This window comes from Dioscorea cayenensis, chromosome 16, assembly GCF_009730915.1.
Source record: "Dioscorea cayenensis subsp. rotundata cultivar TDr96_F1 chromosome 16, TDr96_F1_v2_PseudoChromosome.rev07_lg8_w22 25.fasta, whole genome shotgun sequence".
Taxonomy (NCBI): domain Eukaryota; kingdom Viridiplantae; phylum Streptophyta; class Magnoliopsida; order Dioscoreales; family Dioscoreaceae; genus Dioscorea; species Dioscorea cayenensis.
In genome coordinates this window covers 21,021,488-21,135,616 of record NC_052486.1, presented here as the reverse complement: position 1 = coordinate 21,135,616, position 114,129 = coordinate 21,021,488, and the positions used below count along the sequence as shown (strand labels likewise).

Below are 114,129 nucleotides of genomic sequence, written 5' to 3'. Positions count from 1 at the left end.
GAAGTGCCTTGCCTACACCTTTCAATTTTCTTCTTGTAATCTTTCATTCTTTTTTTATATAGATTCTTCATTAAGTTGCCATACCTGGTGCATTTATATCCAACAGAACACTCCCAAAAAATGTAAGTTCAATTTATATATGTGAAAATATCAAGTTAACTACAAATGTATCTTAGGCTAATCATGATTTATGAAAAAAAAAAAACACATATAACAATAATATTTGCATATCAATTAAAAAATACAAAACAAAATGCATAACTAATTGATTTACTCTGATTATCATGAAAACAAATGTAACATTAAACGATCCATACATTAGTAACTATAGCATCTTTTTTTGGTATAGCTTCCCAATTAACAACTTACATTACTTAACGAAAAAAATATGAACTAATACATTATTGTTTTCTTCAGGTTGACTCATCAAATAACAACGCCAAAAACCTCTCAAATCCAATTCATCTCCCAAAAACCCACCATAAATTACTCTGATCAACCTCAACCTTCCAGCTACCATGAATGACAATGTTGAACACACAAGTGTTTCTGATGCACATCCATAATGAAAACCATGAATGAAATGAAGATATTTTATTTTGTATCCTTTTATGTTGCTATTTTGAATGGACAATAAAAACTTGAACTTTTGTCTATATTTAATGCATGAATAAATGCTTACAAAGTAGATTTTTTTCCCCCAAAAATTACTGCAACACTTCTAATGAACAACAATTATCATCAAATAAAATATTCATTACATTTAAATTTTTTTTCAAAAAAAAACAATGAATATATATAAAGAACAAATAAATTGAAAAAAAAAGGAAAAAAACGTTATAGATAACCCCGTAGCGTCAGCACGAGCTGGCCACACTAGTGATCTCTTATACATAATTATTATTATTATTCAAATATTCAACAGTAAATGACTTAAAAAAAGAAATGCCACCAAATCTTTGAGTTAACCTAAAAAAAACATAATAATCTGAGCCATCTTTGGAATCACAGAACAAAGGGAAAAACCACAAAAAAAAGTGTTTAATGAAACTCTACAGAAATTGTCTTGCTTGTCTTCTTCCATACTTGGTGAGAATCATGGTGCCATTTGTGCTTAAGATGTTTAATTTCCAGAATAATTAAGGATGTCAATCCCTTTCTCATCAGACTAATTCTCACAGGTTTAACTCTTGTTCCATGTATTTAACCTATGCAAAATGCTATAATTGGCATAAGTAAATATCTATACATTTTTATTGATTTTTTTTAATTGTTTCATGTTAGAACATAATTATAATTAAAATTAAAATTATATTTGATTAACTATTAAATTGTAATAACTATTAATGGAAGGTTAACCAGGTCATTTGTTTAAAAATATTTTAGTTAATTATTTTTTTAGCATGAAATAATTAATAATAAAAAAAATTGTTTTGTAACTTTTTTAAAAAAATAAAAAAAACTATAAATATTTATAATAATTATAATTCCTAAAATATTCTCCCATTGATAAATGATGAGTCCCCAAATGGATCATAATTTATAAACAATTAATTTATATTATTAAAACCTTGTGCAAATGGGTCAAACAGTAAAACCTCTTCACTTGGGCCAACTCTGTGGGCCCTATGAATGGGTCAGTGGGCCACAGGGCCTTTACTATATAAAGCCCAATCCAAAATACTGCATTAAAAGGCCACGTCGACGACGATGGCTCGATCGGTGAAGACGGCAGTGATCGGAGCCGGACCTGGTGGTTTGGTCGCCGCCCGGGAGCTCCGCCGCGAGGGCCACGAGGTCACCGTCTTCGAGAAGTCCACCCGCGTTGGCGGTACTTGGGTCTACGATCCCACCACCGACTCCGATCGGGTGGCCGTCCATGGGAGCTTATACCGCTGGCTGCACACCAATCTCCCTCGCCAGCTGATGGGTTTCTTCGATTACCCATTTCCTCGGCCATCGGAGAGCTTCGTCGATCCCTGGGCGTTCCCGGCGCATGAGGAAGTGCTTGCTTTCCTTGAGGGTTTCGCGAGGGATTTTGGGGTTTTGGAGATGGTTCGGTTTGGTGCGGAGGTGGTTAGGGTTTGGTTGGAGGGGGACAGCGGCGAGTGGAGCGTGGAGTGGAGGAATGAGGATGGATCGGTGGCGGAGGAAAGGTTTGAGGCGGTGGTGGTCGCTAACGGGCATTTTTCCGTGCCGAGGATCCCTGAGATTCCGGGTGAGTTGCAAAGATGTTCTTGATTCTTTAGTTGCTTTATTTAATCTTATTTATTTAGGGTAAATTACCTAGTTGGTCACTAAAGTATTACCCAATTCCTATTTGGGTCACTGAACTAAAAAAAATTCTATTTGGATCACTTAACTAAGTAAATCATTCCAATCAAGTCACTATCACAGATGGCGTTAACGGAAGGCTAAGCTAGCTTGCCACCTCACCATTGGCCCTGCCTCGTCAGCAACATCCACACACTATTCATCTCTAACCATTCCCTTCTTACATCCAAACAACTCATTCATCTCCTTCCAAACTCCTCTTTCTCTTCTTCTTTATCTTCTCCATTTCCTTTTCCATCTCTTCAACCTTCATCTCCTCCTCTTCCTTCTCCTCCTCCTCTATTATCATCACCTTTTTCTTTCTCTCTTTCTCACTACTACTCCAGTCATCTCCATTAATGAGCATCACCTTTATCCTCATTTTCCCAATAAACAACACTTGAGTTGCAAACCTCATTGCCAATTCAAATTAAAAAAAACAAGCTCCTTCAAATTGTGAAGCAAAAACAAGAAGATTATTAAATCAATTGTGGGATTAATACCAAACAAGAGAGGATCAATGCATGCATCAAATCGCCTTCAAATTCTACCTGTCACTATTGACGTGCATGCAAATAAGTCATGCATTAATAGGCTTGAGTCCATGATAGCCATGCAGTTCACTGAAGTTTCCATTGAAAATCTTTTAACCCATGACATAGAGTGCATGAGGAGGAGACTTGCTTACTTCATTGCAAGTAGTGAAACTAAATCAAATGCAAAAGAAGCAAAGATTGTGATTGAGTTCATAAATGAGTATACAGGAGAGATGGCAAGAGAAGGAGTTTGGAAGATGATAGAGTTGTTTGGATGTAAGAGGGGAATGATGACAGATGAACAGTGTGCGGGTGTTGCTGACGAAGGGAGGTCAATGGTGAGGTGGCAAGCCAGCTCAGCCTTCCATTAACACCGTCTATGATAGTGACCTAATTGGAATGATTTACTTAGTTAAGTGACCCAAATAGAATTTTTTTTAGTTCAGTGACCCAAATAGGAATTGGGCAATACTTTAGTGACCAACTAGGTAATTTACCCATTTATTTATGGTAAAAGTTATGAAAATTATTTAAAAACTTAAAATATACTATGAAATATATTCATCAAAATATACATTCAGTATCATTTTGTTTGGAAAAACTATTATGATTTGAAAATTATTTGAAAACCAAAAATATTCTGCAAAATATATTCATCTAAATACTTTTATTGTCATTTTATTCGGGAAAACTATTATGATTTGAGATCTTCCATTGAGGAAAAATGCTTGTTTCTGTTTGATGGTATAAAATGACAAAGATATTTGTAATTATAAAAAAGAATAGGAGGATGATAAAGGGAAGTGAGATGGTTGTATGATAATAGTGGTAGAGGAGAAGGTGGATGAGAAAGACTGAGAAATAAAAATATCTTGGAACGAATAAAAATAGAAGGTTTGGCAATGGTGGAGTTGGTTGCTGGTAATGGGATTAAGAATCGATGATGCACAATAAATGATGACTGTAATGTTGGAGTTGGCCGGAGGGAAAGGTTAAAAGAGTGATTTTTTTTATTATTTTTATAACTGGTCATAATTTAATAAGGGTGTGTTCTAGGTGAAATCTTGTTGTTATGATATTTAACATGGTAGTTGTCATAAATGGGTTTGGATACTAGAACTTAAGCATTACAATATGCAACAAGCAGTCCCAAATTAAGGGTATGTTCTTGGTGAAATTTTGTGCAACACTAGAAACTACCATTCAAACAATCCCTTTTCATTCCTATACAATGAGAATGGTGTTATGATGTTGGCAGCTACCAAGCACCAATTGACATGGCAGTCCCAGATATGTGCATGTTCAATGCATCATGGTAAGAGGAACTTGAGAAAGTTGCAGTAACTAATTTCTGAAGCATCTTAGATGAGCATGATATTGATATCCAAAACTCAAGCTGCTAAAGGAACAACACTGCTCAAAATGTTGCACACTAGCGCATAGACGAATTTCATCAATCTTAAAGCTCCGGATTTTGAGTTACTCAAGAAAAGCTTATATGCTGCATTTGTTATTGTTAAGATTTTTATATTTTGATACTAGTGGGCCCTATATGGGCTCTATATGGGTTTAGGGGCCTTACACCAAAAAGTCTCAAGACTTAGTGGCTCAAGCGCTATACCTATATAAACCCATTACACTTCTATCACACAACCGATGTGGTACTATATTTCCAGCACCCTCCCTCAAGTCAACTCGGTCGAACTTGCACAGACTTGTACACCAGAGGCCTGTTTACATGGACTTGTACACTACTTGTGTCTCAGAGGTCCTACACATGGAGGTCATACACACATGGACTTGTACCACATCAGTGGCTCCACTATATTTCTCTGATACCATGTTAAGATTTTTATATTTTGATACTAGTGGATCCTATATGGGCTCTATATGGGTTTAGGGGTCTTACACCAAAAAGTCTCAAGACTTAGTGGCTCAACCGCTATACCTATATATAAACCAATTACACTTCTATCACACAACCGATGTGGTACTATATTTCCAACAGTTATCTTCTACTTCAATGGAAATTCTTTGAAGGCTATCCTTGCCAGAACCTTTAAATTGGGATTTAAGAGAATTTTATTTTGAGAGCAGTGCTTTCCAAGTTTGATTCTAAATGTTGTTAATGCAATGAACAATGAAACGATTGAGTAGCTGCACTATGAGAAACAAGATGTTTCCTGCAGGAAATTGTACTTGGTGTATAATGGAATCAGCTTCTCTTCAACTACAGCACTATTATCTTGTATCTCAGTTTTTTCAAATGTTCTAGTATGGTGTTAATATGCGCATGCTAGTGCGCACACATATTCTTGTGCAAAAGTTGAGTAACCATTATGATGACCACCAACATGCAATTGATGTTTACAATAAATTATCCCCTATTTTTTTCTATTTTTCTCTATTTATATCCTTGATGATATATGCATGTTGTGGCATTGATTGGAATGGGAGCTAGTTCACTTGATATATCTACAGTAATTTCAGAAGTAGCTAAGGAAATGCATATAGCCTCAAGAGCCAAAGATACCATAGTTGGAAAGTTAGATAACCATGATAATATTTGGCAACACAAAATGGTAAATACACTTTTAGTTTAATCATGTGTCTTCTTTATTGTTCCTTGTCAAGGTGTGCAAATATTCCATCTTTCTCACCTGTTTGATAATTGAGGTAAATTATATTCACCACAACATGCTACTGATGCAAGGAAATCTGTGTTTTTTACACAGGTAAAATGTGTCCATGAAGATTGTGAAGTGGAATTTGATGATGGTGCATCACTTCATGCTAAATTGTATATTCTATTGCACCGAGTATGCTGTGCTAATCCTACTAGGCGATGGAACTAGTTACTTGATTACTTAATGATTCTCTAATCAATCTATGTTTTCTCGTGATTTGATATTACTTACAATTACAAGTACCATTTCCTTCTCCTAGAAACAAATGAGTTCATAAGCATTGAAGACAGCCGTGTTGGACCTCTATATAAGCTTGGTTCCCCCCTGCTGTGGCCCCCTGTCTTTCTTTCGTGGGAATACCTGAAATTCTAAACCTTCAAATATGGATTTTTGTCTAAATACATGATGAACAAGTTTTAAGATTTTCCATGCAAACAGTTGAAAAGCCATAATGAAACAAATCTCCATGAAACTATCCAATCTTTGGTAGTCAAAGACTTGATCATTTTGTGCTATTATTCCCAGGTGATTTTTAACATTATGTTACGGTTACCATCCAAGTGGATAGCTCATGTTTTATCCAGCAAAGTGTTGTTAACATCAAAAGAGACCATGATGGCATCAATTGAAGCATATTTTCAGGAATTAGAGTGTGTAAGGTGACCAAAGTATCATACTTACAGTCTTCAACCCAATGAGGTTGGTAACACTTGTATTTTAGTCTGCTCATTTTCATTGAACTGCCATTACTCGATTAATCACATATGCTCTTCAACTACAGATTGAGTATCTAAATTATCTAACTTTTGAAGTCAGTTTGCCACCAATAGAGGAATGGAGGATACAAATGTATCGTGCAATGATGCGTACCGCAAGTACATGGATCATTCAAGTAGTAATTTAAATATCGTTCCCACAAGGATTTTATTGCTAACTACCAATTTCTTGCAATTAGGGTTATTTAGATGAATTAATAGGTATGTGAATTGTGAAAATAATAACTAATGAAAATTAAAATTGTCAAAGTTAAGGCTACCAAAAACTTAGATGAATAATTCAGATTTCAAGGGCTTCTAGGATTAAGGTTTACCACAATGATAGATAAAAGACTTCATATTGATTATTTTTTAATAATTTAGTTTAATTGCTTTGAAGGTGGAATATCCTAGGATACTCACTATTTCCTTTCAGAATATAGCGAGGTATCTAACTTAGAACAACTCCTACTTTAGTGGTAATTAAATCTAATTAGATCCTTTAAGTTTTATGACATCCAGTTATCCTCAAGAAATCATAATCTTGGATTTTGGGTCCAATTTTAGGGTTTCCAACACCTTAGTTCACCTTTCGGTCTTTCCTTTGGTATCTAAAATCATGCAAATATGAGGAGCCCAACTCACTCACAAGCATTAAGTTCCATAAAAGTGAATCAAAAGCAAATAAACATCAATAAGAAAATAAAAGTCAATACATCGTCAATTATCTAGACATTGGGCTAATCCAAATCCTAGAACAAAAGATCTACTCACTCATGTTCGATTTATAAGCTAAAATATTCATATCCATTATAGATCTAAACATGAAATAATTCAAAGAATAAGAAAGAATAAACTCTTGATCCTCCACGTGTGATATTCTTGTAGATTGATAAATCTCTCCTTTGATCTTTGTTTTCTTTCTCCTCTTTGATAGCTTTAGATGATCTCCAACCCCTTAGAGAAATCGTCCCCTTATTCTCGTAGCCAAAAGATCCCTTTAAAATTCTTTTTCTTGGATTTATATAAAGGAGGGTTAAATTAGGGTTGCGATGGTGGCAAAGATCCACGCCTATGTTAGCTGGCATGGGCAAGTTGTGCTTCTTTTAGGGTTTTAGTCTTTTAAATTTTTTCATCACGATCCATGGGTATGATAACTACCACAGGTCACCCGCATTTCAAATAAGAGCTAAAGTCCACTTATCTGCATATAAACTGATGAAAAGCAGTAACTTGAACTAAAAGAGTGAAATTGAACTAGAAATATAGGAAATAATGCATGATCAACTAAAAAATGAAACCTAAATCTAATAAAAATATATTATAATTTATTACTTATCATGCAACTATTGAGAGCCTCAAGTCTCACAATGATGGGTATCAGGACGACTGAGATGCTGAATATTGGATGGGGAAATCCATCTCTGCCCTCTCAAAGGTTTCGATTTTACAATGTGCAAGAACTAATGCATTATATGATTAGCTTTAGATGTTGAATTTTCTTTCGATGAACATAAACTGGAGATTTGTGAATCTTGTTATAGAGAGCTAGAATCCAATAACCACTCATACAAGTAATCATACCTAATGTTTTTACGGCAAACCATGAATAACGATAATCATTTATTCAGTAGAGAAAAGTTTGTGTTGTTTTGTATTTCACAAATTTATGCGATTTTCTGTTTACAAAGACTATTAACATTCATATGTAAACCTAGGAAGTACTCGTTTTCCAATCATCTCCCATTTTATATTGCATTGTCCTATTTTATAATTATATATACACATTGAGAACAATGTATGATTTCAAGTGTAGGGGAGAGGTTTAGGATGTATTGAACTCATTTATTTGCCAAGTTATTCACTTATGAAGGTGCATTTGAAAGATAGTGGGAGTTTCCTAGTATAAGAGTGGACACATGCGAGTTTGTTTCATTTTTAGTTGATAACGACGGAAGTGTCTGTGTTTATCGCGTAATAAAGTATGCGTAAGTGTAGAGTGTCGGTCTACAGGGAAAAAGGTGAATACTAGTAATGACTCCAGACCCGAAAAATAGCCTGAAAGATCGAGTGATATGTGTGTGAAAAAAAGCAAAAGAAAACAAAAAAATACAAGAAATAATAAAACAATCAAAGAAAGAAGCGATGTTTGGGCATAGAATTCCTCTAGGTTTATGAGATACATGACAATGTTGTCTAAATATCCAATCCTATTTGAACCAAAAGGTTTCCAAAAATATGCAAAACCCTGATTTCTCAAGCAAAGTGTAATTGAATAGATGTAGAGTTGATTCAGACATCCACACAATCGCATTAATACTCTATGAAACCTTATTGTGGATTAATAATAATCTCTTAAGTAGATAATCTCCCTCCCATAGAGGGAGATTACCCCTAATCCGAATATAGAGCAAAAATGCGATTTCTCCTAAAATTCGCTTCACATGCTTGCAAAGAGCACAAAAATTATCATCAATCCACTCGGAAAGATTGTAGGAGACAAACTCTCCTACATACCTTAACCAGAGGTGTATCCACTATCCTCTCGAATTAGATAAGTCTATGCTAGGTGAGAATTTTTTCTCATCACGTAGCAGTACCAATTATGATTGGTAGGGCTTTTGCCTCGTTAGCAATCAAGCAACCAATCACATAATTAGACTCAAATAGATATGATTGGAAATAAGAAATTAATCAAAACATCAAAGATCCAACAACTCAAGTCAAGAAAATAAACCCTAGAGTTTAACTATGCCCAAACATCTATAATTAGACTCAAATAGATATGATTGAAAATAAGAAATTAATTAAAACATCAAACATCCAACAACTAAAGTCAAGAAAATAAACTCTAGAGTTTAACTATGCCCAAAGATCTACAAATTAACCTTCCATAATTGAGGGCAAGCATTCAAGATCGCTGGAGAAGTTTCAGTACGCCGCTAAGAGGAATTTGACGATTACGAACTTCAATCCCCTTGAATGTAGATCCGAATCCCTCTCCAAATCGCTCCTAAAGTGCTGGAGATTCGGCTCCTTTCTTCCTTAACCTTGCAACTAAGAATCGTTCCCAAAAAATAGAAGGATAAAATAGATGATGCCTTAGAAATTCTCATAAGTTCTATTTATACCCGATTGTTTATGAGCTGCTTATGGGAAAAAGGACGTGGTCATAAAGGAGCTGGAGAAGATGGCCATGAGCCTTACGGAAATGCTTACGGCCATAAGCCCCGTCCGTAAGGTCTTCTGTTTGTGTTGTGGTTCAACGTACGGTCGTAAGTGTTGGACCGTAAGTTTCACTATTTAGCTCCTTGCGACCATCCTTACGAGCATATATTGTGGTTGTAAGCTCCTCTATATGGTCCTTACGAGCATAAGCCTTGCTTGTAAAATCCTTTGAATTGGCATGCTCGCAAGGTCTTCACCGTAAGGTTGATCGTAAGCTACCCATAAGCAACCCAATTCGCCTTGTCCTTGTTCTAATGATGGCGAAAGAGCTCCAACTTCATCGTTTAAAGTTTGAAATGCTTTTTTTGGCTCTCTCTCTCGTCTTTAAGTGCTGTCCTAAACCTGTTAATGCGAAATACACTATAGTTAGCATCGAATTCCACAATATAGTTCTAATACATACCAATTAAGTGTACAAATTGATATGCAATATATAAACAATGTACACATTATTAATTCAATTTTTTTTTAGTTTTCACTCTATTCTTGGTTATTTATCTAATTGAAGCACACAACTACTCTTTTGTAGCAACCTAGACCTTATATGAGTTTGTACAGTTTTTTGTTCGTTATACTTCAAGTGAAATAATTGTGAAATTCTTTTGCAAATTTGAAATAATTAGTTTGGAAAAGTGGAATGTTGGAAATGGAAAGAGCTATCTAATATGATGTCTGGAGTTACTCTTGATAAGTTAGATACTATATATCCTAACGAGAGAAAACTATCTCTTTAGGCGAGTGAAAGCTACTGTCTTCTAGGAGAAGATGTAGAAAAAGCTTTCACTCCTAAGCGTGAAAACCACTTTACGGTACCATGTGAGAAAAGATCAGGTTAGGAGTTGTGTGAAACTACCACTTTCAAGAATAAAAAATGTTTTTTTGTGAATTTTTGCTATTAAAATCTTATAGGTCAAAAGAAACAAAGTGGAGAATTGTACAATTAGATAACATTTAATATCATTTTGTATACTCATTAAACGTGCATTATAGTAATATTACAAAATTCGATATTAAACATGGTGTTTTGTATTTTCATGGTTCGAGCAGTGCTTAAAGACGAGCAAAAACTAAAACATGCAATCAAGAGCCAAAACGATAATTAGAGGACTTACAGACTTGATTTCCGCTCGTAAGCCAGCCCATAAAGATTGTTTAAGAGGAGATTACAAGCACAACATACACCCATAAGAATGGTTGCTAAGGCTATTCAGAGTAGCTTACGGTACAACGTTTACGGCCGTAAAATAAACTGTAACACTAAACATAAGACCTTATGGACAAGACTTACGGTCGTAAGTGATCCTGCAAGCAACTAGTAAGTGGCTAGGTATAATATTTCTAACGAGGGTTTTGTGGGTATCTTTTGTTTTGTTCAATGACGAGGTTTGGGGAAAGAAAAGGGGTGCATTTCTAGGGCTTTAGAGGCGAATCAAGAGCGATAATTAGCCCACCTAACTTGGAATAGAGGGATTAAAGTTGTCGAGGGTTGTCTTGCTAGCGTTTATGGAAGGTCCTTTGCCGTTCTACAATAATTACATCCTGGCGCAACTAAAAAAAGGGCTTTCATGTTTCTTTGTTATTTTTTGCGTCTTATTGTTTGGATGCTTTCCTTTAATAGAAAGATAATTTTGTAGATTTTTGGGCATAGATGAATTCTAGGGTTTATTCTATTTTGTGCTTTAATCATTTATTAATTGCAATACATGTTATTTGAATCCAATTGTGTGTTTTAATGTTTTGATTACTATCGTGACAAAAACCATAGTTTTCTTGTATGATATGCTTTCTGACGAGTAGAAATACTCACCTAATATAGACAAGCCGTGATTGGAGCGGATTGTGAGTAAGCTTAGCAATGAGGTACTTTGAAGTAGAGAGTTCTCTTCCCTCCCGAGTGATTTAACAAGTAATTCCATGTTATTTGCAATCGTAGGGAATAAATTTTAGGAGAAATCACATTTCTATTTTTTATGGGATTAAGGACAATTGCTTTGCGAGAAAGATCATTTACTTATGAATTCTTGTTAAATTCACATTGAGATTTCATATAGTGCAATGCGATTGTGGGTTGTCTGTATCAGCACTGTACTGAATTAGTTACTATTCACCATTGCAGGAGGGGTTTACTATATTTTAGAATTTTTCTCGGTTCAAATAGGATTGTTATATTTATACAACATTTGTCCTGAACGTATAAAACCCTAGAGAGACTCTATGCCCGAGCATCATGTTTCCCTTTGAGTGTTGACCGACTTAATTTTCGTATTCTTGCTTTTTTTTTTTTTAATTCTCTTTTCTCTTATTTTATTTGAACACATCACAAGTTTTGCTTAGGTTAATTTTTGAAGTTAAGACTAGTACTAGTACTCTTGATTTTCCTTGTGGATCAATACCCTGTACTTGTGTACACCTTACAACTTGAGCGGCGCGTACGCTTGCGTTAACCCCTATCATATATTATATGATTTTGTGGCTTTGTTTACCCTGTTTTTAATTGGTCTGGTTGGTTCATGGTGAGAAAACTAAAATATTTATCAAAGGGTAGTTTGTTATTATTATGAGGTTTGTTATTCTTCAGTGTTTAATTTTGTCTTTAAAAAAGAAAAAATCGAAGTGTTTAAAAATGTCGGTTTTGCTGATTCAGATAACTAATCATACCAAGTGAAACTGGTATAAACACAAGTGAGACTAGTATAAACGTGAGAAGAAAACTTATGAAACCTGAACTCACAAAATCTTTGGTTTTTGTGCAGATAATAGATTTCCTTGATAAGCTTCTTTGCTACGATCACTTATCTATTTTAATCTTGACACCTTCGTCTTAATATCTTATATTTCCACAAATTGAATCTATGAAAGCATGACAAAAGAAAGGAATCTTCTTCTTCTTAAAATGAAAAGTAAAATTTTATTGCTCTTAATTGCTTATATTTCTTTGAATCTTCTTTTGTTCTTAATTGCTCTGTAGTGATATAACTATTTGGTGCTGCAGATTTTAGACACAAACACAACAATTGGTGACGAAGTTCTAACAAGCCGTGGATTAGACTTCAAGAGCTACCTTTAATGGATATCAATTGGAGCCTTGTTAGGATACTCTTTGCTTTTGAACGTGGGATTTACTCTAGCATTAGCTTTCAAAAGTCACAAGTTTTTCCACTGAATTGAAACTATGTAACTCCATCTTTGCTCTCAACTAGTGACATTTATAGAAGAAGTTTAGCTGTCGGAATGTCTCATGCTATTATTTCTCGGGAGAAGCTTTCTCAGATAAGTGGATTAGTTGTTCTTCACAAAACTATAGAGCTAAAGAATAGCAAGCAAGAGACAGAAAGGATCGGTGAGTATCCTTTTTCTGTTTTACACCATGATGCATTCCGATTGAAGGTTAATAGATCTTACTTTGGATATTGTAGTGAGGATGGTCTTGCCTTTCCAACCACTAGCAGTTAACATTTCAGGATGTTCAATATTTTGTCGATTCACCATTGGTAGAATTATAATTGCAAAACAATTTTGACTAGATATAATATAGTAGTAACTGGTTCTTTTTATTCAAATAGGAAATGAGAGAACAAGGGTATGCAGAAAAGGAGCTTCAGTTGTTGCACAATATAAGTGGAGCATTTCAGCCTGGCATTCTTTCGGTGTTGATGGGTGTCGGTGGAGCAGGTAAAACTACACTTCTGGATGTTCTTGCTGGAAGGAAAACAAGTGGAGTAATTGAAGGAGTTGTCATAATGGGAGGATATCCGAAAACACAAGAAACATTTGCAAGGATTTCAGGTTACTGTGAACAGACTGACATTCATTCTTCTCAAATTATTGTCGAAGAATTTGTTATTTATTCCGCTTGCCTTCATCTACCACATGAAATTGATTCAAAGACAATATCTGTATGTTATATCCAGAACTAAAAAATTCTGTACTATTTATGTTGATATTGTTTTTAACTGCTTTAATATGGTTTTGCTTCTATTTTATGTTGTGCCATCAAGAATATGGCCTCATAAGCAATACCCTTTCTGCAAGAGCAAGTCAAGCAGAGTGATTTGTCTTTTGTGTTCCACCTACAGGTGATTTAGTATATCTCTTGATACTATTTGCTGCACCATGTTGTTCTTAATTTATTGCCAAGTATTACGATTGTTATGTCTCTATTTAGTTGTTTGCTATTTGTTTTTGTCATTTGATCTCATGAAGGGTGTGGGTCTTCTCAAGTTACCACTATTGGGAGATATTAAGGTTTTGATGGTATGGAATTTTTTGTTAATGATCTTGATGTGTTGATGTGATCTTTAACTAGGTTTTACATCTTTATTTGATATTATCCTAAACCGATGCAGTACTAATAAATTTATTTAGTGAAATTTATAAGTTTTAATATAGTTATTTGTGTTTTGAGATTCAACCACAGGTGTCTTTTTGTATAGAGTGTTGAATCTTTGATCAAAATTGGCTTGTCTTGACATATCATTAAAATCATGTTGTTTTTTAGTATCTTTGAAGGTGTCTGAGATGAAAGCCAAGTATTTCCTCCCAGATAAAATGTGATTTTGCAGAATGAAGCACCAACAGACTTCTATATTCTGGTGACAGGCAGGCAGTGTGGTAACGAAAATTCTTTGAATATTACTCATTATTTCTTACTATTTCTTCAGCATGCATTCATATTCTTAAATCTGCTCTTACCTCGGCAGGATTTTATTGATTACAAAAATGGAATTGAGCAGGCAAGTGTGAATGGCTACAGCATTTTGAGTATTCCTCGAGTAATACTCCAGATATCCAAGCAGGGAAATGAAATCTCTTTTATTGATCATTGGATCTCTAGCAGGTTGTTCATAAGGCGAGGACAGGTGACCTTATCGGAGATATTGGGTACTTTGCTATAGGCCACAATTATTTACAATCCGAACCAAAAAATTGTACCAGTTGTTGTGGCTAAATCGTACTACATTCTTTAGTATTGTTCAATCAAATGTTGGAGATAAAACTATAATCAACCAGCTTTGGGTTTTTTGCTCTTGCAATACTTATTACTACAGTATTATGATGTGATTGTTGATTTTCCCACCCACTAGAAAACCAGCAATCATAGAACTAGTTTGTTTTCTTGGGAGGATGTGTACATAAATTTCTTTTACTTGACCTTGAATTGTTGTTTTAATGCAGGTGTTTGTATAGTAATACTACATGGTTTCTTATGTATATATGGTGCAAGTATATGTTAATTCAATAAGATGGTTTTTGTTCAGCAATTCAAGAAAATCTTTGACAGGTGCAATTGGAGAAAATCTAAATGTAATTTCATACAAATTAATTTTTTCATATAATAAGCAAAAGTGTGCCGAAAGTTGTAACAAAAAAGAAAAACATATTATCAAAAACTATACCAAATACCGTGAAAAAAAAAAGTAAAGTATACAAAATCAATCATGGCAAATACCGAACCAATAAAGTTATGTCAAAACCATGATAAATATGAAACCAAAGTTTGTGCCAAAAATCAATGGCAATATTTACCAGGATATCATTTTTTTCTCCTAATTTTTTCTCTTTGTTTTCGTTTTTCTTACTTTTTGTTTTGTTTTGTTTTGTTTTTCACACACATCACTACTTTTTTATTAAGCTAATTTTCGAGACTAAAGTATCAATAACCTCATTCTTCCTTCTCATTCTTCCTTGTGGACCGATATCCTGTTTTTAAACACTTTATTACACGATTAGCATGTACACTTGCGTCTTTATCAAATAGCTGTTGATAAGACCTAATACTGTATGGATAACCATATATATATTTAGCATAAGCAAACATTTGAAAAACATAAATTTTCAAGGAAAAAAAGAGCAAACTATACAAACTACAAATATTTATCACTGAAAGACTTGTCTAGATCTGAAAAGTATATTTAATTAAAGAACAACGCAAAGATATTTAATTATTGAAGAAATTTCATCTTGATGACGTTTGGTATCTTTTTTATTTTCAAACATCAATGCATCATATGTATACTTCGAAGTTACACATTTGTGGACTGCATGGAATCTCCGACTTGCATGCATTTTTTCAACCCATTATTAACATCAAGTAGATGTGGCTTTTATTTTGCCTGCAAGTACTCACTTTTGAAATACATGTACCAATCTGGTTGGCCTAATTTTGTGTTAGATACGTAACTACACAACACACCTATATAATTAGAGTTATTATTATAATTATCAATTCTTTATCAAATAAATAAGTTATTAGAATCATAATTTATGTTGTTTAGTAAAAGTCACTACATTATTGCTATTAATCACCGAATAATTAACAATCCTTAATTTGTCGTCCCTTCAGTTAACTCCACGTTCTTGAGTTGCATATTTGCATGTATAGTGCAAACACTATCAAATTAATTACTAAAATTTATATTATATTAATTTTATATCTGATTAATTTTAATAGTATTTTATGCGCCTTTTATATGAATGGTAGAACTAATCATTCAAATTATTTTAAAAGTATTTTCCGTATTGATTAGTGGCTTTTAAGTATTTCATCATGATCGAGGTTGAAATACTTAAATGAATATCTATAATTATTTTGACTTTTCTTATAATACAAGATATATATTTTGCATTGAAAATAAGCACTAAATTTATTCTATAATTATTTTGTATGTTGATTAGCGCCTGCTCTTTTGATTTGAGTATATACATCTTCAATGAATGTGATTTAAAATAATAAAAAAAAACAATATAAATTAAGTTAGGGTGAGTCACACACACATGCATGGTACGTAGCATAACAAAGAAATAAGGATAAACATCAAGTATTATTAGTTCTTGTAGACAAGAGTAAACAATAAGTCGACACTGCAAGAGAGAAATGCTTGCAAGCACCTCCACACCTTATTATACATATATATTTTGTATATTTAATTTTAATTATAAAGCCCTCCATATATATATATATATATATATATTGGCTCTTATTATTTAATATATATTTCTTTTTAAAGATGGATAAACCATTATTAATTAAAAGAAAGAAACCGATAACAACACCTCACTACACGATAGTGAGAACAAAGATACAGAAAAATAAGAGGGAAACAAACCACAAGAAATGGCGGTAGTGAGAACAGAGATACAGAAAAATAAGAGAGAAACAAACCACAAAAAATGGCTACAAAACACTCAGGAGACCACGCAAAACAAAACAAAACACGAACCACCAGTCAGGAGGACCACGAAAGCCTTCACAATCTCCCAGGCAGAGAATCACTATCTATTATTATCTTATTACTTAATATTCGATCTTTCTCAGCTCTTTTTTTTTTTTATTGTATCAATATCTTAAGCAGAAACTGGTGACCCAGCGTCATCATCACTGACTTGTTTGGCGTTTAATTAGGTGCGCACTGGAACCCCACAGGAACATCCTTTCTACAGGACTTGAGGATCGTCCTAACGGCACGGTCGAGGTCGCTGACGTTGAATATTCCCAAGGCTTTAATTATAATGCATAGACACGTTGCAGCTTCGAGGCCAATCAAAGGATCAATGAGTGAGCAGCAAGCTGAGGTACCATTGTTAAGGTCATCGAGCGGACCATCAGGAATACATTCATCAAGCTGAGGGCATTGACCATCATTACCAGGGGCTAGGTTAGCTGGTGGTGATGCAGGAATAACCACAGGGATCGTCTGAGAAGTCCCAAAGGTGAAGAAGAGAAGGTTGAAGATGAGGAAGAGAGCACAAATGGATACTGAAGACTTGGAAGAAGCCATTGGACCAACTAGCTCAAGCTCAAGCTCAAGCTCAAGCACTACTACAAGTATAGAACAAGAGCTAGCTAGTTGATCAAGGTGGTAGCGGGTTTACAATTTTGAAGGAATGAAGGGTATATATAGAGTGAGAATATGCGAAGAAGGGTTCATATTTTTCTTCAAGGGTCACAAATGTCATGTTTCTTGTAAACATGGTTCTCACCGTAATTTGATCAAGTTGGGATATGCATGTACCTTTCATCAAGTTGGTGCCCATTAATCGTCTTGTATTTAGAATTTTCTTTTTTTTTATTTATGTATAAAAAAATTAAGAAAAGAAGGTATTTCTTTGTAAATTTATTTTAACAATTTATATAAAGTGGCATCTTGCTAATTCTAACAATTATATTTAATAATTAGTTGATTTTTTTTATTTTATGAAATTTTTATTGGTTTTATATATCCCTATATATGTTGTGTTGATATGCCTCACTTGGTAATAATTCTTATTGGTTAATTTGATAAGAATAAACATGATCGTGTGAAAGAAATAATTTTTTTAAAGTAAGTATTTTGAGAAAAAAAATCTTTTTTTTTAAAGAAAGACATTTTAGTGGAAATAATTATCTTTGTATTATTTTAATTTTGTCTGATATCTCCTAAAAGACAATTGTAAATAATATTATAAAGAAATTTTATACCATGAGAATGGTGAGGTGCCATTAGTTGAAAACAATGCAAGCTTTCATGCAAATTTTTGAATAATAGACGACAAGCGCCCTTTTTATATGAATATAAACAGTACTAAACAGTACTAGAATCCGGATGTACAGTATGTGCAGTATGAGAATAGTGTAAGAATCCCGGGTGAATAGTATATGAACAGTATGATGAATAGTACTGCCGGGGGAGGGATTTGAACCCATGACCTCTCCCTTATACTTTGGTGTCATACCATTGGGCTATCCAATGGTTGACCTTTCATGCCAATTTCAGCAGATTATCAAAATCACATACATGACAAAATATTGAAAAACGATTCATGTGTATATATATATATATATGTCAGACCATATCCCAAGCGAGAAGGAAACCAACAATATGTATTTATTTTAAATACATGTGGATCTTAAGTATTTTTAAAATATACTAATTAAATTAAATAAAATGGTAAAAATGAAGAAGAAAAATATAAAATTTTTCTAAAAAACTATTATAATTATTTTTAAATCATGCTGTGGTTCAACACTTGATTGATGTCAATAAAATATAACTGAAAATTCAAAGAATATTTTCTTACATTTTGCTATTTTCATTAATATGTAGTTGTGAATATATATATATATATATATATTGCTTACTTATTAGTGTATATATATTGCTTGTTTATCAGTATCACATATATATATGTTGTGTCAATTTTTTAAAAATTGATGAATTCTTTGGTGTTGATTTATTATGGAGTTTTATGATGTAAATCAAATATTAATGTTTGCTTTTTTATTCAATTTTTTTTAAATATAAATCAAAGCTATTAGATTTAAATGATATATAAATATGGACCGCATGAAATTTCTCGCTTGGATGCAATTTTTTCAATCTGTTTATAATGAGTTTACTGTGGGTTTGATTTTATCAACAAATAATGTACAATTTTAGGTTTGATACAATCAATATTTGTGAGGACATAAGTTCCCTTATCTAGGACAATCAATACCAATTTCAAATTTACCATTTAATCATCAAATAAATAATTTATAATTAGAAACATAATTCATTTTCGTTAATGAAAGTTACCAGACCATTGTTTTCTAATTAATCTCCAAATAATTAACACTCTTTATTTCTTCTTTAATCTGACTAAATATTATATTATATTAATATTTATAATTATTAATTTATTTATGGCCTTCTCATATCACTTCCCTAATTACGTTTAGCTTGAATAAAATAAATATATGTTGCTTTGAAAATAACAACTCATATTTATTCTCTACAAGTTATTATACATATATAAAATATAGTTTTTCATGTACTAGAAATTAGGAAGACAAATTAAACAGTTGCTTCTTTTCTAGTAATTGAAGTGGTTTATTCATTTTTTTTAAAAAAAAAAAATTAAGCAGTTGCTTGCTATTTTATTTTTTATTTAATTTTATATCTTTTGAGTTTTCTTAATTTTAATCCTAAAATTTATTTCCATGATTAATGAATCTGATTTACAAGGGAAAAAAATCAGAAAGTTAGTGTTAATTAATTACAAGTATATATAAGAAAGTCCAAATTGTAAAGGAACCACTTGCATGCACTTTCACCTATACATTCCCAATACATATTACGTACGGTGGTCCTCCATATGTATGGTTGGTTTTTAGGACTGGAAACACTAATTTTTTAATGTAACATTTGTCAACAATGTAGATCAATCTCTTTAAGAGCCTATAAATTAATAATCCACTCCCTCCATGCACCACCTTCTTCATCCAAGTTAAAAATTAATCATAGTAAAACTTATAATATCTAAGCATTTAAATATATCATATTATAAAACCAGAGTAAAGCATATATTATATCACATTAATTGAACAATTAATAAATAGCGGAAGTAAGATCTCTTACCTTCAGCCATAGTAAATCAGACAGAACAAACGAAGGGACTAAGATCTGCACATAAAAAAACAAAGGGCTCTTCCAATCTATCTCATTCTTTCCCGTCAATGGGGCTAGGTATTCTCGAGAACGTTAGATTGGGGACCCCTAATATTATACTATATATAATTTTTACTACCAAAGGATTAACTCCACTTATAAAATTTAAGTAGATCATTATTCAAAGTGCCAACTAGAATTAACTTCAGATTCCATTAAATAAAGTCATGGACCATTTTATTCAGTTTGAATTCATATTAGATTAATATTATCACGAAGTTAATTTAGAATAGAATTCAAACTAACATTCTCCTACTTGGTCCAACTTTATCATAAATGATAGGGGCGTACGTGCCAATCAAATAGTAAAGTGTGCATGAAAGCAAGGTATCAATCCACAAGGAAGATTGAGATTACTAATACTAACCATAATCCTGAAAATTAGCCTAATCAGGGTTGTGATGTTGCGCAAAAGTAGAAAAGAAAACCAAGAAATACAAAATAAAAGAGTAAAGAAATTAGTAGAATAAGCGATGTCTAAGCGTAGCATCCCTCTAGGGTTTGTTAAGTACATGACAAAAGTTGTCCAAATATGCAATCCTATTAAAACCAAAAGATTTCCTAAATTATACTAAACCCCTCTTGCTAGGGTGAATAGTAACTAAATCAGTATAGTGCTGATACAGTCACCATACAATCTCTTTACACTCTGTGAAATCTCAATGTGAGTTAACAAGAATTTCTTAAATAGGTAATCCTTCTTATAAAGAGATTACCCCTAATCTTAATACATAGAACATGGAAATAACTTGTTAACCTACCCAAGAGAATTAAGAGAGAAGAAGTCTCCAAAGTACCTCATTATCAGGCTTACTCACAATCCCCTCTAATCGCAGCATGTCTCTACTAGGCGAGTATTTTTACTCATCATAAAGCATATCAAATATGATAACTAGGGTTTTCACCATGATAGCAATTAATCAAGTAATACAAACAAGCAATTAGATTCAAATAACATGGATTATAATTAAGAAATAAGTAAATCACCAAGATCCACAACCAATGTCAAAAGATAAAATCTCAGAGTTCAACTATACCCAAACATCTATGAAATTAGCCCTTGATTAATGGAGGGCAAGCATTTAAATTACAAGATATAGAGAGAATAAAACAAAGCATTAAAACCCTCTTCTCAATTGTGCCGAAGGTTAATAGCTGAAAAACTCCAAATAAAGGACCTTCCGCAAACGCCACCAAGTTAGTCTTGACGATTACGATCTTCCTCTCCTCAATGGTGGAGTGGAATCTCCTTCTAGAATTGCCTCTGAAGCCCTGAAGACTCGCCCTCCTTCTTCCCTTAGCCTCGTCTCCAAATTGGAACAAAAGATGCCCTAAAAATCATCATCAGATCTATTATACTGTGCCGTTTACAGATTGCTTACGGGCGTAAGGACATAGCCGTAAGGAGCTAGAGATGATAGGTCACGAGTCTTACGAGATCACTTACGGCCGTAAGTCCCATTCATAAGGTCTTCTATTTTGTGTTACGTTTCATCTTGCGGCCGTAAGCGCTGGACCATAAGCTTCTCTGTGTTACCTTTGCAACCACTCATACGGGCGTAAGCTTTGCTCATAACCTTCTTTGAATGGTCCTTACAGGAATAAATCCTACCCGTAAGGTCCTCTGATTTGGCTTTGTACTTCTTCTTATAGGTATAAGTATGCCCGCAAGGTTCTCTTGAAGAGGCTTACAGTTGTAAACTAGGCTGTAAGCTGGCCATAAGCGATCCTATTTGCCTTGTCCTTATATCTAATTGATTCCGAGAGAGTTCCATCTTCTTTGATTAGGATCTAGAATACTTCTTTTAGTTCTCTCTCTCTCTCTCATCTTTAAGTGCCGCTCAAAGCCCGAGAATGCAAAACACACTATGTTTAGTGTTGAATTTCATAATATACTTCTAATACATATCTAATTAGTGTATAAATGATATAAAATAATAGAATATTGTACACTCATCTATAGGTAACTTAATATCCATTCACATTAACCGATAAATCTGTATGCCTACATCAAAAAGATAAATTACACGAATTATGGTGGTAAGTTATCATTATAAACCGAGTATTATCTTCCATGCATTATGATGCAATCTGTCACACCCACCCCTTCTACCGAGGTAAATGTGGCACCCATCAGTTAAAAATTCCTTTTTAACTGGAAACTGACACCCTCAAAAACCAAATCAGGCTTACAGATCACAATTTACAACTTTACACCAACTATAAGATTTAAATACATAAATACAACAAATATAATAACTCAAATTTGCGGGTACAACCGCTACAAGATCACGACACCAATAAATAGAAAGAAAGATATGGGACCCACTGCAATCTTGGACTCAACCTTGACTAGCTCTATGGTTGAACAGGTGATCTACTAGGGTCCTACTCCTGCAGCTACAACACATTCAGTTGGTCGGTAGTGGCTTAATAATTTAAAATACTTAAATACAATATATATAAAGTATATAAATACTAACTTCTCAAATAATTTTCCAACTTTACGAAATACCAAAATTCTAGTAAAATACATTTTTAAAGAACTCTTGAAACATAAATTCATCATAAATCAATGTCAAAATAACTAATAATATAAAACCATTCTCAAATCCACAGCTTGAAAACTCTCCCCGACTTAGCCGCCGTCGCGGCTAGGTTGGGAGCCGCCAAGGTCTTCGCACCCTTGACGTTGAGCTATCGGTCCCGTGTGGTGACTCTGAGATCCCGATGTATTATCCAATCAGGGCTCTACGCTCCCACCTGATCTGGACAAATCAACACTCAGGTCTACCACGCCACCTCTAAAAGCTGGCCTGTGGGGACCCACTACTGCAGTAGTCGGGCATTAGCCCGCTGTCACCATCCAAACCCACATGTAGATACTGCAATAATACAAACTGTATAAATTATATCACAGGGTCCTTATCCAGGACAAGCATTCACAGTACAACACATGCATAATACCATAAAAGCCCAAATACAGGATACCATTCCTATACCAGGAATGAAAACCAGTTCCACAAATATTGTCGGTAAAACATTTTAATACGCGCAAATGATTTCACAAATTATTCCAAATCAAAACATATGTAACCATTCAAAAATAAATTTATGAACCGAATAATTAAATCACATATACATGTATTTTTTTCACTATTTGCAAATATGTATAATTATACAAAGCTGATGTATCAATACGATTATCATGAACATCAACGGCAAATAAATATAAGTATATTTCAGCATTATACGCAATTTAAACATGATAAAAATAAAATACTTAAACATTTATTTCCAAAATACTAGCCATTAAATAATTATTTCAAAATAATAATAATTAATCAATTATTTAAAATAATAGCCACTACCAACTCACCTGGTGTCCTTGGGTTCCTTGCTAGACCTGGAACTCCCTCCCACGACTGAACAACACCTAACAAGATAACATAATAAAAATAAATACCAGAATTAAACCTAAAAGAAAATACAAAAAACAATAATAGACTCTCTATTGGGCTCACTCACTCCAATCGGTTTAAACCCGACCTTGCATAATCCAACTAGCTTTCAATTGCACTTAAACCAACTCAATTTAGGGTAAACACTGTTGAACCAATCTGAACCAACCTTAATTCCACTAAACCAAGCTCAATTTCACTGAACCAGCCTTGAACCAACTTAATTCTTATACAAAATTCATTGAACCAACTTGGTTCAACCCAAAACCCTTAGCCCAAATCAACTGAACCAAACCCAAACCATCTCAACTTGATTTGATCAAGCCCAACTCAACCAAATCAATTCAATTCAACCAATTCAATTCCAACTTGGTTTGATCCAACCAAATCAACTTGGCTAACTCCACCAGTTCCAATCCAACCATCATCATTAACACCTTAATCATCATCATCATCAATTTAATTAGCCAAACCAAAACCCTAATCTCTGTGCTACAGTAATACTACAGTGAACCCGAAAATCTCATCCTCCATTCAAGCAATTTCATCATGTTCACAAGGGTTTTTTCAAAACAATTTCAAACACTCATCATCTACAATAATTAAACATGCCTTTTCAATTCAAATCCATCAATTTTCTTCATCAAATCCACCAAATACACATACATACATGCATACATACATTCATTAATTCATGAAAAAGACACCAAGAAAAGTTCTTAATGCAAGCATACGCTATCGCAAACAAGTAATATAATGATAAGAGAATATCATCCCACGAGATTGAGTTTATTAATTATCAAAATTACTAATTCTAATTCTACTTGACTAATGATATTGAAGAGATTTAATTTAGAAAATCTAATTCAGGGACTAGAGAAAAGATAGTTAGATGAGAAGAAATCAATGTCAGGAGATTCTAGGGTTTCCGAGTTCACCTAGACTAATTCCACCTAGATCATTTCTTATGTTTTCATCAAATTTTCCTAAATTACATATTGATCTTTCTCAAGTATCAATAGCATATTCCATTAGATAAGTTAACATCATCTCTGAAATAACTATGAACCTATGGAACTCATTAAGCTCTAGAAATTTATAATGATGCATACAATCTCATAAATATCTCTATCTTATGATGATTGTACGATATGCCAACCAAGACCTAATTCAATTATCACATCTCGGTCTTAAATCAAATTACTAATCATGCAATTGGTGATCAAGCAATCACAAGCTTTAAGCATAGATTAAAATATCCAATATAGTCTTGAAACAAGCATCAATTAAATTAAACAAACATAAATCAAGTTTTTCATAGTTTGGCAATTTTGTAGCCCTAGAAAAAGGTATTTAGAACATAATGATTGCAAAGTTTAACATATTAACAAGGTTCATAATCAAATAAACAAAGAAAAACTAAAAACAAAAGCTTGATGATGAATTCGGGCCAAATCTTTGCTCTCGGCCTTTTGATCTCTAAAATTCTCCTCCTAGTTTTTCGTCTTAACCCTAGCCCCTTTTATAACTTAAAATCAAGGTAGCACCTAGGCACCAAAGACTATAGTGCCTAGGTGCTATAGTTTTCATTTTGCACCTTTTTACATTATAGCGCCTAAGCGCTGCATGCTAGAGCATAGACGCTAGATTTTCTGTTTTACTTGCTTTCTCTTTGTTAAAACTTTACTCTTTTTTCCTCAAATTTTGTGCTTTTTACATGTTCTTCCTTCGCATCATTCTGTTTCTTTCCTACAATACAATAACAATAAGATTGTGAGTAAAATTGGTTCAAAATAATACAATTTAATTCATAATGAGTTAAAGAAGAAGGTCTATATATTGAGTGCAAATTATACTCATCAATGACTTATGGCCGGGTTTACAGGTGCTATAATGGGTGATACTGTAGCATTGTAATATTCATGGCATTGTAACAAATCACTATTATGGGCTTAAGCCCCAACTCGAGAAGTTTATAAGTACTGTTATGGCTGTAAGCATCGGGTCGTAAAGACCTCTTATGGTTGTAAGAACCCCCAATTTCTGAGTTATAAAAGCCCGAAAACTAGAGCTTTTGAGTGGCAATTTTGAGAGCTTCTATTGCATATCTTCTCCGGGGGAAGAAAGCAAAATTAGAGACTAGATGAAGGTTTAAAGCTTCATTGGAGCCGTCAAGGATTGTCTTGGCGGTGTTTGTGGAAAGTCCTTGGGTGTTCTATGGCAATCATCTCTTGATGCAATTGAGAAGAGGGTTTTAATGTTTTCTTTAATTCTTGATGAGTCTTATTGTTTGGATGTTTGTTTTCCTCTAATGGAGAGCTAATTTTGTAGATGTTTGGGCGTAGATAAACTCTATGGTTTATTTTATTTTGACATTGGTTGTAGATGTTTATGCTTTAATTGTTTCTTAATTGATATCCATTTCTATTTAAATTCAATTGTGTGTTTTTAATGTCTTCAATACTATCGAGGAAAAAGCCCTAGTTTTCTTGTATGATGTGCTTTGTAACAAGTAAAAGTTTCCATATAGCATAGACAAACCACAATTGGAAGGGTTTGTGAGTAAACCTAACAATGGGGTACTTTTAAATCGCGAGTTCTCCTCCCTCAATCCTCCCAAGTGATTTAATAAGTAATTCCATGTTTTTTGCAATCGTATGGAATATATTTTAGAAAAAATCACATTTTTATTCTATATAGGATTAGGGACAGTTGCATTGCAATAAAAATTGTTTATTTCAGAAATCCTTGTTAAATTCACATTAAGATTTCATAGAGTGCAAGGCTATTGTGGGATGTCTATATCAACATTGTACTAAGTCAGTTATTAATCGCCCTCGAAGGAGGGGTTTAGTATATTTTAGGATTTTTCTCGATCAAATAGGATTGCATACTTATACAACATTTGTTCTGAACTTAATAAACTTTAGAGGCCATTTGGTTCACGGTAATGTAGAAAGATTACTACGTGTTACGTGGTAATCTGAAAATATTACCATGTTTGGCATTGCACCGGTAGTAATCTGGATGGTAATATCATATTACCAACTTATAAATATTATCAAGAAAGTGGTAATCCTATTATCACCAAATTTGGTGTCTATCTTGGATTACATTAGTAATCTTATAACTTTTTATATTTTAACAAATTGATCACCATGACAACCGAACAAGGCAATGAACTATTCTCGGTAATAAGAGTTCCCAACCAAACATGGTTATATTAAATTACCACAATATTCTCAACCATATACCATTCCCACTCATAATACCATGGTAATCTCGTTACGTGGTAATATGTCATTACCACGAACCAAATGACCCCTTAGAAGGATACTATACCTCAGCATTCCTTCTCCCCTGATTTCTCGACTTCTTTTATTTCTTTGCTCTTGCTATTTAGTTTTGTTCACACACTCACTACTTTTATTTAGGCTAATTTTCGAAATATGATTAGTACTAGTATTCTTGATCTTCCCTATGAATCAAAATACCCTGCCTTAGTCCACACTATTAATACTTGTGTCCCCTATCAATCCATCATCCAACACCCAATTTACTATATATATTATTATCAATAAAAGTTATATCATCTTTTCTTTTATTCAACTCATCTTTTGTTGCGTGTGAGAAAGCGCGGAACTAGTGTGGCAATTCATCGAACACTTAGTGTGCAATATCACATACAATACCTAGCAACCACACAATGAATGGGCAATACAAGGATAACATACAACCAATCTCACAAGAATAAAGTAAGAGTGATCAATTTAACGTGGTTCGGCTAAAAACAAGCCTACATCCACGGGAAAATAATGTTTCACTATATCATGGGGAAATAACAAGAGTACAAAAAATAGGTATAAATCCACAATAGGATTATCAAGTTCTAAGAACTAGCCTTACCTCAAAAACAAGGGTTTTATCTTGCTTTAATGAGATCAAAAAAGAACAAGAGCTCTCCTCTACACCTTCACTCTTTCCACTTTACAAATACAAGAGAACTCACCCTCTCTATCTTTCTCTCTTTTCTCTCATTACACAACACCCAACAAACATAACCCTATATAAACAATAAAACAATCTAGACCGCTGTTTTAAAAAAAAATCAAGATTAGCCTTCATCCCAAGAATATCAAGCCAATATTTAACATCTTTTAATTAATTTCCTTCCCCTGGTCACTGATCAGTTTTCATCAAAATTCTTAAGTGTTTATTTCAGGGCTAATTTTCTTTTCTTTTAATTTAATGTTTAAAAAAAATATAATTTTGCCATTATGATTTTGATGCAAAAGTATAAATTTTTTACACTTAAATTGATACAATTAGAGGTGGGCACGGGCCGTCCGGAAAACCGGCCCGGCCCGCCGGTTCAATGACCCGGCGGGCGGTTCATTGACCAGTAACCGCCCGTCATCGTAGAGCGGGCGGTTGCATGGGTTGAGGGTTTTCCCAACCCGAAAACCCCAACCCGTGACCCGGCGGGTCAAAACCCGGTTGGGCCCGGCGGGCCGAGTCAAACCCGGTTAATGTTATTGTTTTTTTTTTAATACTAAGTACTTGTTGGTTATGGGATTTGAACCCATGATCTTGAACTTGGATAGCAAAAACCCAACCACTTGAGCTACAATTTGTTTCTAATATTTATTAGAAAGAATTATATATAGATAGATGTAGGATATTGATCAAAATATTTTATATATTTAATTTATAAAAAATTAAGAAACCATATAATAAATTAAAAAATTATACAAATCAATTAGTAAAAATATCAATTTATCAAACAATAAATTTTTCATAAATATTTTTTTTAAAAAAATAATTATTTTTGTTAATTGTCTTTTTAGCTCATAAGTGATAAATCTCTACATATGCATCACTTTTTAAATTCTTTTTAAATAAGCGACTCTTATTTGTCACATATATATTAGATTATTTTTGTTTCAATTTATAAAAATAAAAAAATAAAATTACAAAAAAATTGTTTTTTTAAATTATGTAAATCAATTTATAAAAAAATATATTAGTAAAAAAAGAATATCTTTTGAATAATGGTTCACACTATATTATTTTTGATTTAGTAACTTTTTTTCAATGACTACATGATAAAGCACTAATAATAACCCTATTGTTAAAAGACCAAAGTAAAAATCTAGAGCCAACCCTAATTATAATAAATAAATAAGTTGATGATAACTTCAATTTAAAAATAAAAAAATACTACTTGATATATACATTTTTGTTGCGACTTAAAAAAGATGTCTTAATAATTTAATTTGATAGATAAATAAATTAAAAAAATGTAGCTTTTTTTATCCTTTTTAAAATTATTTTGATATGTCTTAAAATTTTTTAAGTTATTATAAATTATTTTAAATTTTTTGTTGTTTGGGATTAAATTTAAAAAATATTTTGTAACTTCTTTATATTTATTTATGTTTTAAATTATAATAAGAAAAATTTATAGGCCAATTGGGTAATGTTATTTTCCCATGTGAGAGGTCCTAGGTTCAAACCCCATTCATGACATTTTTTGATTATTTACAAAAACCCGCCGGGCCAAACGGGCCTGGCCCGGACCCAACGGGTTCTGTGATAAGCCGGGCCGGGTCCGGTTCATTCACAGGAGGTCCTAGAATGAACCGGACCCGGCGGGCCTGCCGGGTCAACCTGGCCCGGCGGGTCTCCCCTATAGCACGGGCCGGTTCCGGGTCCTGTTTCCGGTGAACCGGACCCGGCGGGTCGGGCCCGGTTAACCGGCCCGTGGCCACCTCTAGATACAATATATTAATTCTCGAACATAAATGGTGCTATGCTCGATTAATTTGATGATTGAAAAAAATTAAATAAAATATCACTATATTTGATACATAATTTTTTTTAGGTCTTTAACTCACCTAAATTCTAACATTATGACAATACTATATATATATATATATATATATATAATACAAAATTTAACAAAAGAAATTTGTGATTAATAAAGATTTTTTTTCCCTCTCATGATCTCTTGCACATAATCATTATTTTTTTAAAAAATCTTCAACAGTAAATAACTTATCAAAAGAAATGCCTCCAAATCTTTGAGTTGACCTAAAAAAAATAATAATAATCTGAACCATCTTTGGAATCACAAAACAACGGAGAAAAACCAAAAAAAAAAAAAAAGTATTCTATTAAACTCTGCATAAATTGTCTTGCTTGTCTTGTTCCATACATGGTGAGAATCATGGTGCCATTTGTGCTTAAGATGTGGCTTGTATAATTAAGGATGTCAAACCCTTTCTCATCAGACTAATTCTCACAGGTTCAACTCTTGTTCCATTTATTCAATCTATGCAGTATGCTTTAATTGGCATAAATAAATATCTATACATTTTTTAAAAAATTGTTACATGTTAGAACATTAATATAAAAAATTTAAAATTATATTTGATTAATTATTAACTTGTAATAACTATTAATAGAAGGCTAACCAGGGCATTTTTAAAAATATTTTAGTTAATTATGTTTTTAGCTTGTAATAATTAATCATAATAAAAAAATTCGTTTTATAAAATTTATTCAAATAAAAAATATCATAAATATTTACAATAATTATAATTCCTAAAATATTCTCCCATTGATGAATGATGATGAATCGCCACATGGATCATTATTTTGTTTTCTAAATAATTTATTTATATTATTAAACCTTGTGCAAATGGGTCAAACAGTAAAGCCTCTTCACTTGGGCCAATTCTGTGGGCCCCATGAATGGACTATTGGGCCACAGGGCCTATACTATATAAAGCCCACTTGAAAACACTCCATTAAAAGGCCACGTCGACGACGATGGCTCGATCGGTGAAGACGGCAGTGATCGGAGCCGGACCTGGTGGTTTGGTCGCCGCCAGGGAGCTCCGCCGCGAGGGCCACGAGGTCACCATCTTCGAGAAGTCCACCCGCGTCGGCGGCACCTGGGTCTACGATCCCACCACCGACTCCGATCGGGTGGCCGTCCATGGGAGCCTATACTGCTCGCTGCGCACCAATCTCCCTCGCCAGCTGATGGGTTTCCTCGATTACCCGTTTCCTGGGCCATCGGAGAGCTTCGTCGATCCCCGGGCGTTCCCGGTGCACGAGGAAGTGCTTGCTTTCCTTGAGGGTTTCGCGAGGGATTTTGGGGTTTTGGAGATGGTTCGGTTTGGTGCGGAGGTGGTTAGGGTTTGGTTGGAGGGGGATGGCGGCGAGTGGAGCGTGGAGTGGAGGAATGAGGATGGATCGGTGGCGGAGGAGAGGTTTGAGGCGGTTGTGGTCGCCAACGGGCATTTCTCCGTGCCGAGAATCCCTGAGATTCCGGGTGAGTTGCAAAGATGTTCTTGATTCTTTAGTTGCTTTTTTTAATCTTATTTATTTATGGTAAAAGTTATGAAAATTATTTAAAAACTTAAAATATACTATGAAATATATTCATCAAAATATACATTCAGTATCATTTTGTTTGGAAAAAAAAAATTTATGGTTTGAGTATTGAATAAAATATCCCTCTCTTTTTAGGAAACAAAGAAGAGTGATTATCTTGTCTTTGAGGAAAAATGCTTGTTCCTGTTTGATGGTATAAAATGACAAAGATATTTGAAATTATAAAAAGAATAGGAGGATGATAAAGGGAAGTGAGATGGTTGTATGAAGATAGTTGTAGAGGAGAAGGTGGATGAGAAAGATTGAGAGAAAAAAAAAAAAATCTTGAAATGAATAAAAATAGGAGTTTGGCAATGGTGGAGTTGGTTGCTGGTGATGGGATTAAGAATAGATGATGCACAATAGATGGTGACTGTAATGGTGGAGTTGGCAGGAGGGAAAGGTTAGAAGAGTGATTTTTTATTTTTTTAAATAACTTGTCATAATTTAATTAAGTGTGTGTTCTAAGTGAAATCTTGTTATGATATATTAGCATGGTGGTTGTCATAAATGGTTTTGGATACTAGAACTTAAGCATTACAATATGCAACAGGCATTGATAAATGGCGTGGCAAGCAAATACACAGCCACAATTATCGCACTCCTGAGCCTTTTAGGGACCAGGTATTTTGAGCCATCTCTCTATCTTTTGTTCATAAGAAAATAGAAGGGAAAACTTTATGCAACACTAGAAAATACCATTCAAATGATTCGTTTTCATTCCTATACAATGATAGTGGTGTTATGATGTTGGCAGCTACTAAGCACCGATTGATATGCCAGTCCCAAATATGTGCATGTTCAATGCATCATGGTAAAAAAAACTTATGAAAGTTGCAGTAGCTAATTTCTGAAGCATCTTAGATGAGCAGGATACTGATATTCAAAACTTAAGCTGCTAAAAGAATGGAACTGCTCAAAATGTTGTAAACTATCACATAGATGGAACTATCACATTGACGAATTTCATCAATCTTAGAGGTCCACACTTTGAGTTACTCAAGAAAAGCTTGTAAGCTGCATTTGTTATCTTCTACTTGAATGGAAATTCTTTGAAAGCTATCCTTGCCAGAACCTTTAAATTGGTGACTGTAAGAGAATCTCATTTTGAGAATAGTGCTTTCCAAGTTTGATTCTCAATGTTGTTAATACAGTAAACAATGAAAACAATTGAGTAGCTGCACATGGAGAAACAAGATGTTTCCTGCAGGAAATTGTACTTGGTGTATAATGGAATCAGCTTCTCGTCAAGTACAGCACTATTTATCTTGTATCCTCAGCTTTTTCAAATGTTCTAATTTGGTGTTAATATGCACACACGAGTGCACACACACATTCTTGTGCAAAAGTTGAGTAACCATGATGATGGCCGCCAACATGCAATTAATGTTTACAATAAATGATCCCTTTTTTCTATTTTTCTCTATTTATACCCTTGATGATGTATGCAGGTTGTGGTACTGATTGGAATGGGAGCTAGTGCCCTTGATATCTCTAGAGAAATTTCAAAAGTAGTGAAGGAAGTGCATATATCCTCAAGAGCCAAAGATACTGTAGTTGGAAAGTTAGATAACCATAATAATATTTGGCAACACAAAATGGTAAATACACTTTCAGTTTAATCATATGTGTCTCCTTTATTGTTCCCTATCAAGGTGTGCAGATATTCAATCTTTCTCACTTGTGAGATAATTGAGGTAAATTATATTCACCACAACATGCAACTGATGCGATAAAATCTGTGTTTTTTACACAGGTAAAATATGTCCATGAAGATTGTGAAGTGGAATTTGATGATGGTGCATCACTTCATGCTGATTGTATATTCTATTGCACAGGGTATGCTGTGCTAATCCTACTAGGCGATGGAACTAGTTACTTGATTACTCAAATGATTCTCTACTCAATCTATGTTTTCTCATGATTTGATATTGCTTACAGTTACAAGTACCATTTCCCTTTCCTAGAAACAAATGAGTTCATAAGCATTGAAGACAACCGAGTCGGACCTCTATATAAGCATGTTTTCTCTCCCGCTGTGGCCCCTTGGCTTTCTTTTGTGGGAATACCTAATAAGGTTTGCTGATACATCTGAAATTCTAAACCTTCAAATTTGGATTTTTGTCTAAATACATTATGAACAGGATTAAAGATTTTCCATGCAAACAGCTGATTAACCATAATGAATCAATTCTTGGTGAAGCTACCCAATCTTTGGCAGTCAAAGACTTGATCATTTTGTGCTATTATGCCCAGGTGATTTTTAACATAACGTTACAGTTACAGTCCAAGTGGATAGCTCATGTTTTATCAAGCAAAGTGGTGTTACCATCAGAAAAGACCATGATGGCATCAGTTGAAGCGTATTATCAGGAATTAGAGCGAGTAGGGCGGCCTAAGCATCATACACACTTTCTTCATCCCAATGAGGTTGGTAACACTTGCATTTTAGTCTTCTCAATTTCATTGAACTGCCATCACTCAAATTAATCCTATATGATCTTAACTGCAGATTGAATATCTGAATTGGCTAACTTCTGTGGTCAGTTTGCCACCAATAGAGGAATGGAGGATACAAATGTATCGTGCAGCTATCGAGAGCCTCAAGTCTCACAATGACGGGTATCGGGACAACTGGGATGCTGAATATTGGACAAAGAAATCCATCTCTGTCCTCTGAAAGGTTTATATTTTATCATGTGCAAGAACTAATGCATTTTAGGGCATGTTTGGTTACAAAATAAAAAAATAGTCATAATTTTATTATGAAGGAAGTGCAAGTGATTATTATAGAAATTGTGGCATATTTTAATATTAGCAATGAACATAAACCGAAGATTTTTGAATCTTGTTGCAGGGAGCCAGAATCCAATGACAGCCCATACAAGCAATCATACCTAATGAATTTACCACAAACCAGGAGCAACGATGATCTATTTGGAAAGAGGAAGATGGGTGTTATTTTGTATTTTACAAATTTATGTGATGTTCATAAATGGGGGGCGTTTGTCAATAGCTGCATTGAAGCTTATATTAACACCTTCAAAACATTGAGTTAACCTGGAAGAAAAATCTCAAAACATTGTGAGAGTCAACGGCCCATTTGTGCTTAAGATGTACTTAGTATAGTATAATTAAGGATGTTAAAGCCTTTCTCATCAAACTGATTCTCACGGGCTTAACTCTTATTCCATTTATTTAACTCATTTAACCTATGCAAAATGTTCTGATTGGCATAAATAAATATTGGGGGAAGTTTAAAAAAAATCTATGTGGTTTTTGGGTTTTGCAAATAAAGACGTGGGTTTTTTTTCTACAATTAAGTACTTTGTGGTTTTTCGGTTTTTGCAAATCAAAGAAAAGTGTTGTCAGCGCCATCTGTGTTTGCTTACGTGGGGCAAAAGCGACCTTTCACATAATTTTTTTTGTGCCAACTATAAGTTGGTTTAAACTAAAATGAAGATCATCCTCTCGCCTGATGTCTCCGGTTTTGATTCATCGATGCAAGATGCTCATGGATTATTGCACCCTTTGTGGCCGGATTTGGTTGTTGTTGCTTAATCCGCTGGTCTCCGGCAGTTTTTACTATTTGAACCTTTAAATCTTGACTCTTCTTGATGTCATCCCCATTGAGGAGCTCGGCTTGAACGCCGATGTTCAGGATTAGATGCGGTTTCTCCAGAGACGATGTGGAAAATTGTTATGGGAAGCAATCCTGATGGGGCCCAGCACAACAATGTATTCAATAGGCAGAGCACAAGGAGAAACAAAGGAGAGAATCAAACCAAATTCGCAAACTTCATCATGGGAGTAGTTAGTGCTGATTAGTAATTAGTTATTATTAATTAGTACATAATAAATAAATGAATGATTTGTAATTTCCATTCATAGATTGTTAGTGAGATTGTTACAGTTAGCTAGAATATCTTGGCATAACACATGTTTGAGGAAATGCCAAAATGGAATGATTGTAAGGATTCTCTTAATATGGCTATATAATCGAATGAGGAATACAATGAAGGACATCTTTAGCCATAATTTTCTCCAATCCTCTTGTCTTCTTCCTCTATCGTTCTTATTCTTTTTCTTCTACTCTCCTTCCTCTTCCCATCTAAATCTCAGAATTTCCCAGTTAAGACAAGACAAGCCATATCAGAAATCGAAGCTCTACCTCACGATGAGTTGGAATTTCGAGACACAAGAGCTTGCGAATTGGAGATTGAGTTTTTGGAGGATCAGATCAACATCCATGAAGAAGATACTGACCCGATGGTACTCATCAGCGTTGCCGCTCTCTTTTGGTACTCCCGATTCGGTTTTGATGAACTTAGTACCAAAAAATCAAATTATAGCCATGGATTCAGGTAGATTTGCCCTAACTTGATTCTTGTGCATAATTTTTATCAATATAGTAATTAGAGGCTTAAACTAACTTAATCTAATAAGCACCGGAAAAAAATTTATTTGAAAAGTCAGTTTTATCCTGCCATGTAAGCAAACACAGACGGCGTTGACGGCTTTTCCTTGATTTGTAAAAATAAAAAAACCACAAAGTACTTAATTGTAAAAAAAAAACACATGCTTTTATTTACAAAAACTGAAAACCACATAGATTTTTTTTTAAACTTTCCCCATAAATATTTATACAATTTTTTTTCTAATTATTTCGTGTTAAAACATAATTATAGTAGGATGTCTCCTTTTTCTCCTGATGCTCTTCTTTCATATCCCAATTCTACGTGGATGTCTGCAAGTGCTATTTAATATAGTTATAAATATTTTAAAATTATATTAGATTAATTATTAACTTGTAATAACTATTGAGCCAGGGCTTAAGCTCCCTTCGGTGGCGGAGACACTACTTTTTTAGGCACTATAAGATTTGATGGTGTTAATTTTTCTATATTTAAACTAATGTAAAATAGACTATTTTGATATATAAAAATGTATAATGTAGTTGTGCTTGAGTGGTTAGTGGGTTTAGTCATAGCAAATATATTATAACATATATATATATACATATATTTTTTATATATACATATATATTTTTTTTTTTTTTTGACAAATTGGCGACAAGCACCTTTTTATTTTTTTTTGCATTGTGTCTGAGAGGTTTCGAACTCGAGACCTCCTAAACACAAGCAAGGTAGGAAACCACTAGGCTATGCCTTGGTTCCTTATATTTTTTAAAAATACAAACTTGAGATTTTTTTTATTAGCTAAATTATTGAAAATCTTATATATTTGCTATATATAATAACAAAAATTTAAATTATACTCTATGTGTTTTTTAATGTGTATGCGAAATTTTGTTATATTAATACATTAGTCTTCATTTAAAATAATTATTTTTTTTAAAGTTTTGCATTTAGGCTTCAGCCTCCCTACCATCGAGTCCTGGTTCCGTCACTATTATTAATGGAAGGTTAACCAGGTCATTTTCCAGAATATTTATGTCAATTATATATATATATATATATATATATATATATATTAGCTTGTCATGGTTAATAATAAAAAATTTGTTTGGTATGATTTTTTTTAAAAAATAAAAATATTATAAACATTTATATATTGTATAAGCAACTAATAATTTATTCACAAATGTAAACATATATATAAATTTTCATGAATATATTATAAGTATAAAGAGAATAATAAAAGGCAGAATATTTACTAAACACCTTTATAATTTATTTCTTTATCTTCTTTCCTCTTATCTATCTCTTCTTTTCTTCTACATCATACAATATACGAGTGGGGGCTAGTTATAGGCATTCAGGATTTGAATAAACCGTTATAATTTATTCGTTCCAATGATTCGATCTAATTATCCAAAATACTTGCTATAATAGGCTTTCATTTCATTTATAATATTCATAACATTTTAATAATTATAACTCCTAAAAAATATTCTCTAGTTGATGAGTCCCCACACTCCCCCACATGGAGCTTAATTTTTATAAAAAATTTATATTATTAAACCTTAAACACTTAAACCTCTTTACTTGGGCCAACTCTGTGAACTGATTAGTTGGCTCAGTGGGCCCCCAAGACCTTGTTATATTCGGCCCATGCCAAGAGCGTCCATTAAAAGGCCACGTCGACGACGATGGCTCGATCGGTGAAAACGGCAGTGATCGGAGCCGGACCTGGTGGTTTGGTCGCCGCCCGGGAGCTCCGCCGCGAGGGCCACGAGGTCACCGTCTTCGAGAAGTCTACCCGCGTTGGCGGCACATGGGTCTACGATCCCTCCACCGACTCCGATCGGGTGGCCGTCCACGGGAGCCTATACCGCTCGCTGCGCACCAATCTCCCTCGCCAGCTGATGGGTTTCCTCGATTACCCGTTTCCTGGGCCATCGGAGAGTTTCGTCGATCCCCGGGCGTTCCCGGCGCATGAGGAAGTGCTTGCTTTCCTTGAGGGTTTCGGGAGGGATTTTGGGGTTTTGGAGATGGTTCGGTTTGGTGCGGAGGTGGTTAGGGTTTGGTTGGCGAGGGACGGCGGCGAGTGGAGCGTGGAGTGGCGGAATGATGATGGATCGGTGGCGGAGGAAAGGTTTGAGGCGGTGGTCGTCGCCAACGGGCATTACTCCGTGCCGAGGATCGCTGACATTCCAGGTGAGTTGGAACTTGGAAGGATGTTCTTGATTCTTTAGTTGCTTTTTTTAATCTTATTTATGGTAAAAGGTATGAAAATTATCTTAAAAAAAACTAAAATATACTGTGATTATTTTTTTTAAGTTGTTATATAATGTTCATGATGTTAAGAAAAAGGCAAAGATTAAGAGGTGAAAAGAAAGAGAAAAAAAAAACTTAAGCTTTACATGGTTTCAAATTCACATGTCATAGTTTGTTTCCCCCTTGCATCTGTTATGGTCTAAGTGAAATCTTGTTATGATATTTAACATGGTAGTTGTCATAAATGGTTTTGGATGTTAGAACTTAAGCATTACAATATGCAACAGGCATTGATAAATGGCGTGGCGAGCAAATACACAGCCACAATTATCGCATTCCTGAGCCTTTTAGGGACCAGGTATTTTGAGCTGTCTCTTGATCTTTTTGCATAAGATAATAGTAGGGAAAATTTTATGAAACACTAGAAAAATACCACTTGAATAATTCCTTTTTCATTCCTGTAAAATGATAGTGATGTTATGACATAAAGCAGTTTTAAGCTCCAATTGATATGGCAGTCCCAAATATGTGCATGTCAATGCATCATTGGTGAGAAGAACTTGTGAAAGTTGTAGTAACTAATTTCTGAGGCTTCTTAGATGAGCAGGATACTATTATTCAATACTTAAGCTGTTAAAAAGGTGGAACTGCTCAAAATGCTTTAAAAATCATCATGTAGACAAAATTGATCAATCTTAAAGCTCCGCACTTTGAGTTACTGAAGAAAAGCTTATAGGCTTCATTAGTTATCTTCTACTTGAATGGAAATTCTTTGAAAGCTATTCTTGCCAAAACCTTTAAATTGGTGACTGGATTTAACAAAACCTTAGTTGTCGAGCTTTATACTGTAGGTAAAAAAAAATAGTGCATGACCATTCTTAAAATGTGTTTGACCCGTACTGGTTGTTGGCAGCACTTAGGACTCAAATCTTTGTGATTTTTGGAACTCCAATAATAAACGCAGCCAAGAAGCACGCCCATGTTCTTTAAGCACTGTAATGCTCTGAGCAGGAAGTCTGTGCTTGGGTTGTGCTGTTCAATTTGTCTGCGACAGTAATCTACACACCTTAAGCACAACCATGCTTGGACCATGCTCTTATCTGTAAATGTGCTTTGTTGCTCGATTCACTCTAATTCACTCTAATTTTCATTTTTTTTTTTTTTTGGTTCCTGGTATCTAATTCCCTGCTCACTAAGCACAAAATACCCAACATAGCACAAACATAAAGAAATTTATGTTAAAAGACAAGCTAAGTCCATAAGCTTACAATATGAAAAATATGTATTTCATGCCCTCATCAAAAAACCCATACTTAAGCTTGTGCTTGTTCTCAAGTAAAGAAATACAAAATACGAAATAATTGATGCTTGTATAACATTTGACCTAGAAATAAATGGGATTCTCTTGTGCGTAGAAGAAACAGAGTGTTAAGTGACAATGAGGTTTTAAGAAAATTATGCTTTACCTAATATCAAGGCTCACCACGTGTGTGTGCAAACCCTGGCCAATGTTCCCCGTGTTGACTCAAGTCCAACCTATTATAGACCTTATTTGCTTAACGTAAACAGACTCTAAGCTCAATTTATTAGGTAGTAGCTTCATACATCTTTGAGGCAGCTTTTTCCCTCCGTAGGATATCAAGTGCACACTTGTAATGCACACAATCCAACTATTTAAGAGCAGCTTTTATTCTTTAAAGGCAATAGCTCTTTCTACCATCTTTTTATTACAATTTTTCATGTAGGACATTCATAAAGAATCTGATTGCCCATTTTTTATTTCGATTTAACTTTTTTTTTTATAACTCACTAATGGTCAACCCAGCGAGGATCATCCCTAAGTGAACAAGTTGCAAAACAGTTAGGATTTCATGCTCAAAATAATGTAGGTTGCCGAATGAAGATGAAACTCCAAGTTCAAAAATATGCACTTGCACTATTGTCTTCCTACACTAAAAATTCTCAAGCTGAATATCATAGGCTGCCATGGCCCATGGGTCTACACTCATCATAATAATATATCCATTCAAAAATAAATCCCTCCTTCACACTTGAATGGTATGTTGTCCCCAATGTACACGATGCATGCAAAATAATTGAAAAAAAAAACATGAAGGGGAAAAAAGGGTGGGACTTTCTTGAGGTCTTTAATGAAAACAGGGCAAAGCAAGGAAATCGAAGAGGGGTAGATTATATCGGACGGCCCCCTATAGGTAGTAGGGTAGGATGGGTGGTACCGTCAGATTGCGGCGGGCCGTCCCCCACTCCTATCCCGGGGCGCTAAGGGCTCTTTTTTTTTAACAGACAGGCGGGCATTGATGGCTGTAAGTCGGATGGCGTGCCCTGCTTACGAGTAGTGGAGTCCGATACTGCAGCTGTCGCCACTCATGAGTTCCCGGGAGTACGTTCGCAAGAATGAAACTCAAGGAACTGGCTGACACTCTTGCTAGGAACATAACAACAAGGAAAGACCCGCCTTGAACACGAGGAGTTGTTGGTGATATTCTCGACATGGGATCTAATTCCAAGTATCCAATGTTAGACAATTCCACAATTCAATCCTGAGAAGTACTGAAAGTACACAAGTGAAGCTCAAGAAAGGAAAGAATAAAATAAAAAAGTACTGAAAGTACACAAGTGAAGCTCAAGAAAGGAAAGAGAATAAAATAAAAAAATACGAAATATGAAATATGAAATATGAAAGTAAAAACTACAAAAGAGATGAAAAAATAGTTTGGATGGGGAATCTCCTTGCTAACTGTATAAGTGCGATGTAAAATGAAAATAAAACACAAGTATAATATAACAAAAGGTATAACTCCCTAAATAGTCCCTCTACTTTTTCGAACTTACTCTTTTAATCTTTTTACTTTGAATTGTTACCTTTTCATCCCTCTACACTTTTAATTTAGCCATGTCAGCCCCCTTAAACCCTAAACCCTAAACCCTCAAAAAGGGAGACTGACATGACTCATTTAAACATAGTAGAGGGACTAAAAGGTTACAATTTAAAGTGAGGGACAAAAGGTAAATTTGAAAAAGTAAAGGGACTATTTAGAGAATTATATTATAATAAAATAATACAAAAACTGGCGAAGTGATAAAAAATCCGCACTCTCAGTGTTGTCGCCATCTAATAGGTCCGTAATGTTCATCTTGATGTCTCACATGGAGTGCGAAATGGTCGGGGTGGAGATGGCACCTGGATGTCGAGGTGCTTGGCGATTTGGAGAAGAACTGAAGCTTCCCAGCTCTGATGTGCCTCTATTGTCGCGAGGTGATCGATGAAATCAAGAGCTAGGGGATTTCTTGCTATGGGTGATGGAATAGGAGCTATGGTGAAGATGAAGGTGAGGCAGGAGCTGTTGTTGTCGGGGAAAAGGAAATGGCCTTGGTTGGAGTTGGAACATGCTCTTGGGGTGTTGTTGCATCAACGATCTTATAGATGATGCCACTTAAGGTCCAAATTGGGCGCAACATCCTCGTGGACCTCAATGTCTCCAGGGTGATCAAGGAAGATTTGTCGACCACCCTCATCTCATCAGTCTCTTCTAGAAGACCCATCCCATGGAAAAGCCTTGTGATGTAAGGACTGGTGAAGATGACTCCAACCTAGGGGTCCATCACCTGGTAATAAAGGAACTGTGTGATTGCATGCCTCAACTAGAGTGGAAAGCCATCTTCCATACTTAACCGGTTGAGGAAGTCTCGTGTACTAACCACCTTGGTGATATCTCCCCTCTGTAATGGAATGATTAAGGAGTGTATAAACATACCTTAACATTAGGAAGCGTAAGGAAGGGGCCTTCGATCACCGTGGGTCGTAGGTCCTGCCGGTGCCCCACCATTGCCAGCATTCTTGCGGTGTACTGAGGGTGTGGGAGATATCCAACACCTTGTACTTTGGGGTTTGTGTGAAGTCGGCGTCAGAGCCCCAAGAGCACTGCAAAGTCCGTGTTGCTTAATCTGTGTAATGCACCATGCAGCTAGAACCTGGTCGACGCAGTTCCAGCTGAGAGCTTCGGTGGTGATTGTAAACATCGTCAGGACCTCCAGAGTTAGCTTCCAATAGATGGCCTCATCTATCATAATCATGCAGCACCACGCCCCCACTCTAAACAGCTGAGGGACCTCAGAGACTCACCTCCTTGAGAACTTCTCAATCAATAATTTTGGTCTCACCAAACCATTGTTGAGTCAACCTCTCTCGTATTGCTCATGGTGAGTAGGAATGGAGAACTGCGGCTCCTGGGGGATCGACTGGGAGCTATGAAGCATGTATACAGATAAGGCGACACGACATAACACGGACACTGCGACACGGTAATTTCTAAAAATTAAGGACACAGGTATTGTGGGACACGACAATAATTTTTTTTAAAATATATATATATATATATATAATGTATATATTAAGTAAAATATTTATTGTAAATGCAAATGATTATATTTTCCATTTAAGTATGTTAGATTATTGGATTTGTAATTTATTTTGGTTTTTGTTTGTATTTATTTATTTTTATGTATGTTAGAAATCATATCTTCTTATTTGATGAGAAGGAAAATGGACCCATTAGCATAGACCATACATGTGTGTTACAAACAATCAATGGCTAGGATCACCTGGATTTGAGAGAAAAATTGTAGATCTTAAAAAAAAAGCCTCCGCCTATAAGGTGAGAGCTCATCTTATAGCCGTCTCCCCCTCTCCCACAACCATCATCCTTTTCTCCACCTTTCATCACCTCCCTCTTTTTTCCGATCCTCCCACAAGCCCCATGTCGGCAAAGCCTATGACCCCAACCACTGCAAGCCTAAGACCCAGCTAAGAGCCCAACTTCTTTGACCTTTCAACAAAAGAAGTAACCGTGGCGGCAATGAGGGCTTTGATAGCGATGGCGGCTGCCTTGGTAGCAAGAGTGTCAAACACCGTGTCTGATTGTGTCAACGGCGTGTTCACGTCAGACACCGGTAAGTCGAGGAGATTGGCGTGTCCGTGCTTCATAGACTGGGAACTGTCTTCGCCTCTCTATCGCTTCTACATCAATTCGTGGTGGGTAAGGATCTTCCTTGTTATAATGACCTGCTATTTTTATTAAAAATGAAAACAAAGTACAAAAAAAAGGAAAAAGCATACCCGTTTTCTGAAGAAGCATGGCTATTGTCATGGGACTGACCGAGCGTCACTCGACCCGTGTGGCGATTGGCTACGCACCGCGTGCACCAACCCATCCCAAGTCCAAGGATTGCACTTCTGTGCCCCTACAAGCAATGATACAAGCAACCACACCCACGAGACAAGGAAACAAGAAAGGAAAGAACCAGAGATAAGAGAGAAAAACTTAAACTCTCTAGAATGAAGTCAAGGTTACACCATGAGCCTTAACAACACCGGCCATGCCCTTTACCCAACCCCCAAAGGATGAAGGTAGCCCAAAGTCTTAACCTCCCTAAGACTCTGGACCAAGGGATGCCCAATAACCCACCAAGGATCAAAGGATCAAGAACTCTAAGGGAGAAATCCGTCTCTCCAAGGAAGCTCAAGATGATCTTCTCCCATTGCTCTTCATCCCCTTTTATAGGCAAAGGCAAAGAGCCAAAGAGATAACCTCTCTTGCCCATACCGGCCGTACTACTAGCGTCAGCCCGCATCATGCCTCCTGTTTCAGCCCTGCCGTTCGCGTCATACCGATGTGACCCGCACCTTGGGCCATGCCACGCCCACACCTTGGGCCATGCCATGTCAAGTCATGCCCATGCCTTGGGTCATGTCGTGCCATGCCTTGCCCACTCCTTGGGCCATGCCACTCCATGTCTTTACCCATGTCTCGGGCTAGGTCACGCCTATATATGTTGTCTCGGCTCATAGCTGGGCAAGAGCCCTCTCACGCCCCGCCCGATCAAGCTGACCGACAATACAATATCGGTGCTTACGCTTGACTCGGGTGATCGGCCAATACTTAGCCAATCTTCGGCCCCCTCGGCCTTTCCCCTCGATCACGATCATTCTCGGTCAAGGTTCCTCGGTCACGCTCATCACTCCCTGTGCGCTGCTTGGCAAGCTCTCGGTCAAACGTAACACCGGCCCATGTGATACTTGCTCGGCATTCCTGGCTAGGATCCTCGATCATGTGTGCGTCCCACGCACCGCTCGGACGATCGAACGGACATCAACTTTTTTTGGACTTGGATTTTGGCCTAGCTTGGCCTCCTTGGCCATCTCCCTTCGGTAAGGCACCAACCTTACCGAGCGTGCGAAGAAATATTGTGACAGCTATGCTCTAGGGGACCCAAACTGAAGGTGTAGGATTTCAGATGTATCAGCAAACCTTATTAGGTATTCCCACAAAAGAAAGCCAAGGGGCCACGGCGGGAGGGAAAACATGCTTATATAGAGGTCCGACACGGTTGTCTTCAATGCTTATAAACTCATTTGTTTCTAGGAAAGGGAAATGGTACTCGTAACTGTAAGTAATATCAAATCATGAGAAAACATAGATTGATTAGAGAATCATTAAGTAATCAAGTAACTAGTTCCATTGTCTAGAGGATTAGGATAGCATACCCTGTGCAATAGAATATACAATCAGCATGAAGTGATGCACCATCATCAAATTCCACTTCACAATCTTCATGGACACATTTTACCTGTGTGAAAAACACAGATTTTCTTGCATCAGTAGTATGTTGAGTATGATGTGGTAAATATAATTTACCACATCATGTGTGCGTCCCGCGCACCGCTCAGACGATCGAACTGACATCAACTTTTTTTGGACTTGGATTTTGGCCTAGCTTGGCCTCCTTGGCCATCTCCCTTCGGTAAGGCACCAACCTTACCGAGCGTGCGAAGAAATCTTGTGACAGCTATGCTCTAGGGGAGCATCAGTCATGCTAGGGACTGAATTTTTCATGATTTTTGGAACTTTAGCAATGAGCACGGCCAAGGAGCACATCTATTCTCTTTAAGCACAATTGTGCTCTGAGAAGAAAGACTGTTTAGGCTATGCTTTTCAATCTCTCCCTGACAATGATCTGCACGTCTGTGCTTAGACCGTTCTCTTCTTTGGGAATGTGCTTTGTTGCTCGTTTCACTCTGATTCACTCTAATTTTTATTCCTTTTGTTCCTAGTACCTAACTGCCTACTCAATAAACACAAAGTACCCAACAAAGCACAAAAAGAAATTTATGCTAAAAGAAAAGGTAAGTGCATGAGTTTATAATATAAAAATTTTGAATTTCATGCTGTCAACACAGTGTTTTCCAAGTTTGATTCTGAATATTGTTAATACAGTGAACAATAAAAACAATTGAGTAGCTGCATGATGAGAAGCAAAATATTTCCTGCAGGAAATTGTGCTTGGTGTAAAATGTAATCAGCTTCTCTTCAAGTACAGTGCTATTATCTTGTATCCTCATCTTTTTCAAATGGTCTAATACAGTGCTAATATGCACGCACATGCACACACACACATATATTCTTGTGCAAAGTTAAGTAATCGTGATGATGACCACCAAGATGAATGTTGATAAAATTATAGCACTTAATATGTTTAACTATTTGCCATACTAGTATTCACTCTTAAATCTATCAAAAAGTCGGTATTTATTATGTTCTTCTTGAGGAAACACTCAATTGATGTTTACAATAAATTATCCCTTTTCCCCCTCTATTCATGATACAGGTTGTGGTATTGATTGGAATGTCAGCCAGTTCCTTTGATATCTCTAGAGAAATTTCAAAAGTAGCGAAGGAAGTGCATATAACCTCAAGAGCAAAAGATACTGTAGTTGGAAAGTTAGATAAACATGATAATATTTGGCAACACAAAATGGTAAATACATTTTCAATTACTGAGATGCGTCTTCTTTATTGTTCCTTACAGATGTGTGCAGATAATCTATCTTTCTTGCTTGTGAGATAATTGAGGTAAATTATATTTACCACATCATACTCAACATACTACTGATGCAAGAAAATCTGTGTTTTTCACACAGGTAAAATGTGTCCATGAAGATTGTGAAGTGGAATTTGATGATGGTGCATCACTTCATGCTGATTGTATATTCTATTGCACAGGGTATGCTATCCTAATCCTCTAGACAATGGAACTAGTTACTTGATTACTTAATGATTCTCTAATCAATCTATGTTTTCTCATGATTTGATATTACTTACAGTTACGAGTACCATTTCCCTTTCCTAGAAACAAATGAGTTTATAAGCATTGAAGACAACCGTGTCGGACCTCTATATAAGCATGTTTTCCCTCCCGCCGTGGCCCCTTGGCTTTCTTTTGTGGGAATACCTAATAAGGTTTGCTGATACATCTGAAATCCTACACCTTCAGTTTGGATTTTTGTTTGAATACCTATTGAAAAGGATTTAAGATTTTCCATGCAACAACTGAAAATCCATCTGTAGCTCATATTTCATGGACAAGGACAACAATAATGAATCAATTCTTGATGAAGCTATCCAATCTTTGGGAATCAAAGACTAAAACATTTTGTGCTATTTTGCCCAGGCGAGTTTTTTCATGACATTAGAGCTACAGTCCAAGTGGATAGCCCAAGTTTTATCGGGCAAAGTGACATTATCATCACAAGAGACCCTGATGGCATCAATTGAAGCATATTATCAGGAATTAGAGCATGTAGGGCAACCTAAACATCATACTCACAGTCTTCATCCCAATGAGGTTGGTAACACTAGCATTTTAGTCTGCGCATTTTCATTGAACTGACATCACTCAGTTAACCCATATGATCTTAAACTACAGATTGAGTATCTGAATTGGTTAGCTTCTGAGGTCAGTTTGCCATCGATAGAGGAATGGAAAATACAGATGTATCATGCAGTTATCGAGAGCTTCAAGTCTGGCATTGACGGGTTTCGAGATGACTGGGATACTGAATATTGGACCGGGAAATCCATCTCTGCCTTCTCTAAGGTTTCTATTTTACAATGTGCAAGAAATAATGCATTTTATGATTAGCATTAGATGTTGAAATTTTCTTTCGATGAACATAAACTGAAAGATTTGTGAATCTTGTTACAGGGAGCCAGAACCCATTGACAGCCCATACAAGTAATAATGAATATCGACAAACCAGGAATAACGACGGCAGAGAAAACTCTCTGTTGTATTTCACAAATTTATGTGATTTTCTTTTTACAAGGTGATTGTTCATTGTGGGAAATACTGTATTCACATCCCATGTAAGTCATTATTTGTAGTCTTGAACTCTCTTTTGTAAGTTTTATATGCATCTGAAAAAAAAAATCATTTGTTAATTTCCTTTAAATTAACATTGACTTTTAAATTGAGATATGAATTTCAACCAAACTGCATTCAACAGGCGCCTTGTTCACTTATTTTACATTTCAAATCTTCTATTTTTAATATTTACTCAAAATATATCTTATCACAATATTTGACTTAATTACAAAGAAATAAAAAGGAAATATAAACTATAATTTAGAGTCCTAATTTCCTTTTATATTTTCAGCATGAAAAAAAAAACCCTGACTTCTAAATATTATCCTCATAAATTGCAGCACAATTATCAAGAACACTGAGTTTTCTATTAATGAGAGGTAGAATACCGAATAACCTATTTAGTCTCTATAATATAGTTAATTTATCTTTTTAGTCCTTCTAGTATGATTTGCCCTTAGGAGGTCCAAGTATTTTAATTTGTCCCTAAAAGATCTCTATAAGGACTTATATTTTTTAAAAATTAAAATACAGAGATCTCCTAAGGACAAATCATATTAGAGGGACTAATGGGACAAATTGACTATATTAAAAGGTATTCTACTTTAATGAGATTATCTACATACACTAATAACCATATTATGCAGGGGTATATAAGAAAAATTCCCATCAACCAACACAATGAAACGCCACACTGAAATTAAGAAAAGAACCGTTGCGTCCCTTGAACCCAAACCTCTCAAACACATTAATATTAAACCAATATATATATAGAAATAAAGAGGAAGAAGAAGAAGAAGAAGAGGGAATGATGGGACTTGTTCTTGAGAAGAAGATACAAGAACTGGAAACTCAATTGACACCACTGCTTGTTTCTCCGGCAAGTCATGAACTAGAGAGCACCGGCATCGATATTCAGGCGAAATTTGGATTCTTAAACAATCTTTTGGCCAGAGAGATGGAAATCAATTCTCAGAACAAACCAGAGCATTTGGATCATGTTGCCTGCCGGCTTGCTTTGCTTGAAGCAGCCTTCCATAACTGGAACAACAACCATGAGTCCAATAATGATATTAAAAATAATGATCATTATCTTGATGATGTTCATGATGATGATAATGATAATGATCTTTTGTTGAAGGCCATCATCCCTGATTGTTCTTGCACTCATTCTTGTCTCATTGATGATGATGTTGATGAAAAAGGAGAAGAAGTACAAGAAGAAGAGAATGACAAAGATGAGAGTGATGAGAAGAAATTCAAAAGAAATGAAAAAGAAGAAGAAGATGATGATGATGGTGAAAAGAAGGAGGTTTTTGAGAAAAACCGAAGTGTTAAGTTTGGTCGTTTTGGTGCAGTGGTGTTGGTGGTTGTGGTGGTGGTTATTGCGGTGGTAATGAAGATATGGATGGTGGAAGAAGAGGACTTCTTTGTGCCAACTTGAGATGGTGCATGCAAGCTTGTTACATGCACTAGTTTATGATTAATTATTGTTTGTGTTCCATGTTGATTTTCATATATTGTTATTGGCTTTGTAATGGTTATTGGCAAATAAATCTTTTTTTTTTCAGTGGAATTCATGGAATTTTAAATTTTATAAGGGTATATCTGCACATAAGGAATACATTATGCTCAACTAAGTGTATATATATATATCTTCAATGAATGAAAATTTAAATGCTAAAATTTACATGCAAATTTAAATATAATATGCAACAGAGTTCTGAGAAATCTGAACAAAATGTTCCAAATGTTTTACATTTTTCATTAGCACAAATAATTAACATTAAGACACAATAATGAATTGATCATACAAAATGCAAGCCTAAGGATGCAAATCAGTACTTTTGTTCTTTGATGAAGAAAATAACTAGTCCTTTTAATAAAAAAAGACTTTTCTCAGTGAGGACCACAATTTGGAACTCTTTATGTTTTCTTGATAATATAACCAATAATAATCCCCAAAATTGCCACCAGAACCACAAACATAACTGAGAAACCTCCTCCATGTCTTCCACTTTCTCTTTTCAACACTTCCTGCAAATAATATGACCAGTTAGTGAGGCAGCAATGTGTAAAACAATTGATTCAAGAGCATCGATACAACAAAGTGTGTGATTGAATAGTATAACGCAAATGAAAATTATGAATTTGATAGCTAAGTTATATGTGGATGTATTTGGTTGAACATAAACCAGAAAAGATGAATACATATTGCTGTAGTTCTTTAAATGAGGTATTCTCATATATCCTACAGGTTTTCGACTTATTTTTTTCAGTTTATGAGATGGTTTAAAACCACGAAGGGCCCCTAAAGTTTGGATCACTGTTCTTTCCGGTTTTAAAATTAAAAAAATAATAATAACAAAATAATAAAAAAAATTTGTTCATTTGACCCCCCGAATACTTCACATCTGTCATTTGGACCCTCTCTGTCCAACATAGACTAATGTGGCCAAAAATTGCAGCACATTTGCGTAAATCCACTTTGGATGAATAGAGTAGAGTACTCAGATTTGCAGAGTTCTTACTTTGGATGAATAGAGTACTCAGATTTGCAGAGTTCAAGGTTAGAATGAGCATATTTTTACTTTAGAGGCCAAAACAAACAATGATCCAAACTTTATAGGCCACTATAGGTTTTAATCGTTTATGTAATCCACATGTATATATTCTGCATCATCCTCAGCAAATGTTCAAAAAACAATAAGAGTTGCCTGGCCCCCTTGTAACTAGGTTCTTCAAATGGTACTACTAGGTCTTTACTTTTAGGAGTTGGGCAGTAGTCTTGACTCCAGAGATAGAGAAGACATATGGTTATCTTTCTACTAATTGAACATTTTGTGAGAGTCAAGATTTCAGGGAACCAAGCCACTAGATATGTGCTACAAGACAATGACATTTGAGATTGATGACTTCATGTATAGCTTATTATCACATGGTGCAGATCCAATGGCTTGATCCATGGGATCCAATCTGGGGAAGAACTACCAAACTTGGCAAAAATGTGATGCTCTCAACTAAAAGCTAACTTGTTTTAATCAAGTGTACTCTCCTGATCGTTTTAAGGTGCTCTTATAGAACATTCATAATGGGTGTTGCATATGTGGAGAAACTAAATGAACCAAATCCTCTCCCCTTTTCAGCCACTTCCCTTTTGGTTAGTGGCATGACACTTAATCTTGGGGTAAAGTAGGCCATGTACTTGTATCATTGTTATGGGTTAAAGTTAGCGCATTCTGCTCATAATTTCACCTTTTTTGGGCACTTATTGCTAGGTAAGGTAACTCAAAGTTGTCCTTGTCCATCCTAGGAGTGGTGAACCCAAATGATACTATAAAGACATCTTGTTCAGACTCAACAAGTTTTCTGATTAACTCACCAAATTTTTCTCAGCAACATGTCAAAAATCCATGTATGCTACCAACTAAAGAAGAACATAAAAGCGGAAAAACAAAAAATGAGAGAGACTATCAAGTCGTCTGACACTCTAAAACCATTCTTGCTATTAAAATTTTCACTCAGGTAATCTCATCATATTGCCAACTCTTAATCAAGTAGACTAATGGAATTATATGTTATTCAATAACCATAACAATAATATGTGATCCGGTTGAGCAGACGAAACAAGATGAGAATCCCTGCCAACCATGAAGAAAGTTTTGAACAAAAGGTGGTACTACATATATTGAGCCTTTTAATTTACTTATTATCAAGGTTCATGTCTTTCTATAAACAAAATGGAACCAAAACAACTAAATATGACTTACCTCTTTTTCTAAAAGAACAGAACTAAAATGTAGAATTGAAAATTTGAAAAACCATACCAGCTCTTGCATGAGTTTTTGATTTTGCTGTATCGCGCGATTTTTTTCTTGAGTCAACTTGGAAATCACAGCCAATGCCTAAACAAAAGCAAAACTCCTCTTTATACAACATTTATAATATGTACAATATGACCTGATTTAATTTTTGGTTGTCTAATTTTCATTCAAACTAATTAAAATAGAACTTGGCACCAAATATAGACTTTCCATGCAGAGAATGTTTTAAAATGAATGCTGGTAAAAAAACAGAAAATTTACTGCCAAACCATCTATTTTATCTGGGAATTTGCAGCAGCAGTGTTCATGGTTGCACCTATCTTTCTTTAGTTTTAATCATAATTTATTTAGAAAAATGATCCATCAGTCGCATATTAAAAGCTGATGCTTGTTAACAACATCCAAAAAATATTGCTCCTAGCTTGATCAATTGTCTGCACTTACATTAATATATGAAAGGTATCTCCAAATATCATGCTTAGCATTGAAAAGTCACAGATTTTTGAAATTGTTGAACAATATTAATCATAACTAAAATCATCTTTGACAAGTGTTTTGCAGGATTTGTGTCAATGACTCAACAGTTCCCAACAACCACCAGATTTTCAGGTACTATTTTAAGGTGGTAGTGGTCATCTTGAACCAACAAATTAAGAAGGTAGTTGGTTAGTTATAACTTGTCATTTGGATCTTCAAATCCAGTCATTGAAAAGAAATCCAATGTTTGTTTAAAGTATTTTATTGTCCATGATATTTAGAAATATCAAATACTTTCTGAGTAATGTTTGAAATCCTTGTATAGACTTATGTCTAAAATGGGGTAGGTCAAAATCTGGATTTGGTTTTCCATCTTTGATTATCATTAGGATTGCATTTGATTCTCCTTCTTGGTTCATAAATACATACTCATCATATTTTTCCTTGTAAAATTATGTTCCATATTGTCCAACTCATTTCCAAACAAAAAGAAAATCTCCAAATCCAGCTTTGCAAAATCCCCCAATCAAACAAAAGATTATCCTAATATGATGGTTCAAAATCATGTCACTCTTATCATATGTAACTTCAAATTCAAATTATTTTCATCTCATCAAGAACTAGCAGACAAACACATGAGCCCAACTAAATATTAGTAGTTCCACAGTGCCAAATATAACTGTTTAATATTTTAAACTTTAACAAGCTCATCATCTCAAGAGTCTGCTAGGAGACCTAGTTGTAGAAGATATGAATGTCCATAGATCTACCAACACAAAATATAAAAAATTTGAATAAAAAGGCTGATGTTACCGAAAATTGACTGAAAGGCAGATATATTTTTAGAATTGACCCTTATGTGTGTGACCTTTCTTAGTTAATATTTCTAATTAACGTAAGACACAGTTTATCACTGAAAAATATTATGATGTATTAATATTTGGGCTTATAAATAACACCTTATTCTATAGTTGACGGTCATCGAATTCAATATAGGCATCATAATTAGATCTAAATTTGTACTATCTCACTGCTGCTCCTATAACCAACATAGTGTTTTATTATCAAATATAGTTTGTATACATGACAATATCAGCATTTGGACAAATCCATATCAACGTATTCATGAAACAAATCATAAAATGAAAGAATTTCATGTTCCAAGCACTCCATGTTGGCTGTCATCTCAAAATAGAAACAAACCTAAAGTTGTCATTTTATTGGTAGTCACAAGACGGTCCGTAGAAATAATATGACAAAAATGCTTTTATAAAATGTTTGTTCTAAAGCTTCAAAACTAAGAACAAAACTAGTTACCTCTGAAGGCTTCTCTTTTTGCTGTTCTTCAAAAGATTGTGCTGCCTGAAATTACATGCCATTAAACAAGTAAGAATGATCAACAGAGGAAGCAAAATACGAGATAACAAAATCGTGAAAGACAGAAACTAACAAGAAAGAATTTCAAGGACAATTGAACCCACTCACAGCATCAAACACAGATGAACTTTGGGATCCGTTTTCCAAGTTAATTGACCTTGGAGGGGATCCCTCCTCCGATTCTTCAGGAACAGGAGAGGGAGGATTAGCTGGGATATAAACAACCCGCAACTTAATCTCCTCGACAACTTTACCGGATTCTTTGTTGAACTGACAATTCAAAACACCAAATATGTGTCACAGAATTTCAGAATGCGGATAACATGGCATAAACATAGAGAATAAACAACCAGGGGGAAAAAAGCCAACCATTTCAGCAGTTATATCCTTTGTTGTCACACCCTGCTCTACAATAACAGCCTGAAGAAGGAACTTGTCTTTGCATTGCATGTCGGGTGGAGCTTCCCTCTGAGCTTGCATAGTTACTAACAATCCAATCAAATTGACAACAAAAATAAGAAAATCCAGTCTCTAATTCAAGTGTTGGACAATGATATAAATCATCAAAAATCCAATTTTTATCAATCAGATAAACAAGGACAGGTAACCTGTGACATCACAAGTAGTGCCAGGCAACACGACCCCAGTGTTAGGGCGTACACAATACTTCTTTGGATTCGTTGTCTTAACCTACAAATTCTCATGAATTACAAATCCATTCAAAATCCAAAGACAAACATCAACGAAAAAAAAAAAAACAAATCAGGGAAGAAAGGTATCACCTTGAAGGCCACATACTGATCAGTCTTGTTGGTAAGTTGCATTGAACATGAGCTTTGCTTCCTCAATTCAACTAGTGGAACCCCAAAAACACCAAAAAGAAACACATTCAAATCTCATCAAAACAAAAGGAAAAACAAATCTAACAATTAATTACCACCCAAAAAATGCAGATCAAAAAGATTTCACTCAATAAATCCGATTTAGAACGAGAAAAACCAGTGTTTGATCTCAATCGAAGCAATTGGGGACAATTATGAAGAAGATATCAATCGATTGGGTACTCACATGGGAATTTTAATTCGCTGGGCTGCACGCCGAGGAGATCCCCTCCGCTCATGGTCACAAGATCGAGATCCAGAGATCGAGAGATCGATCGAGAGAGAGAGAGAGAGAGAGCGAGAAATGGAGGGATCGGCGAAGGTTATGATTGCCAACAACACCGAGCGCGAGGGAGACGTTTTCTCTTTCTATCTTTTTTTTTTCTTTTTTTTTTAAATATAAAAAAAAATCATTTTTTTTAATTTTGGGTAAATGTTCCAAAATGTTAAATGTGGATGAATTTTGGAATTTAATTGAAATTTATTTATTTTTTAAATAAAATACATTTTAACCCTTGTGTGCTACCCTTAATTTGTTGCTTGACGTGAGGTTTTAATTTTTTTTTTTAACACTTATATAATGTAATACATATAGTATTTGTTAAAAATTGTTACACAAAAATTATGAATAACATTAATTTTTTTTATTTTTATATAAAAATCAATCAAAATATTAAATTATTCTTCTTTTGGAAACATATATTTTTTCTATAAATTTATATAATTTATTAAATTAAAAAAAGTAATGTTGAAAAAAAATTAATAAATTTTATTTTAAAATTTTTCTTAAAATAACATGTAATTTGGGACGGAAATAGTATTAATTTATCTTGCAGTTAAAATTATTTGTTAAATTGGAATTTGTTAAAAAAGTAAATTTTTATCAAATTTATGCAGGAGGGTAAAAAAGGTAATATGGATCTGTCTGTTATCCATTAAAAGATAGCATTACATGTGAGGATTAATTAAATGTTGGTATATATTCCTAATCATTAGTTTAGTAGTAATTTGATTGATTGATTAATTAATTGCTTATAATTAATATGCTTTGATTATATCTCTTTAATTGGTTTTGAGTTCCATTAATGAAAACACAATGAAATTTTTGTTACATGGGATAATAATGTGACCATTGTACAACATGTCCCATCATTGTCAACATTTATGAGATGTCAATCATGTCATTTTTGTACCTTATGAATGAACTTTAATAATGCGTATTTATATATATGTAAATATAAATATATATATATATATATATGTATTTCAAGGAAGGGTGGATTTGAAGGCAAGAATTTTCATATTAACGACAAGTTTGATTGCCTTTATATGGGCATAAATGGAATTCATTTACAAGCTTTTGTGTTAATATTGAGTAGATCACTCATGGAATATGACTGATCTAGTTATGTATTAAATAGGTGGTAGAGTTTGTTTATGTAAACATGAGATTTTTTTTAAAAAAAAAAAAATTGTTTATAAAAATCATGTGTAAAGAATAAACAAGGAGAATGAAAAACAAAAGTAATATATCAAAATAAATTTTAACTTTTATAATTTATACTCAGACATTCAATCTAATATATAATTATTTATTAATAAAAAATATATATATAATTATTTGAGAAACACTCAATAACTTAATGTGTTATCACCTCAATAGAATAATATTCACTCACTTAGACATGACAAAAAAAAATTTACTATTATAGAATTATAGACTTTAATATATCATTTTATATGCAGGTAATGCACTCTAATTGTCTTATGTGATCCTGTAACTAGTGCATATTTACATATCTGTTGGACTATATTTGTCGTTTCTATCAATATATATATATATATAATTATTTATAAATAATGATGCTTCCTCATAAAATACATTTAAATTACTAAACAAATATATGTATTTTTTATTTTCATTTTTTTTACTTGAAAAAATTTCTTAATTGAATAAAATTATTTGTTTTAATCCTTTTTTGTGGGCCACCATAAACCATGTATTTTAAGTCTTGAGGTCCAATGCAGACAACTTATATACATTCATCTTTTGATGTGTGCATCACGTGGGAATCCAACTCAATCAATGTAATCATTCATTTTGGGTTATAAGTATAAAAATGAATGATGAACCCTGCTTTAAAGGAAATGACTATTTTTAATATATATCAACAACTATTTATAGATTGTTAAAAGATATATATATTAAAAATAAATTTTAAAAAAAAATGTTTTGAATGCAGTCTATTGACACCGGGTTTCATACATAGGGTGTTCGTGTTCAACCGAAAAAAATGAAAAAAGACATGTTTAAGTATTAACTCCATATTTGTGCATACTCTAACACATGACTTGTCCAAATTTTGTCCAAAAAAAAAAAAACTTCAAATCGTATATTATTTTCTCTATTGTAGCTCTCATAATCGGGCAAATTTGTGGGTGAGTACTATATAATAGTCATTTTCATTTTGAGCATCAAAATTCAATTTATATCATTTTGATTATTCAATTTTAATTTGTGTCCACTGGGAGGATACCGAGGAGATTCTGGTGAAAATTTGATGACATGCATGCCGGATTTGTCATTTCAATATCAATTCACGCTTTGTTTGCATATGTGGATATATCACATTATCAAAAAAAAAAGCAACGTGATCGTCTTATCAGTGTGCCATGTGCCATATCAATAAAAGTGGTCACATGATCCTTTTTAAAGACGTATCATGTCCGTGTATACAAATGGCAGGACGAACTGATGTTAATGTGAAAAATCCGGTGCGCATATTATTATATTCTCCCCGGAATCCTCTTGGTATCCTCACGATGAATACAAAATTAAAATTAAATGACAAAAATGATATAAATTGAAGTTAAATGCTCAAAATAAAAACTGATAATAGTATAATATCCACTCAAGATATTTACCCTAGCGTAATCACATACCTATATTAGCAACACTTTTAGTTCTTGCAAAGAAACAACATTGTCCAACGAATATGTTGTATTATTCTTTTTCATGATGCATTTAACAATTAAAGTTCTAGAGCCATAATCAAAATGAACTTCTATTGATCACACATTGTCAATTGCAACAATAGATTCTACAATCAGAACTGAAACTTTAGAAGGAATAACTTTGTCGACCTTTTGATAAAATACAAAAGACATGGTGTATTGACTTTTTATTAAGAAGTTCCATAAACATGCACAATCCGTAAATAATACGAAACTATAAGCAAATGCCACAGAAGAAGAACCACATAAAAATATAGATGCACTGCCTTTCAATTACCGATATTTGTGAAAGAACGATGAAAACTGTGACGTCGATGCATATGTGCTTGCAAGTAATAAACACTGATTTCAGCATTTAATTTGGCCGAAATGATGAAAAATGATAAATTGAAGTCATACATTGAAGATCAAACCTTGATGATTTATCTGCATGTATATAGCAACAAAAGGTATGTCATGTTATGTTGGTGAATCTGTTTATTGTAGGAAAAGATGAAAATTACTTTGAACATAGTAAAATGACAGAATTTTCTCACCAAATTGATTGCTTGGATACAGGGTAAAACAGTAACATCTTATGATGTAGCCTTGCTGAAGATATGAGGACAACTATCCCATTTCCCTTGCTCTCTTGCTTCCCAGTAACCACCGATGTACCTATATGTTCCGCTCTCATTGTCTCTTTGAAACCATCGAGGTTTCCAGCCATCGTCCTGCAATTTACGGGACTGCACAGACGAAAATGAATGTGAAATGAATGATGAACTTTCACATTTTCTATCAATATGAACCTATATAATGTTTAAAATTTTGCTGCTATACTGCCATCAATGAGCAATTTGAGAGTTGAAGCAGAGTGTTGTTTGCCATTTGAATGAGTTTATCTGTACATGGAAAATTTAAACTGTTTTAAAATATTGAAGAGTCAAAATGAGCATACCATTCGTTGTCGTGTCTCTAATCTCAGCTTTTCCGCGTTTGCCTTCTCATACTCCCCATTTTCCAGATGCCGTTGGTCTGGTCGAAGTCTTGAGTCCGTTGGGGGAAGCTTCTCCTTAATCCGGATCAAACACTTGAGATCAGAACTAGAACAGAAGATACAAATGAATAAGAGTACCAAAAGAAGAATTTAAAGCAGAATTTTGTGTCATGTATACCTGAAGTTCTGGTGTTAGCTCATTTAGAGTGATTGCAAATGATGATAAGTTGTATCGAGTAGGATCAGAAGGAGGCTTACTCCTTTGCCATAATAAGGAGGCTTTTTGTGGTGACGTCACGCCCTTGGTTTTAGATACATCATCTTCTAGAGTGTAGTACATGTTGTCATCCCATTTCCCTTTCAAGGTTGCGACTTTAGCTCCTGTGCCATCCTCAACAAAGCCCTGCACCTGCTTGACAACAATATTTCCAGTAAGAGGACAGCAGAAAAAAGTTACAGAATAATGTGACCGTAAGTCTTTCGTTTCCTTACATGGCGTGGGCTACGGTCAAGGAAGGACTGTTCTTTGAACTTTAAGTTACATGAATATTCACGGTTACCTTCAATTTTCATTGTGCCATGGTGATCACAATATATTTTCCCAAGGATCAGATTATAAATAGTTGTTGTTACCTGAAATATGACAGAAAATGATTTGTCCAGGATTATAATAGAAAATATCCACAATCAGAGAACACAAAAAAAAATATGAGAATATGAAATCTTTCTTGAAAATGTAAATGTAACACACCTTACTCCACTGGAAGATTTCACCATCATCAAATTCCAGTGTTAGAATGCCAACAGGGTCTAGTTGAATAGATCGGGCCCAAAATTTACTCCTGAGATTGCTGTCACCCCAGAACTTCCAACCTTTACCTTCACAGTGGCAAGCAATGAGCATAGGATGGTGACTAACCTGTTCATGGAAAAGATGAACTAACTCATAGCCAATCAAAATCAATTTGGGCATGTAATTTACAATTTTTTATACCCAGATTTACAGAAAAGGCGTTAATAATTATGCCTAACATTACCATGATAAGAAGAGAGATGACAGCACAATAGAGTAAAAAATACTAGAAAGGGAACAAAGGGCATGAGAAAAGCATTGTTAGATCATACTCAGATAACTGCTCTTAAAATCACTCGTTCATTTGTTCATCTGGACAAATCTCACAAATCACAAGCGTAACCATGCCACTTATGTCAAAGTTGGTACACTGGATTAGTAATCCAATTAAGAATAACAAAATGCCTATATCCAAGTAAGAAGACAGCATCATTTTTCTTCTTGTGACAGTTAAATCCGATTTATTCTAATAAAGACAATATATGCACTAAAATGTGAGAATTATGTTTGAAAATACAAAATACACTCACAGCTCTTAGATCTAAAGAAAAATATGTAGTGAATTTTCACTTATATTTATACCATCACTAGAAGAACTATGGAAACATAAGAAAATTCATGTTGCCCAATAACATCTAATACGCATCTTTCATTGTGATTGGTGGAGAAGAAAAGACATTAATCCCTAGTACCTTCTCAGAGAAGAATCGGATCCCTTTTTCAGGGTAGTCACCTTCATAAGTTTCTCCCAGCAAAGGATTGAATGGTTTGCAGGGTCGCCCATCAGAGGAAGCATACCCAGAGACTGCGAAGGCAGCTACATTCAGAATTCTCATGAGACTGTTCCCCTATATACAAGTGCATATAATTTCAGTGTAAGCAAGATGGTAACAGCCATTAAATGTATATACAATTTTCACCTGTCGAGCTTTTCCAGAACACTTAATCACATATGCCAAGTACATTTGTCAAAAGGAAAGAGTTATACGCTAAAAATCACTCTATAACTGAGTGTTGAAAATCCCACAAACATTGTAAAACAATACTATCATAAATAAGGATTAAGATAACATGCATCAAATATTCTTCAAAGCATTTGATATCAGATGGCATTGTAAGTAATGATAAAACTTCTATCAATGACACTAAAATTGCTTTGCACAAAGCATAGAGTTGTTCACTCATATTCAGTCAGTAAAAGGTTTTCTTTAGTTAAAAGGAACAAAAGTTTGTTGAACAGGATCAGGATGATATTGAGGATAAGTCAGGCACTCAGTCAATTTCCTATAATTATCATCTTCTAAATAAAACGTCTATTTCACATCAGATTCAACAGAGAAATATGTGCTGAAGAATAAAGGCCTACCATTTTCCCGTAATCATATGCCCGGTCCAAAAGATATGAATATTCCAAGTCCTCACAGCACTTCTGAAGTGATGATAGTGGTTCATTGAAGTAAACAGGAAGACATACACGTGTAAGATCCTTTCCTACATTATCTTTGATTACTGACCAAAGGCTAACACATTTCTCTTTCTCAGTAGGATCAGGCAATTTCTTACGCCTTTGAACATGAGGAAATGAATGATCATTGCTAAGTTCTGGTTCAAAATCTACCATTTCATCATCAGCCATGTGATCACCAAATGTGCATCTCTTATTGGCATTCTCTGTTGAACGCTCAGTAAAAGACTCTCGTGTATCAAAAAAGCAAGGCTCATCTTCATCAGACAATTCAACAATATCTTGCTTCCCAACATCATCAGAAGATTCTGTCGTGCTGTATTCTGTTCAAAATGAGAATATTAGTATAGAAGCTAAAGAGCAAATGACAAAGATATTCGCGTAGTAGCGGAATCTATCATCATAGGTAGCTTGAACTCCAAATGATCCATGTGATCACCAAATTATAAGCCAAATTATAGGCGGTAACAATTAATTAAAGTAGTAGAAATAAAAATTTAATGATTCTAGATTTATAAAAAATTGTACAGATGAGAATCATACTCGGCTTTTTCTTCAAAGGATAAATGACAAGAAAATTAATAAACAAGCATATCAGAAAGTAAAATAACATTTAAAACAATGGAGAAATGAAGTACCACTGAATTTTCCATGTCCAGAGCTAGAAAAATCGTCGTTTAGCAACTGCAGATGGCCCTCATGGGTTGTAATAGTATCATCATCCACATTGCCAGGCTGTATAATTTAACAATATAATCTGATTAAAACAATCTTCAATCAACTTAGTTACTATCTCTACTTAAAAAATTAATTGCATTAAACAAACAGGGTCTTGAGAACAATATAATGTTGTGCTGGATTTTCCAGTCCTTTTTGTCCCAGTAAAGCTCAAATTTAAAAACTTCTGGTGTCATGGTTTAACACTAAAAGTAAACCTTCTATAATTATTCAGTGGGCTCAAAACTCATGCCCACAAGAAAATTGATACATGGCATATTATTAGTACAAGCCAGCATCTCTCCTGTGATGAGCAATAGAAGCTCCCTAAGCCACACACAGACACACACACACACACATACACACAGAGTTTCATTCAAATATTACATTCTTATTGAAGAACATACTATGATTTTTTTTTTTTTTCCGCTTCTCATCAATGGTAGATAGGATTAGAAGAAATTATTATACTTCCATGATACTCATATTACATGCTGATTACAACAAAACCAATTAGAGCAGAATCATGTATGAGAGAAGCAAAATAAAAAACCTTAGGGTTATGCAGGAATCACAATGCATGAAAAGAATAAACAATACCTCCAACTGTGAATCATATGTGTTAAGTATGGTTAAATGCTCGTCATATTGAGCCTTCAATTGTCTGTGGTACTCAGAGAATTCTGAACGCATGATCTTCTCACAATCTTGGATGAGTTCCTCACCAAGACCCTCTGAACGCATATGATTTCGCAGCCTTTCAGTTGAAAAGGAAATATTGTTGTGCCTGAAAGATAACTGTTCATTCAAGGAAATTACACAGCTAGAAGAAACCAAAGCCTCAATCCAAGCCACACGGTCTTTCTTTGAATAAGTTCTCAAATGAAGTGTCTTTGTGGGAGAGAATATGTAGAACCGTCTATCATCCGATTTACTTTCACGAAATGATGAAATCTGGAAATAAACAAAAGAAGGTCATTTGGCTTTCAAGATGCAAGAAATGCATGACAAATAAGACAAAGAGTACTTGCATCGATGTTGAGTAATCATCAGGTTCAAATATGAAGTATCCAACACAAAGCAATAGAAACACCAAAAGTTAGAACTTAGTCTTTCTAAATTTTGCCTGGACGTTGAGTATCTTAAGACACATACAAGCAAATGAATGCCCTGTAACAAACAACCACTCCATTAAAATCTAATCAAAGGATGAATTGTAAAGATCAAAACAGAAACTTAGCAAAATTTTCCTGCAAAAGAACATAGTTTCAAGCCATTTCCAAAAGCAGGCACTGCTACAAACAAATCAAACAACAAACCTACTCCTTATGTCAGTCTATTAAGCCCTGCATATATTCCTTTTTATGAAATTTCTTGCACCTCCATTACTCTAAACTGCAAAATCAACTTAAACGTGGAAACAAAAGAGTCCAAAAGCAATGATGGCGATGAGATGCATAGTAACTGTCTGATTATTATCTGAATTTACGATGATTTAGTGGCAGAGTAGATGATGGTAATGGCAATGCCAATAGGTAGCTTATTCTAACTCAACCCAATATTTCCAACACATTACAGATTATAAAAAACCAAGAAAAATATAATCGAAAACAAATTGAAATTGCTTATTCCATTTCTCCAATCATTACCAGTTATCTGCAGATTCTGCCTTTAAAAAAAATAAGAAAAATAAAGAAAAAGTAAAATACCCCTTCAAAATTTTAATAGCAAATGCCAACGTGTGAAGCTAATAATTTCAAGTTCTGGTGTCAGCAACCTCAACATATATTATATATTTAATAATTTCAAGTTCTGGTGTCAGCAACCTCAACATATGTTATATATTTATAGTCACCGGGTATCTATTTTGGTTCCTCAAGTAATAACATGTTAATTTCAAACCCTAAACTCAATAGATTTACCATTCTTGTCACTCTTTAGCTGATGTGGATTCATAATTATATGACTGTATCACACAGACAAGCTGCCACATCAGTTTAAGAAGGTAAATCATTCAATCCTGAAATGAACATAATTTATTAGAATGGTCAAAACCAACAATGAGACCAATTCTAAGGGCAACAATTGGCTTTAAACCAAAATTTCACGATTAATTCTCATCCCGTTTATCAATTATTCAAAAATATTAGATAATACAGTTTTTAGTAAAAATTTATTATTCCTATTATTATTTTGTTTTCCCACAAATGAGTGATCTTTTACAAATTTTAAAGAAAAAATAAAAAATAGTCAAAGCCACTCCGATTTAAATGGTTAGCGGCACTAAAAGTAAATCTCTCTCGTGTAACATGCGAACACTCACACATCACATAAACCGGCCCTTGTAATACTTTTCAAAAAAAAAAAAATAACTAAAACTAAATCTCTCTCGTGTAACATGCGAACACTCACATGTCACATAAACCGGCCCTCGTAATACTTTTCAAAAATAAAAAATAAAAAAAATAAAGAATCTAATGACAAACAAAAATAAATCCCTAATTAGGAATTGATAAACATGCACCACAAATCACATGTACAGTTGTCAAAGTTAAATGAAAGCTCCTGGAAAAAAAAGGGCAGGTCCTCAGGTACTGTGCCACGCGGAACAGAACCAATTAGAGGACCCCCACAAGCTTCTCCCTCCGGTCCTTCTCACAGGACGTCCTTCTCACAGGGTTGAATCCCCCAAAATTCTAAACAAAAATTCAACAAATAAAGAGAAAAAAGGGCAAAATGCCGATCCCTCTAAGATCCAAGAAGAGAAGGAGATGACCAAATTTTAATTTTGATTTATTCTAAAATAATCTAAAAATAAGACATCTAATACCAATCATCTCAAGCTAAAATTCAACGAAAAAAAAATTCAAGTAATCGAATCAAATTTTTTTTCTTTTTATCAATCCGATCATACCTTGAGATAAACAACGGCAGCAAGCTTCGCGCCGGAAAGGGAGAACAGCTCGGAAGCGTTCCCAATAAGCCGGGCACCACCACCGCCAATGAGATCTCCGCCGTCGCCAGCGCGGCGACGGATCTTAGAATACGAAAGAATGCCATTCCGCAGCGAGAACCACCGCGATCGCCATCCACGACCGTAGTTGGTCCATTTATAGAGAACCCCAGCGACCGCGGGTTCGCAAGGGGCAGCATCCGCGATCTCCTCCGCCCGATCGTCTTCCGGCAGTGGAGATCTGTCGCCGGCGCCGATGTTACCGCAGTTGGCGGAGATGCAGCACAGCGGAGGCATCACTCTCGCCCTCATCGTGGCTCTCCGCTCAGAGCTTCGATCTCGATGCCGCCATTGAAGGGAAGGGTCGAAGCTTCTCGTCTATTGCGCGCGCTCGAAAGGTTGGTTTTTTAAAGAAGACGAACGAGGGGTATGTTAAAAATATAAGAATTTTTAGGGGGTTTTGTGTAAAAAGAATAGCAAAAGAAAAGTTCTTGGCCACCTTTTTTTTGGTTCGTCTTCATAAATCAATGCCACGTGGATTAAATTAATATATATTTATATATTAATAGTTTCTTTATTATTCTAAAAATAAATAAATGAATATTTTTATATATCTAATTATTTATTTTTAAAATAAATCTTGAAAATATAAAAAAATTGGGACCTTTTTTGGTTTCCATCCTAAAACAAATGAATAAGTAATATTTATTCTAATTTTTTAAATATATATATATATATAATTATTAATATTAGCTTGCAACTAAAACTGATAAAAATAATAAATTGAGTTTGAAATTTAAAATCATAATAAGTTATATGGAAAATAAAAAAATGAAAATGAAAAGATATAAATTCATATATTTAAGAGAGTGCTTTACATCGTCCAAATAAGACATTTTCTCTGTAATAATTTTGGGAAAAGGACAATTTGTGAGGACTTTTAGGGAGTCTCCAAGTAACATGCAACAACCTAAAAAGTTCAAGAAGTTGTCTGACTATAAAAAGGACATATTAATATTTTAAACCTAACCTCCAATGTTTGCCATAATAATAATAATGATAATAATTTATAATTTATCATTTATATTAATGATAATTGATAAATGTGAATTTTTTTTTTCGTTGCTGCTCAAAGTCTCGTTCAAATTCTGTCACATAGACCATCCTATTGGTGACAAATATAAATATAAATATATATATAATAGAATAAACTTTTAATTAGAACCACTAAAATGGCTAATAAAATAATGGTTTTTATTTATTTGCACCTGTTTTAAGGGAAAATTGTAGTTTTCGTTATAAAAGGTTTTGTTCAATTTAATTAATCATGTTGATTAGTGTTGGAAAAATAAATAATTAGTATTTGTAACCATATCAAATTAGATTGTTACCGTAGGCAATATCTTAAATATCAATATTAACTATTAAGGGGAAAACAAAAATAAAGGTTTAAAGTAACTTGTACCTCTTAAATCCACATTTATTATTTATTTTCATTGATTAATTAAAAAAATTAGTTTTAATCTTATAACTAAATAATATAAAATTAAACCAATGACTTCTTGACCTATTGACATATCTCTGTGAAAATATGGATTTGAATCTTGACATATCTTACCGAAGAGATGGATTTGAACCTCAGCTCACGTAAAGTGAAAACACTTGCGTGAAAACACAAGTGTGTTAAAAATCAACACCACACCCCACACACGTCTTTGACATAGTTTGTTTATATTTTATCAAAAAAATATATATATGTAGTTAACTTCCGAATAAAAAAATGCCCAGCTAATGAATATATATATTAAAAAAACTGAATAATGACAATAATTTAAAGATCATTATAAATTTTAATTCAAGAATAAAAATAAGGGGGGTGAAGCCATAGAAAAACTTGGGAGTAGTTGTACCTTAACTTACATAGAGACTAGAGAGGAATGTATAGTTTTCATAAAAACAAAGAGTAGATGATGCGAGTGGTGCATAGTTCAATCATATAAAAATTAAAGATTGTACCAAGTTGGTGAACAAATGATGAAAGAGGTGTGTCTCACTCTGAAGAAACAATAGCACCGCAATCCACACCAAGCCATGTTTTTCTATTTAAAGCCAGACGTGGAATTTAGAGCATCTCAAGTTGGTCCATATCCCAACAAACAATGAGCCAAGTTTTAAGTTTTGTTTTATTATTATTATTATTAGTTTATATGCAACTTAAATGATCTTTAAGAATCAAAAATAAATTAAAATTGAAATTTAGTAACCTCCCTTGCAACACTATCAAGCCTAGTTTCAACTTTCTAAGCTCATTCATCAATTTTAGTAAAATAAAATGATGCATAATCTCCAACCCGACTAAGAAGTATCTCTTGCCTTTTTCAATGTTATACCTTAAGATAAATGATTCACTCTCAGAATTATTTTTAAACTAATGTTTTTTTTTTAATCGATATTTTCTTCACTCATAGTGAATTAAATAACCTCCTCTCATACTTGGTTTTATCTATTTTGGTTTTTTTTCATTTACTATCTTTTATCAATATTAATAACTCATTGTTCGTGAATTATTTTGAATAATAGACGACAAGCGCCCTTTTTATATGAATATAAACAGTATTATACAGTACTGGAAACCTGGATATATAATATGAGAATAGTATAAAAATCCCGGATGAACAGTATATGAACAGTACGGTAAACAGTAGTGTCGGGGGAGAGATTTGAACACATGACCTCCCCCTTATACTTTGATATAATACCATTGGGCTATCCAATAGTTGACCGTAACTATTATCATTATTTTTAATAAACTTATTTATAAAATAAATAAATAATCAAATAAACTTTGTCATATTTGATATAATAAAAATATAAATCAAAATATAGTTTTTTTTTTAAATAAAAGTGGAAAAGTATAACCTTCAATTGAATTCAACCCTCAACCTCCTCTCCTACTGTAAAAATACTTAATACACAATAATATTAGCCCAAAACACTTTTTTTTTTATATACAAACAGAGTCTTTAATAAAAAAAATATGTGTACCAACTCACAGTTGTAAATTTTATAATATTTATTTATTTAAGTATTTAGTTCAAAGGAATGATGACGTCACCTCTCACATGGATGGAAGTTTTTTTTTATTATTTTAGGAATTAATAAAAGAGGCATTATATAAAATACACCCAAATTTTTAATATAAATTTCTTAAAAATAAAAATGGCAAACTTAAACAAAATGGTCAATGAAATAAAATACATAAATAATCAGAAACAGTATCTAGAGACTACAGTAATGTCTTGAATTTTCAATTAGAGATGGTGGTTACTTAGTGGGTTATCAAAAGTATGGATTAGATTAATATATATATACTTTAAAGAAAATATAAAGAAAGAAAAAGAAAGGTGGTATCACGTGGGATGCATGCTAATCTGTGAACAAGCCTTTGGGTTTTAGTTGAACATGAAAGTACGGAGATGCTTGGAAGCTAAGGCAAAAAAACAAAAATTTAATTGTGATTAATCATTGATTAATTTATTTATATATTATTTTATTTAATATGAAAATGTGGCAACTTTTCATACACAAATTATTTGTTTTGGGGGAATTCAGACAACCTTTATGTTTCTCTGCAAAACAAAATGAGTCTCTTCCAATACATTAGAAAATTTTCAATTTTCATATATATATATATATATATATATATATGTACACCACAAAAACTGAACAGCATTAAATTCATGTTGGTCTTTGTTAAAATTTAAATCTTGAATATTTTTGTTAAACCAAAATTCAATTCATTTGCTAGGTTCAATTAATTCCCTAGATGTAGATAATTAGATGCATTTTTAGGGCTATATAACATATATTTTAGAGGTGTTCATCTTGCCTGGTTCAAAATATTCATTCATTTATTCTCCCCTATTACATCCTGACATATATACTATCATTTTTTTATGTTATAATTGAAAAAGACATGACAGATTGTGATAGGAGAGGACCAGAAAATAATTTAGACATGACTTTATTTTAAAACAGTCAGTAATTCCATATTAATTAATTTAAAAAAAATATGAATTTAAAATTTTGAATATATAAGCTCGCTTTCACATCCTATCAAATGAAGTTATTATTTTTTTCTACTATTTTTTTTTTCCGAAACCGATTCAAATAATATGTTTTGTCTGCACCTAGTATAGTCTATAAAAAATTTTAATCCCTTAATTATTTTTAAGATGCCACAGTATAAGAGAATCTAAAATTGAATTAGCTCTCTTTGCTTGGCAGGAAAAAAAAAATGGCTTCTTCCCCTGAATAATAATAATAATAATATATGATTACTCCTTTGAACCAAATTGATCAGAAATGAATGAGAGAACAATGTGCACGTACCTCCTCAACAGAAATATTCTTAATCTAACATGATTGTAAGGACTGCCAGAACCTGAAAACAACCCAAAGTGACTTATTAGTTCCTAATGCATGCACCAAGTTGACATGAAAATAATCAGAGTAACAACATACCAACACAAACCTCTGTTTGCTTACATTAATTGAGATCTCATCCAACAAGAAGCACTTTCCTGAAAGCAACATCTTGCATGGTTCTTTTGAAGTTGCAGAGACATTGAAAACAGATGGCAAAAATACTGTTTACACATGTGGTGATCAATTAACACTCGAAGACGATATTTCGACCTAAATAGATATTCAAAGCAAAAACTGATCAGTAGGGCCAACAAGAAGACAATACAGCTGCAACCTCATCAAAGCTCTCATAACAATATCAAGAACATGGCCATTATGAGTTTTATGAGTTAAGTGATGTACACTAGGTAATCTAATAACAATATCCTTTAAAATATCTCGCTAACAGATGAATATTTAGTCAAAAAGGGCTGGCAAGATATCGAAGAGAAGTTACTTGTATGTATGGCTGTTGTCAGAATGGCGAAAGTGACCGATAAGGTGGCCACAAAGAATAGTCATCTTCTTCATGGTCGTCGAGGCATCCTCCCGTGTTGAAGGTGTTGCAGATAATGGTTGGTGGGGCTGCTAATAGAAATTGGACACGGCGAGCCGTACTTGTGTTTAAGATCATATCTGTACCTTCAGTCATCGGCATTGGAGGCAAGATCCAACCATGGATAGAAGATCCTTTTCTCGCCAGCTAGTACACCACTTCCAAGATCTTAGCTTCCGAAACGCGTATTTTCTACATGATGAACAATGAAAATTAGTCAAAATTTCTGTTCATGAAGAAAGAACCTAATTAGCATTACTGAGAAGTAGTCAGTGCCATTAATCAAGTGTCCCTCCTGAAAGCATCCAGCTTGGACCACCAAAAACACAGCCTTTTTGTGCCCTGATGATAGAAACAGCTTGCTGCTTCTGTCTGATGAATTCAGGCTTATAAAGTGAAATTTGATGAAGAGTAAGAACATGTGTAACTTTGGTATTTACTAGATTTAAGCCACATAAAAAGAACACATCACTTTCTTGCCAACCAGCAAGTCATTTCATAACAGCTTATAAGAACATAATTTCTGAAAAACACTTCACTTTCCACATGATAGCCTGAGAAAAATAATGAATGCTCAAATGTTACTGAAGATGACCTTGATATTTGCATTAGAGAATAGTAGCAATTCAGCATCACCAGAACAATCACATTATGGCTTGATGCATAGTTAGCTGCTTTTCATCAGATTTATCAGCTGAAATTAAGTGAAGAATTGAAAGAAATGGAAGTAGTACAATGGTACAACTTGAGTTTTTACCAGGATTAAAACACTTAAAGCAAATGCATGATGAAAAGGTGGATGCTTTTAATTCAAGGCTCATAGCATTTTTGCCAGTTCACTCATTGGTAGCATGTGCAATGAGCAACAATGATACTAAGGACAAGGGAAAAGTTTTGAAACTCAAAAACAAAATGTCCATTTTCTCATTGAAGACTAAGAGAAGAAAATTCAAGTAGAGTCACTTCTTGAATACTGGAAAACTTATTGTAAACCTAATCACAATCTTCATCTTCAAGCCCTGAACAATATGAGGGCAGCTTTGGAGCAAAACTCTTGGTGTCAAAGGCACCAAGGTCAGACACTTAATTGTGCAATAAGCTATCAGCCCAAAATTAACTATTACAAACAACAGATCCAAGTTCTGACCAGCATGACTTTCTCCTGACCAGGGACATGCAGAAAACACTCGCTCCCAATTAGCATGTAAGGAGATCTAATTACTAACTCTCAACTGAAGTACACAATTCATACAACTTTTAATAGCACATTGTCTATAAACCAAGTAATTTCTACCATCAGGAAGGCAAACCTGCCTCATCTTCAACGAATATATCACATAACATAAGAAAACTTAACCAAATGCTGATGATGCTCATGACAAGAACAAGCCATAGGAATATATCCTAGAAATCCAAGATAATAGATATATCTGTGAAATATCACAAGTAATCTGTTTCATGAAGTTATTATACCTGCCAGTGTTTACCACAACTACATGACCAAACATTGCCAACTTTCTCACTATAGCAGTGATGAGTTCTATGGCCAGAATATTTCTTTCTGTATCAAACAAAAGAGATCTGTGCCCTAAAATTCAAGTGGTTCATCCATAATTTACTACATAACTGGATTGGCATTTGCTTGATTGTATCAAACATGGAAGCATGGGGATTAAATTAGTTTGCATTTTTATATTAAAAAAAAAACTCAGCAGTAGATAGGAATAGTTGGGAACTTGGGAACCATAAATGTAAAATTACAAATAAACTATTATTTCTACTTTGCTTAAACTTTTAATACTGCAATATTTGCTTCACAATGCAGTACCATAACGTTTACAACCAACAGAACCATTGTTCTGAAAATTAAACAGAACAAGGATCACATATTTGAAAGCAAGAGATTCACCCTGCACTTATATGGTCCATACCAAAAACGATGACAACTTAATGGTTGACAAACCATCTCGATATTCAATTTGACAGTACAGCTGATCATTTTTCATGTATTTTTGGATGCTCTTAACTTACCCATCTTGCTCGATCCTAGTTTAGATACATCAAGTTTTAGACTTCATCTTTGCCACTCAACATTTTCTAAGCATTTCCAACTAAAAACAATTACCAGAATTCACATACATGAAAAAAAAAAAAAAGACCACAACAACAACAACAACCACCAAAAGAAAGAAAGATCATTTCAAGAGCCATCAACACAATCTATCCATCAGAATCCTAAGTTGCCATAGTGGGTGATCAGCCCCAGCAATGCACATCACCAGTATTTGTTGTGGAGGGGTGCTAGCCCAAGTTGTAACTCATGGCGTCTTGTGTCATTGGGGGGCACCTTTGCCCTCTTAAGGAGAATGATGGTTGGGGACTATGAACTTAAATGAATTCACCCTTACTATACTAGGGAGGTCGTGGTGGAAAATCCTAACCACAATCATGGCATTTTTTGCATTGTTTCCGTACATCAGCCAACACACAACTACTGCCATGCCGTGTATATAGGCACCCATTGTTGCCCTCTTATGCAAAGTTCCTCCTTCTCCAAAGGCCTGATACAAGTGTGCCTAGTGGTTTGCCTCAACATAACCTCTGTCACTGGTAGCAGTACTGTGACAAATTTTTTTATTAGCCAAGGATTGAAAGGTATTTCGCCCATTGATGGGTGTGGCTACTTAACCCACACCTAAGCACTTAAATGCCACTGAATATTCCAATTAATCCGCATTCCGCAGATCACTTATGCTCTTCCAAGGCCTGATCCATGAAGATGACCTACTCCAGCTCCAGGAACAGATTTCCCGCATTTCATCTACACCTCCTGGCACGCTCAGCATTAGAACCTGACGGCAAATGGCTCTTAACCGGATCCTTGTATCTGCTTCCCCTCTTCCATGGATTTTCAGTAGCTCCTTATACTCTAAACACCAAGCTATTTATGTTGTAGGCCTTCTACACTCACATCCACACCTTTAACAATTTGGCAAGACAAATCGGTACAAGAATGACTTGCTATATTTGCAACTCGAGCAATGGATCCGCATCGCTTCTTTGTGACTCTGATTTGGGCTCACTTCTGCAGCCCTAAGCAATCACTGGTTGGTTTTCCCCAGATTTGTTGGCGAGCTGTAGAGCTCCTGGCACTTCATTAGCATTGACAAACCTCTCAGAATGGGTTATTTTGCTATTGATCAAAGCTCATTCTGTCTAATACTCATCTTCTTCCCTCCTCGATCAACACAGTGCACAATTCCATAAGGCAGAAACTTTCTAATGCGAAGAATTTCATCAAGAATAAACCTTTCCTTTGCTAGGAAGTGCAAGAAGCTTCATCATAGTGTGACGGGTGACCGTAGGACACACAGTGCAATCTAGTTTTCTACCAAGTGAGTGTCTCTATCTTACAGCCCTTATCCTTGTATTTCCAATTTTGCAAATAAACATGGCTTGTCTTCTTTTTTTTCCAAAATTAAAAAAAAATGGAAAACACCATAAGCTCCATTGCTTAACTAAGACGATAAACAAACAATCATAGGGTATGAAACATTAAACCATCATCAAAATCCATAATAAGAAAGCATCATAATCAGTAGCATCAAATGTTGTAAACAATTCTCATATGACATCATTGCATTGCAGTAAGTCCAAGGAATCAAGGGAATGATGAAACTAAAATTCTCAATCATAATAATTCTCTATCAATATAAGCAAACAAGAATGTCTCAAATATATCAAATCACAAAGAGGGAAGCCAATTCCCTCTCAAATATTCATGAAGAGCCTCAAAATTCAAGAAAGAGAACACAAACAGGGCCTCAAGGACCCCCAACGCGGCGCCGGCGACCACATCGAACACGAAGTGGCGGCCAAGCAAAACCCTAGAAATCGACGTAGTGGCCGACCACAAAAACACAAGAAACACAACGAGTTCCACAGGCTCACCTCGGATGAAATCCCAGATGAAGCTGGTTCCGAGATCGATGGAGGCGGAGGAGAGAGCGAGGAAGGAGGCGAAGAAGAGGACGCGGGAGGAGTGGCCGGAAGGGAAAGACCATTGGTCGACGGCGAAGGCCAATGACATGCCTTTGTTGTAGACGGGGCGGGGGCGGCGTATGAGATGCTTGAGCAAGCCGATGAGGAGAAGGTCGAGGAGGGAACCGAGGAGGAGGGCGGTGGGAAAAGGGGAGGACGGGGTGAGGGGGAGGAGGGAGAGGAGGAGAGGGAACCAGAGACGGCCATCGCCGGAGATCTCTAAGGCCTTGAGGAGAGGACGGGGAACGAAGAGGAAGAAGGAGTGGATGCGAAGAGAGAGCGCCGTGTCGAAGTCCACCATTCGCCGGAGAAGAGAGCTTCTCGGAGCTGCTTCCATGGCGTCCAAAACAAGAAGCTTGAGTTCTGGAAAAAAAATATATATATAAATATATATTTATATTTATATATTATAATTTTATTTTTTTTTTACAACGTATTTATCACATATAATAAAAAATAAATAAATAAGATAAGTAAATGAAAAGGCAGCGGCTGAAATGAAATGAAAAGAAAACGAATCCCAAGATAAATTAGACTTTAGCAACTCAACGCGGGAGAAAAATGCATAATAATAATAATAATAATAATAATAATAAACCAAAAAGAACAAAAAAAACAAAAGAAAGACGCAGCTGTTGACGGATGGACGGCGGCCGACAGATTCAACTCCAAATTAGAGGTTTCACATCTCTCTTCTTTGTTATTTCTTATTAAAGTTTCAATTTTTAATCTTATCATCATGTTCACAAACCCTAACTCCTCTCTTTATTTGTTTGTTTTTCTTGGAAGTTTTTTAATTTTTTTTTTTTTAAATCACCAAGAGGTTAAATTTTTGAGGATTTCTCATTTTCCGTTAATGAGAATTTGATTTCTTTATCATTATATCAAGTGGAGATTTTGAGTCTTGATTTAAGGAGTCAAGTTTATGAAAATTTGGTTTGTTCAATGAGACTCTCTGGTTAGTGTTTGAAGTTTTAGAGTTTTCCAGATAAGTTGTTGTTGATGTTGTTGTGATTAATCTGTTTCAGTGATTTCTCTTCTTATGGATCTGTGTAACATTTCAGATAATTTATTCTAATTGATCTGTTTAATGTGAATGTATTGATTTCTGAAATTCATGTTCTTATTATGGACATGGGAAAAACAATTCCAAATGTAGATTCTGAATTGGAAGAATTCTCGATACAATTCCTTTATTTTCTAAAACATAACTTTTTAGTCCCTATAAGTCTTTCATGCCCTTAAAATCCTTTTACTTTTTAAAATATGCCCATCAAAACGATGATCATGTTTTGGATTTGCATAACCGAAATTGATTTTGAATACATCGAGATGATTTCGAATGCTATGAGTATTGAAATTTAGATAGTGTTTGGTTAGATGTAGTTGAAAATACATTATATTTCTAATTACGATGTAGTTGTAAATTCTAAAGTCGAAAATGCAGGAGAGTCAAATTTGGTATTTGATTGACTATAATTGAAAATGCATGCTGTATTTTAAAATTTTGTGTTTGTTTGAAGGATTTGTAAATCTGGATTTGAAAATATGTGTTTGGTTGGATGTATTTGTAGGATATAAACACTCTTGCTAAGGATATCCACCTTGGGTCATTATTAAATTTAATTAATTATAAATACACAATTAATTGTTATTAATAGTAACCAAAATAATTATACATATATTTACTTAATTTAATGTAAAACTATGTTTTTATTACAAAATATTGTTATTTTTAATAATTATAAAAAAATATATTACATTATTTATAATTTTTTATATTGATAAATATATAATGGTAACCATTTATTATTAAGATAAAATAATATCATGATTTTATTTTTATTTTTATTTATATATATTTTTATTAGAAAGTCTCACGTGACACTACATGTGAGACTTTCTATGGAAATCCAAAGTGCAGGAGATTGAACTACGGCCGATTTGAACGTAGTTCCAAAACCAACCAAATCCATATGCACTGCATTTCTAACTACTTTTAAATTCTCAAATCCAACTAGACAAACACTTTGATATTTTTTATAATTACAATTACATTTAGTTTTATATCCGGCCAAACAAGCACACTCTTAAACATCATCATCACTTTCTTGATTGGTGAGACAGACAAATAAAAAAACATTGTAAACCCTAAAAAATATATTTTTAGTAATCACCCAAACTAATTCCGGTAGTGGGTTCTCAAATGTGTTTCGTTGGAGATGGACATGACGGGGGACTAATGAAGGACTGATGGGGGACTGACAGATTTCGACAATTGGTGAGATCGCTCAATTGAGATGTGAAGAGGTGGAGGGAGAGTGGTCGGAGATGAAGCTCGGCAGTGATTTGGAGGGAGATTGGGATGATTACTGGGGTGACGATGAAAACTATGACTTAGAAGCTATACTATTTTCTGGATTGATGTTCTTCTTTGGATCTGAAGAATTTTTTACTGATTTTTTTTTTAAAAATACCAAGTCAAAAGATCATATGCAGATTAATATTAAGATAACAAACGGCAAATTGTTTCCTCCTAGACTGATGGGCATATTTTAAAGAATAAAAGGACTTGAAAGGCACGAAAAAATAGTATAGGAACTAAAAGGTTATATTTTAGAAACCAAAGAGACTGTTTAGAGAATTCTTCCTTCTAAATTCCTTCTAGTTTTCTTTTGAATGCAGAGAAACACTTGTTTAGAGTTAGAAATAAGCAATTTATGCAGATAATTATAGTTAAGATTGAATGTCTTTGAGTTGATGTATGAAACATTTCAAATGCAGATGCAGAAGGACATGCAAGTACATCAATGGATGCAATTTCGACAAAACAATCTCCCTCGCCGAACGTGAGGCCTAAACGATGGACATGGTGGTTCATAGTGGCACTAAACATCTTCTTTCTTCTAGCAGGTCAAACAGCAGCCACTCTTCTCGGTCGGTTCTACTACGATCAAGGCGGAAATAGCAAGTGGATGGCGACACTAGTCCAAACGGCCGCCTTCCCGATCCTTTTCATTCCCCTTTTTGTCATTCCTTCATCTCCTGATACCAATGCCGTTCGCCCTCCCCCTATTGCCAAACTTGTTCTAATCTACATTGTCTTAGGCTTGATCATCGGCGGAGATAACTTAATGTATTCATACGGCCTTTTATATCTTCCCGTATCGACGTACTCACTCATATGTGCCACACAACTAGCCTTCAATGCAGTATTCTCCTACTACCTCAATTCGCAGAAATTCACATCTTTGATACTGAACTCTGTAGTTCTTCTCACCTTCTCCGCGGCTCTTCTTGGCATTGGTTCTGGCTCCGAAGAATCTCAAAGCATTCCTAAGGGAAAGTATGCTCTTGGTTTTGTACTCACACTCGGTGCATCGGCCACATATTCGCTGATTCTTTCGCTAATGCAATGCACATTCCAAAAGGTCCAGAAGAAGGAGACATTTTCCGTTGTACTGGAGATGCAGATTTGGACTGCATTTTTCGCTACTTGTGTTTCTTTGGTCGGTCTATTTGCGAGCGGAGAATGGAAGACCTTGAGAGGAGAGATGCATGGTTTCGCTAAAGGAAGAGTTTCGTATTTGATGGTTCTAGTTTGGACTGCTTTGTCTTGGCAATTGGCTTCGGTCGGAGTTGTGGGACTGATCTTTGTCGTATCATCACTCTTTTCCAATGTAATCAGCACATTGGCCTTGCCTATTGTACCAATTTTCGCCGTCATATTCTTTCACGATAGCATGGAGGGAGTGAAGATCATGGCCGTCTTGCTTGCGATCTGGGGCTTTGTTTCTTATATCTATCAGAATTATCTTGATGATATCAAAGCTAAGAAGCCAGTGATTGCATTAGAAACTTGAAAACCTCAGCAAAACAATACCTTTTTCAGTTTTCTGTAGCTTTTTCTGCAACACGGTTAACAGATTTCAATAATTCTGACCATTTAAATTAAGCTTCAGAATGTATTTCAGCGAATGATATGCTAAGAAATTTAAGCCTGTTTCAAAGTAACGTATTATGATAACATTGATTAAGTTTAGCATAATTAACTTTATAATTTGGAATTAATTCCTATAATTGGGAATAAGAACTCATATTAGAAAGACAATGAGATCAACTGCAACAAGAGAATGGGATAACATAACACAAGGATGAAATTCCAATTTTGGCTTCTCAGAAACATGTCTAATGAATACTACTACCAAACATAAACCATCTGTTAAATTTGCAACATCTTCAAGTCCTGCTACACTAAGAACATTGAACAACAACACATCGACATTAAGTATCTTAAAAGCTAATCAAACAGCTCTAGATTCGTCCGTGGTCGAACAAGAGAACGCCTCTAATTTACAAGTAATCCATCATTGCCTGCTGATCGGAATCAACGGGACTCCACTAGTATGTGCAATGGCTTACCATTCAACCTCTCCCGGCCCTGCACCAATATCAAACCAATGATACTTAAGAGAGTGTGACGACATTTAAATTAATTGTTGAGCATTCTGAATGATGAAAAGCAGAGTAATATTGAACCCACCTTGAGTTCAGGAAGTTCGATCACACATGCACATTCAACCACTTCAGCGCCCGCACGCTCTAAAGGAAAATACAAGAAAATGCGATTTGAGATGAATAAAAGCATGAAAAATATTAAGCTGGACAGGTTTTAGTTAGACTTAGTATCATAGCAATATCAATTAAAACTTGTACACACCGAGCAAATTCATGGCTGCACAAAGAGTTCCTCCTGTTGCAATCAAATCATCGACTACCAAAGCTCGATCCTCAGGTTGAACTGCCCCGACATGCATTTCAAGGCAATCGGTTCCATATTCAAGATCATACTTCTCTGAAATAACTTCACCTGCATGTTTTGCTTATTCAGGATCAGACCAATGAATACATGTCACAGAATTAAATTCAATTTTTTAAGAGAAGAGATTGAGTGAACCTGGCAGCTTCCGAGGTTTCCTCAAAGGGATGAACTTTGCACCAATAGCAAGCGCGATAGGAGCAGCAAATATAAAGCCTCTAGCCTCAACTCCTATAAAAGTTGAAAGTCGAATCATATATTCGGTGCTATGTCATCTTCTAAGTCTCTTAATTTTAACATCAAACTGTAACAGTGCATATAATAATGCAACAAAGGAGATCCTTTCATCTACTTGGCATCCTTATATGGTTCTTTATTGACGATGAAATTTTGTTAAAACTTAACATGCAAATTCAAATGTATTTCAAGACGTTTGACTTCACAAAGTTTGTAGCAACCAAAACTCTCTTGATTTAAAAACAAGGGTTGCAATCAACTAAGAATTAGCATTTCAAAACATTAGTTCTAAGTCATGTTTTTATTTTTTTTTACCAGCAACCACTGTGATGCCCTTGTCGATGTACCGGTTGACAAACAATTCAACCACATTCCTGAAAGCTTTGGGATTAAGAAGTAATGTGGTGATGTCTTGGAACATAATACCTGCAAAAACAATTGTCCAATGTTGCAGATGTGGAACAAATTAGATAAACAAAAAGATAGCAGCTTGGAACACAAATTTGAATATGAGAAACAGAAAGAAGCAAAATTATTCTCATGGTATAAAAAATAAGATGATTAAATGTTTACAAATGTTAACCAAAACAGGGAACTGAAAGAGAAAACATTAACATGCTTTTTTTGCATTTCCACAAGTGAATAGAGAAATTTTTTTTTTTTTTTTCCAAAAAGTATCTTGAAACACAATAATCTCTCCACAAACCATAACTTAATGATAAAAACAAGTAAAGTTTAAGTCAAAAATCTTCCTTAGGAGGAGAAAATTTCCAGAAAAATGGAAACAGAAAGGCATCATAAAACATAATAACCTCTGTACAATCATCACTAGATAATCAAAAGATGCAAAAATAAGCTAAAAACAATACCTTTTTTGTCCAGGTCCTCTTACAAAAGGACAACATTAGGCCATAATAATGAGAAAAAAATACAACATGCTTCTCATTCTATAAAGAGCAAATATGGCATCTTGAAACAAAATATATTGAGTAAAAGTACTCCAAATTAAGAAAAAGGACAAATTTTCTTACAGAGAAAAAAAAAATCAAGAAAAAAGCAACCATCAAAGGAGCAAAAAACCAAAAACCAATTGTTCTTGGACAAAAAACACAACCTTTTTCATCAGACTATTATAAGGAGAAGAAACAAAATGTTTCTCATTCTAAGAAGAACAAGTATTCCATCAGGAATACAAAATACATTAACCAAAAGACCACATGAAGGAAAACAAAAAAAACAAAACAAAACAAAATCTTTGTTGCATGTGAAAAAATAAATCTTTCTTGAAAAAAAAGAAAATCTCATAACCTTTCCATGTCCAAGAGGAGAAGGAGAGGAAGACAAGACTTGGAGAAGTTAGCTAGGAACAACCCTAATGGAAAAAAGAAATGACTTCAATGCTCCTCTCATTCTATGAGGATCAAACATGACATCTTGAAAAACACAACACATTAACCAAAAACACTCTAAATCGAAAGAAAAAACGAGAGGCATTATACAACAAAACCTCAATCTCTCCACAAACCAACACATAGTGACTAAAAAAAATCCAAACTTTAAACCAAAATCAAGCCTTTCCAGTCTCACAACCAAACAAATCAACAATCTCAAACAGGAAAAGAAGAAGAAGAAGAAGACCTGGCTTGGGGAAATTAGGAACAACTCTAATGGAAGAAGCAATGGCTTCAATCCTAGCATCCTTCTCCTCCTTTCCACCCGCCATTACTCCCAACCAACACCACCACAAAGTCTCCTTCTTCAAAGAAGACAACCAAAACACACAAACAAAAGAGAAAGAAAGCTAAAAAGCAAGCAACAACAGTAAACAGTAGGAGTTGAATGGCAAGAGGAACAAAAGAAGCTAGACATGGATGGGCACACACACACACACACACACACACATATATATATATAGAGAAAAACATAGAGGAAGTAGATAAAGATAGAAGGGAAATGGGAATGGAATCACCTCGAGTAGTGGGCAGTCTCTGCTGTCCATCTCTCTCTCTCTCTCTCTCTCTCTCTCTCTCTCTCACTCTCTCTGCTCTTCGTTTGCTTCTTCTTGTACTCCAAACCTCTCATTCATAGATAGAGAAAGAGAGAGAGAGAGAGAGAGAGAGAGAAGGAAGGTAGGAAGGGTATCACGAGGGAGATCTTGTTTCCTCGCTTTACAAGAATCCATCACATGCTATTGCACGTCTTTCTACTGTCTCTACTTCTTGACCTTTCTTGGGCTTTGCATGAATTTTCAACTTTTTTTTTTTTTATTTTTTTTTATTTTTAAGTAAAGTTTGTGTGTGTTTTTTTTATATATTATCCGTTCAGGATGTTTTTGTTATTCTTTTTTATGATTTTTTATTTATTTAAAGGAGAATTGGTTATAAACCCCTCAAAAATTTTATAATTGCATATTTACTCTCCGAAAAAAAGCCATATCGTAGTATATACCTTGAAAAAATATAGGTAATTGCGGATATGCCTGTAGATTCCGATGAATCAAATTTGATTAACTATGGTTATAAACTTTGAATTAAGATATACAAAAATCCAAAATAACCCTCATGACAACAAAAAACTTTTCGAGGTATATATGCAAGTAGTGCATAAATGGTAATTTATATATTTGTTGTTCGTTAATAATGGTTTTTCAACTAATTTGAACCCCAAGGGTATATACGTAATTATATATATTATTCAAGGGTATGTATGTAATTAATTTTTATTCAGGGGTAAATATGCAATTTCAAAATTTTTTAGGGGTACACCTGCAAAAGCGACGGGGGACTTTGTACAGATAATCAAAGAAAATCTCAACTTTTTTTCTAATTAGCACACTTTCTTGGTGCTCTTCGGTGATTCACCGGATAATTTTATTGGTTGAGCACTAACCTTGTATAGTAGTATAGAATTTGAAATGCTAACATTCAAAATGTATCGAAAATGAAAGCACTACTCAAGTATAAGTGAAAAATCTTTGCGTTTATTTACATCATCTTTCTGTTTGGTTTCTTTATGGCTCGAAAAATCTTCTACATTACTTTTTAATTTGTTTGGTTTGATGTAAGTTAGAAGATATGGTCGTAGCATGTAAAGTAGGGGGGTGAGATTACCCCCAATATATCTATATTATTATTAATTATTTAATGCATTTAAAAAAATAATTTAAACTAAAATAATTAATTTAATTTAATTTAATTTAATTTTTAAATTAAATTAAATGATTTAATAAAGTATTTATTACATTTTAAAAAATAATAATCGGAAAGCTCAAATAAGCTCAAAGCCAGAATAATAATAGAAACTTAAATAATTAAATACTAACTCTAAATAATTAATTTTTACTCTCCCCATCTACTCTTAACACTAATGTAAATTAATTAATTAATTAACTTAATAATAATTTTATTAAATTAAAAAATATATAAAATTCTTTAATTTTATATAAAAATATTTTTTAATTAAAATTAAAATACATATTGGTATATTTTAAATAAAAATAAATTTAATAAAATATAAATAAGTATAAATTTAATTATATTAACAATTGATTACATGTAAGTTTTCATTTTCTTTTAATGCATAATTTGGAGAGTGAAGAATGGTGATTTAAGCCAAATGTTTTACTGTAAGTTGAAATCACAGTAGATCATATAGCTATGGCAAATACTGTATAAAGCGAATCGATTTCACAATAAACCAAACAACATTTTACAGTATAAAACCAGTTATATTACAGAGTTAATTCTGATTTGAGTCTGTAATCAAATAGCCTTAGAAAAATTTTCTTGAGTTTATCTGTAAGTGAAAATACGTATAAGTAAAAATTACGATTATAAGATGAAAATAGATGCATTTAGATTTACATCATTCTTTGTTTTAGCTTTCTTTGTAGTTGCGAAATCTTCGATTCTTTTAATTTATTTGGTTTGATGTGAGTTAGAAGATATCACTAAGCAGTATAAGTGGAGGGTGAGATCCTAAATATACTAGATATTATTAATTATTTAATATATTTTAAAAATAATTTACAATAAAATAATTTATTTAATTTAATTTAATCTTTAAATTAATTAAATGATTTAATAAAGTATTTATTACATTTAAAAATAATAATGAGAAACTTAAATAATTAAGCCAAATAATAATAAGAAGAAACTTAAATAATTAAGCACTAACTCTAAATAATTAATTTAACTCACCCTATCTACTTTTGACATTAACGTAAAAAAAAATTTTAATTAATTAATTTAATGATAATTTTATTAAATTAAAAATATATAAAAATCTTTAATTTTATATAAAAAATATTTTTTAATTAAAATCAAATACAAATTGGTATATTTTAAATAAAAAATAAATTTAATAAAACATAAATAAGTATAAGTTTAATTATATTAACAATTGATTTACCTAGTAAGTTTATTATCTTTTAATGCGTAATTTGAAGAAGAATGGTGATTTTAGCAGAATATTTTTCTTTGCGTTTTAAACTTTCACAGTCAAAGATTTCTATGTAAAGATTGAAATACTTGCTAGAAAATCGCAGCTATAGCTTTTTACATGTCAAAAGCTCAATTTCGCGCGAAATGACACTGCTCATGTATAAAGCCAGGTTCATGCCAATCCTTTGCATTACTTTAGCGAGATACTAGAACAACACTCATAGTGATATTAAGATATCTGAAATAATTTTTCTAAAAACATTATTAAAAAGTGATTCAAATTAAATTTTTAATTTTTCACCATGCATATCAGTAAAAAAAACCTCCCTTTAATTTTGGAAGGGTTGTTTATATAAAAATAATAATAATTAATTAAAAAAGGCTGCCACAGTGGAGCAGATAATCCATTAGTACAAGATTACGATGGAGATCCTCCGGATGTTCTTTTGCCACGTGTCATTGACAACTAAATAAATGTTTTAGTATTGATATAAATATTATTATTATTATTAAATAATATGGAATATATTATATAATCGGAGCAGGTGGTCCGTTGGTACAGGATTACGAAAGAGATACTCCGTATCGTACGGTGACACGTGTCATCAAGGAACAACACCAGTGTATCTGGTCACTTGCTTCAGTCCTTTGGATTCGGTGCTCGTACGGACGATTTTTTTTGCCTCTCTATTAGTTTTTTGTTTTACACTTATACCCCTACCAAATTCTGAAATTTTTGGATTCGGTGCTTGCACGGATGATATTTTTGCCTTTTTCTTTCTAATGTTGTTTACGGATATAGCCCTATAAAAATCTGAACTTTATATAGACCATAAAAAATAAAAATAAAAATCTAAGATTCTGTCTTGTCCTTAAGCCATTCATTAGCATAATTAATGTTTGAAAAATAAATGTAATATTTCTTTTTGGAGTTTTTATATGTAATTTTTGTAAAAAAAAAATAAAAAATTAAGGACTGTATCACCTTAAAGTAGTAGGTTACTGTCTAACTTATAAAATTATTTTTTAAATAATTAAAATAATAAAATAATTGACAAAATGCACTAAGTATTTATGCGATTTATGCACAGAAATAAAATAAACACAATTAAAAGTTTTAATCTCACATTGTGTGATTTTTAGAATTTATTTTCGGTTTTTTTTCTAAAACAAACACTCTATTAAAACCAATAAATTAAGAGACTGTTGATATTTAAAATTGTTTATTTATAAATATTTATAAATTTAATTTATATTTTAATATGCAAAATCATATTTGAAAATGTTGTTTTTATAATTTAGTGGTTTGATAAAATAATCCACGCTCAATTATTAAAAAGTTGAATATACAATTTTTTAAAGCATGTTTGAAAGCTAAATTTCACTAGAATATATGTAATTTCAGATTTTTTTTCTTTTTAGGGGTACATATATAAAAATATTTAATATAAAATTGGATTCATGCGCGCATGCGGTTGAGCAGTCTAATTGAATTATTAAATTAAATATTAACTAGTTATATTAAAAATAATAATAATATTCCTTTTCAAAAAAAAAAAATATTTATTTACACTTAAAAATTTTTGAAATCATATATTGCAATCAAGGACCTAGTGTATAATATCTAAATTAATCATACTACGCAGTCGACACATAGCCTTTTTAAAATACTCACTCGAAATCTTCTCATAATAATCACATACTATAGCAAAATAGTCCATTTAATATAAGTTGAAAATTGACCCAACTAGTACTTATATTAGAGGGGCTAATTTGGTCATTTTCAAGTGTAAAAAGACTAAGTGACTCGTTTCAGAGTAGAAAAGACTGATGTGAGGCGTTTACGAGTATAAGGCCCAAAAGGATAAAAGTATGCTTTAAGTAGAGGCAGTTTGTAAGATATTACAAATTACTCGCTTTGACACTACGTGATTATGCAAATAAAATAATAAGCATAATAATTAATCATTTAATATGAGTTTTCAATAATGTTGAGAAAAAAAAATATTTAAATATTTAAAGATTTGTCATAATAAAAATATTATTTTAATGTTTAAAATATGCATTTATTACACAAAGCGTTTCCTTAAATTTCCCACCAGAGGCCAAACAAGCCAGTTCGGAAGAATCAAATCCTTTTCTATGTTTTGTTTGTTTTTTTTTCACAACTTCTTTTATTTATTTATTTATTTATTTATTTATTTATTTATTTTGATAAAGATGATAAGCTAAACAAGTTGGTATAACAATGCGTTACAGGATAATGAGACCCCAAAATAATATATCAACGTCCATAACATTATAATAATAAGTTTTTACCATGTAATTATAAAAAAATAAAAAAAAATGGCACATCCTATAAAAGACCTATATTATAACCAGTATACAGTAAATAAATAGTATTTTTATATTATTAGATCTATAATGAATATTATCTGAACAATACTTTGCAGCAAGTTACCATTTGATTACGAATGTTTTCTCAAATAAAAAAATTCAAAAGCATAAAAAAAAAAGTTATTTGTCCTTATAATTTAGAGAGTTGGTATTTCATTCTCCGTTTAATCAGAGTTCAAAAATTCCAAACTTGGTTTATCTACATTATTAAAAATATATATATATATATATAAAGCACGTGGTATTAATATAAACTTACTATTATCAAGGGCACAAAAAATATGGGAATATATGTGTATATATATAGTGATTCAGTATTTGTTTGCTTACACTTAGAATTAGATTTGAAAATGGGCCATGCTTGATCAGGCTAGGCCCAGCTTTGAACTCATCTCAAAATTGAGTAAAAAAAAAAAATTCTCAAGCTCAACTTTATTTTAATTTCAAAAGTTTGATTCAGATGCAATTTAATTTGAAATTTTAATCATTTAAAAAAAAAATTCAACCTGATTGGATTAATTCGAAACTAAAATTTTATTTATAACTTGATTTCATATTTTAAAGAAAAATAATATACATATATTTCAAGCTATTGAACTAATCTCCATCAAATTTGAGCTTACAAGTCATGTCAACAAAGTCCCTGCCAAATCTATCGATGAAAATTTAAAGCTAGAACAAACAATTTTAAGTCGAAATTTTGATTTCATTATATATCCAAATACAAATTTGCAAATCTCGTCAACCAAACACAAAACTATCGTCATGTGAATTTTTCTCAGCTCCCGAACAACTCTGATTACATGTATGACTCAAAAATTCGAAAGTTTCATCGATTTTTTCTTTGGCTTGTGTTGTTTTTATTGCTGGACAACAATGTTTGGTCCATCTGCATTGAGCTTGGGATGGTTGTGATCTCCTTCATAAGTCACATTTAGCATGTTAGCATCGTTCGAACATCGTTCGACATGTTTTCTTGCCGGACACCCTCTCATGCTGCTACATTTGTAGTAACTCCTTCAAAAATCATCCACAATTATTTAGCAGAAAAAAAATATTATTACTGAAGCTGAAATTTTAATGTTCAAATGATTTCTGAATGTTTTTCGTATTCATGTTCTTCTGTTACAATTGATAATTTGATTTCAAGATGTTCTACAAGATATTTATTTGAATTCAAACATACTCTTTCGCGAATTGTTTACATTTCTCTTTAGCAGAAAAAATTTATATTAATAATGTAACAGAAATTAACCTTCAAATGATTTCTAAATGTTTTCATATTCATACTATTTTTTTCTTTTTTTGCTTATTTGTTTTTGAAGATCATAATGAATATATATATACTCAAATAGTTTTTCAGTTGTACCAATTTCAATTTCAAAATGTTCATATGATACATTTGAGAAACAGAATGTTCTTACAAAATGATCAAAATCAAATAAACACAAACAGGAATTCAATTCCAATCATCTTAGCATCAGAATCAAAATAAACAAATTATAGTAAAAGATTACCTTGGATGAGGAGACCCTTTAATTGGTTTCTGTCCATACTTCCTCCAAGAAAAATCATCAGTTGGTAAATCAGCAAACTTCCCACCCACTGCAGAAACCTTAATTGTTCTTCTAATCCTCTCCTTCCTAAAAACTCACAACAAAAACAAACTTAAATAACCATTCAATTCCAATAAAACCAAACAAACAAACAAACAAAAAATCCAAAAACTTGCCTTCTTTTTGAACAATGACAACCACCAGCAGAAACAGTGCATTTCAACCCACCATTCCTCTTCTTAGAAGACAAAAAAGAGGACTCACCACCAGAACTCTGCTGTGCAGACATTGAAGAATAACAGTAAAAGTAATTGTTCAACAACTGCTGCTTATTATTCAAACAAACATTGAAAGGTTGAATCACTGGATTCCTAACAACTAGAGGTCTTTGCAATATCTGAATTCTAGAATCCATGAACTGGTGGATATCCACATCCTGGAAGTTTGGCAAAGGACCTTTTCTGATTCTCTTGAACTTGGACATGGAACAAGATGAGGTGTGATCAAGCATGGAAACCAGAGACTTGAATTGAGAGATTGCAGTGTGGGCAATCAAGCTGAGTTCATGGTTGTTTGAGTTGGTAGTTTGCATGGAAATCAAGTTGAAAAGGTGGTGAGCTGAAGTTAGACTGTTTGTTGCTGCTTCTTGGAACTTCATTAGCTCAGAATTTGGAATCATGGTTAGAAGATTAATGCATGAAGGATTCATGGATGAGCTTAAAAAGAGAGGAATAAGATGATGAAGATGGTGGTGATGAATATATGATGATGATGATGATGAAGAGGAAAAGGTTGGAAGAGCACTTACTCCACCAAAGTGAGAAAAAAAAGGTGGTTGCTTTGGGAAAAACAAGAGAGAAATGAACATCTGGGAGATGATAAAGTACATTATTTGGCAAGAGAGAGTGTTTTTTAGTATGTGTGTGTTTTTGTGATTGGAGTTGGAAGGATGATTAACTAATCCATCACTCATCAAATTGTAACAGAAAAATAAATAAATAAATAAATTTTATATATATATATATATATATATATGTCTTTGATTCACCGGCATCTTGGAGCCGTGTTCTAAACTAGTTTAGGACAAGATATAAAAGATATGTGAAGAGATAGACCTCTCCTTTTCTAAGATTTTGAGTAATTTTAAGATGGGTAAGTTCTCACATTTGTTAAAAAAAGAAAATCTGTTACAAAACTGTTAACGGTGTTAGTCTAATTCAAGTGGATGTAATTGTTATTTCATTTAAAACCCTGATTTATATGATATACAAATATATATTTTTTAAATTTATTAATCTCACTCAAAATTTTACAAAACAAATAAAATTTAAATCCCATAAATCAAATAAAATCATGTTTTATAATGCCATGTGATTTTTTATATGAATTGACTATTTTATCGATACCAAAAAAATTAACTCCTATATCTTTATTTTACAAAAGTGGAAACCTAAAAGTTGGTTTTTTATTTTTATTTTTTAAATTTTAACTTAAAACCACTTATTTAAGTCATCCAAATTTTTATTACTTAAATAAATTCAATTAATAATTTATATATATATTGGTGTTTAATTATCTAAAGATAATTTCTTTAAGAAAATAGTGTTTATGTTAAGAACAATGTATCACGTTTTCAACCATAAATAAATATCTTGTGCATCATTATTTTATTTAATTGTATTTTAACATTTGTTAATATACTCCACATGCTCATATTTTTTGCCTTGCTAATATTAACCAAATCCATATTTATTTATTTTTATTATAATAATAAATATTTAGAGCTAATTTTCATCCATAGTTAATATTTGTTTCTTTTCTTTTCATAAAATTCCTTCTTCTTTTTTTTCTTTTTAACCCTCAGTATTGCTTTAATAATATCATCAAAATTAAATACTTAAAATTTAAATTATCATACTATAAAACAATAACGAACAATGTAATCTAAATAATAATTATTTAATATATTTAATATATACATATATATAGATATTAAACCTGTCAAACCCCCTTGGTTATTACTAAATATCATAAAAAGAGATAAAGACATCACTAAGCACAATTTAGATTTTTTTACTTCTTATTCTCATAAATGAGCAAACATAGACTTTCATGATCTTTTGGTGTTATTCTGGGTGATGATTATTAACAATATACTTATATATATATATATATATATAATTTTATTTATTGTTACCTCTGTTCATGTATTAAGGTTATTTTGATTTTTTAAAAAAAAAGTTTATTAATTTTTTTTAAATGTGAACAAAGCACTAGAATTCTTACATGTATTGCTTTTATTTTTACTTGAGCCAGGATATTAATACTGACTCATTTTTGAGTTAATATTTCAATTCATGTCTTCTTGGAAAGTTTCCATACACAAAAGACTCATGTCAAGATGATCTGTTTGTTGGTGAATACCAATTCTTCTTAATTAGTAATAGTTTTTTTTTTCTATTTTAATTAAAAAATTAGAAAAACAAAATCTAAGAATGAAAGATGAACCCCATCACATCACTGAGAGAAGTCTTGGAAGGTGATGATCTCATGATCTCAGGTATTTTGTTTGCTTGTGTGTTTGTGATGGGATGGAGTGCTACTGAGAGAAGAGAACATTGGATATGTTGTCTGTTTGTTGCCACATTTGGTTCCCCACTTCCCCCTCTCCCACATATCACATTTATTATTATTATATATATAAAATGTTGGTGATCAATCTAATCCACTAATTGCTATGTCTACATCATGCCTAAGCACTTGTGAGTTTTCTTTCTCCTTTCATGCAAATGCTTCATTTTGTTCTTCTTCTTTTTCTTTCTAATATATATATATATATATATATGTGTGTGTGTGTGTATAGAATGTAAAGGAGTGAGAGGTGGATTTGGTTTAGTGGTTTTGTTGTGAGTGCAATCCTTGTATGTTTCATTTTGTGTATATAAATATAATATTTCTCTTTTGGATTCTCATGTATATGTATTTTCAAGTTAACTGTTTTATTATGTTTTGAAAGTGGATGAAATATAGAGAAAACATCTTTTTTATATTTTGATATATATGCTCATCTAAATGGTAACAATTTATTTATTTATTTATTTATTTATTTATTTATTTTTATGAATATGACAAGCTCAAAAATATTTACAATTTTATGTATTCTCTTTCACATTGATATTTTTTGTTTTACATAATTTTTATATGTAATAAATAATTTCATAAACTATTGAAATGTGATACTCCTTCCGTTCTTTTTTACTTGTCACCTTTTGAAGCTCTTTTTTATTTTATTTTTACTTATCATATTAAAAATTTTGTGCTGCATTAAATAATTTTTTTCCAAATTTATCCTTCAATTTAATATATTTGTTCAAATTTCAATAAATCACAATCAATTAAACATTAAGTCATATACTCCACTTAATGGAGTTTTAAATATGAGTAGTTTTGGAAAAATAATGAAATTTTTTATAAAATATAAATAATTAACTAATTTTAACAACTTTTCTTAATCGATGTGAATTAGGTAAATATAACAAGTAAAAAAGAAAGGAGGAAGTAATTCACTGTTTGACAAAAAGAGTTCTATGTATGTTTTTATTAAAAAAAAAAAAGTTCTATATATTTATGTGTGTAAAAAACTTGTAATTTGGCAATTTTATTGGGGTGTATATGAAAGAAGATATTTACGCACAAATGAGATGAAATTAAGAACAATTAATGATGCTTATTTCTTCTAATTTCCTTGAATAAAGTTAAAAAAACACAAAAAGATACAACCTCAAAGTTTAAAGAAGATTAACAACTGCAATATCACAAATAAAACAAAGCCATGCAGTTGTAGTTCATAAAATGCACAACAACTACTCAAGAAGTTCAACTCATTGACAAAATGGTTAATTGTGAATGCATAGCTATAGATATTTACAGAATTATACATAACAAACCTCATGATGGTTGCCGATAAAAGGTTAAAAAAAGAAAAAAGATTTAAAGGTGTCTTTCTGTTTGAAGAACATCGTCTTGATCTTCGACTCCGAACCGGAACCGGCCAGTTTTCCCTGTTCCTCGACCGACTCTTCCTTAATGCATGCTGTATATTGTGAAAATCTTCACAAATTTCATGCCGAGAAAGAGAGGTAAGGCCTGGTAATATGTCCTTCTGGAAATCCCGAAGACCTCTGCCTCTTCGCAGCTTAACTCCGCATGTATCATTTCCTGAAACCTTATCAGCTGGTATCCTCGGCATAGTGTATTCGTCAGTAGTGTTCTCAGGTAGCATCATCGTCAATGTCTCGAAAGAATCTGAAGAATATTGAGGCTCCGCATTTCCTTCGGCCTCTAACTCTGTCTGCCCAAAGCCGGACGAAGGATCTGTAACACATTCTGGCTTGTGCGAAGATATAGAAAACAGTGTCTTGGCTGCCAGGAAAATCAAAGAATCACCTTCCGGTTCATCTTCATGTTTTGATTTCCCGACGATGATGGGGGGATGACAAGTTTGGGAAACCAGAGGATGTTTAATAGGGTAACTTTCTAATACCTGTGATTCAGTTTGAGTTGTTCCAGATTCCTCAGTACTGGAAGGAATTACAGCAAGTGTCTGTACACATACATCACCTGAACACCGTTCATTATCAAACTTACTTTCAACAGGAATTTCTTTCGAGCATTTTTCTTGTTGTTCCTCGTCCCGAGCTTTAGTGTGACTTGATAGGGTATCTTCTTCACTCCCCTCAAAGTTGGTTTGCTTGTTCTCCGAATCCCTGGTCATAGCTGGTGGCTGTTCAGCACTTCCAACTGATGCAGGCAAATTAGTGTCTTCTGCATTGTTACTGGATGTTACATTTGAAATCTGCTGTCTGATAGCACTATGTGCATGGTGAATTTGTTCACCAGATGACAAGACTAAATTCCTGACTTCAATCCCAAGTATGCCAGTGAGCATCTTTCCAGTTACATTATCCTGAACCTCACCACCAAAACCAGCAGAGTTCATTTGAAGTTTCAGGGGGGCATCAGAATCAGAATCATGATGTCCATTTTCCACATTCTGTTGATTGTTATCAGAAGCACCTTTAATAATAACTTGTGCATTACACACAGAAGCATCCATGCCAGAGTGATGTGAAACCTGACAGCCTTGAAGCGAATTAATGGTCATCTTTGAAGCTGACCTTGAATCAACAGGTTGAACTCCAGTGGATGTTTCTTTTGAGCGTTTGGTACTTGATTCCCTCGAAAATGAAATAAATGATTGCGATCCAGCAAGAGAATTAACAGAAGCCAAAGGCTGAATAACTAATGAAGCTATTGAGGAAGATAGTACTGTTGGCACATTATCATTGCAATTGGCCAAAGACTCATCATCTGGAGCAACATTGAGGTCAAAATGCATTGCTTTGTAAGATACAGATTGATTTTTCTGTGTGGACAGATTAATTTCTCTGAAGCCTGAAAGACAGGAAAACAAATAAATACATACATAATGGAAGTTCTTCATGCACATGTATGGCACATAATGTATAGATCATTTCAAAACTTAGTATTTACTCTAAGGTAGTGTGCATGGTGGGATCGAAGGCTCAAAAGGCAGATAAGCAAACATAATGTGAATTCTAATAGTGATAACAAGGTGCTAAAAAAGACAGAAATGTCCAAGCAGAGTTAAATCCTGATGCTCACATACCCAAGACATGAGTAGACATTTTAAACCTTAAATGTGAAACCAATGTAAAAGATGAACAAAAATAATGATAGGTCTTACAAATAATTTTAGATATATCATCATCAGCACAAACCTGGTAATCTATTTAGATCTTAATACCAACCCCCAATGCAGAAGTCGTTATGGCCCTCTCATTCAACCATTCGCATGTAAGCACAAAGGCAGTTCATATGAATCATATAAAAAGCAAGGTCCGCAACTGTGGATGTGCTGGGGCTGCACATCTTCAATTTCTGCTATTAGCATCAATGCAAATCCATATGTTGTTGAATATAGATCGGGGCATAGCTACAGTATAAATGTACTTCAATGTAGCAGCCTTGTGAATTTATTTTATACTTAATACAGATGAACATATGTTCTGCATATGTGCAACATACGCAAATGAAAGTTCACCACTTGTAAATAAAAGGTGCCTTTCAGGAGATTGGTGCGAAGGAGATTATGTCATATCTTAATACTTATGAACATATGTTCTGCAAATGTGCAACTGAACAGACGCAAATGAAACATAACCACTTGTTTTCAGGAGATTGGTGTGAAGGAGATATGTCGTATTTGACAACATAAGCATATGTCTTTCAGTCTTAGCTCCCATGAAGGAGAGGACCAATTGGCATGTGCATCCTTAGGTGAATAGCTTTCACCTTTTGCCGATAAAAAGGAAAAGAAAAAAAAATTCACTAGCTCCACATATTCCTTTTTTTTCAGAAACTAGTCTAACAGAATTTTATATAGAATAATGAAATAAATGCAGAACAAAGTGATAAAAGAGCTTCGACCAAAATTTTCCAAAGCATCTTGGAGAGTCTGAGACTTCAATAATATAAAAAAATGATAACCCTAAAGTAATTTCCACATATCGCACTCAAAGCTAAGTGAAAAATTCAAAACAAACAACCAAAGTGCAATCTAAACAAAGTCCACTGTCTCCTTAGAGCAGCTATCCAACAATTCATAACATGCCAAGCACCTGAAATCTTATACACATATCCTGCATAGATGCCTGATATGCATGAGTGCAGTCAATAGTGATGTGTATGCCATGGTTAACAGCCCAACCATGATATGAAACTCTAGCATTGTGTTGACTAGACCAGGCTGAAATCATCCGTCACCAGCCGCACAGATTCATGTATGAGACACATCAAAACAAAGAATTGAACCACATTCTAAACTCCAAACAATCTACATGAAATACTTGCAAAAAAGAATTGAGACATAAAATTCCATGCAAAAACAAAGCATTCACAAATGCATAGAATAAGAACATCTAAAAATAATCCCAAATGGAAGAAGTACATCCTCTTCCCCTGCACTAAATGTGCTAAAACACCAGCATAGGGCAATTTATACAATAAGCTGAATAAAATCAATGAATCAACCAATCCAGCAAATCAAAGCAGTAATCAAAACCAAAATTTTAAGAAAATAATAATAGCAATAATAATAATAAACTTCTCACCAAGCTTATAAAAATTAGCATTCCGATGAATAGCGCCGCCATCCTTCTCATCACCAAACCGAAATCCCTTGATTTCCAAGCTCCCCTGCTGATTCTCCAGCAAATCAAGTGGCAACACAGCGTCCGAACCCACCTGCACATCATCCCCACTCAATCCCACATCAAACACAACCCGATTCAAAATTCGCTCAGATCAAGCAACCATCGCCTCCATACCTTCGCATCCTCCGTCAAACTCCGGCACATCATCAAGCTCCTCTGCGTCCAGTAAAGCCGATGCAGCTCACGAACCTACAAAAAAAAATAAAACAACGAAATCACCACCCAAAAACCAAAACCAAAACCAAATCTCATCACCAAACTCATCAAACAATCAAAGAAAACCAAAAATCTCCAACCTGATCACGAAAAACAATCTCATGTCGAAGCATTGCCTGCTTCAACAGCTCCATCCCAACAACGGTGACCCGAGGGGCTAAAATATCACCACCGCCGAGACACAACAAGGAATTCAGTGAAGAAAGGGTTGGGGATTGGGAGAGAGAGAGGATCAGAGTGATAGGGTTTGAGGATTCTCTCGTTCATCGCCAAGTAGGAGGAGAAGAAGGAGAGAGAGAGAGATGGAGATCGTCGGAGGAGAGGCCATTAAGGAAGGCTTTTCCGCCATTAATGAAGAAGAGAAGTGCCCAAAGATCTTTCATGCGAGCTCGTCATGAAATTCCGAAAATACCCTTGTTCCTTTTGATAATGACATTTATTTATTTTGTATTTTTTATTTGTTTGTTTGTTTTTGATATTTTTGCACTGGCCTCCCTGAAATGTTTTATATTTACATGGAAATGTTTGTTGGCTATTTGATATTTTACTTTCCATACCCTGAAAAATTTAAAATTAGTTCTTCTCATCTATTCTTTGTTTTTTTTAGAATTGGTGTCACTTGATTTAATTTTAGTGGAAAGGACACCAAAGTCCAGAAAGAAGTTGTGTATGATTTGAATATCTCCATAAAATTATTTTCCGGCACCAAACTATAATAATTTTTTATTGTGAGGTTCAAATTTCGATTTAAATCAAAATAGTTATCAAATTTTGATTTTATTTTACAGAGTAGTTACCTGCAAAAATTTCTTTTATTTTTTATGATGTAAATAACAGAAATTCTATATTAGCACATATATGACATGCTGTTTATTTAGCTGACAATTTCATCTCCTACATTGATAAAAAAAAAATTTACATCACATCTTCAAAATAGCCCAAAATCTCTCCAATGACCATCCGGAGAAATAAAATTAAAATTAAAAAATTATTTTGATTTAAATTGAAGTTTGTACTCTATAATAATAATAAAAAAATCATACTTTTGTACCTTACTAAAAAAATTTACCCTATCAAATTGTCATTTGCTTTTCAAAAAGGTCTGAATTGCATGAAAATACAATAACAATACATATTCCTTTTTAAAGCATTCTTGTTTTGTCTAACAGTTGCTTAGAGTTTGACAACTATCCTTTTTGTTTTCTTGACTATCTACTCAATTAATATTTGTTATAAAGTACCCAGTTTTGTATTATCACTATATAATTAGTATTAAGAAGTACAGGTTGATAATATAATATAATGTAGCATGAGTTCCATCATTCTTCAAATACTTGAAAATCAAAGTTCTAACTACCAAACGTAGTTGGCCATCTTTTATTTAATGTGTTCAAAATTATTAAATTTCAGATGAACAACCAAGACAATCAGAATTAGGAGTTCAATAAAAAAAATTACTACATAATAAGAGGCTCTTCATTCAAACAGTCTCTTGCTATCAAGCAAGAATTCATAGGATTGGTCTAACAAGATGTATGGAAGAATATATACTATCATTGATTCGGTATAGTAAGTGTAAGTGTACATAGAACTAAAAAATGAGCCGCTAATGCAACAACTTAAGTGGCTACAACTCTAAACTACACAGGTGATAAACAATTTCACCAACGGCCAAGTGGCTTATTAATATTTGGGTCCTCATTAGAATCTTTCATAAGTAGTAATATTTGGATCTCTTAGAACTTTTCACAAGTGACGAGAGTTCAAATCACTGGTGAGAGTGATCTACTGGTATTCGGGTCCCTGTTAGAATTTGTCACAAACGGTGATATTGGGATCCTGCTGAAACTTTGCATAAGTGGTGTGAGTATATTTCTGGGAGTATAAATTATGGTTATATACGGGTGGTCTTAGCATTCACGTGTGGGTGGGCTTTGTTCTCACTTGTTTCAACGAGATTTGTGCACCGCCATACTTGCTTCATATCTAATTTACAACTTTCGATTTAAATATGTCATTTTAATTATAGGGCATATTCGTCAATTTATAACATAAATTTTTAAATTTTTTTTAATGAAAACTTTTTTTTTATAATGCATTAGATTAGTAAGTCATACTATTTTTAGTTAAAAACAAAGAGATGAATAATTGATTTTAATGAAAAGTATGAACAAGCTATTTATTAACATAAAAGATATTAGCATGTTTTATATATAATATTTAGTTATATATTATAAAAATGATTAAAATTCAATCTAGCTCACTTTAAAATGCCAAAAAATTGATGAAGTGGTACTTGGTAACCCTTTAATTTGCAAAATTGAACCTTCCAACAATAATAACAACTACATGGTTCAGATGATAAAATTCCTTGTTTTATTTATTTATATATTTTATTCATTAGGTGTGCTTGAGATGCTTTCATCCGATAATCTATTAAGAAAACTAATAAAAAAATTATATATATAATTTAATATAATTTAAGTATTATTCAACCGAGTGCATTCAAAACATGACAGTTCTGTGTTATTAAAACATATGAAGAAACATTGACTGATATAGTCACACATAAAGTATATATTTTTTTAGATTAAACTTAACTTGAAATTTTAATTGATCTATAAACTGTGTCACTGTTTACATATATACATATATATAGAACATGGGGATCATTCCCATTATAAAAATGCACTATTAGCTCCACAAGTTTTTAAATACAATAAAAATTTAGTAAATTATTCTTACAATATTAATGATTAAAGTGATTTTAAAATTAATTAAAATTACTAAATCAGTAAATCGTGCTTAGTCCAACAGTATTTTGGGTCTCCAACAAAACTGGAGGACACATGTGCGGTGTTTGTGATCATATCTAATAAATAAATTAATAAATAAATTAAATCTTTATTTGATATAGGATTCATTGCTTCACTTGTGGAATGGCACAAATTTGAGATTTTTTTAATTAATTAATTATTTATTTATTTTATGCAAACATATTGGCTAGTAAAGTGACTATGCACATCAATATCAACAAATAATAACACATGTCAGTAGGGATATAAATGAGTTAAACTACTCGTGAGTTACTTGAGATCAGCTTGGTCGATGCTCGAATTCGATTCGACTTTTCACGAGTTGTGCCAAATTTGAGCTGCTCGTTTACGTTGACGAGCCGAGTTCAAGTCGAAAAATACTCAGCTCGTGAGACTTGCAAGCCAAAACGAGCTTTTATATATAAAATATTAAACTATTTTTGAGAAAGGCGATGTCACGGGAACACGTGGGACGAACATGTGGGGAGCAGCGCTCACCACCGAACCGTGCCCTCACCTTGCGCGAGATGAGAATCGAACTCGGGGAGCCACGCTCGACACTCGAGTCGAACACCCTACGCAAGGGACCCGATGCCAATAGTATATATTTTTATAATTTATATATAAACTATTTATATATAATATTATATAAAAAAATATATAATTATATAAATTATATTAAATAACAAAATTATTCTTTTATCCAACTATGGCAAGTTAATCGAACTTAAATGAGATGAGCTCGAGCACAAAAAACATTGACTCGAACTGGTGATACTCGGCTCGTTTATAGACTTATGACATATGTGTGCAAATAATATGTGATAAAAAAATAGTTATATTAAAAAAACATATGTGATAAAAAATAGTTATATTTTAAAAAAAAAAAATTTAGTGCACCAGCCGGGAATCGAACCCGGGTCTGTACCGTGGCAGGGTACTATTCTACCACTAGACCACTGGTGCGCTTGTGGCATTGTTTGCCAAACTTTATATTCTAAAATAACTTTGTCAACCAAAATTTTCACAAATAAAGATTATATACCTGATTTTTTTTTTCAATACCAAAAAAAAAAACCACGCACAATCTCAAATTTTCAAATACAAATTCCCAAATAAAATACAAAATAATTTTTTCAATATCAAATTTTATTTTTTTAAAAAAATTGATATAAATATAAATATTTGTACATTGTTCCCATTTTCGTAATTTTGACCAAGTAAAAGCCCAAATGTCCTATCAACTCAACGTCCATCTCCCATACATTTTCTCATTCCCATTCTACCCTTCTTCTTCTTCCTCTCCTCCTCCGCCATCATCGTCCTCGTTCTCTCTCTCTCTCCGATGAGCTTCTACAAGAGATTCGAGCTCATGGATCCCTTCTCACGGCTCTTCTTCTACCGCGAGACCTCCATCTTCAAGCACTCGCATCATCCCTCCATTGACGACCTCGAGGATGAGCTCGGCCTCGCACTAGACCTCCTGAACCCCATTTCGATCCCCACACCTTCTCCTTTCCATTTTCCTTTGGGTTTCTTCGAGTGCGCTGCCGATCTTGTCCTCAGCGATCGAATGGAGGCGCAGCTCCGCCAGGAAGAGACGAAGGCGCACCTCCAGAGCCTTAGCGATCGCGTGGCCCAGCTAGAGCTGGATTTTTTCCGGGAAATGAGAGTAAAACCTGTGGATTATGGCCGTAGGTGCAGATGGATGACGGAATTCAAGGGGGGCGAAAGGGATGGGATGGATCAGAAGTACAAGTGGATTGAGGCGAAGCGCGAAGGTGATAAGAATGTGAAATGGATGGCTGGAATCAGTTCGAAGGGCGAGCCATCGTCCCGCGCGTATACATTCCCATCGTCGATGGCGCCGAGGCACTCCGATGCCAAGGAGAAGATGGGCAAGAAGCAAACTGGAACTAGTATTACGAAACGAGTGCTGGAGATTGAAGAGCCTGTGAATCCAGGCTGCATTATGTTAAAGAAGGTAAATTGATCTGTTTTCCTGTCATTTGATTGAAGTTTGCTCTGTTTTTATTTTTTATTTTTTAAATTTTGTGATGCAATAGTGCAGTAATATAGTGATGCAATAGTGCTCTGTAGTTTCTATAAATTTCTTAAATTTTGGTTGGAGAATTATATGTCATTTTCTACTTGCAATTGCTGAGATCAAGCTGTGGCTTGGAATGCATGAATGTCAGCATCTAATCTTTGAAAACTAATCAAGGATGCCATTGCTTCAATTTGCATATTGGATATGGGAATGCAAGACATTTCAATTGTGAGAAGCATGGTCTTGTTTGAATTTACTACCCATTTTACTTTGTCTAACATGAAGTATGTGAAGCATGGACAACAATTCGTTTGGCTGCTGAGCCATCATGATGTAAATTTGGTTTTGTGTGGATAATCATAAGGACAAATTATATATATTGTTGAGAAATCGAACAATGATCAAAAAAAGAAGACCTGAAAGCAACCATACAAAGACATGAGATTTAACGGGGTTTTGCGGAGTATGCCTACATTCTCAAAGTGGAGTGGTTGTCGATTCTCTTATTAGAATTAATTAAGGTTACATATTATATGAATATTTATATATATAAACTCTACTCAGTCTAATTTACTTAAATACCCCTGTACCATGTATGTTATTGTATGTATGTATGCTTTGTTTGACAGGGAAGTTCTTTCTGTTTATGCAAATTTGATGTTCCAGATGAAGTAGTTGCTGTGCTTGTGCTGAAGAGATTACTATTGATTATTAGGTTTATGGTTTGGAAACCAGGAAAAGACTGCATAGCTGTTTGTTGAAAACTTGAAATGAAACACGCAAATGAATAGTAGACTACTGTTATATGTTCTTCGTCATGATATGCATTCTACTTTCCAAGTAAAATATCAATTTGGCTAGACATAATTTTCATTTTGCCTTTTATTTACTATGTTCTCTAGCTCAATCAGCAATGCCTTGCAGAGGATTGATAAGAGTCATATTAAAAATGGCTTGTGAATTAGCTAGAACCTCCAAACTGAAGTTAATTGGTGATATCACCTAGTATTGGATCATACTCATTTAGAGATTTATCTGTATTTGTAGGACTGAGGTTATTATCCACAAGTTGCTTTGGCTGGCGACCTATAAACATTTTGGGTTTGTACAACTAATTTATTTTGGTTTGCTAGTAGTATTAATTGCTGCATATGGGGCGACTACAACATAGTTGAGACTCGCAGTATTTATGATTATGAATGATGCATGATAGCAAACATTGTGGGATATGGTCTTACTGATCCTCAAATTCATTCTGGTGTATATATCAATCATGCATATAACAATGGTTTTAACAAGTTCTTTATAGAGTTAATCCTGACTCTGTTTCATCGCCTAATGTAGGCTTTTGCAAAGAGGCCCTTTGGCCATTATAAGGGTAAGAGGAAGGAACATTCACCACAGGATGCGGCATTGCTTATTCAGATGAGTTTCAGATCTCATTTAGTTCGACGTGCTCAGATGCTTCACGGCCTCCGTGAAGTGGCAATTGCCAAAGCCAAGCTGAAGGAGATTAGAGCTTTATTTTCCAATTTCTCTTATCGTCGACGCATAGAAAATAATGCAGAAGAGCGCCAAAGGTTCTCTGAGAAAATTATTGTCCTCCTCCTTACTATTGACGTCTTAGAGGTAAACTCTACTGTCATTCCTATTTAGAGTAACTAATAGTCCCACATAAGTTTTTGGGTTAAATCAGGCTTTAAGTAATATGTTTGGTTTGGATTCAACAATTACTAGTGTAAATTTAAATTAATTTTTAACAGTTTACCTAATTAATTAAACTGTGTCATTGCTGGATTTAGGGAGTGGATTATATAATTCGAGCTGCAAAGAGATCAATGACGATGGAGCTGGAGGCCATGTTGGAGGTGGTGGATCCCCAACCCCCGGGGAGGCTGGGCTCCATGAAGCGCAGGCAGTTTGATTTACCGGCAGGCCAATCCATCTCCAAGGAAATGGCATTGGGTGTTGAAGAGGTTGTCCAGATGCTGGATGAAGAGGGTATACATCAAAGGTAATGTACTGCCACTGCTTGGCCTTTCCCTCAGTTTTTCTTCTTCCAAATATTGATTTTACAACTTTGTCATTTGCTTGAAGAATATGCATGTTGGGGAGTCTTAATGTAGGTTCTCTCCAAAATGCTCTCCTTATGTTTGTCTACCAACTGTTAATTGAATGTTTTACTAATCATTTGTTGCAATCTTTCTAGTTAATATATGATGCCTGTTACTGAAGTTCATTATTGTTTTCTTTGGTGCCTAAATCCCTTTTAGACTACTTTTTCCACTGGTGTTTTTATTTTTATTATTTGTATTTTTGAGAAAGTATAGAGGATCAAACTAGAGTTGTGTGTTCTAGGATAATTTTTTATTCTAAAAAATTTTGTTGCGCCATTTTTTTATTTATCTGGTAAGTAAAATTGGGTGTTAACCAGGACATGCCAGCACTGTTTTTATTGGGCTGGAAGTGCTCTGTTAAATCTAATGCCAGCCCAACATGGAATGCTAACCCAAAAGGAGTGGCATCATGCTTGTTCAATAAGTGAGCTGCTTTTTAATTTAAAAAAAAAACTTAAAATATATATATATATATATATATATATATTTGAAGCAAAAATCTGAAATTTTAATTAAGATTGAACTCTCATTCACATAATAAATTATGGTAAGTATGAATATCCAAATATTTTAATTATACTAAAAATAGTTGAGTAAAAACATTATGCTTTATTTGAAGGCTATGAAAAATGAATGTTTATGGTTGTGGGCCTTGCCATGGTAGCCAACATGTTTAGGTCGGCACTCTCTTGGCCACGTGTCAACTTGAAACAACCACAGTGCGGCCCTCATGACGTTGAGTCAGTATGACAAAGAATGACATTTTTAGATTATGATGTCCTAAGAGTTTCTTTTTGTGATGCATTCAAGTACATTTCTCCTTAATGATAATATTGAGAGGATCTTATAATAGATATGGATCCTAATTTATATAGCCAATCTAGTTGTAGTTGTGCCACAAATAGCAAGGGGTAATCTTTCGCTAGGGAATTTACTTTAGTGGCACTGAAGCTTAATCAACATTGTACCACTTGGATTTAGTATAAAAACATTTTGTAATTTTCTAGCCAAAGTTAAGAGATTCTTGGTTGATTAGGATTTTGTCTATGTACTGCTTTTTGTTTTTGAGTGATAGTGTAGCAAGATTTTGATCAATTTATTGAGATTCTGATTTGGGATAGACAAAATTGTCAAACCACATAAATCTCTGTGATTCTTACCTTTTTCTTGGTCCACTTTATTTTTGTGATTTTGAATAGCATTGCTCAACATCTCACGCTACATCTCACATGTTGAAAATTTGGATATTTGGTCCCAAATGAATTGGCTTGTCCAATAAATAACCTTTCTTTTTGGAAGATAATTCTTTATATAATATTGAGTGTTTCACTAATTATGTTTTTTTTTTATAAACTCATTCTCTTAGATGAAAATTGTTCTTTTAAGCAGAAATGACCAACCAACTCAGTATCTATAGCTTGACTAATTAAATTACATAGCTTTGATAACATGTGTCAAGGTTCTTTCATCCTTGCTCAAGCTCATAATTTTTTTTTTCATATTGAAATCTCTGATCATTAGTAGAATACAGTCTGCTCATTCATCTAATTAGTATGTTCCACTTAATTTATACAGTAAACAAGTACTGTTCTATCAGTTAAACATAGAGTTTGACAGAATTTGCATATTATCTCAGTTACTTGTCCTGATAAATCCTTTTCATATCTTGTTGGTGAATACTTTTTTCAACATAGTATCAGGGATTCATATGGAAAAATCACAAGCACTGTTGTTATCTACTTAATTTGTATTTATATATAATTATAGCAACTTTTTTGATGTTTATTTATGATTATCTTACTAAATATCTGATACTTTTTCATGTGGAGTGTTGTCAACTTGATTGTATTTAATGAGGTTGTTGTCACCTGAACTCTGTACTTATTCGGAAACAGTGATCACTCAACTCCATGACATAGACCACAAATAGCAACAATAATCATATGCTGACACCACTAATAATTATATACAAACATAAGATGATTATTGTATATGTTGTCTATTTCACTTGATAGCTAAGGGTTTTTACTGTTTATCAATAGTTATTATTTTATGGTTGATGTTATTATACCTGTCCACATTAGTTGGTGTTGATCTTCTCTGTCACAATGATCAGCACTTTCTATATCTCCCATTTATTTCATCAATCATATTTGGTTTTGATATATATATATATATATACTAAGCAAGTTTGAAAGTCTCCCAAATATTGCAATTGTATAAATATATGAAAAAGAGACGGGTTTGAATATTAGGTCATGCAGATGAGGACATAGACGTGTTAAGATATCATCTATATATTTGTGTACATCCCTATTTGTGTACATCCTTAACGTGATTTGTCCACATTTTAAAAACTATATTGCAACCACTGCATGCAAACATTGCAATAATTGTTTTTGCTCTTTTTATGCACTTTGAGGGTAAACTTTGTATTACTCTCAATAATAATAATAATAATAATAATAATAATAGTCTGGTTTTTGTTTTTCTTGTATTATTATTTTGGTTGTCTATCCATGTTACTGGCCCATGCTTTTATTTTATCTTTATGCTCTAGTTTAATGATGTAGAATTATTCATTTTTTTAATATCACTCAATTCTTGCTAAGTATGCACCCCTTCTCTTTAGTAATTCCATTACCATTTAGTATTTATTAAATTGTCTCATTAGGTGAAATGATGACAAGAAAACTAGAATCTTAAATATTAAAGTCACATCCCAACATTTATCAAAAGTCCCATTCCATTATTAATGCTAATAATTATTCCATAATTGTTTTTAATTGTAGCAACCTACTTAAGTCTTTCTTTTTATTCCATTATTTATATCAACTTGATTATATTCAATGAAGGTTGATGATATAAATAATGCTTCATATATGATATGATATCTACCTTGTTCTTTTTAACTCTTGTATATTCCTAGTTGTGTCCATGGACAAGCTTTATAATTTTTTAGTAATTGAAATAATTTTTATGGTTGAAGATAAATGATTCATTTACATTATATGTCTTTGATCTTTATATTCATTACTATTGTTTGGTTTTGATTTGAATGAGACACTAGAGTGTAAGTTTTCATGCTTCTTATTTTTTTTTTTAAATATAGGATATAATTATTTGTCAATCAATTCTCATTTTTAAGTCTCATTCTTTTGATTGTGTTGTGAGGAAAAGGATGTGATATTTTCAAATCAAAATAGTAGGATTTGCATTAAATATGAATGATAAAGAAAAATGAACTAATAAATGTGTATTTCAAGTATAAAATTCATCATGTCATTTATTAATCTCAAAATGATAATGTATGATTAATATATATTTTTTTCTTTTTTTCAATACATGTGTATTTATTAATTGTAAAGAGATGGCAGGTAATAACTTACTGATATATTTTTTATAAATTAAATAATGGGTATATGTGATAAAAAAATAAATATAAAAAAATAGATATGTATAGTAACTAGTCCATATTGTTAGTAATATATATATAACGATAAAATAAAATAAATTGCGTACTCTATTTGGCAAATGACTTTTTGATATATTGGCATCAAATTTTTTTATATGGAGTTTTTGTGTCATTGTAAAAAAACAGGTTTAAATCTCAATTTATGCAGAGTAAAGACAAATAGATTAAGGTATTAACTTCTCATTTGTGTATGTATTTAATTTAATTTATATAAAAAAAAATCTATTATTACTTGAAAGCACTGCACATAAGAAATTTCACATACATTGACACAAAAGACTATTCTAATATACTCCCTCCATTTTTTTTTATCTATCATAAATAACTGAATCTCGCATACTAAGAAAATTGGTTATTTTACATGATTTAATAAAAAATTAGTTATATTTTTAAATTTACCCTTAATTTATATCTTCACATTTATCTTTTATATTAAATTTTAAGAAAAAAAATTGAATAGAGTGTTAGGGTAATTTTGGAAAAAAAATAATAAATATTTTTTGAAGTTTAAAAATGACTGATAAAAATGAACATGGGTTTATGACAGATAAAATGGAACATAGGGAGTAATAAATAGTCTAACTAACAATTATGAAATTTATAATCAAATAAATTTTTAAAAATAAATGGTCTTTAATTTCAGATGCTAATCATTTTAATATAGATATATTTATATGAATATATGTATGTATATATATATATATATATATAAAACAAAGTCCACTGTTCTGGAATGATGATGTTTTGTTGTAGAACATGGACTCGCCGGTCATCCTTGTCAGCTCCGAGTCAAGCCGTGATAACCACGTCGTCAATCTATTTTTAAACAACATTTATTATTATTATTTTTATTAATATTAATATTAATATTATTATTATTATTATTATTATTATTATTTTTATTATTATTATTTAATTAATTAAAATCTAGTCTCCACTTAATTAATATATTTATTGGAAGGGTTCTTGCATATTGGTATGTATTAATTTTTAGTTAAACAAGATTATTGAATTTAAATCATTCAAGAAACAGTGGGTAGCCACTGATAATCACTTGTGGTTGTGTTTGAAATGTCTCGACTTCGAGAAAATTCGAGACCACTTAGATTACAATTCACTTATTGAGTTATCCTTTGTGAGAATTCTGTGTGAGATATACTTCTTGTTCTTCCTTCCACAGTTGTTTTAGGATGATAGTTAAATCACTATAAATGATACATCTCTGTACCCATTTGTTACTTATCGGCTTTGTAAAAAAAAAAAAAAATAAATTATTCAATCAATAATAGCTTTTTAGCTCTCAAATATATAAATTTAAGTATAATTATTTTTAATATAAATTTATTTTATTGAATTATATATGCATGCACTTACTTTTCATTCAATCTGACCAATTTATATACACACACAGGCGCACGTAAGAAAAGAATCTCAATTATTTACGTTATATAATTTAAATATATTTTTTAAAAAAATTAATAAATAATAAAAGCAGAGAAATTTCGAGTGTAGTAGACTAGCAACGTTGCAAGTGGTTACATCAAGACGACAAGAGGGTCCCACCAAAGAAGAAAAAGTAAAATGTTTGAAAAGGAACCAATGAGCACGTGCCAAGTTAGCCAAGTCAAATCAGTTAGGTCAAAAAAGTTGGTGCGGTTACCGAGTCGCAAGGCAGTTGGAGTTGTTGGGCTGTCTCTGGGGCCCACTGGGTCACATCCCCGGCCCACTTCGGGACAACCTGGCCTTGTTGGATCCCTGTTGGAATTGATCTTTTTTTTTATTTATTTTATTATATATATATATATATTTTTTTTTCTCATTTATAATTTTCTAATTTTTTTATTTTTTTTAAATTATATTCCACCAACTCATCTTTCAAATTGATTTACATAAATGGAGAATGATAATTAACTTTTTAATATTTAAAAATTTTAATATAAAAAATTCAAACTCTCATATTTCTTTTCTTCCACTCTACTCAATAGCCAAAGTTTTACTAGAAATTAGAGATTTTTTATGGTAATATTATATATATTATTGAATTTAAGCTATTTTTTAATTGATTACAATATTATAAATTTATTAAATTTAAGTGTGAAGAAGTCATTGGAAATGAGGACTTGAATCAACTTGGTCCACCGTCCACATTTGCAAGTTGCTAGACTTTTGGGAAAAGAAGAAAATTTTAGTAATTGATTTTTATTTAACACGTTATTGATATTCAATTAATATGACCTTGATTTCATTTCACTAGATTTGATTTGATTGGTGAATTAGGCATTGTTCATGTACTTTATGACATGGCTCCCCATGATGTCGCCATTCCCTACGTGCACTAAATTTAGATGTGACTTATTTTTATTTTTATTTTTATATATATTTTTTTAAAAGTTTTTTTACGTTCTTAAAAAATTAATTATTGGAAAAAATTTAGAGATTAATTATTGGAAAAAAATTAGATAAATTATGGAGTGAGTTTTAACTATTATCATTTCAAATATTGGATTCTATAACTTCATACCAAAAAAATTTCATTGAGATATCTTAAATTTCTTTTTAATTTTAAATATTTTAACATCAAAATGTCTATTTATTTATTTTTTTTTTTTTTTTGAATAATAGACGACAATCAGCCTTTTTATATGAATATAAACAGTACCGAATAGTACTGAAACCCTGATATAAAGTGTATGTATAATATGATAATAGTATAGAAATCCCGGGTGAACAGTGTATGAATATTACAATGAACAGTACTGTTGGCGGAGAGATTTGAACAATTAACCTCCCTTTATATTTTTGGTGTCATACTATTGGTCTATCCAATGGTTGACTTTATTTATTTTTTCTTTAATAATGAAAATATATATATACACCATTCAAGTATTGTTATACAAAACTTATTTATTGTATTTTAGAAAAATCTATAATTTCTAGACTTGACATAAGCCCAATTCTTGCTTGACTTAAAACAATAAATTTATTTATTGCATTTTGGAAAAAAAAATCTATTTCTTTATTTCTAGACTTGGTCACATAACTACATAAGCCGAGTTTTTGCTTGACTTAGAACAGTTACATTAATACTATAAAGTCTATTATAATTAAATTCAATATATGTTATTATTCTCCAATTCACTTGGAAGTCATTCTATATGTTTACACTCAAGGTTGATATTGATGTGCATAATTATTCATATAAGTTACATTATTATACTAAAAAAACCTATATATATATAATAAATATAAAAATAATTTATAGCAATTTAGTGTGGAAAAGAAAAAGGTTTTATGTGTGGTGTAAAAACATATCTCCACCGACCACTCAATATTAACCAATAAAATAGCTATTTCAAAAATCAAACTTAGACTTTCGTGTGCGTCTACATACATATATATATATATATTGAAGATCAAAGCATAAGAATATTTTTTGCCAAATTTATTTAATTGAGACTTATATTTTAAAATATTGAGAAAATAGAAAACTTGCTTCTAGAATAGTACAATTAGTAAATAAAAAATTATTAGAGTTGTTTTAATTGAAAAACATGTGTATGAATAAATTCAGGCTGATATTTAAAAAAATTAATTATATTTTATAATTTCTTACAAACATTATTTTTAATATATATATATATATATATATAATCGCCATCTACTGATGACCATAGCGATTTTTTTAAAAAAAATAAGATATAGAATAATTGAAAAAAAACAGAGGTGTTTAGATATTAGTATCTGTGGATTAGTATCATCTCAAAGAACAGAGGGGCAGTGATTTAGGGGATGTGAGAGGTGCTATTGAATGCTAATCCAACGTCCCCGGATTGTCCCAAACCGGAACGTCCCAAACAACTAGATGTCCCCCACAAAACTCAACCTTATATATATATTATTATTTTTATTATTTTTGGGGGAATAAGTTGAAATAAGCTAAGGGGCTCTTATACACCCTCCCTCTCACGTGACCTTAAGTAGTGCATGCACCGCCACGTGTCCGCCGCCGATGGCGAGTGGTTTAACGCCAGGCCAAACCTAGGGTTTGTCCTCAAGCCTGCGGGGCGGTGGTGCTGACGTGGCCACCCAATCATAAAAGCGACGACTTTTCTCTAAATGCCATAATTTTTACTCATTGCCCCCTTGTAAACTTCTCAAATCATCTTTTCTTAAATTCTATTTTCATTTTCACCCTTCAAAAATTTTTCTAATTTCAGATTTAAATTACCAATATTTTAAGTTAACCATACAGACAGATAAAAAAAGTAAAAAAAAACTTTATAAATTTTCTATACCCAATGGTCCCATTTATACTTCAAAATTTATGTTATCTTAAACATCTAAATTAGTGCTATATTTTTAATATTCTGTATTTTTTTTGCTTGTTTGAATCAAGTGAAAACTAATAATAAATATTAAAAACTTATACAAAATGACTAGAGTGATTGATTCATGACGATAAAAGTATAATTTCATAATTTTTCAAAGTATTCTTTTCAATTATTTTTATTTATTCATTTTAACTAGATTAAAAAAGTTGAATAAAATTAGTTGGTAATTTAAAATTTATAAAAATTACATTAATTTTCTAAGATTATTTTTATTTAAAATACTACTTAAAAAAATATATAACTGAATATAATTTAGTGAAAGTTGTAGAAATATATTAAATATTAAAGATAAATTTGAAAAAAAATAATATTTAAAGTTTTATAAATTTCTAATGGACAAATAAAAAGACAAAGAAAACCTATAAAATTTGACAAGTAAAAAAAGACAACGTTAATCAAATTGACCAGAATTCCCTGAGTGATCTCCGTGAAGAAAAATCAGATACATGATGACCAAAAAAGATATAAATTGAAACGCAGTGATAAAAATAAAAATTGATCATAATACAGTAATTTTTCTCAAAAAAATTTACCCAAGTAGTATATATATATATATATCTATGTATATATGAAAAATAACCCCCGTTTAAATTTTCATATTTATAGAGGGGTGTTTCACAAAACTCCACCAATATATTTCTGGTATTATATTGAACTAAGATGACGGAGAACCTCGCGTTTCCGAGTCAGCAGTTAAAACAGAATCAACTCCAAAAACTCACCCAAAAATCTCACCCTTCCCAAATACCAACCATCCATTGGTCAGTCCAAGTGGCTAACGCCACGTGTCAAAAGGATATAGGCTGAGTCTCAATAAGTCGGTGAGTGTGTTTACTACACCGTTTTTGGCTTGCGGGTCACGCCTCCTCCTCCTCCTCCTTCGCGAGAACTATATAAACACATACCACCGCCATTGAAGCTCTCTTCTTCTCTTCTCTTCGCTCCTTCGCCCTCTTCTCCATCATCGCTCTCGGTGGTGAGAGAGATCCCTGGTTCCTCGCTTGGGTTTGGTCGCGGCCGTGCATCGTTGGGGTTCTTCTCTAGGTTTTGCGACGCTGGATCTTATTGATTTCCATATTAGGTATGATCTTAATGATATTCTTCTTGTTTTTCTATGTTTTTCATCTGTTTTGATTCCCAGTATAGAAATGCATTGGTGTTTGTTGTTTGATTCTTAGTTTTGTTTGAGATCTCGATTGATCGGACTGGGATCTTGATGGATCCTGGAGTTGTGAATGGGATGTGGGATCACCGACAATGGTGAATGGTGGTCTTTGGGGTTGGATTCCGGAATGGGAAATGATTTCCGAGATGGTGGTGTTGTTGTTGTTGCTGGGCAAATACTTGCATCTTCTTTTTGCTTCCATGTGAGACGTAAGATAACCAAAACAAGTAAAAAGGACGGGAGCCCCACCTGGGGGTCCTCTTGGTCTTGTGTTCCAATCTGTATAGCTCCATGAGGGGAACCTTTGCCATTTTGTTGTATTTATTAGTCTTAATCATCACTGCTATCATCACCCTCGTCATATTTATTTTAAGTTTTTTTTCTTTATGTTTTTGTATGTTTGTTGGTGCTGCCATCTTACCCAGACATTGATGTTTTTATTTTTGGTATTAATTTATGTATCATTGTCACCGTCTTTGTTTTTCTTAATTTTTAAGGTGAGATGAGTGGATGAAAATTTTTGAAAAATATTGTTGATTGTTTCACAAAAGAAATTATTTGATTATTTTTAATCAAACAGACGCTTTCTTCACCTTTGAGAGGAGGATTTCTGGTCTAAATACGATGCTTGGTAGATATTCCATGTTCCCTATTTTCTTCTTTCTTTTTATTGATTTTTTATGAAAATAATTATTGTGAGTTAATGAAAAAATTTTAATATTACCATAAAAGTCTTTTTTCCATTGCCCTAAAAAAAAATTGTTTTTATTTTTATACCAATTTCTTCATCGTGTTATGGAATATCCTTTCATTTATATTAATATGAAAATTTTATTTTATTTTATTTTTTCAACCTTTGAAGTTGTTGCAAATAGTGCTATATATTTTGACGGCTTTATAAGTTTCTATTTTTTAATATTTAAAATAGTTATAAAATTAATAATTTTTTAGTTTATTGACAAATTATTTTTAATATAAGATGCATGTGTTATATTGAAAAGACAAATTTGAATATTAATTTAGGTAACGTTTAGATGCTATATGTGACACATGATTTATTCACATTTTGTAAAAAAAAAAAAATCCAAATATTGCTATTTAATTTGACTGCTTTACAATGTGAGCGAATGGTATTTAGGGTTTATTTTGGATTATTCTGACATCATATTTGCTAACTTTCTTGGTATTTTCCAAGTTGAATAAATTTGGGACTTTTAACAAACAGAGCTATTAAGTTTGACTACTTTATGGTGTGATTGAATGAAGCTATCCGAGTGGCAGCTCTAACGCTTTTTGAGGGCAATGGTAAAGCGTGGCTGCTGTCTTTTGAAGTTTGTATAGTACTTATTTTTTTCACTCTTAGGATGCGTCACTTCATGGTAAACGCCAGCCTGTCTTGCAATAAGGGCAGTCTGCCAAATGCACTGGACCGGTCCAATGACGAAACAGGCTTAGCTAATGACTTAGGGCAGGTCGAACAAGAACTTGTGAACTATCAAACTAGTTTCTCTTCCCACATATTTACCAGATAAGATAACAACTTTTAAATTCTCACATTGCCCACGCTCTATTCTATTAAATGATGGGATTTGGGATTAGTTAAGTGTTTGCTGCCCGACATTTGATAAAAGAGATTCTTCGCGATGTTTATATTTTTAGGTTTTGTGTAAAGTAATACATCGTGGAAACTTCTTTCTTTATTGGGGGCATTCAAGTAGTTAACATCCATGAAGTTATAAAATGAGTAGAACGCTTTCCAAAGTTGAGCTGTCACTCAAATATATTACATCGGACACTGGGCTTTCGTTGCTGTTGTTGTATGGTTTTGTCTTTTGTTAGACAATCAATATTTGGGGTGTCAGTATTGCTGGATTCGGGAAATATTTATGTAACTGTATATATTTTCTTAACTTTAGAGATAACATCTTGACGTTTCAGCCCCGTATCCAATTCCTGCTTCTCCATAGGTGGGTTTCTTGGATGCGAGTTTCCAAGTGAGTATTAACCCTCTCTTTTGGGATCATGACTGTATTTGTCTAAGTTCAAATCTTGTTGATGACTGTATTTACTATTTATAACATTTAGACCAGTGTAGATAATTATTTCTTGTGTCTTCCTTGACTTATTTACAATCTTATATAGCTACCTATTTAATTCAGCGCATTGACTTTTTCGCACTTAACATTAGAATTGCGTAACCATGTAAGAAGAGTTGTTCCTTCTTCTTCTTCTTCTTCTTCAATTATTTTTATTTTTATTTTATTTTTTTGGACTTCACAAATAATCCCTCTTTTAGATATTAGGTATTCATTTTGTGGCCTCTGCAAGAATGCTAAATGCTGATGCCATATATTCCACTTAGGTATCTTAATCATTAAACTTGGTTGTGCTAGCTGTTCTTTCTTGATTTTGCAGGTACTGGGTTATGGCTTTGCCCTGTTTCATGTTTTTCTTATGTATTACATCGTTACCCTGTTTCCTTAAAGTTTGTTGTATCTTCTACATGCTAGATATATATTAGTCATGAGTTCTTGGCAAGATTTATAATCTACCTTCACCTTGCAGTTTCTGCGGTTAAAACTCAAAGGGGATACCAGATCTTGCTTATCTGCAAATTTTTATTTCTCAGTAGTGTTGGGTGTTCAAATGTCTGATTGCCCTCAATAAATGCTTAATAGTTCTGGCAATGAGAAGGTATTCATAAAATCTTCGTAGTAATTTTAGATGCTGTACTCTTAAGTTTGTCTCTTCCTTTAATTTGTGTACTGCTATCAGTTCCCAGGGAGCCTCCGCTTGATGGACTGCACGCACAACTGCACTGATAAGAAAACTTTGAAGAAGTGGTTTTTCATAGACAAAAGGGTTGGGTAGATATTCTGATTGATATCCTCAAGTCACATTGCACAATCTAGTGAGGCTACCTGAATCCAATGGATTTGAAAAATCATAGTTCCCCTGTTCTTACTGATTCGGTTCCTGTAAACAAATCAAGATTGGGCCTGTCATCTCTTCTGCTGCCATGCTCGCCACCGGCATCAGCATATTCCTCTGCTATGTACTTAGCAATTCCTAGAAGAAAAGCTATTCCTGGTAAACTTGATGATACTCATGACAATGCTTGGCTGGATGCCATGATATCTTCCTCCCCACCTCCCAAGAAACTGAACAAGGATATTAGCTCTGAGATTCCACAAGATGAAATTGATCCTGCATATTGCATTTGGATGGTACGTGTAGTCCCGCACTTTGCCTAGAAGCATTATTCTTTATATATTGTTATCTAAATAAATTCAGTGTCTCTGTATGCAGCTCAAATTTCCATCAGCTTTGACTTCGTTTGATCAAATCACATCAAACGCAAAAGGAAAGCAGTTAGCTTTGTTCTTGGATTATGATGGGACACTATCCCCTATTGTGGACAATCCTGAGCTTGCCTTTATGTCGCCAGTGGTAAATTTTTTTATTTATTTTTGGACACTTATTGACCGGATAGTTTCATTTTTTTTTCTTGTTCTTTGTTTTTTTTCCTGCTGCTGATGCCTTGATCAAATTCTAGATGCGTGCAGCTGTGCGGGACGTTGCTAGATATTTCCCAACTGCCATTATCAGTGGGAGGTCACGTGACAAGGTACTAATAAAATCCAATGCCTTTTATTTTCATGGGTTTCCAATTTGCAATTGACATTCATTTGGACAATTTCTGCATGTCAATTTTAGCTTAAATTGAACTGGTGGTTCAATTTTCCCAATGTAATTGTGGAGTTTGTATGGTTTGTGCATCTAAGTCTCCTGCATTTTTTACATCCAGGTCTATGAGTTTGTTGGCCTGACGGAGCTGTTTTATGCCGGTAGCCATGGAATGGATATAATGGGCCCAGTCAGGGACTCTTCGTTTGTTAATAACCATCAAAACTGTATTAGGTCCACTGACAAGCAGGTGAGATATGCACTGTATTTCTTTTGTAGCTCTCTTAGATTTATTTTCATAGATATTCGTCGTCAGCTTGAATCATTGTGTTCTAAAAGTTAATACCTAATCGGCCAAGCTACTTGATAACGTTATATATTTGTATCTGATATCTGATTACCTATGATCTTTGCAGGGTAAGGAGGTCAACCTATTCCAGCCTGCGAGTGAGTTCTTACCTATGATAGAAGAGGTATGATCAATTAATTAAAAGTTCAACTGAATAAAAAACATAAGAAGTGTATATACACGCACATACAAGTTAAATTTTCTGGTATTTCAGGTCTTTAGATCCCTTGTGGAGATTACTAAAGGAATTAATGGTGCAACAGTGGAGAATAACAAATTTTGTGTTTCTGTACATTATCGTCTTGTAGATAAGAAGGTGAGCGGCTGCTATGCATGCAATGCTCAAAGCAATATTTAAATATCATCACATCATAGGTTTTTATGCATCATAATATTTTTATTACAGTGAATGCAAATAATTTAATTAATAGTATCAAATCATATTTATGTTGTGAACTTTGTGATTTCTATAACCTTGGACTCTTACATCACAAATATTGTTTTCAATGGCTCCCAGAGTTGGCCTGTGGTTGCTCGTCATGTTGAGAATATTTTGAAGAATTACCCTCGTTTGAAGTTGACAAATGGACGGAAGGTTAGTAATTTTCTTTATATGGTGTATTTTCTCTTAATAATTCTGTTTTGAAGACCATATATCAATCTCTTAGCATTCTTCTCAAACAACAAGTTCAGGTTTTTGAGGTCCGTCCTGTGATAGACT

The 114,129-nt window shown here is 33.4% G+C and overlaps 13 protein-coding genes and 1 non-coding gene across 21 annotated transcripts in view; 6 read left to right on the top strand and 8 right to left on the bottom strand.

Moving 5' to 3' along the window:
• Nucleotides 1–1,710: 1,710 nt before the first annotated feature.
• LOC120278623 (flavin-containing monooxygenase FMO GS-OX5-like) lies at nt 1,711–2,241 on the top strand. Its single transcript, XM_039285361.1, has one exon. It carries the CDS (start codon nt 1,711–1,713, stop codon nt 2,239–2,241), a length of 531 nt encoding a protein of 176 aa, XP_039141295.1.
• Nucleotides 2,242–16,527: 14,286 nt separating this feature from the next.
• On the bottom strand, nt 16,528–17,380 carry LOC120278853 (hydrophobic seed protein-like). Its single transcript, XM_039285594.1, has one exon. It carries the CDS (start codon nt 17,295–17,297, stop codon nt 16,914–16,916), a length of 384 nt encoding a protein of 127 aa, XP_039141528.1. The 5' UTR covers nt 17,298–17,380; the 3' UTR covers nt 16,528–16,913.
• Nucleotides 17,381–30,278: 12,898 nt separating this feature from the next.
• Nucleotides 30,279–34,181, top strand: LOC120278851 (flavin-containing monooxygenase FMO GS-OX5-like). 2 transcript variants are annotated; one of them, XM_039285591.1, is made up of 8 exons: nt 30,279–30,788; nt 31,443–31,513; nt 32,341–32,490; nt 32,646–32,728; nt 32,831–32,966; nt 33,146–33,319; nt 33,402–33,572; nt 33,747–34,181. In XM_039285591.1, exons 1-7 carry the CDS (start codon nt 30,281–30,283, stop codon nt 33,567–33,569), a joined length of 1,290 nt encoding a protein of 429 aa, XP_039141525.1. In that variant the 5' UTR covers nt 30,279–30,280; the 3' UTR covers nt 33,570–33,572; nt 33,747–34,181. The 2 variants fall into 2 exon arrangements, with proteins under 2 accessions (XP_039141525.1, XP_039141524.1); XM_039285590.1 differs by having other exon boundaries at nt 33,059–33,319.
• Nucleotides 34,182–36,627: 2,446 nt separating this feature from the next.
• Nucleotides 36,628–46,876, top strand: LOC120279046 (flavin-containing monooxygenase FMO GS-OX5-like). Of its 2 annotated transcripts, XM_039285889.1 has the most exons (8): nt 36,767–37,509; nt 37,857–37,927; nt 45,256–45,405; nt 45,569–45,651; nt 45,752–45,887; nt 46,099–46,272; nt 46,354–46,524; nt 46,633–46,875. In XM_039285889.1, exons 1-8 carry the CDS (start codon nt 37,002–37,004, stop codon nt 46,648–46,650), a joined length of 1,311 nt encoding a protein of 436 aa, XP_039141823.1. In that variant the 5' UTR covers nt 36,767–37,001; the 3' UTR covers nt 46,651–46,875. The 2 variants fall into 2 exon arrangements, with proteins under 2 accessions (XP_039141824.1, XP_039141823.1); XM_039285890.1 differs by lacking the exon at nt 45,256–45,405 and having other exon boundaries at nt 36,628–37,509; nt 46,633–46,876.
• A 1,621-nt stretch (nt 46,877–48,497) lies between these two features.
• On the bottom strand, nt 48,498–53,705 carry LOC120279490 (vesicle-associated protein 1-3). The gene is made up of 8 exons (XM_039286420.1): nt 53,538–53,705; nt 53,252–53,322; nt 53,078–53,159; nt 52,839–52,954; nt 52,578–52,739; nt 52,410–52,454; nt 50,619–50,696; nt 48,498–48,828 (listed from the first exon to the last, which is right to left on the bottom strand). The coding sequence occupies exons 1-8, from the start codon at nt 53,587–53,589 to the stop codon at nt 48,718–48,720; spliced, it is 717 nt and encodes a 238-aa protein (XP_039142354.1). The 5' UTR covers nt 53,590–53,705; the 3' UTR covers nt 48,498–48,717.
• A 2,694-nt stretch (nt 53,706–56,399) lies between these two features.
• LOC120279584 (oxysterol-binding protein-related protein 2B-like) lies at nt 56,400–63,705 on the bottom strand. Of its 2 annotated transcripts, XM_039286512.1 has the most exons (11): nt 63,294–63,705; nt 60,980–61,333; nt 60,301–60,397; nt 59,564–59,985; nt 58,890–59,045; nt 58,096–58,263; nt 57,837–57,977; nt 57,523–57,753; nt 57,306–57,419; nt 56,902–57,093; nt 56,400–56,791 (listed from the first exon to the last, which is right to left on the bottom strand). In XM_039286512.1, exons 1-10 carry the CDS (start codon nt 63,642–63,644, stop codon nt 56,941–56,943), a joined length of 2,187 nt encoding a protein of 728 aa, XP_039142446.1. In that variant the 5' UTR covers nt 63,645–63,705; the 3' UTR covers nt 56,400–56,791; nt 56,902–56,940. The 2 variants fall into 2 exon arrangements, 1 of the variants encoding a protein (XP_039142446.1); XR_005541954.1 differs by lacking the exon at nt 56,400–56,791 and having other exon boundaries at nt 57,075–57,093; nt 57,306–57,450.
• An 8,320-nt stretch (nt 63,706–72,025) lies between these two features.
• On the bottom strand, nt 72,026–72,747 carry LOC120279570 (probable lipid phosphate phosphatase beta). The gene has a single exon (XM_039286496.1). It carries the CDS (start codon nt 72,731–72,733, stop codon nt 72,101–72,103), a length of 633 nt encoding a protein of 210 aa, XP_039142430.1. The 5' UTR covers nt 72,734–72,747; the 3' UTR covers nt 72,026–72,100.
• Nucleotides 72,748–72,977: 230 nt separating this feature from the next.
• LOC120279569 (probable purine permease 11) lies at nt 72,978–76,405 on the top strand. Its single transcript, XM_039286495.1, has 2 exons — nt 72,978–73,075; nt 75,181–76,405. The coding sequence occupies exons 1-2, from the start codon at nt 73,039–73,041 to the stop codon at nt 76,257–76,259; spliced, it is 1,116 nt and encodes a 371-aa protein (XP_039142429.1). The 5' UTR covers nt 72,978–73,038; the 3' UTR covers nt 76,260–76,405.
• Nucleotides 76,406–76,514: 109 nt separating this feature from the next.
• Nucleotides 76,515–79,612, bottom strand: LOC120278858 (adenine phosphoribosyltransferase 4-like). 2 transcript variants are annotated; one of them, XM_039285598.1, is made up of 7 exons: nt 79,422–79,612; nt 79,091–79,208; nt 77,768–77,878; nt 77,354–77,446; nt 77,117–77,266; nt 76,940–76,998; nt 76,515–76,837 (listed from the first exon to the last, which is right to left on the bottom strand). In XM_039285598.1, exons 1-7 carry the CDS (start codon nt 79,449–79,451, stop codon nt 76,784–76,786), a joined length of 615 nt encoding a protein of 204 aa, XP_039141532.1. In that variant the 5' UTR covers nt 79,452–79,612; the 3' UTR covers nt 76,515–76,783. The 2 variants fall into 2 exon arrangements, with proteins under 2 accessions (XP_039141532.1, XP_039141534.1); XM_039285600.1 differs by lacking the exon at nt 79,091–79,208.
• Nucleotides 79,613–84,939: 5,327 nt separating this feature from the next.
• LOC120279431 (probable WRKY transcription factor 15) lies at nt 84,940–86,678 on the bottom strand. The gene is made up of 3 exons (XM_039286367.1): nt 86,024–86,678; nt 85,809–85,934; nt 84,940–85,308 (listed from the first exon to the last, which is right to left on the bottom strand). Exons 1-3 carry the CDS (start codon nt 86,554–86,556, stop codon nt 85,152–85,154), a joined length of 816 nt encoding a protein of 271 aa, XP_039142301.1. The 5' UTR covers nt 86,557–86,678; the 3' UTR covers nt 84,940–85,151.
• Nucleotides 86,679–89,596: 2,918 nt separating this feature from the next.
• Nucleotides 89,597–93,710, bottom strand: LOC120279338. The gene is made up of 4 exons (XM_039286265.1): nt 93,439–93,710; nt 93,257–93,331; nt 93,041–93,173; nt 89,597–91,301 (listed from the first exon to the last, which is right to left on the bottom strand). Exons 1-4 carry the CDS (start codon nt 93,490–93,492, stop codon nt 89,629–89,631), a joined length of 1,935 nt encoding a protein of 644 aa, XP_039142199.1. The 5' UTR covers nt 93,493–93,710; the 3' UTR covers nt 89,597–89,628.
• A 3,359-nt stretch (nt 93,711–97,069) lies between these two features.
• Nucleotides 97,070–97,140, bottom strand: TRNAG-GCC. The gene has a single exon. It is a non-coding gene; the product is annotated as a tRNA-Gly (tRNA).
• A 345-nt stretch (nt 97,141–97,485) lies between these two features.
• On the top strand, nt 97,486–100,444 carry LOC120279390 (BAG family molecular chaperone regulator 7-like). Its single transcript, XM_039286322.1, has 3 exons — nt 97,486–98,158; nt 99,569–99,853; nt 100,027–100,444. Exons 1-3 carry the CDS (start codon nt 97,520–97,522, stop codon nt 100,240–100,242), a joined length of 1,140 nt encoding a protein of 379 aa, XP_039142256.1. The 5' UTR covers nt 97,486–97,519; the 3' UTR covers nt 100,243–100,444.
• Nucleotides 100,445–108,971: 8,527 nt separating this feature from the next.
• LOC120279562 (probable trehalose-phosphate phosphatase F) overlaps nt 108,972–114,129 on the top strand; it is a 6,096-nt gene continuing 938 nt past the window's right edge. Inside the window, exons 1-10 of one of the 4 annotated variants that reach the window (XM_039286483.1) lie at nt 108,972–109,288; nt 111,938–112,066; nt 112,148–112,599; nt 112,682–112,822; nt 112,929–113,000; nt 113,181–113,309; nt 113,476–113,532; nt 113,623–113,724; nt 113,926–114,003; nt 114,102–114,129. The exon at nt 114,102–114,129 is cut by the window's right edge and continues 113 nt beyond it. In XM_039286483.1, coding sequence (XP_039142417.1) covers nt 112,303–112,599; nt 112,682–112,822; nt 112,929–113,000; nt 113,181–113,309; nt 113,476–113,532; nt 113,623–113,724; nt 113,926–114,003; nt 114,102–114,129 — 904 coding nt within the window. In that variant the 5' untranslated portion in view covers nt 108,972–109,288; nt 111,938–112,066; nt 112,148–112,302. Of the gene's footprint in view, nt 109,289–109,930; nt 110,004–110,497; nt 111,367–111,606; nt 111,788–111,937; nt 112,067–112,147; nt 112,600–112,681; nt 112,823–112,928; nt 113,001–113,180; nt 113,310–113,475; nt 113,533–113,622; nt 113,725–113,925; nt 114,004–114,101 lie in introns of those variants that run through there. The other 3 variants (XM_039286485.1, XM_039286484.1, XM_039286486.1) reach the window with 3 other exon arrangements.

Bases quoted from the DNA above. Each gene is read 5' to 3' on its own strand.
- LOC120278623 (XM_039285361.1), top strand. From the start codon at position 1,711: ATGGCTCGATCGGTGAAGACGGCAGTGATCGGAGCCGGACCTGGTGGT.
- LOC120278853 (XM_039285594.1), bottom strand. From the start codon at position 17,297: ATGGCTTCTTCCAAGTCTTCAGTATCCATTTGTGCTCTCTTCCTCATC.
- LOC120278851 (XM_039285590.1), top strand. From the start codon at position 30,281: ATGGCTCGATCGGTGAAGACGGCAGTGATCGGAGCCGGACCTGGTGGT. The intron at 32,491-32,645 runs GTAAATACACTT...TTTTTTACACAG, and splicing joins ATATTTGGCAACACAAAATG to GTAAAATATGTCCATGAAGA. The intron at 32,729-32,830 runs GTATGCTGTGCT...TATTGCTTACAG, and splicing joins TGTATATTCTATTGCACAGG to TTACAAGTACCATTTCCCTT.
- LOC120279046 (XM_039285889.1), top strand. From the start codon at position 37,002: ATGGCTCGATCGGTGAAAACGGCAGTGATCGGAGCCGGACCTGGTGGT. The intron at 45,406-45,568 runs GTAAATACATTT...TTTTTCACACAG, and splicing joins ATATTTGGCAACACAAAATG to GTAAAATGTGTCCATGAAGA. The intron at 45,888-46,098 runs GTTTGCTGATAC...TATTTTGCCCAG, and splicing joins TTGTGGGAATACCTAATAAG to GCGAGTTTTTTCATGACATT.
- LOC120279490 (XM_039286420.1), bottom strand. From the start codon at position 53,589: ATGAGCGGAGGGGATCTCCTCGGCGTGCAGCCCAGCGAATTAAAATTC. The intron at 52,455-52,577 runs GTGAGTGGGTTC...ATGTAATTTCAG, and splicing joins GTTCATCTGTGTTTGATGCT to GCAGCACAATCTTTTGAAGA. The intron at 48,829-50,618 runs GTATGGTTTTTC...TATTATTTGCAG, and splicing joins AAAAACTCATGCAAGAGCTG to GAAGTGTTGAAAAGAGAAAG.
- LOC120279584 (XM_039286512.1), bottom strand. From the start codon at position 63,644: ATGAGGGCGAGAGTGATGCCTCCGCTGTGCTGCATCTCCGCCAACTGC. The intron at 60,398-60,979 runs GTATTGTTTATT...TAAATTATACAG, and splicing joins CATATGATTCACAGTTGGAG to CCTGGCAATGTGGATGATGA. The intron at 57,754-57,836 runs GTAAGGAAACGA...GTTGTCAAGCAG, and splicing joins TTGACCGTAGCCCACGCCAT to GTGCAGGGCTTTGTTGAGGA.
- LOC120279570 (XM_039286496.1), bottom strand. From the start codon at position 72,733: ATGGAAGCAGCTCCGAGAAGCTCTCTTCTCCGGCGAATGGTGGACTTC.
- LOC120279569 (XM_039286495.1), top strand. From the start codon at position 73,039: ATGGACGGCGGCCGACAGATTCAACTCCAAATTAGAG. The intron at 73,076-75,180 runs GTTTCACATCTC...TTTCAAATGCAG, and splicing joins GATTCAACTCCAAATTAGAG to ATGCAGAAGGACATGCAAGT.
- LOC120278858 (XM_039285598.1), bottom strand. From the start codon at position 79,451: ATGGACAGCAGAGACTGCCCACTACTCGAG. The intron at 77,879-79,090 runs GTCTTCTTCTTC...TTGTTTTTGCAG, and splicing joins TCCTAATTTCCCCAAGCCAG to GTATTATGTTCCAAGACATC. The intron at 77,267-77,353 runs GTTCACTCAATC...CAAAACATGCAG, and splicing joins GAAACCTCGGAAGCTGCCAG to GTGAAGTTATTTCAGAGAAG.
- LOC120279431 (XM_039286367.1), bottom strand. From the start codon at position 86,556: ATGAATCCTTCATGCATTAATCTTCTAACCATGATTCCAAATTCTGAG. The intron at 85,935-86,023 runs GCAAGTTTTTGG...GTGAGTTTTTAG, and splicing joins TGTCATTGTTCAAAAAGAAG to GAAGGAGAGGATTAGAAGAA. The intron at 85,309-85,808 runs GTAATCTTTTAC...TGATTTTTGAAG, and splicing joins AAAGGGTCTCCTCATCCAAG to GAGTTACTACAAATGTAGCA.
- LOC120279338 (XM_039286265.1), bottom strand. From the start codon at position 93,492: ATGGAGCTGTTGAAGCAGGCAATGCTTCGACATGAGATTGTTTTTCGT. The intron at 93,174-93,256 runs GTATGGAGGCGA...GATGATGTGCAG, and splicing joins GTTTGACGGAGGATGCGAAG to GTGGGTTCGGACGCTGTGTT. The intron at 91,302-93,040 runs GTGAGAAGTTTA...CCTGTCTTTCAG, and splicing joins TGCTAATTTTTATAAGCTTG to GCTTCAGAGAAATTAATCTG.
- LOC120279390 (XM_039286322.1), top strand. From the start codon at position 97,520: ATGAGCTTCTACAAGAGATTCGAGCTCATGGATCCCTTCTCACGGCTC. The intron at 98,159-99,568 runs GTAAATTGATCT...CGCCTAATGTAG, and splicing joins GCTGCATTATGTTAAAGAAG to GCTTTTGCAAAGAGGCCCTT. The intron at 99,854-100,026 runs GTAAACTCTACT...TGCTGGATTTAG, and splicing joins TTACTATTGACGTCTTAGAG to GGAGTGGATTATATAATTCG.